The sequence below is a fragment of the Balaenoptera ricei genome, chromosome 2 (genome assembly GCF_028023285.1).
Source record: "Balaenoptera ricei isolate mBalRic1 chromosome 2, mBalRic1.hap2, whole genome shotgun sequence".
Taxonomy (NCBI): domain Eukaryota; kingdom Metazoa; phylum Chordata; class Mammalia; order Artiodactyla; family Balaenopteridae; genus Balaenoptera; species Balaenoptera ricei.
This window is the reverse complement of record NC_082640.1, coordinates 37,476,165-37,620,343: the sequence shown is the minus strand read 5'-3', so window position 1 is coordinate 37,620,343 and position 144,179 is coordinate 37,476,165. Positions and strand designations below refer to the sequence as shown.

General features: G+C 43.9%; 2 protein-coding genes across 5 annotated transcripts; both read right to left on the bottom strand.

Moving 5' to 3' along the window:
- Positions 1-31,126: 31,126 nt before the first annotated feature.
- On the bottom strand, positions 31,127-140,452 carry CRTC3 (CREB regulated transcription coactivator 3). Of its 4 annotated transcripts, XR_009500735.1 has the most exons (16): positions 140,185-140,452; positions 132,449-132,547; positions 73,926-74,045; positions 66,347-66,408; positions 64,954-65,016; positions 62,626-62,726; positions 54,664-54,699; positions 51,659-51,744; positions 49,917-49,966; positions 44,265-44,482; positions 41,355-41,653; positions 37,232-37,432; positions 37,064-37,144; positions 35,534-35,636; positions 33,861-35,080; positions 31,127-31,556 (listed from the first exon to the last, which is right to left on the bottom strand). XR_009500735.1 is itself a non-coding variant. In XM_059912419.1 (15 exons), the coding sequence occupies exons 1-15, from the start codon at positions 140,314-140,316 to the stop codon at positions 34,872-34,874; spliced, it is 1,860 nt and encodes a 619-aa protein (XP_059768402.1). In that variant the 5' UTR covers positions 140,317-140,452; the 3' UTR covers positions 31,588-34,871. The 4 variants fall into 4 exon arrangements, 3 of the variants coding, with proteins under 3 accessions (XP_059768402.1, XP_059768403.1, XP_059768404.1); XM_059912419.1 differs by lacking the exon at positions 31,127-31,556 and having other exon boundaries at positions 31,588-35,080; XM_059912420.1 differs by lacking the exon at positions 31,127-31,556 and having other exon boundaries at positions 31,588-35,077.
- On the bottom strand, positions 84,513-84,859 carry LOC132360801 (cytochrome c oxidase subunit 7C, mitochondrial-like). The gene has a single exon (XM_059915894.1). It carries the CDS (start codon positions 84,857-84,859, stop codon positions 84,581-84,583), a length of 279 nt encoding a protein of 92 aa, XP_059771877.1. The 3' UTR covers positions 84,513-84,580.
- Positions 140,453-144,179: the final 3,727 nt, after the last annotated feature.

Genomic DNA, 144,179 nt, shown 5'->3' with positions numbered 1-144,179 from the left:
ACTTCAGCGTCCCTCACTGGATCCACATTGATGATTCAGTTCCTTTTTTTTTTAGGTAGAAAAATCTTGACGAATATTTTTTAAATTTTTATTTATTTATTTATTTAATTGAAGTAAGTTGATTTACAATGTTGTGCCATTCTCTGCTGTACAGCAGAGTGACTCAGTTATACATATACAGACATCAGACATTCTTTTTAAATATTCTTTTCCATTATGGTTTATCACAGGATATTGAATATAGTTCCCTGTGTGATACATTAGGACCCTGCTGTTTATCCATTCTAAATGCAATAGTTTGCATCTACCAACCCCAAACTCCCAGTCCAACCCTCTCCCTCCCCTCCTCCCCCTTGGCAACCACAAGTCTGTTCTCTATGTCTATGAGTCTGTTTCCGTTTTGTAGATAGGTTCATTTGTGCCATATTTTATCTTTATTTTTTAAAGCATTTTAGAATTAATTAATTTATTTATTTATCTTTGGCTGCGTTGGGTCTTTGTTGCTTCACGCGGGCTTTCTCTAGTTGCCGCGAGTGGGAGCTACTCTTCGTTGCGGTGTGCGGGCTTCTCATTGCAGTGGCTTCTCTTGTTGCAGAGCACGGGTTCTAGGCGCGTGGGCTTCAGTAGTTGTGGTGCATGGGCTTAGTTGCTCCGCAGCATGTGGGATCTTCCCAGACCAGGGCTTGAACCCCTGTCCCCTGCATTGGCAGGCAGATTCTTAACCACTGTGCCACCAGGGATGTCCCTGTGCCATATTTTAGATTCTACATATAAGTGATATCATATGATGATTCAGTTCCTTGATCAGTGTTGACACAGTAACTGCGGGGAGCTCTCGGCCTCCATTGCTCCCATTTTGCCTTTACTGAGGGGAGACCTGACTTGTACCTTGTGAATATCATCGAGCAGGGCTCTGCAGCCCGTGTTCCCGGGCTCCTGCAGTAGTCTGTGAGGTATGGAATGGGACACGCAGCTCTCAGTGCCTCTGACAGCAATGACTTGGTGCTGAGGTGGGAAAACAGACACTGACCTTGTCGCAAAGGAAATCCATTGGAAGGATAGGGAGTCCCTCACACAATAAAGGGGAAACTGGAAGAACCTAGTCTGCAAAGGACAGGAACCAGGGAGGCCTTGGGGACCCAGAAGCAGGAACCAACTGCAAGACTCATCCAGCCACTACGGGGATGTGTCAGCCGCCATCTCTTCTCTGCTTTTGCTTCCCTCCATTCAAGGGTCAGAGGCCAGGAGAGAGTGCCTAGGTGGGCCCACCCCCTCCCACCCCAGGGAGGACATACACCATTTCTGACTTCCATAAGTAATCGGAGTGCTGTTCCCAGCATCCGGGGAGCAGAGGCAGGACTGAGAAACAAGTCTTGGGGATCTCCCCGGCTCTATCGGGAGAAGATTCTGGATGCTCATTTTCTGGAAGAGCCTCCACAGTTCCCAAGAGCCCCTCCTCCACGGTAGAGATTCCTAAACTCTGAGTCTCAGATACCCTTGCCACTCGCATGGAGGAGGACTGCATAACAGTTTCAGGGCATCGCTGGACTCCCAGTCTAGGGCCCCTGATGTCCAAGTCTCACCTCCTCTCCCCAGTCTCTGTCTGGCTCAGCTGCAGGCCTCATACACTGTCTTGCTGAGGACACGCAATTTAACCACCTCACGCCCACAGACACGTGTGTTACACAAGCAGGGCCTGAAGCCTCGTCTTAACCTTGTAACTTTTTTATTTTTTAAAAGGGCAAAACACTATTTTAGTCACTGTTTTGCGGGGAGAAAAAGTCCTGTTTGTCCTTATGATTCATTTTGGTGGTTTTTGGATGATGTTGTATTGATTCATGACGACTCACTCAGCATCTGGTATGAATTGAATGGAACTTTCTCTTGGTGACAGTAAAATGAAAGCTCTTAAACAAGGCTGACACTAAAAAGAGGCCTGGTGGGAACCCAAGAGTTTGAGTAATCTTCAGGACTTGAGTCAGTTCAATCAGAAGCTGTACCATCTCAGCAGAGTTAGCAAAAACCGACATGTGGCTTCGGTGTGGTGCTGCCTATGATGTAATGCCTGCTCCTCACTTTCACGCCGATGAGTCTCTGCAGGTCAAATTGCTTCCCACAATGTGCTGTTTTACCCTGTAGCCATTGTCCCAATAGACACACAGGGAAGTAGAGGCAGGAAGCTGTCAAGGATGTTGCATCAGGGCCAGAGTCTCTCTGGTTTGTTCCAGGATGTTTTCCACAGAAGCCACAGGCCATCCAGTGGTTCTTAATGGGGGATGATTTTGCCACCCCAAGGGGCATTTGGCAATGTCTGGAGACATTTTTGGTTGTCACAGCTGGGAGGGTACTACTGGCATCTAGTGTGTAGAGGCCAGGGATGCTGCTAAACACCCTACAAGGCTCAGGGCAGTCTCCACAACAAAGCATTTCCCAGCCCCAAATGTCAACAGTGTTGAGGTTGAGAAACTGCTTTAATCCAAAACCACCCTAAATCCCAAGTGACCTGATGATTTCAGGTCATTAAGTGACTTAATGAAAAGGCCACTGGTTACGGTAAAAACAGATCTTTTGAAAACTCATGTAATTTCTGTGTTTAAAAAGTGTATCTATCTTGCCTAGATCTTACTCTCTAAATATCATTCTCTGCTAAAAGGAACCAGGGCTCCTGAGAAACGGCCGTTCCAGGGCTGGGACGGATGAACAAGGAAGGTATCAAAGTCCATGGGGTCAGATTAAAAGGACACAGGAGCCGACCTGAAGAGGTTCCCTGTGGTCAAATATGGGATGATTCGAACATCGAAAAGAACAATGCAAATATGCAAAAATTCATATCTGCAGTTGTGTAGCTTTTAGAGGTTTTCTTTATTTAAAAAATGGTATTTCCATTGCTTATTAAACCTAGGTGTTCTCATTTTTCTTGAGTGTTATCAACAATGGAGGAAAGGAAGTTTGTATCATCTTGGCTAAGGTCCTGTAGTAAAGGGAGCCACAGTAAGAGTACAGAGCGATCACACAGTCATCATCAAACAAACCATGGCCCTTGTCTGGGATGGTTGCAGCTTTTGTGTGGGAAAGAAAGTGAGAAAGAGAGGATAATGTGTCAACAAGTGATTGCAGAATGGATGGATACATCTATGGTAGGGTGCTTCAGTTGGAATCATCCTCTCATAACCGAAAACCCAACTCAAGTAAGTTTAAACAATAAAAAGAAGTTATTGACGAATAAGCAAGAGATCTAGACAGTGCTACTCAAAGCATGGACTTGAATGGTCCACAGTGAGACAGAACTACACTGCTGAAGCAACTACATGCATGATCATCTGTTTGGCTGCACCCCACAGGCCTGAAAGTCTTGTAATTGACCAGCTGCAAGATTGAAGAAAGACCCCAGAGACAGTGACAGAGACATCGGTGATAGGTTGGACAGGGGATCTTACATGTCCGAAGCAACATCCTGGAGTGACACCCCACCGTGTACAGCAGACGGCAAGCAGGACACAGCAGCAGTCTTCGCAACTCCATGGGGAGAAGGACGTTACCAGTTATAGGGGGAATTCACGTCAGGTTGGCTCATCAGTTACCAGGGGAACCAGCGGCTGGGGCGGGTGGGGGCGAGCACGTAGGCAGTTACTATTAAAGCCCTATGATTAAGAGGATTGGACAGTCATGTGAGTAGGGTGTAGGTGAACCAGGGACTGGTCAACAGGGGATGTACAGAGAGCAAGAGAACAGCCATCTTGAAAGGCCTGACCCTACATCATCTTTCTACAAACTTCCTTTCCTCCATTGTTGATAATGATAAAGAATAATGAGAACACCTGAGTTTATGAGGCAATGGAAACACCACTTTTTATAAGGGAAACTTCTAGAAACCATATGGTTCATTGTCACTGTACTTTACAAAATGTTACGGTCAATGAGATAATAGAAATATAAAACTGGAAATGAAAACCAAAACTGCCTTTATCAGTTTGAGAAACACTGCCCTAGTGTGGTGATTCAAAATCCTGGCTACTCCTTAGACTCACCTGGTGAGTTCTGACAACTAGTCATACTGGAGCTCATTCCCAGAGATTTTGATTTAATTGGCCTTGGGTGGGGTCCAGGCACAGGTATTTTTAGAAGCCCTCCAGGTGGTTCTAATGTTGAGAGAGTTGAGAACCGGTGGTCTGGATTTAGGCTGGCCTCAAATGAGACTTGATCCGGTGGTCAGGAATGTCATCAAGGACCTGTGTTCTCATAGCACTAAATGCTTATATTAGAAAAGAAGGAAGATCTCACATCACAGATCTCAAACTTCTACACTAACAAACTAGAAAAAGATGAGTAAATTAAGTCCAAAGTAAGGAAATAAAAGGAAATAACAAAGATCAAAGAGGAAATCAATGAATAGAAAACAGCAGAACAACAGAGGAAATCAATGTAACCAAAAGCTGGTTCTTTGAGAAAATGAATAAAACTGATAAACCTCTAGCCAGAGTGACTAGGAAAAAGATAGAGAAAACACAAATTACCAATGTCAAGAATGAGAGAGGGGACATCACTACAGATTGTATAGCTATTAAAAGGATAATAAGGGAATATTATGAACAACTTTATATCAATAAATTCCATAACTTAGATGATATGGATAATTTCCTTGAAAGACTCAAACTATTAAAGCTCACTCAATAAGAAATAGATAAGTTGAATAGCCCTATATTTATCAAAGAAATTGAATTTGCAGCTAAAAAAACCTTCTCACAAAGAATACTCCAGGTCCAGATGGCTTTACTGGTGAACTCTACCAAACATTTAAGGAAGAAACAATGCCACTTCTATACAAACTATTCCAGAAAATTGAAGAGGAGGGAATACTTCCCAGCTCATTGTTTGAGACCAGCATTACCACAATACCAAAACCAAAGACACTACAAGAAAATATATAAAAATCCTGAAAATCCCAACATCTACTAAATAGACACCCATTCCTGAGATATTCATCACTTGTTGCCTGCCCCTCCATAGCTCTTTTGAAAAGAAGTTATCCTAACTCAGGACCTAGCTCTTAAATGACCTTGAACTGTACTATGGCCTTCTTCTTCCTGGTTCCAGATGTTTGGACCCAACGTTAGCCATTTAACTTGCACTTGGAGACTGGCTTAAAGAGGTGTGCTGGAACCCAATCAAATGCCCTTCTCAGGAGGCTGACCTAAGAGACACAAAGGGAAGGAATAGTTCATGGTGGAAGCTGAGGATGGAGACTCATATTGACTAAGCAGCTGTGGTAGCCATATTAGAACCATGAGGAAAAAGGAGAGGGAATGGATCCAAAGAGTGGAATGGGGCAGATACACAGGCATAGGCAGAAACTGCAAAAGAGAGAGAGAGAGAGAGAGAGAGAGAGAGCTAGTAATGAGGGAATACCCCAAGTTTCTGTCCCTTGTGAGGTCTAGCTCTTCAGATTCTTTGGGATTCATATAAGACACTTTATACTTGACACATGAGTGAACTTCTGTTTCTTATAGCCAGAACCACCCTGACTAACCAAAATGCTCAATAAAAGTTAAGTTCCTTCTCTTCCTACAGGTTAAGTCCTTGGTGTCACTTAGCCTAAAGACATCAGAGGCTACCTTCTTCATTCCCAAAGGCCTCAGAGCCTTAATTGGATTCTCTTTTTTGTGTGTGCTCATTAAACAAAAATGTTTTTATTGAGGCATAACACAGTAAAGTACACAAATCTTATGTATATACATCAAAGAATTTTTACACACACACACACACACACACACACACACACCTTTATATAACTACCACCCAGACACAGAACATTTCCAATGCTTATAGAAGGTTTACTTTTTCTACTCTCTGTGGAGTCGCAGATCAGATTATGAGCAGTTGGTTGGGTGTCCATGTGCTATGCACTGAATCGTGCTCTCCCATAATTCATATGTTGAAGTCCTAACCTCCAATGTATGTATTTGGAGATGGGGTCTTTAAAATGTAATTAAGTTTAAATGAAGTCATAGGGTGGGGCCCTAATCTGATAGAATTGGTGTCCTTATAAGAAGAAGAGACAGCAGAGCTCTCTCTTCCCCCTCCCCCTCCCATGCACACATAAAGAAGAGGTCATGTGAGTACCCAGGGACGTGGTGGCCATCTACAAGCCAAGAAAAGAGGCCTTAGAATGAAACCTACCTTGTTGGAATCTGGATCTTGGACTTCTAGCCTCCAGAACTGTGAGAAAGAAGTTTCTGTTGTTTAAGGCACCCAGTCTATAGCATTTTGTTATGGCAGCTCAAGCTGTCATACCATGTGACCTATATCAAGAACAAAGAAAGGAGAAAGAAGTTTTGAAAAGAAAACTACCCTTGGTAGGAGCTTGGGCAGTTGACCCTACAATGCAAGCAGGCGGCCTGTGCCCAGCACGGGACAGGGTTGGGGGGGAGAATGCTGGCAGCACAGCCTGGAAAACAGGCAGCCCCTTGGGCCTCCAAGTCCAGTCTAGTTCCAGGCTGATGTGGACATATTGCAAGGAGACGTTGACAAATTTGGAACTACAGTTAAATGTCAACCAACAGCCTCTCGTTCATCTGTCCCTTAGGAAGTGCTCCAAGACGGCCCAACAATCCATTTTATTTTCCTGATCCAAATGTGAGCCTGGTGGGTAGAACCATCTGATCATTGACTTGATAAGAAAAACTAACCCCTCAGCACAGAATGGACTTAGCGCAATTTAGCGGCCAGATCATCCTGGACCACCTCTGAAAAGCCAAGCTGTGCTGCCACTTCCTTCTGCTATTAAACGGTCACTACTCCTCACCTGGATATTGGGGAACCCTTGGCCAGGAGTAGCTGGGAGGGGTCAGTCCTGGTCCAAGCTCCCTAACTTTGTCATTGCCCTGTGGGTTGTCCCCTCATAGGCTTCTGTGTCCTCACATGGCCACTCACTAAACTTGTCACTCCTTGTGTCAGAGCTTTTGTATCAGTGACAGAGAGCTTTTGGTCTCTGCCTCTGAAACTACTCTATTTCTATCTCTAAAGGAGAGTTTTGTTGCTTCCATAATTCATCTTCCTATTTGTGATGGCAACGCCGCAATGCAGCCCCTTCACCCACCTGCAACGTGACCCACCACAGACGGCTGTCCTCTCTGGGCTCCCATGGTGGGGAGCAAGGGAAGGATACACCCCAGACTCGAGGTAGCGGGTGCCTCGAGGCAGGGGGAGGGGATGCAGTCAGAGAGGGACACTGGGGGATTCACCTCTGTTAGTACGTTTGTTTTTTTTTTTTATCAAATTATCTCATTTATTTAATTTGTTTCTTTATTTCTGTGTTCCCTGCTCTATGAGAACAGTGACCCCAGTGAAGAGTGTTTACTGGTGTATCCTTGCCATCTAAAACCGTGTCTGGTAAATGGTAGTAGGTATGTGATATTTGTTGAATGATCTTGTTAATCCAGGAGCAAGGCTGGTTCTCAGCTCTGAAAGGGAACACGATCTTTGATAATAATCATGAAAACAAATTCAAACACAAGGAAAGACATGGATTCCAATGGAGATCTCTCTGAAATCAAACCTGACAAGCAATCTCCTTTTCCCATGATTATCTTTATAGCTCAAATACCATAAAGTCTCTGCAGCAACTGCCACCCCGTGAAGTGCATTTAAAGAGGGATAACACAGAGGGATACATCTATTTCTGCAGACGAGGGAAAGTCTGTTTAGTCTCTGCCAGGCTGAAAGGTGGAAAAGGCACTAAGGATATACATCCACTTTCTCTACCTCTTCTCTGTCTAGCTCCTACTTGGCTTTCAGGAGTCAAGGGAGCCTCCCCCAAACCTCACATTCAGCTGCGTCTCCCCTGAGTTCTCACATCTCCCGGGTTTCGCTACCCCAGAGTAAATCCGGCTTACATTTGTGGGGTTACGTGGCTGGCTCCCTTGACACACTCTGGGCTTTAGGAAGGCAAGGGCCTGGTGTTGGTCACGGCCATGTCCTTGGCCCAATTCATGGCACAAAAAAAGCTGCCGGAATGTTTGCTGACTGCATGAGGGCGGCAGCCGCACACCACCTGCTCCGGAGTGCCTAGAATCCCACCGTCTGTGACCCTGACGCGCAACACGGCACAGAGGCCAGAGAGCCAGTTGGGACCCACAGGCCCAGGTTTCCCAGAACACTTTCTCTCCGGAACGTGGGTCTTCCACCTCGCTCAGAGTAACGGGGCAGGGCCTAAGCTTCTGAGACAGACGCCGGCCTTAAGAGAGAGGCAGTGCGAATCCTCTGTTGGCCTCTTTCGGGAGGCCTGAGTCTGTGAAGGCGCCAGTGAAGCCGCCGAGCAGCCTGGAGGGAGACTCCCCGGGTGGGAGCTCTCTCCAACTGGTGCGAAGGGGCGGGCGAGGGCCTGTCCCCCTCTCGGAGGGAATTCCCTTTCTCTGGACGATGGGTTCTGGGATACTCCCCTCTAAATTCTGGGGGTCAATACGTTTAGGGGTGTTCCGCAGTGGGGGACGCTCCGGGGGTTCCCCCCCCCGGGGCCCCAAGACCCCGGGGCCAGCCGTTCCCCTCGGACGCTCCCCGCGGCCGCCCTTACCTGCAGCCCGGGGAGGAGGGGCCACTGCCCACGCCCCGCCCCGCCCCGCCCCGCCAGCTCAGCGCGCCCGCAGCCGGGCCGCCCGCGTCCCCCGCGCTCCGGACCGACCCCGCCCGCTCGCTCTCTCGCTCCGCGGCCGCCGCGCAGTCCCGCAGCCCCCCGCCCGTCCTGTTAGTATGTTTGTGTTGTTCTCCTAACGCCGGGTAATAGGGCCGTGGGTGTTTTGTATTTTTAGGCCTTGTTGTATGTCCTGTTTCAGAAACGCTGTGTAAAAAAGATTAACACAAAGAAAAGTCGGCATACATGAGTATTACCAACAGAGTGTGGAGCAAAACTCGCCTAACGGAGCTGAGCGGCCTCCTTCCCTCCCAGCCGAGCCCCGAGTGGCGCCTCGCAGGCTGGGCTGTTGATGGTGCTGGAACCCCTGTGTAAGTGGGTGCAGGGTCCCCGTAAAGCCTGGATCGGTATTTGATGCGCACTGCTCGGGCTGCAGACACCAGTCTCTCTCGGAAAGTGTTTTGGGGCTACTCCAGGATCTGGAAAGGAGGTGCGTGGTGGACATGGTCGGGCTAGGGAAAAAACAAACAAGCAAACACACAGAAACAAAATCCCAACCCTTGTTTCTGGCCCTTGGGTGACCATTTAATCTTCTACCACCGTGAAAGAAGGGGGAATGGTTGCTGGGGGCCCCCAACTTCCTATCCCGACACCCCAACCTATCTCTCTGGTCAGCTCTTTTCTCCCTTTGCCCACATCGGCTTTTCCAAACTCCACCTCCACCTCCACCCCCGTCTCCCCGCGGTGGCTCTGAGCACACACCCTGCCTGCCTGCTGCACGGAGCAGAGAGCACGCCTGCCTCCGACAGGACTTCTTTCAACCTCCTTCTCTCCTTCCCCCAACCCCTCACCAAACTTCACCACGCCCACACCCACCTTTTTCTCTATAAGGCCAGACCTCCCGAGCTCTCAATCCATCCCCTCCCATTGGTTCTGCAACCTCAAAACCTTTCATCGTCTTCAGCCTCTTTCCTCTCAACTGTGTGCTTCTCATCAGCCTTTAAACAAGCTCAAGTCCTTCCCATCGAAGTCTCCCCCTTGCCTCCCCATCCCCCTCCGGCTACTTCCAATCACTCTGCTCCCCTTCTACATAAGCAAGAAGGACCTCCCTTGTCTATGCTCAGCCTAATTTTTAGTTCTGTTAAAATGAGAAATGAGGTGAAAATATCTAGACACCAAGAAACCTAGAGACCCGTCCAAAAGGTTTATTCTACATTCCCTTTTCTCTCTAAACAACATCAGGCAGGTTTGGTTGTGACCACACTGGTTTCCGTCTTCTCCCTGGTGTATTTAAAAAATAATCCGGGGAGAATTGGATCCCCTAACTTTTAGGGGAGCTGCCCCAGAGTGTCCACAACCAATCAACCTGTTTCAAAGGGAAGGGGGAGGTCACCTTCCGATCAAAGCTCCATTTCCTCCTCAAGGCAAGCCCCTCTCTGTTGAGTAATTGGCACAATTTTGGGACGAGAATTTCCCTTGGAACTTTTGAAAACGCTGCATACTCATTGTATACCAATGATATAAAATATGTCTTTGTGTGAAAGGGAAACACAGATTTTGGTGAGACTTTGAATCATAAACCGTCACAATTTGCTTTGTTTATCTTTTTCTCCAGAAAGAGAAGAAAGCAATATGGCTCAATGGTGGTGTTACAGGGTTTTCAGGCCTTTGGAAGAGAATTTAACCACGGGGCTCCTGGAACCTCTTTGAAGCCAAGATTCTGGAAAGCATCGTCTACCTATGTGCTTTACTTTCTCGTTTCCTGGTCCGTGCGCCTCTTTTCTGCCGGGCCTCAGCCCCCACTGAGGCAGCACTCTCTGGGGCCTCCCCACCTCCCTTGTCACTCCATCGCTGGAACCCATTCAGTCCTCAGCATTCTGGCTGCTTCTTTGGTTCCCCGACATTTAGTCACACCACACTGTGGGGTTCTTGGGCTTTGCCAAAGGGTTCGGTGGGGGTGTTGTACTAAGTCAGGGGTCACATTAGCCTTGCCTGGCCTCCCGCCATCTTGCTTTCTCGCCATCAGCTCCTCATCCCCTTCACCTTTCATTTTGCCATGGCACCAGTGAAACCTACCTCCCCGTCATCTGAAGCCTCTCCCCCTCCTTTGAATCTTGAGATCTACTGACACCCAGGCCCTCCCGGGAGTGGGTGTTTCACCTTCTAAAACAAGCCCTCAGCACGATTTGTAACAGACATGCTGGAGCCAGCTGTTAATTAGAAAGTATTTATCCATCTGTTCCAGCGCTGCTTTCTTCTCCTAGCTCCAGACTCACGCAGCCCGTAGGCACCTTGAACTCAGTATGCCCAAAGGAGAGAGAACGCATCACCCTCCCTTCTAAGCCAGCTTCTCCTTTTCTCTGCTCTCATGATCGGCGCCCACATCCGACCAGGTGTCTGTGTTTTTCCAGACTGCTTCCTGCAGGCCAGTGCCAGCTCTTGCCCAGATAAACGGCTTCTGGGCACACCCCTTGCATCCGTCCTCACAGGGCAGCCACAGGCATCTTCCTAAAATGCAAATCTGATCCCGACACTACTCTGCATCAAATTCCCCAGTGGCTCCCACTGTCTGCTGACATCGCAGCTCATCTTCCACTGCTCCCTACCCCTCACCCCACGCTGCAGTCCACTGAGCTCTATCGGCTTCCCCAGTGGACTACACTCTCCCTCCGTCTCTGGGCATGTGCATTTCCTATCCAGGCTCCCCTGTCCCCTTGCCATCTTAGGCTTCATCTTCAAGTCTCGCTTTTATCTATTACTTCTCCCAGAAATCTTTCCCTGATCCCTAACTTGGAGTTAGGTGCCCTTCCTATGATGGGCAGGGCAGTAATAGCCTCTTCTATACAGCCACTATGGAGAACAACATGGAGGTTCCTTAAAAATAGAACTACCATACGACCCAGCAATCCCACTACTGGGCATATACCCTGAGAAAACCATAATTCAAAAAGAGTCATGTACCAAAATGTTCATTGCAGCTCTATTAACAATAGCCAGGACATGGAAGCAACCTAAGTGTCCATCAATAGATGAATGGATAAAGATGTGGCACATATATACAATGGAATATTACTCAGCCATAAAAAGGAACGAAACTGAGTTATTTGTAGTGAGGTGGATGGACCTAGAGACTGTCATACAGAGTGAAGTAAGTCAGAGAAAAATAAATACCGATAAAATAAATACCGAAAAATAAATACCGAGTAAGTCAGAGAAAAATAAATAAATATATATGCTAACACATATATATGGAATCTAAAAAAAAAAAAAGAAAAAAAAATGGTCAGAAGAACCAAGGGGCAAGACGGGAATAAAGATGCAGACCTACTAGAGAATGGACTTGAGGATACGGGGAGGGGGAAGGGTAAGCTGGGACGAAGTGAGAGAGTGGCATGGACATATATACAGTACCAAATGTAAAATAGATAGCTAGTGGGAAGCAGCCGCATAGCACAGGGAGATCAGCTCCGTGCTTTGTGACCACCTAGAGGGGTGGAATAGGGAGGGTGGGAGGGAGGGAGACTCAAGAGGGAAGAGATATGGAAACATATGTATATGTATAACTGATTCACTTTGTTATAAAGCAGAAACTAACACACCATTGTAAAGCAATTATACTCTAATAAAGATGTTTAAAAAAAATAGCCTCTTCTGCAGTCATAATAATATAAACACTATTGAGTTAGTTAAAATTGTGATGAACTGTCTTGGGAAGATAAGGAAGGAAAAGGAAAGTATAAGGTGTGTGGGTGCGGGAGCATACAGGCGGAGAGGTGTGTGATAAGACAGCTTCATCTTCGTCTTCTAGAATAGAAAGTTGGAAATCAGCAGATGATGGTTCAAAGTGAAAAAAAATCAGTCAATAATCATATAAGCACATGATTGAGAATTAGGGAGGTAAATACCAAAGGAACTGGCTTAAGAGTTTGAACTTTGCAGGGCTGGATTACGGGACTGTTGCTATTTAACCAATATTTATTGTACAACTGACCAAATAAAAATTAAATTAGGCTCTGCAGCTCTGGTCTGCATAAATCTTACCCAACAGTCTCAGCCTTACACCCCTGGGACTCTGTTTCTTCTCTCAAGATATACATGTGGATTTCTTGCTGACACTGCATTCATTCATTTAAGTTAATGAGGGCCTATTATGTGCCCAGGTAGTCTCCTAAACTAAGGATATAGTAGTGGACAAGGAGACAAAATGCATATCCTCATGGAGCTTGTATCCTAGTGAACAGTAAGAAGGGAGTGGTTAGACTCTTTTCTCCTTGCAGTTAGACAGGATCCTGAGATAGTTTTGAGCAGTGGGTTGTGCACAGAACTCTCACTTCTCAGCTTAAGCGTTTATTTTTTGGTGCAGGACTCTCTAATGCTGTCTTTTCCTGCCTCAGTCATATAAGCACATACAGAGAGAGGGGTCACAAGTCACAACAGTCTGGAATGCCGAGCCCCCCACATTGGGGAGGGGTATCTGTTCCAGAGGGTCTCCCAGACCTATAATGGATTTTGTAGGGATAAGAAATAAACTTTTGTTGCGTTAAACCAAAAAAATAAATAAATAAATAAATAAATAAATTAGGAAAATAAATAAAACAGGTCAAACCAGAGCCTCTCTGCTTGCACTAGGACGGCAGAACTCGGCTCCAGCCCATCCCTGGCACTCTCACAGCATAATTCGAAACTAGACAAACCGTGGTTTCAAAAAATTCTCAGGAAACAAGAGAGAACCGCCAAATGCCTTGGATGAGAAACAGCTACTTAAACAACAATTAATCTCTCTGTGATTCAGGAGGAGAGAATTTTGCTGTGTTTAGTTTCTACAGAGAAGCTAATGCAGGCATCTCCTTTCTGTAGTTTATTCAGCACGCAAAATCTAGAAGAAGCTAGAGTAACCCCCGCCCCGAAGCTAGAGTCTCCCCCCCCTCCCAAGCTTCTCCTGGCTGAAGATGTGCCTTTCTGGTCCTTCACAGAGATGTGAGGAGGTCTTGATAAAGCAGGTAGGGAAAAGCCCTGTTCCCAGAGCTGTCTCTGACAATGTGTAGAATTTTTCAGACACAATCTCGGCCAGTTTAAATCAAGGAAACTGCATATTTTGGTTAAGTCCTTCCTGGGCCAAGTTTTTAGATAGATTTCCAGCAATGTCAATGCACGGTATATAATTATAGTATCTTCAAATTAGGAAGAGGCTGCATGAAGATGCTAATGCAACCTACTGCATTTAGAAAACCTTTCAGCCTGAATCACGTAGAACAGGGATGTATTTTTCACTATCTTATTTCACAGTCACATGTGAAATATGTCTTTTTTAAGCATTAGGAATTTATATATTTATAACATCTGCATAAGAGAACATTACACGTGGGGTCTGCCCTGAGGATTTCCAGGAACACCTCTTTCTGTGGGGTTTGTAACACAGAAGAATTTTTTGAGGTGTGTCCCCAGGGTTTGCCTCTTTATCTGAGAACTTTCACACCCGTGGCCATTCCCAAGAATGGGCCCTGCCCTACACACACACACACACACACACACACACACACTCACAGAGCCACAGAACAGAGAGGTGGCCAACCCAGAGGAAGCACTCCAGAGGCGGCTGAGCCAATTGCCCTCCCTGGCCTGGGGATTAGGAACTGGGTCACCTAGAGACGGGTCAGTTAGTATAGGCACCAAAGTTTAGGGTCATGAAAAGACCAGCTGTGTTTCAGCAGAGATGAGAAAGCTAGTCTGCAGGGAGAGAGAAAGAGAGAAGGGAAAAAGCAGATGTACTGGGAAGCAGAGATGAGAGATCTCGTGTTCTGAGAGAGACAGATCATCGGGCAGAGACCAACAGAGGCCAGGAGACAGTGACCAAGCAACAGAGTGATGGACAAAGACACAGAACACAGTAGGAAAAAAAGAGAGACAGAGTCATAGACTGAAAGACAAAGGGACAGGGCGATGGCACTCTGGCTCCCCACATATCCCTCCACCCCTAGCCTGGCTGCTCCTCGGCCCAGGAGGTAAAGCACCACTTTCCTGTCCTTTTCAGAATAATCCGAAATCTGGGTGATTCAGTCACCAGACAGTGCTTGGGATTGAAGGGAGCTCGGCTGAGGTTTTGTGTCTGTTCTGATGATTTATTTTTACCCTTTTCGGGGGAGGGGGCATTCAGTGCCTTTTTTTTTTTTTTTTTCTCCAAAGGGAAGGGAATTAAGCATGACAGTCAGTATAACAAAACTTGCTAAATATGTCTCTGTTCACACAACGGTATTTTTTCTCTAACTGCAGTCATTAAGTCAATGCTGCTGTAGGTGTGACACTTAAGTGACTGGGTTTTTATTTTCGTCCCCAAGGTAGAAAACTCTTGCCTACTTTCTTACTGTGCACTGGTTGGGTGAGGTGTCCAAGATTGTTCTGCAGCTTCAGAGAGCCAGGAACGGTTGGTCCATGTAGGGCTCTGCCTTTGTCATCCCTGTGGAATAAAAACCCCGCAACAGCAGGTTTTGAGACTGTTCTGTCCACCAGCTTGTAGTGTGTAGGAGGTACTCAATAAATCCTAGAATGGACAATAAATCCTGGAATGGACAAGGGACATACAAACAAGTGCCCATGGGTATAACCAGGGCCGAGGAATGGGAGGAGGAGAGCACAGGGGGCCGAGGTCCTGGGCTTCCGGGGTCTCCCCCATTTCCAGGTGGGCCCCAGTGGCCCCTTTCCTGCCGTGGGGCTGGCTGTGACGCTGCCTGGATGGAGTCAGGGTGGGTCCTGGGTTATGCCTGCCCTGGGACAGCTGAGGCTCAGGAGGAAGTGGGAGCGAGCAGGCTCACTTCCGGTCTGGCTCACGGCAGAGGAATAAAGCCGGCTCCAGGGTGGAGCTCACGAGGGTGGGAGCCACAGGGATCTGAGAGAGGGACCTGGGCTGCCCTTTTCTCATCACAACGAACATGCTAGGCTGGGCTCCGATGAGGCCGCTGCCATCTCCCCCCTGCTCCATTTCTTCCTGTGTCCCTGCCTCAATTCTGCAGGGGCAGGGGGGAAAGGAGGGTGCCCAGCCCAAGCCCATCCCGGCTGTGCAGAGGGATTGCAGGGTCTGGGAAGACTGCCCCTCTGGTCACCACCCAGGTGACCTGAAGTGTCACAGAGCTGCAGTTGCCAGGGGTGGGCTGGGCTGCAACCTCCCCAGCTGTCCCAGGGGGAGGGTTGAGGCTGCCCCCTCCAGCCCCGCCAGCCCCACCAGCCCTGCCAAGTTAAGGCAGCAAGGCCAGAGCTGCTCTCCCAGTGTTGATTCAGTCGTTCCTTCACTTGTTCATTGACTGACTGCCTCCTCCCATGAGAACCCAAGGCCCGGTGGCCCACAGAAGGTGCTCCATAAGCATCAGAAGCAGGACGAAGGGCTCTCCCTTTTCAGGTGTACTTTAGTCTCTGCATTTCACCAAAGGCTGGTGAGTCCATTTTCCTGAGTTTTCAGGTCCGAGATTTCCTTTAGTTTTCTTCCTGGCTTCGGGAGTCCTGGGAGCCCTCGTCCCCTAAGGATTCTGTAGTTTTCACTCTATTGTCTCAGGCAATGACTGTTGCCACGTGAAGTTCAAAGCTGTGCTGGTTATCAACATTTTTGAAAGTCATCTGACTTGGTTTCCTCTGCTTGAAAGTTGGGAGAAGCCTTTATTTTTCCATCAAGCTTAGGAATTTCACCAGAATATATCTTAGGATCCGGTTGGCTTCTCATTTGAATTGGTACAAGATGACCCATCTTAGTTCATTGTAACAATTTAGCAAATATTAAGGGCTTACTATGTACTAGGCACTGTTTTAAGTTCTGGGGAGACAGCAGTGAAGAAAACAGAAAAAACTCTCTGCCCTTGTGTGTGTGTACCTGTGTGTGTGTGTGTGTGTGTGAGAGAGAGAGAGAGGGAGAGAGAGGGAGGGTGGAAGGGAGGGAGAGGGAAATAGGAAGAGAGAAAACAAACAAGTTTTGATTACTGATTCCGTTCCATTGATTTATTTAGAAACTTCAGGAACTTTTCCCCCCCATATTAAATCTTCACACTTTATCCTAAATGTCCGGCATTTTCCCCGAGCTTTGCTTCCATCTCTCCATTAATTTCCCCCATTTGCCACAGAGGTTTCTCTTGCCTATCTCGTTTAATAATCCAATCTCCTCTAATCCTATTAATCACAGCTTCCAGTGACAAGCTAATGTGACGGGCACCCACTTGCCCTGCACTGTCCTTGTCTGATCACCCTGAGAATTGGTAATAGCTGTTTTCTAAAATCTTCTTTCATTTCACATGAGACGTCCTTTTCAGAGAATAGGATTATCAATACAATTTCACTGCTTCTTTTACTTCTGTGCTCGGGGCTTTCTCACTGAGATCAGATTAGTTTTCTTCCTCTTATATTCAGACTTCCTTGCAATTCATGTGTAGATCCAATGAGAGCAAGTGGATTTTTTTTTAAATCATTAAACCTTGTAATATATATTCGTTCAAAAGGGAGAAGAGAGAGGAAATCGGGAAGGAGAGGAGGGGAGGGGAGAAGACAGGACGATTTAAATAGGGCCTCCCCTTCTACTCAGAGAGCACATGCCCCGCAATGAGCAGAGATCGGAGATGTGATGGGAACCTGTGGTTCTCTCTGTGGTCTAGGGTCCCACCTGCCCCTTATATGTGAGCATCTCATCATGACTCTAATATCTAAAGATGTGTTTTTCAAACAACAAGACCCATAAGGTAAACCAACTACTTCATCTGCCCAACCAAAGAAACAGCTATCTCTTCCCAACTGAAGGGAAAACTGGCTGAAGTGGATTTTCAATAGATGGTACTATACAGTAGAGAAATTTATGGGTAATTTAAAGGGTTTTCATGAGTGACTCTGACTATATGGGATAAAGTCTTACATGGAGATTTTCGAATCCAATCCTCAGGTAAGATGTGACCCCACTGTACTAGACGTCTCAACCGCAGTGTCTGGGATGCCATAGCCCTTTCTGATGGCCAAAGTGGGCAGACCCCTCTCCTCAGAGACCCCAATTTATAGGCCCCCCCTGACAATCTATGGCTTGGTACAAAATAGGCAACATGAGCCAATCAGATTCTCCCTCTCTGAAACCTGAAATTGGAACCACCAAAGAAGGAGGCTGCTAGCCATGGCAGCTGAGGCTTGAAAGTCACACACTGCCACTTCTGCAGTTCCCTACTGGTCACACAGGTCAGCCCTGTTCACTGGGAGGGAACTTCATGGACACAATTCACTAACTTAACATTTATGGGTACCTGTGATGTGCCAGGCACTGTTCTAGGTTGTGAGGATATAGAGATGAACAAGGTCCCGGCTCTTATAACACTTACCCAGAGGGCTGCTCTAGGCAAGCAAGAAATAGGTACATGAGCAAGATGGTCAGAGAACAGCAGAAAGCCCTGAGTTTTGGAGTGAAGCCATGAATTGTCTCTGCAAGTAACTATTTTCTTTTTGAGAAACAGCTCTCAGCTTTCTATTGGGTTCTGTTGTTGTTTGTGAGATTAAGTATAGAAGAAGGGTTGACGATGAGGTTAAGTAACTAAGGGGGTAGATTGTGGAGGATAAACGTCATCAACTCACTTTGGCTTCAAAAACAAGGAACACGCTTCCTATATTTTGAGAATTCCCCACCCAATGAACTCACACCTCCCCATGGCGGAAGCCAGATCGTTTCCCAGCCTCACTTGCAGACGGGGCGGAGCATGTGACTTAAGACACCACCAATCTGAGGCACTTGCATGAGGCTAAGTGTCACTGAGAAGCAGGTGCCAAGACATCTTCTCTAGAGAGGATGACAGCAGATCCAGCCGGCTCTCAGAGGCAGCAGGAGCAGGCACCCCAATGGTGGTGTCCATCATCAAGTGCACCCCCAGAGCAAACGACGGTGTGAGTGCAATGGGGGTTATCCACACAGATGGCCTCCATGCCTGGTTCTCTGTTTTCCTGGAGATTTTATGAGGTACCTAATATCCTTTAACAAATGCCTTTCCAGCTTAGGCCAGATAGAGAGGAGTGTGTTGCTGGTACAGGAAGGGAGAGCAGCAGTAAACAAGACAATTTCAGAGAGAGGTCAGTGCTAGGAAGAAGTTAACACACAGTGATATGGATGGGCACCCCCTAAGGAAACGCAGCATGACATTGGAACTGACTGCGTGGCAAACCATAAAATGCAAATGATGTATCATCACTCACGTAGTATCTACAAACATGTAACAGTGAACAACAACCAAAAACACAAGGTGATGTGAAAGAGAGTGACAGGCTAGGGCAGGGGCTATTTTTGATAAGGTGGTCAGGGAAGCCTGTCTGAGGAGGTGACATTTGAGCTGAGACCTGAAAGATGAGAAGGAACCAGCCATGCAAAGATCTGGGTAAGGAGAATTCTAGGCAGAGGGAGCAGAAAATATAAAGGATGAACTTGGGAAGTTGAGGGATAGATGGAAGGTTGGTGTGTTTAGTGGGTAAAGAAGAACATGATGAGGGACTTCCCTGATGGTCCAGTCATTAAGACTCCGAGCTTCCACTGCAGGGGGCACAGGTTCGATCCCTGGTTGGGGAACTAAGATGCCACAGGCCGAGTGGCACAGCCAAAAAAAAAAAGAAGGACATGATGAGATTGGACAGTAGGTAGGGGCCAGTTCATGCCAGGCTTTGCAGGCCATGGCCAGGCATTTGTATTTGATTCTAAGGGTGGTGGGAAGCCATCAGAGGCTTTAAACAGGGAGTGATATGGTACTGTGGTAGCCAGTCTCCAAAATGCTCCCATTGATCCTCACCTCCTGGTATTTACACACTTGTGTAGTCCCTCCCACACAGAATATAGCTGATGAGTGTAACCCTAGAATACTGCAGAAATGAGCATGTGACTTTCAAGGCTAGGTCTTAAAAGACATTGTGACTTTGGGACTTCCCTGGTGGTCCAGCAGTTAAGACTGCACTCCCAAGGCAGAGGACCTGGGTTTGATCCCTGGTCAGAGAACTAGATCCTGCATGCCACAACTAAGAGCCTGCGTGCCGCAACTAAATATCCCACATGCTGCAACTAAAGGAGCCTGCACACTGCAGTGAAGATCCCTTGTGCCACAACTAAGACCGGTGCAGCCAAATAAATAAATAAATACTAAAAAAAAAAAAAAAAAAGACATTGCGACTTTGTCTTACTCCCTGAGTCACTCCCTCTGGGGAAGCCAGCTGCCATGTTGTGAGGATGCTCAAGCAGCCCGATGGAGAGGCCCACTGGTGATGCACTGAGACCTCCTGCCTATAGACTTGTGAGTGAGACACCTAGGAAGCAGATCCTCCAGGCCCAGTCAAGCCTTCAAATGACTACAACTCCAACCGACATCTTGACCACAACTTCACGAGACACCCTGAGCCAGAACCACCCAGGTAAGCAGCTCCAAATTCTTGACCCATACGTGTGTGTGAGATCATAAATATTTGTTGTTCTAGGCCACTGAGTTTTGGGATAATTTGCTACCTCTACCCATTGTTACGGCTGGTGTCTGTTCTGCTTGGCAGATGCCTATGCTTTAGTAGTTGTTAGGTATCTTGACTATTAGCCCTGAGTAGGAGTAATGACACAGAGAGGAGGTAGAGTCATGAGTGAGAGGAGACCAAATGGTGGAGGCAGAGAGAAGGGCAGCACCCTGGGGAGGGCTGGGTCACTCGTGCTATTTGGGGGAAGACAGAGAAAAGATCTGCATCCAGGTTGTTCTCCTGGGTTCCCAAGTCTGTGTCCTCACTGTAAATGCCCCACGACTTCGGGTGATACGGGTGAGCTCTCTTCCTTGTTCCACTCCAAGCAATTTCAGACCTGATGCTGGAGGATGGGGCTGTCGTCCTGGTTCCCTCTCTTGGGCTGCGTAGAGCGCTCAGTCCAGATATGGGCACCGGCCACCGGCCAGCTTCCTCCACGCAGTTATGACCGCATACTCACCGCACGTCAGCCTCCCCAGCCAGGTGGGAGAGGGGCTGTGTGAAGGGAATCCATTTCTTCATCTCCTCCCATTAGGAGGGGCTGGATTATATGGACTCAGATTCTGAGCTATGCTCCTCTTTAAAAATAAATAAATAAATAAATTTGTTTATTTGGTTGCACGGGGTCTTAGTTGCGGCAGGTGGGCTTCTTGGCTGTGGCTCGCCAGCTCCTTAGTTGTGGCACTTGGGCTCCTTAGTTGTGGCATGTGAACTCTTAGTTGCAGCATGCATGTGGGATCTAGTTCCCTGACCAGGGATCAAACCCGGGCCCCCTGCATTGGCAGCGTGGAGTCTTAGCCACTGCACCACCAAGGAAGTCCCTGCTCCTCCTTTTTTGTTCTGGCTGTGCCTGAGGGTTTGTTGGGGTTGATTTCAAGGACATTTTAATGGGATTTAGGGATGGGAGGTGCTGGAATTTCAGCTCACTCTAAATAATTTCTTGAAAATCAGACACATGGCATTAATTTAAAAAACACTACATAGAAAAAGTTCAAACAATACAAAAATATAAAAAGTGAACTCCCCTTACTCTTCCCACTCTCTGATTATTTAGATTATCTTTGGTTTTTCTCTAATACAAATAGTTCTGTGATACACATACTTGTTCACATTTCCACGAACCATTGAGCAAGTATTTCTAAGGAATAGATTCCTAGAAGTTTATCTGCACATTTTACATATGCTGATGGGTTCTCCCCATGGTCCTTCAAAAGACTGTACCAGCACAAAAGCCCACACTATACAGGAGCAAGCTTTTCTTCTTTCCAACGTTAGATATTATCACTTTAAAAATTTGCATTTCTCTGATCCCTAGTGAGCATAAATGTCATTTCTCAACTAGTAGCCATTTGAATTTCTTCTCTTGCGAATTGCCTGTTCTTGTCCTTTGACCATTTATATCTTGGAAAATAAAGCTTCATCCTTTGATATGAAGGGACTCTGCATATTTCAGGTTATTATGCATGTTGTACCTAATGTCTATCATTTGCCTTTTGTCTTTGATATGGTCTCTAGCCCTACAGAAGTTTTACATTTTTATGAGGTCAAATCTGTCCACTTTTCCCTTTAGGGCTTCTAGATTTTGTCTTGCTTAGGAAAGTTTTCCCCACTCCAAGAATATAAAAAATATTTTATCATATTTTCTTCCAGTGCCTTAATAATTCTGTTTGATGGCTGATGTCAAATTGTCCTCCAGAAAGGTTTACCAGTTTACATCCCATCAGCCGTGTGTATGAGCCCTTCCCCACACCCTCACCAGCCCTGAGCATCCGCAATCTTTTCAAATCCTTGCCAGGAGTGAACAGTTTGTATCTTGTTGTTTTAATTAGCATTTCTTTAATTATCAGTGAGATCCAGAATCTTTTCATATGGGTATTAGTTATTTCTTTTTCTGTGAACTGCCTGATGGTATCTTCACCCTGGTTTTTCTGTTGGCTGTCAGTCTTTATCTTCTGATAAAGGGCTCACTGTTTCTTAAGGAAATGAGCCCTGTGTCTGGCCCCGTGTGGTAAATAAGGCCCCCCAGTTTGTCCTTATATCTCTGCTGTCTGCTAGCAGCATCCGTTGCCAGCTGCTTGGTGCAGTGGGGTGGGGAGGAGCCACATGCCCCCAGTCACCTTGTCAGCCTGGGCCTCTCCTGCTCCCTGTGCCCGCCTGCCCTGCCCTTGGTGCACCCCAAAGGCCAGCCCCTCCCTTTACAGAATCCTCTTCTGAACATTTATGGCTAGATTTTCACCTTCAACTCAATTCCAGCTATTTGCCTTTCACTCTTCAGCATCCTTTACTCCTCATAATTTCTGATAATGAGGATATCCCTTTGTAGTTTCTAGCCCTATGATAGATTTTTTTAAAATATATATTTTTAAAATTAATTAATTTTTGGCTGCGTTGGGTCTTCGTTGCTGCACGCGGGCTTTCTCTAGTTGCGGTGAGTGTGGGCTACTCTTCTTTGTGGTGCGTAGGCTTCTCACTGCGTTGGCTTCTCTTGTTGTGGAGCTCGGGCTCTAGGAGCGTGGGCTCCAGCAGTTGTGGCACGCAGGCTCAGTAGTTGTAGCTTGCGGGCTCTAGACCGCAGGCTCAGTACTTGTGGTGCACGGGCTTAATTGCTCCACGGCATGTGGGATCTTTCTGGACCAGGGATCAAACCCGTGTCCCCTGCATTGGCAGGCGGATTCTTAACCACTGCGCCACGAGAGAAGTCCGTTTCTTCTGGTTTTAAACTGTATTTTCTCCAAGATTTCAGGTCTAAAATCATTTGGTAAAATGTTTATTTTACCCAAGACATTTTAACAAGCTTGCATTGTCAAGCCACCCTCTCATTCACACAAACCAGATGACCACGGAGACGTTTTTGAATTGATTAAATGAATGAATGAATGAATAAAATCACCTCTAGACCAGAGGCTGCCAATCAACCCGTCCTGGGCTGGGTGCCCGGTAACCCTGACCACAAGGAGGTGGAAGAACACCAGGGGGCGCTCTTTACAGGCCACAGCCCCTTCTCCAGTTAATACTAAAGTCTCAGGTGCGGCTTCTTGGGCAGTCATTTATTTGTATTAATATTGGCCATCAATAGATGTAATAATAATATCCCTGAATTGGTCAGAGGCATCTCTCAGGCTTCCCGGAGCCTGGGCCCACTGGATCTTCCATGTTGGAAACCCTGGGTGCCCTCTCATCCTTTTCTTGTGCTCTTTTCTGTGCTCCACCCTTTCCCTTCTCCTTCTTTGGTCCTCTCAAAGTCTGATTCTCCTGCTCTCATCCATCTCTACCAGTCTCCATGCCTTTCCCTGTGTGTTCCACAGAACATCAGACTCACAAGATGGTCCTGACAAAAAGGACTCAGGGGTCGAACACATTTGAGCAATGCCGACTTAGTCAACCTCTTGGAGGTGGGTTGGCACATGAGGGCCCCTTGCGAAGTCCTTCAGTGAAGACAGCTTTTCACTGTGCTTAAGCAGCCAGCACCCCAGGCCTGCAGGAGCACTGCTCTGTGCACCCCTTATCAGCATTCTGCAGAACTAGCATTTGCCAGGCCTTGCCATGGGGAGCGCTGATTCTCAGGCCCCCGGGCGGGAAGTGATTAAACAGCGCTGTTTGCAGTGGCTAGAGGTGTGTGCTGGTGTAACCGTGGAAGCCCAGGGAGTTCTTTCTTCAGAAAGAACCTGGAGCCAGAAGTGACAGGTTTCACCAACTCCCACTGCTACCGGCTGATCTGAAAGAGAAGGCAGAGTCAGAAGCAGGAGCCCAGATGGCAGACCAGTCCCCCGGGCCGGGGAAGACACAGAGCTTCAGAGATTCCCAGGCTGCTTCTTGGGGAGTTCAGCCTCACAAGCTGGTGAACTGAAGCAACTCTTCGCTCCAGGGGACTTATGAGAAAGTTAGTGGGGCAGCACACAGCCTGGGAGAACTGCTGAACAACCAGGCCTCCCGATGGCAGAATAATGGCCGTGCAGGGGCCTGGGGAACCTTCTCTCCAAGGCACTGCCATTAATGTGGCTCAATTTCACTGACACCCCACCCCCACCCGGCTCTCCCATTCAAGCTTCAAAGTCCTGGGAGGGAACATCTGATTGGCCAAGTGGATCAAGCAAACATGCCAGGGGACCCTGTGTGCGCTGACCTGGCTTCTGGGAGGGGAGGGCCCAGCAGCCTCCAGTTTGCCTGGCTCCTCCTGCAACCAGTAAATGGGCCCCTGGCAGTGTGCCAGGCTTGTTGGAGGGAAACCAAGGCCCTGCAGAAAGCAGCTGAGGAAGATTCAGTACTTACAAGGCCAGGTTTTGAGCAGGTGAAGAATAAGCATCATCTGAGGTTAGTCCTGAGGCTCCTGAATCAGGAAAGCTGGTGCGTCCAGAAGATTCAAGTTTGGCTGCGGGTGCCCTGGCCAGACTGGTCAGTGTCAGTCACACCAGCTCCTTAGAGAGGAGGGTGGAGACTCCACAGGAGCCCTCTGTGCTTGGCGAAAACTATTCAGGGCTCCTTTCAGAATGTGGGCTTGCTCTTAAGAAATCCTTTTGTTGTGTTTCTGAGATCTAGCAATAAAGGACCCATTTAGTGAAAAGAGTAACAGTGAAAACGATAGCTAACATTTAGGAAGTGCTTACCAGGAGCAGGCACAACCCCATCATCTCTATTTTATAAATCAGGAAACTGAATCACACAGAGGCCACTCGCTTGCCCTGGCTTCAGAGCCACAAAGAGGCAGATCTGAACCCAGGTCTCTTAACTCTGGAGCCTACACCCTTGGCCCCTGAGCAGTACTGCGTCTAAGTCTTAGTCCTATACACAGGCTGACCATATGTCCCTGTTTATGCTGGTTGCCCTGGCACAATTATTAACAGTGTCTCCTTTCACTCACCAAAGTGTTCTGGTTTGGATGACAAATTTTAAGGAAAGTAGGGTAGGTGGAACTAGGATTAGCATCATAAGATGCTGATGGGCAGAGTTTGGAAAACCCAGTCCACAGCTGCTCTCACTGTGCCAGAACTCTGGCTCTCAGTACTCATTCTCCCAGGGTGGGTCTGCATTATATTAGTGACATGGCCTTCACTGCCCCTGGATACTCGGGCACCTTGTAAGGAAGGCTTCCAGGATTTCCATACCCCAAGGCTCTTTGTTTCTATTTGGACAAAGAGCTTAGTTTTCTCCCTGCTCCCACACCCCTACATCTACTTACCAGGGTCTTCTCCCTGTTTTCATACATTACCTGGCTAGGAAAGCAGCCACTGTGGTCCCTGGTGCTCCCAGGTAAGGGCAACTATGCCTGAGTGTTTTCCCCAGCGGTGGGTACCGAAGATTAGGGCTTTGGAACCTTCTTGTCCATACTTGCAGGTGAGTCCTGGAAGCATAGGCCTGGGCTCTCCACTTGGACTTGGCTATCCTGGACAGAGTGCTGATGGAAAGAATGATATTGGGTGCCATCTAGCTGGGCACTGGGGAGTCAGAATTGAATGAGATGCAGTCCTTTCTTCAAACTGTTCACAGGCCAGAGGGAGGGCAGACTGCTACAAAATCAGCCCTACAGTTAATAAGTAAAGCTGTGGGCACAAAGTGCATCTCAAGCACAAAAGAGGAAATGAACAGAGAACGTGTATCGGTCAACTATTGTCACAACAATGCTGCATAACAAATGACCCCATAATTCAATAACTTACTGTTACAAGCATTTATTTCTGGCTCATGTGTCTGCACACTGACTGGGGCAGCCCTGACAATTTCAGCTGGGCCTGGTTAGACTGGCTCCTGGGCATGGATTACATGGAGGTCTACCCTGCCTCTCATTCTCCTGGAACCACTGGGCCATGCAGGGAAAGATGTGCTTGTGGCAATGGCAGAAACACGAGTGGGCGCGCTCTGCCACCAGCTCATGACAAGGCTGTACTCCAGGTCTTGTCTCCAAATATCTCACTGGCCGAAGCAAGTCACATAGCAGAGCCCAAGAGCAAAGGGGCCTGGAGGTATACCACTGCCAAAGCGGGAAGGCAGAGAAGTAAATATTTGCCAAGCAAGAATCCAGAACATACAAAAGGCTTCACAGAGGAGGTGTCACTTGACCTTGGTCTTGAAGGAGAAGTTGGGTTTTTCCAGGTGAATATGGGCTAGGGCACTGCTATCAAAGGGATGAAGTGTGTGTGTGTGTGTGTGTGTGTGTTGGGGGCAGGTGCTGTTAAGGTAGTGGTGGTGGCCTGGTCATAGAGGCCCCCTGAGCCAGAAATCTGGCATGTCCTGTCTTTGAAAACAAGGGACTTCCCCGGTGGTCCAGTGGTTAAGACTCTGTGCTCCCAATGCAGGGGGCATGGGTTGGATCCCTGGTTGGGGAACTAAGATCCCACACGCTGCGTGGTGTGGCCAAAAAAAAGAAAAAAGAAAACAATACTCTCTGGGTTCCCCACCCTAGTCATTTTCTTTATTTCCAAATTCTAAGACTTCAACTATGTGCCACCAAATACAAGTTGAAGACTCTTTTCAGCAAGGAGTCATACTGGAAAGTATTAGCGCTTGTCCCTATGTTGGGGATTTATGCCAGTTTCACTGGGCATAAATCAGCCAATTTTATAGTCCGCCTACCCCCTTTTCAGAATTGAGGTCTCCAGCCTTGCTCCTAGCAGCCACCCCTCTTGGCTGTGACCACCAAAGCCCTCCCTGAACAGACTTCTTGGGGACAAGTCAAGTCAAACATGAGGTGAATCAAAGTAAAGAACTCAAGAATGGAGGGCTGGGAAACCCACTCCAAAAGGACTGGCAGTGAGCAGGGGACCCGCGCACGCACAGAACAGGGGCCAAACAATGGTGGGAAGGATGGTTACAGGACAGGATGCAGGTAGTTACAAACCTTGACAATGTAAAAATAAGAACTCACAACATTTGGGAGGGGGGAAGAGATAGGAAGTGGGTGAGCTCATTTCCTCATCCTAAATCCGCAGGCTGTCAAGAGATGCCATCTACAGTTGAAGCATATTTAAAGAATGAATTCAGCCTCTGGATATTTTTCTTTCCTTTTAATTATTTGCAGCTTGGCAATTTCTTTAGTTCCATTTAGGCTTCTTCTTTTTTTTTTTTTTTTCCTTTCTGTTGAACACTTTTTCCAAAAAGAGCATGCACTGTGTGAACACTTTTTGGTAAAAATTTCCATCAATCTACCTGTCCTTTTCTCTGAATAGGTGCATAGACAGATGTCTCCATCGATGCTTCTGGGGGTGCTGGCTTTCCAGAGCACTTGAAAATTTTCTTTTTTGTGCTCTTCAGTGTTACTGGAAGTTCTTTCTTTTTATTTATTTATTTATTTGGCTGCTGCTGGGTCTTAGTTGCAGCACGCGGGATCTTTTAATTGCTGCATGTGGTCTCTTTTAGTTGCAGGGCTCTTTTAGTTGCAGCATGTGGGATCTAGTTCCGCTACCAGGGATCGAACCCAGGACCCCTGCATTGGGAGTCTTAACCACTGGACTACCAGGGAAGTCCCTTGAATTTCTTATAATGTGCGTGCACTATTATTGTAGAAGCAAAGCCTTTTATTTTATTTTATTTTATTTTATTTTTTTAATTTATTTTTTTATTTTATTTTATTTTATTTTTTAAGAAATTCACGTTCTTTTATTTATTTATTTATGACTGTGTTGAGTCTTCGTTTCTGTGTGAGGGCTTTCTCTAGTTGCGGCAAGTGGGGACCACTCTTCATCGCGGTGCGCAGGCCTCTCACTATCGGGCCTCTCTCGTTGCGGAGCACAGGCTCCAGACGCGCAGGCTCAGCAATTGTGGCTCACGGGCCCAGCTGCTCCGTGGCATGTGGGATCTTCCCAGACCAGGGCTCGAACCCGTGTCCCCTGCATTGGCAGGCAGATTCTCAACCACTGCGCCACCAGGGAAGCCCCAAAGACTTTTATTTAAAAACTGAAAATACATTTCTGGAAAAGAGAAAATCGGGCGCTCCCTTCTGGTTCGTGCTTCCTGCGTGCGCTGCCGGACAGTCTGGTTCCCGGGTGGGTGAGGGGGGCGGTCCAGCCCCTAGGAGGCGTGGGTGCGTGGCCCTGGCACGGGAGGCCCGGCGGTGCCGCTTCCCCAGCTCCGCCAGCACGTTTGAACCTTGGGGACCCGGCCGCGTGCAGGGTCTGTGCTCCACGTGTCACCGGGTGACTCTGTGCCGCTCTGGGCCTGCTTCCTCATCCGGAAACCCGAGAAGCCATCCTTGGCCTGCCTCACGTCCAGGTTGCTGTGAGGGATGTGTGATGTGTAGGGTCTGAGTGTCCACAGTGGAGCGGTCACTAGAGAGACATTAATACACTCTGCCATCATAGGATTCGATTCTAAGCCACGGTGCCGCCACCTCAGGCTAAAGGTTAAATTGGAGAGGAGAGGGTCAGGTGGCACTGCCGGCTGTTTCCAGGTCCCAACAGCCACTCTATGCTGCAGCTCCATCTAGTGTCCACATGGGGACACAGGCCCATATAACTGGCTTAGGGTAAAATTTCCATGCTTGCAAATGGTAAAGGGCTCATTAGGCAAGCAGGACCTAAATACGACCAGTTTAAAACACTCCTCCCCATACTAAGGTTTGGAATTTCAAAGCAAGCATTATACAAATTCAGCACTTATAAAGATGTGTGCATCCTTTGTTTGAAAGGACAGCGAATTCGTGCAACAAATGATATTTATAATAATTGACATTTATTGAGTGTTTATGATGTGCTTGGCACAATTCTAAGTGCTTTCATTATGAGTTCATTGCACCCTCTACAAAGCTGTGAAACCAGGGTGGGGTTGGAGGTACTTATTGTTTCGCTTTAAGATAAGAACCCTGGGGCACACAAAGATAAAAGTAAAACCTGTCACTCTGCTAATTTCTGAGGGGAGGCAGAGGCTGCCTAGTGGGCCAGAGAGGAGGAGGGAGCCAGATGGGAAGCTACTGTCAGGCTCAGGAGAGGGAGAATGGGGGCTGAGACAGTCCTCCGGGACTCAGGCTGGATCTGAGGGGAGGAGGAGAGCTATGCGGAAGGGCTCACTCTCCAGCTTGAGCATCAGGGTAGTTAGAGGCTGTGATCCGAGAGGGCGGACAGTAGTTAGCAGTTTGAACATATTTACAGTAAGTCCCCTACATACAAACCTGCAAGTTGCGAACTTTCAAAGATGCGAACGTGCATCCGGTTGCAGCAAGGAAGCTGTGCCATCAGCGTCAGGCGTGAGTGAAACTGCAGCTCGCCCTCCGTCTCCTATTGCTGACGATCCTTCAGCTCTACCATCTCCCACCTCCTCTCCCTCCTCCAGTCAGTAACTCTTCTTGCCTGTTCACTCGATGCCAGCCCCTGGATGCCAGCTGTTGTACTATACTACTGTACTTCTCAAGGTACTGTACTGTAAGATTAAAAATGTTTTCTTTGGGCTTCCCTGGTAGTGCAGTGGTTAAGAATCCGCCTGCCAATGCAGGGGGCACAGGTTCGAGCCCTGGTCTGGGAAGACCCCACAGGCCACGGAGCAACTAAGCCCGTGCGCCACAACTACTGAGCCTGCACTCTAGAGCCCACGAGCCACAACTACTGAAGCCCGCGAACCACAACTACTGAGCCCCTGCACCCAGAGCCCGTGCTCCACAAGAGAAGCCACCGCAGTGAGAAGCCCATGCACCCTGTGCACCGCAATGAAGAGTAGCCCCCGCTCGCCGCAACTAGAGAAAGCCCGCGCGCAGCAACAAAGACCCAAGGCAGCCAAAAATAAATAAAAAATTTTAAAAAGTTCTATTTTTTGTGTGTTTTTAATGTATTATTTGTGTGAAAAGTATGATACACCTATTACAGTACAGTACGATATAGCTGATTGTGTTAGTTGTGTACCTAGGCTAACTTTGTTGGACTTGTGAACGAGCTCTCGGAACTCATTCGTATGTAGGGGACTTACTGTATTGAGCACCTACTACATGCCAGGCACCGTGGCTGTAGAATTCAGGTAGAAGACACGGCCCCTGTCCTCGCAGAGTCGAGAGCCCCGTGGGGAAGGCCGGTGTCCAAGGTGATGATGAACGCTTGCCGGTGTCCACAGATCTGTGAAGGATGGTGCAGCGGGCCGCACAGGGTGGAGTGTGGGTGGGCCTGCGCTGACAGGCAGGTGGGGTAGGAGGCTGGATGTGGGAGGTCATCAGCTTGGAGGTGACGGCCTGGGGACAGTGTGTCTGAGAGGAGATGGCAGTGGAGGAGGGTACACATAGGAGATGGATATGCCCTGAGAGAACAAGGGGAAAAGGATTTACTGGAGCCGGAGAGAGGACCTGGGGGGAAAGGGAGTGGCCACAGGGCTCAAATGTCAGGGGAGGGCCAAGGAGGAGAGGGACTGGACAGGCCAGAGGAGTTGAGAAGGGAGCTGAGCGTGAGCGACTCTTCCAGGAAGGGAGGGAGGGAGGCAGGGCTGTGGCTGGAGGAGAGTGTGGTTCCATGGTTTGTTTTTAGCAAGGAGGAGACCACCTACATGCTGAGGGGAAGGCGGGCAGGATGGGTATAGATTTGGGCAAGTTTACCAGGAAAAAGGATGGAGTGGGGAGCAGGTGGGAGCCGCTGGGACGCGGAGGGAGCTGCCCCCTGAAGGCCTGGAGCTTCTGGCGGTAAGGAGAGCAGGGCCCTGATGAGGGCCTTGAGGAGAGGAGAGGTCTGGAGTGCCCCTGGATGGCAGGAGAGGGACGGGGTTAAGGGGTTAAGGACAGTGTGTGGTGGTTGGTTCTGGTGGGATTCCTGGTAGAGAAACTTTAAGGGTCAGAGCAGGAGGAGGGCTGGTGAGGGCGTCATGAAGGCCTCTGACCCAGTGGGCTAGACCGGGGAAGGAAGGGACAGGAGAGGACAGGCAGGCTGAGAGGAGGCACAAGGAACAGAATCCTCGGTGGGGTCAAATAACGGGGTGTGTGTGGACCAGAGTAGAAATGGTGGCTCAGGAAGTTAGGGTCAGAGACCGGATTTCTAGGATTTCAGAAGAGTCACCTTTATGACAAGCCCTGCGTGTGGCTGGGGAAGTGGGTCTCTGAAGGCAGCTGACGCTGTTTGCTGTTGGATAGGCCGGGGCTGTGAGCCCTGCTGGGACATGGGGAGGGGCTCTGGGGGTAGAAAACAGAGTCCAAGTCTTTGGTGAAACGGGAGAAAGGGCTAGAGACCCGGTACATGAGGCAGAGTAGCTGGGGGAGGAGCATCAGTGGCCTGAACCTCAGAAGGGGAGGGGTTTTAGGGGAGGGCAGGCGCGGGGGTCTGGAAGGGGCGCCAGCAGGGGGAGCAGAATCCTGAGCCCCTACAATGATGTCTCTGTCCTGGGTCCACGCGGCTTCAAAGGAACAGCGTGCCTCCACTTCCTTCTGAACTTCTCTCAGGACTGGGCGCAACAGCAAGTATTAAGAACACGTGAGAAGCGGGCCACGGACCAGAAATCTCTAACTGCAGGCTGAGCTGAGCGAGGAGGGCTCTCCGCCAGTTCACCTCACCCGAGGCTGAAGAAAAACACCAAATGCACATACAACCTTATTGTGCTGCTTTTTAATTACGAAAGATGTAAAATGATGCAGTATAAAACTTGGAAGCTACTTTATACAAATTCCAATCTTTAAATATTGTTTAACAAGGGACCTGGGAACTAGGATACTGGCGGGAAGTCTGATTAGTTGCTGTGATGGTTCCATCACGAAGCAGTGGAAGACACACGCTCGGAACCGTCTGTGCATGAATCAGAAGAGCCGATGAGAGGCGGAGTTGGAAATGTCTTCAAATATGCAAATGGACTGGAATATAGATTTCAGCTCGGGTAATATACAGTAGACTTAGGAGAAATGAAACAGGACAATGGAGAATTCATGTTGATCTTGACATCATCAAAGTTTCTCCTGACACTGTATGTCCTGAAAACCACAAACGTACAGAAGGGAAAAATAGAAAATACAGATAGGTTTTTAGTGCTATGCTGTTTAACTGCTAGTAAATGAGAGTAGTACAACCATCGATTTCTTGTGAAAAACTAAATATTGAAAAATAGTTTACTCTGAAGTCTGCAGCCACTTCAGATGCCGAGGACCACGCCTGGTTTGTTGCAAAGGCAGCAGTGAGAAGGTCAGGGCGACCCCTGTCCATGGGTGTCCTTGACACCATGTAAGCAACGTGGGTTATATAATGCCCAAAACCTTTTCACAGGAAAAGATGGGACGGATGGACCTCAGGACAAATTGAATTCAGTGCTAAACCTCACTGTCATCATTATACTACCCCAAACAAGTCACTTTTCCCGGGAGCCTCCATTTCCACGAGTCCCTGGCGAATGCCCAGGGGGAGCACACTTCGTCCTGTAGGTCTCGGGGTCTCCAGCTGTAAGACTGCGCTGCTGTGCAAAGAGAGTTGGGACCCTGACACTAGTGATCCCCATGGGTAAGGCACTGTGTAAAAAGCAAATTATCCTGGAACCTCCATTTTTCAAAAAAAACCTCTCTTAACACATCAGCACTCCTCCCTGTCTGAAAGGCCAGATCAGATTTGGGGGTCTCTGACACAGGAAAGGCAGCCAGGATCTGGCTTCTTTTGGCACACTGGGGTGCTGTGTACGATGAAAGGCCCTTTTACTTTAACAAAAACTCACTGCCCTCTGAGATCGGGAAGTTTAACTGGGGATATGGCTTCGAAGGGGAGGCCAACTGCCTCTCCCTGAGCCAGAGCTCAGGCAGGGAGGACTCTGGTTTGACTTCCTAATTCAGTAGCAGGGGTTCAGGGTGAACGTGAGGCGGGAAGACTTGGGCTCCACAGTGAAGATGGAGCAGTGCACGGTCGAGGTTACTGGAAAGACTGGAGGGAAGGGATCCCCCTGAAGACAGAAGGAAATGGGACAAGGTCTGGAGAGGTTAACAGCCCAGGACCCTGTGACAGACCCCTCCGGCCACCAGGCACACGTGTCAGATTCAGACCCACAAGATGCAGCCTTGCTTCTTTGGGTGGGAGCAGTCTGGACCCTTCAGCAACACCCCTGGTGTCTCCTGGAAGGACACCGGCTGTCTGGGCAAAGGCTCCGGCATCTTCATCCCTCCTTCAGTGTGTCTGTCCTCTCTGTGCTGTCTACCCATGCCCACATTCGGCCCTGTTGCCCACCCTCCTCCCCAGACGGCTTCCAAACCCACCCATCAGGTTTCTGGTCAAGGGCTGGCCTGGACTAAGTCAGAGGGGGCAGGTGGTGGTGGAAATATAGTAATACTGTTTTGTGCTAAGAAACTGATGACTAATGATGGTTTCATAAATTAGGCCTTCATTTTACTATAGACTATTTCTTCCACCTCAGAGAATGAATCTCTTCCTAACGTAATCGAGAGCAAAACCTGGGTCTGAGAGGGAAGATCTTTTGAGGTGGCCAGGACCCCTGAGGTCCCGGCAGGTGGGAGGCCTCAGTTTGCTGAGCCATTCTGGATGCACTCAGAAGACAGTTTCCACCTACCTGCATACTCTGGAGGAGAACAGGGCGTGCAGTCTAACCGTGGATTTGGTCACCTAGTGTTAAAAGCATATTAAAGTGCGTGCTTAACTTAACCACAGGCACAAGTGTTAGAAAAGCTGAAGCTCTGAGAAGATTTGGTAAGGAATAGGAACAGTGAAAGATTAGACTGCCTCACAGCAAAGCAGATTCATTCATTCGTGCATTCATTCACTCATTCACGTGTGCATTCAACGCACGGTTCTGCAGCACCTGCCCAGCGCCAGGCACTTGTTAGGTGCTAGGGGTTTGATGATGACTAAGGCACAGTCCCTGCCCTCAAGGAGCTTACGGTCTAGTGGGGTTACATGAACCACCTCCATTCCACAGAGAAACAGCTTCCCTTTGCTGCTGCGCAGCTGCTGGGTGGGCCCGATCCAGACCTCCAGCCACTCCCTCCAGCTGGTCTGTAGAGAGGGAGGCCTGTATGGTCCAGAACTTGTCTGGAGGACTTCGTGTGTCTCTGAGATACCTGCAGCCCCCTTTCTCTCTTCCCCAGCCTCCAAGAAGAAGCACCGTTCTCTTCAGGCTCATCTATTACCAGGGGATTTTTTTTTTTTTTTTTTTTTTTTTCAGTGACTGAATAAAATAGTCTTCCTTTTCCTCTTGTCCATAGGAAAAGGGGTTCTGAAGCAGCAGAAAAGAGATTACAAACTGGGGGGGGGGAAACAAATTAGAATTCAGTTTGCTTAACTCAAGTCTGTTCTTGGACTTGTGGTAAAAAGCCTTCTTCATGTTAGAATTGAGGCCTCTGAGAGAGCCCTGGCCCTCCGCTCTGCCCTGGAACATCCTGCCGCCGCTGAGGCACGACGGCCAGATCAGAGAAGGCATTGTGGGGCTGTGGTACCGTTGCTGGATGCTGAGCCAACTTCCGAAGGCCTGTGGCCCCTAACCGCCCCCCACTCCGGGTCCTTTCTTCAGTGTTGATTGAGATCAGTGGTTCTGAGCACTACACAAGGCTACTGAGGCCTCTCGTTATATTTTTACACATTGACCGATTAGATGACCAGTAAAAGATGTAACGGTTGTGGTGATGACCAATTCATCGGAAGCCCCAGAGCAGCCTGCCTGCAGCAACAGGACCTGTGCTGCAGGCCTGAGGGGCGGCGCCCAGCTCTGTGGTCTAGAATGAGCCACGGCGTCTGAGATGGGACCTCGTCTGAGAGCTGGGAGCCAAGGAATTGGTTCTTTCCGTGTCAGAAGCCCGAGATAACTAAAGCCCAGGGGGTGTAGCTGGCTCTGTTCTATTCCGTTCTGTTTCAGCTGTTTCAGAAATAAGTCCTCCTGTTCCGTTCCCTTCTGCTCACAGTCGGTCAGCTCGAAACGTCTCTTCAATAGAGGGGTCGAGCAGGCCCAGGCTGGAATCACTTAACATGCTAAGTCCGTCCAGGCTCAGGGGTTCGATCTGGAGCTCTTCTTCCAATGGAAACGGAGTGTCCACGTTTAGGCTGACCTCGGGCATGCCTGCCAGAGCACTGCCGAGGTCTTTGAACAGGCTGGTGCTCGAGTCTTCTGGAAAGAGCAGCGGGAGGGGAAAACAATGCGGATTAGGAGGTGTGAGGGCCCAGGTCACTAAGAGGACACAAGTGATGACAACCCCCAAAACGCCGTTCCTGTCATCTTCCCAACCAGGACAGTCATCACCTGTGTCCCAACCACTCCTGGGCCTACGGTTTTGCTCTGGAATCTATGTTCTTTTCAGTCAGTCCCACAACTCCCAGTTTTGCAGGTTTTCTCCCTTGGAACAGTTGTCAGTCACGGGAAATTAAGTAGTTCGGAAAAGGCTTGGGTCACCAGGCCCCTTCCCCACTGCCTCACAGTCTCTGGGGCTGGACACCTGCATCTTGGAAAGGTAAAGTTGAGCTGCAGGACTTTCATTTTCTGCTTTATATAATGTTATGTTGTTTAAACTATCTTACAGTGGTATCTGTAGAAACACAGTGAAATAAAAGAAGCAGCACTCACCTGTCAGGATGGTGTTTGGGAAATTCCCACAGTTGGAATACAGGTTTGGTCTCAAATGAAAGGAGTCCTGTGGTTCTCGGGGACCTTGCTGCACCAGGGGCACCTGGAAGCATCAAAGGTCACGTTGTAAGGGACGGTCTCTATTTCCAAGAACAGAACAGTGCAGTGTGCTCCCGGGGCAAAACCAGACGTGAATGCTCTCTTACAGCCCCTTCTCTCTAGGATCCCAGAGTGCCCGGCCGCTGCGACATCTGCTCAGGCAGGGGGTGCTGCGGTAGAGGAGGGGTCCCTGAGGGCCACACCTGTCCCTGTTTGCACACTGCCCGGCCCTCTATGCCAGCCCAGGAGACACCACTGGCCATGGTTTCTGCGGGCCCTCTGGTCTCAGCCACCTCCCCTGAGGCTCAGTACCCAAAGGCCTCTGGAAACGACCACCTGTGGAGCCCTTCAAAGGCCCTGTCTGTAACCAAGGAAGTGATGGGCTCTTTTCCTCTTTGGTTTCTAGAAAAACGAGAAAGCAGAACCTTCTCCTTCTCTCACACAGAGGGAGGAACCACAGGCAAGCCCCTCTCTGCAAGAAAGCCTCTGTGAGGATGGGTTAGAACTGGGACCTACTTTATTTATTTTTATTTTTTTGTTAATGAATATTTATTAACTATATAACCTTTGAGTACCAGAGAAACTCCAATATGTACAGATCACCATGAAGTTCCCAGTTTCTGGGGCCTACTTTAGGTGCCGTTCCTGAAATTAATTTTTAAACCATTTAAAAAAATCTTTCAAAAGTAGGAGTTTCCATCATTTTTTCAGAAACACACTGACTCACCTAGACTCAAATGGCTTCTTTAGAAATTGGGGAGGCAAGGACTATTGGTTCTTACCACGAGGCTTCCCCATGGCCTATTCAGGAAACATCTGTCTTTATTTATTTTACTGTTATTATTATTATTATTAAGTTCTGGAAAGTGCTCTTTCTTCTCTCCATAATATATCCTGGAGCCCAAACCATAATTATTGAATACTATAAAATCTAGCGATATTTAAAAATGGTCTGTGTTAGGGAGAAACTAAAAAGAAAAAGAAAAAGGCTGAATGAAAGTACCTTCGGGATTGACCCCTGCCCCAGCCAGGACGAGCTCCCAGGAGGCCACACACTGTGCAGGGCACAGCAACTCAGGCCGAGGCAAAGCCCCTCCCTGGGTCTGAGTCTCCTCAACATGATAGCTAGATCTGTGAATTGCTACGGTTCCTTTCAGCATCAGTGACTCTACAATTCCATGGCTAGAGTGTCATCACAAGTCTTCTACCACTTGTTCAAACAGGTCCTCTGCTGAGGCCTGACAGTTAAATAAGGCAGCCAGCACCAGCCTCTAGGGCTTGGGACGGTGCCAGGCTCTCCTAGCTGCTGAGCACACCGGAGGTCAGAGAAGTGCAGTACCGAGTCTGTTTGGTGTGGGTTCCACGCACAGAAGAGGCCTGACTGAGGCAGTTCCTGCTCCGAGGAAGAGGCAGGCCCCGGCGACCACTCACCTGCTGAGTAAAGGCTGGGCCTGGCCTCATGGACTGCTGGTCAAAGCTCACATCTGGGAAGAAGTTGGTCAAAGATGAGCCCTTCGGGAAAGAAGGAGGGGACCATTTAGCTTGGAACTCGGGGCGACCTAAGCGTTCCCTCCTCCTGGTGTTCCCGGTGGGACTCACCTGGGCTGTGAGGAGCTGGAAGTCGGACTGGGGCAGCGATGGGGCCGCCTGGGGCTGCTGAGCAGCGGTCTCCTGGGCATGGGGCTGCTGCAGCAGAGGCTGGGGGAGGTCCTGGGGCGTGGGGTAAGGGGGCGGGGGTGACACTTGGGCTTGAGCTTCTGTGGGCAGGAAGGAGAGCGGGCTTCGATCTGAGGACGCCATCTGAAAAACAAAGCCACCAACTACTTCGCTTCTGAGTTTCTAGTAGTAAGTCCTTTATGATTAGGAAATGTCAAAGTGAGGAAAAACCCTGAGATTTTCCTCACCCTGATAGTCTATACTATGCTCTGAGAAGCCCAGTTCTGTTCCTTCAAAGTATATCTCAAATCTCACTTCCCCACAAAACATTTTCCATTCACCAACGATTTCTATTGTCTTAAAAAACAAACAAAACAAAACCCAGCCAATTTAACCAGTTTCATCTCAGTTTTCTCAGTGAAAATCATGTTTGTTTTTTCACAGCCAAAACTTCTGGTTAAAAATGGAAGACTGAAAAAAGCATTTAGCTCTGCTGTCTCCCAAAACTCTCCTAAAACCCCTAAAACAACATTAAACAACCATAAACATTAATAAACAACACTAAAACATAAACAACATGAAAGGATAAGTAACAACACGAGGACAAAGATAATGAGAAAGAAGGAAATGGCAACAAAATTTGGAAAACGAAAAGCAGATGGACAAGTAGTAGCTGGCTGAGCAGAGCTGAGAAAGCCAAGTGCTAAGCTGGCAGCGGGGAAAGTCAAGAGACACTCTGGTTTATATCACAGAATCCCTAAAGGGGTCTGGAACTGGGGCAGCAGGCAGCAGCGGGTGAAGATGGAGCTAAACCTGGAGGAGCTCGTGGGCAGCAGTTAGGCTCCAGAGCCCTTGCATGGCGGGAGACTGAGGGCTGTGCTCTGGAGAGAGTACAGCTCAGGGTCTCTGGATGGGGTGCACCAGACCCTAGAAGGCAAGGCACTCCTGAAAACACAGGGCTTATGAGAAAGCCCAGTATCGCATCTTGAGTCCTCCACCTCTCTTTCCCAACTCAGCTCTCAGAGTGCTGGGATCTAGGCACATGCCAGGAGCAAGATTGGGATAGCATCCTTTGGGGATCTGACCAGGCTGGGAGAAAATCCAACTTATGACACCAGAGGTTCCCCAAGGAAATGGCTGAGCTAGATCACTCTACCATGAAGACCATACTCAACAAGCCCACCCACCTACACAGAGCTTCCAATCAGTTTTTGTGTGTGTGTGTCCTGTTCATAAACACGAGCAGGGTGCCAAGGATCACCAGACCATGAGGAAAGCATGTGAATGAAAGTCAGAGACCCAAGGAGACAAACTGAGAAAAGAAACTTGGAGAAGTCTATGTAGGAAGAAGTAGTCATGAAAAACAACATTATCATTATAATATTTAGAGCTATTAAAAAATCCTTATCTGTTAGAAATACATATTAAACTATTTGTAATATGTACTTCTATATACATTTTTTTAAAGTAGGGATATGGAGGACTTCCCTGGTGGTCCAGTGGTTAAGACTCCGCACTTCCAATGCAAGGGGCGTGGGTTCAATCCCTGGTCGGGGAACTTAGACTCCACGTGCTGTGCGGCACAGCCAAAAAATATATACATATAAAAAAAAAAGTAGGGATATGGATAAAACAAGATTATAAAAATGTTGATGATTGTTGAGGCTAGATGATGGGCATAGAGGATTCATTATATTATGTTCTCTACTTCTACGCAATTTGGAAAATTCGTATTACAAAAAATAAAAATAAAAGAAACCGGAATAAAAATTACCACTAAAAACCTCAAAGAGATCAAAGATGATATGGCGTCCATGGAATAAGTATGACACTATAAAAAAGGAACATTCAGAGAAGAAGAAGAAAAAAATTCTTGGCAATTTAAAAGTATGAGAGCAGACATGAAAACCTCAACATAAGGGTGGAAAATAATGGTGAGAAACTCTTCCAGAAAGAAGAGAAAAAAGACAGAGAGAGAAAAGAGGAGAGAAAAAATAAGGACGTTAGAGGAAAAGCACAGGACATCCAACATTCATACATTCAAGAGAAAACAGAGAAAACTGAAGAGAAGAAATTGTTGAAGAAATAATTAAGGAAAATTTCCCAGAAATGAAGGTAATGAGTTTCCAGATTGAAGAAACCCACCAAAGAGCCAGACTCATATCAAGCCACATTATCTTGAAGTTTCAGAACACTAGGGACAAAAAGAAGATCCCACAAGCCTCCTGAGGGGAAAAAAAAGGAGATTTAATTCAAAGTATTAAGAATCAGAATGGCATTGGATTTCTCAATAGTAACTCAAGAAACTAAAAGGCAATGGATTAATACCTTCAAAATTTCAAGAGAAAATTATTTCAAATTTGAATTCTATGCCTAGCCAATTATTAGTTAAATGGTGGGCAGAATGAAGACACGGTGAAGTCACGCCAGGTCACATGTACTCTTTCTTGTAAAGCTACTAGAGGATTCATTTTTAACTGTATTGAGAGGAGATCTACCCAACTCTGAGAATTTGGGATTGAATAAGTAATACATACAGAGAAAAAAGTAAGACATTTATTAACTCCCAGGAGAAAAAGATGTTCATTTTGTCATTTCATAGTAAACTATGGTTCAACTCTGATTGCATTATTATAACCATGAAAACACTAAACACTGAGTATTGCTCTAATCAAAACTATAATAAACCACATTGTGAAGATGAGGAGGGTGAGTAGGAAATATGTGTGGGGAGTGGGGAGTGAGGGGATTGGGGGAGTTGAAAGAGAACTAACCCCTAATCTTGCATGGTAGGATGTCATTAGATAGTACCTAACACTAAAAATCTAGAACAAAATAAGCATGAAATAATGCTGATATACCAAAGAGAGTAGCTAAAATGGTCAAAAGTAGCCATCTCCAGGCAGTGAGAAATATGGCTAGTCGGGGAGGGAGGGGAAGACAACTGTAATTTCACAACAAGCCCTTTAGAAGTATTTGACTTTTTAAATTATGTGCACGAATAACATTGATTTTTTAAAAAAATATTTTAAAATATTTTAAAATATTAAGCAAACAAAAAATGAAAATATCTTTAAAAGAATGCTTTTTATCTCTCCTTAAAATGTAACTAGAAAGCAGGAGTAATATTTTTATATCCTATAAAATAATCTTGCAAAATAGAATTAAAGGCAATCCAATAACATGAAAATAACCATTAAAAAAACAATTATGAAATACCCTCTTACCCTCTCCCGAAAGGGATTACTCATATAATAAAGATCCCGTAGCTACTAATTGGTAAAGAGTGACTAAAAACTGGACCTGCTAACTCCTTCCACTGTGCTCTGTCAACTCTTTCTTGCTAAATCATTACTCATTTATAGTGAAGTGGTGAGTAAGTGATGCTATAATGTATCTAGGGAGTGACCAACAGGTTAAAAACATATTCATTCATGACGGTAGTAAGAGCCACCCTAAGAACTTAGAATAGAAACAAAGTCAACAAGTCAAAATATGACCTTCCCACCCTAAATTTCTGTAACAGGCTTGTGACCTCAAAATGTGCCTCTTTCTAAACAGATTTATTTGGGTCCTTTTACAGAGATATGATCCTATTGTACCTAGTATTTCATCAACAATAGAAGTATTGTTGATGAAATCTGTTGTTGTAATTAGGGAAGAGGTCTAACCCAGTATCAAAGCTTCAGGAAGGTATTTAAATGTCTTCCTTGGCCTTCCTCTGTGGCTCAAAGTGCTCATAGAGTCAATTATTGATCTTCCATACCAAATTTAAAATCCCGACCTGTCTTTCCTTAGCTATTTCAGACATGCCTGGATTGCACCCTCTACACCTGACCCTTTCCTCCAGCTCCAACTTCACCAGAGTACTGCAAACTGTTCAGCATTTGCTTAAGAGCAATCAACACAACAAATCTGCTGTTGGAAAATCATTAGTGCATTCTGAACCATTTGATTTCGCACAGAACTGAGAACTGACTGCATTTCAGACCTCACAGTGCTCGGTGTGAGGACCTAATCCAATTCCTAACTGCTTCAGTCTGTTTCGCTGTTCGTTTGCTTTTACCTGCGAGGCAGGATACGGCTTCAGTGGGCTGGTTGAAGAGAGCTGTCTGCTGAAACTTTGATGTGCTTCGGGGCCAGGAGAAAGCGTGAGAGGGCTGACGGGAGGCTGCCTACGCCGAGAGGGGCCGCTCAGGTTTGTGGTGGAAAGAGACGGGTTGCTAAGGGAGAAGAGACGGAGCGAAGGGTGAAGCGCAGAGGCGTTGGGAGCAGATGCCTGTGGGCGGCTGTTTAGGGAAGAGGAAAGCGCTGTCTTATTGAGCGTGGCCTGGATGGAGGGGTTGCTTCGAGAACTCTGCAGACCTAGAAGACAACACATTCACAAGTTACTTGTCACAATTTCAGACCAAATCTTCTGTTTTCCAAAGATTAAAGAAAACTCGACTTCCTACTACTTGTATTTGATGATGATTCTGTATGAGAAGGAGCTCTGGGCAACTCTCCTACTGAAAATGGTACCAACGGCAAAGAAAAGGTACACTAAGACTGAGAGGGACGAGGCCATCAAGATGAGAATGGCTTTTTCTCAAGAAGAAGACTGTGTAAACCACACTGGGAGAGCTGGACTAGGTAAGCGGGGTGGGGGCAGCAGAGGCGAATGTTCAGTGTACTCTGTTCCCACCCAAGGAACAGACCCCAGGGCTGGACAACCAATTCCGCGCAGGGCCCCTGGAAGCCTCTGTCCCAGGCGCACAGCCAGGACCCTCAGCTGCCTTCACTGAGACTCGTGGCTCTCGGGGAGCTGCCTCACTGGGCCCGGCCCTTTAAACACCCTGAGCACAGCAGCTATGGGACACTCTCCCAGGTCTCCTGCCCCAGGGCTCCTTTCTCTTTGTTTTTCTGGCTCCTGAGAAGTTGTTCATCACGGTCTAATCCAATTCAGGGAAAAGGAAGCTTTTGTTGGTGCTTTGTTTTATTTGAAGGGGAGGGGTGTGAATTTTAGCAAGAGAAAGAGAGTTTGGGAAAGGCATTTCCATGACACATGCTGCAAGGGCACAAGCTCCAGAAGGCCAGGGACCCTGTCCTATGCCCTGCTGACTCTTTGGCACCTGGCCTGGGGCCTGACAGAGTGGCTTCACTCCATAAATGAATGCTGCTGCTGTGCATCTCAGCGGGCGATTCCCATTTTTCAGAGCTCGGCCTACTATTCCTGTACCAGCAGCTGGGGTGAGCAGAACTGGCTGTTGTTTCATGTCGGTAAAAAGTTAAGTATTAGATTAAAATTATGGAAATGAAGAAATGACAAAATAAAGCATTTTTAGCTGGCAAGTGATTTTTAAAAGGTAGGAACGATGTCTCTTCGACCGCTCAACTCCCCATGGAAAGGTCAGAGATGCAGCTGGCTCAGATAAGAATTAAAATTAGAGCTAAAGATATGCATTTAGACTTTTTAAAAACCCACCCATTCAGAAAGAAAGCACACACATCTTAAAAAATGTATGTGCAACCTTGCGTACCATGCATTTTTAAGGAGCGCATAGAAACTATAAAAACTTAAGCACTGGTTCTGACATATTCTGGACAAAATAATGCTTGTTTGAGGAAAATAAGAGCCAGCAATTAAACACAGGATTTTCAGCTGAAGCAGTGTCAAAGGCTGTACTGGAGAATGCCAGCTTCCCCAAAACCCAAGGGAGCTAAGTGCCAATGCTGCTTTACTCATGTGACCTTGGATGTCCTTGTTCAGAGACTTCACCAAGGTCACATAAGTAAAGCAGCAATATAATAAAATGACTCCAAAGACCCCAAAATAAAGATGGTCTCTGGGGCTTCCCTGGTGGCACAGTGGTTAAGAATACACCTGCCATTGTAGGGGACACGGGTTCGAGCCCTGGTCCGGGAAGATACCACATGCCACGGAGCGGCTAAGCCCGTGCGCCACAACTACTGAAACCTGTGTGCCTAGAGCCCGTGCTCCACAAGAGAAGCCACCGCAATGAGAAGCCCACACACCGCAGAGAAGAGTAGCCCCCGCTCGCCGCAACTAGAGGAAAACCCACGCGCAGCAATGAAGACCCAAATGCAGCCAAAAAAAACAACAAAAAAAGATGGTCTCTGAAATCAATTCTTCAAACCTAAAATTATGTAGCACAATGGCAGCATTGCTGTAATCATCAGAGAACCTTCCAGGTGACCACACTGACAGACCATCACTGAGGATCCTTTCTAAAGGAAATGGTCTACACCATCATTCCTAGACCCCTTACGGCCAGGGGCTGTAATACCTGTCCTAGACATTGACAAGAGTGTCCGTCAGGGTTCAAGCAAAAGTAGTCATGTTTCAACATGTGGTCTGAGCTGCAGGCACTCAAACTCATACAGTAACAGCCAAGTCACATTTTGGGTAGCTTTTTAGTACAGTTAGATGCTACATCTTTCAGCACTTCTGAACCAATAATTTTGAACTGTGGTAGATTTCTATTTAATATACATATCTATTAAGTATAAACATTTTCCTTGTATCCATTGTAAATTTTCTAAAATTCAAGATATTCTCTTTTGATATCCAATGGGAAGTTGGAGGGATCTAGAGAGATATTTGCAATGATTAAAGATCATCATATGTTGATAAGAGCTACAAACATTGTTCAGCTAACACAGAATAGAATGGACACTTACTCCTTGACTCTCAAATCTTATTCTCCAAGTCCCCGGGACACACAGGCTGGTGAAGACAATAAAGAATGAGGTTTCACAGAGCTCTCCAGAGCTCATCAAATCCAGCAGAAATAGAACCACCAAAGTGAAATGTCAGCAGGGTTGAGAGCTACAAGAGCTAGTGAGTTATTATCTCTAACTCATATGCAGTCATTCTCATTCTATGATTTACTAACATGCCACCTGGCCAGGGACCACCTATGGTTAAGCCACCAGGGCACACAGACAAGGTCCTTATGGAGTGGGGAATACTTACCAGAAGAGCTTCTTATGCCCAGGTGAGTCATGGCAGCGGGAAGGTTGCCCACACTGTTCCCCACACTCATACTACCAAAGAGGTGGTCACTGGTGTCCAGGGAGGTGGGCAGGGGCGCTGAGTAGTGGAGGTTGGTTAGATCTGGCAATGACCCCCCAGTGTTCAGGGTTCCCAGAAAGGGTGAGAGGCCCATGTTTTGACCACTGTGTGGAAAAGCGCTGAAAAAAGAAAGATAAGTATTACTTTTTAAAATGCATTCCGCTGCTCTGGGGAATAGGACATGTATGATACTTTTCCTTGTTCAATAAAAGCAGTTGGCACCAAAGATCTAAGTCCTCATGTAGACTCTGCCTCTCCCTTGTTCTGAAAACTTGCATCCTTGGCTTAACCTCTCTGAAGTGCGATTTGCTTACCTGGTATGTTGGACTAAGGATGCCCACGTTACAGGAATATTTTCCGAGATAAGAGTAGATTATTGATGCAAAAGTACTTTGAAAATTATAAAGCACTATATAAAATGTGAGGCACTGCTTTGTATTTATTCAGTTCCTCTTGCTACATTGCTAAATTATCTTTCCTACCAAAAAAAGTATCTCTGTATCAACCAGATGCCTTCCAAGATATATTTTTTTAATTACAGTTTTCATAAACTTTAAAGTGAGAAAGAGATGTGACCATTCCTTTGTCAGAATCTGTTGGGTGGTCACTCTGTGCCCAGGCACTGGGCTAAGTGCTGGAGGTGGGATGATGAATGAGCAGAGTGTGTGCAGGTCTGGAGCAAGAGTACAAATGGAGGCCTAGTACACCATCTAGTTTAAATTTTTTAAAGTTATAAATCAATAAATCTTTAAATTAATTATGTTCTATGTTTCTGTCTTGACAAATTGTACCTTTGTAATAGCCTGGAAGGCCAGATTCAAGTTTAGAATTCTCCGACTCCTTGGAGCTCCACACTAGAACGTGCAGAGAGGCAGCCCCGACCCTCAGTCCACGCCACTGTCTCTCCCCCCAGCCCTGTTCTGCACTGCGGGGCATGCTTATGGATATCCCAAACTAGGGGCCAGCTCTGGCCAAGCTCCACATCCCCTGTGGCTCCTTGGACTCCTTACTCCACGGGAGCAGAGACCTCTGAAGTGTGGGCCCAGGGAGGGGCCGCGTGGCCCCGGGCTGAGGGGGCACTGCTCTTAGAGCTCACGGGCAGGCCGGAGACAGACCGGTAAGGCAAGCGATTGCAGTACGGCAGGAAGCTTGCTGGGCCAGGTCTGATACAAGTGACGCTGGGAACGCAGAAGCAGGAGCTGTGGTTGTGAGGATGGGTGGGGAAGGGAAGCCTTGACCAAGCACATGACCCTGTGCACATGGAACTGCAAGCAGCGCAGCATGGCCAAGGCGTTGGGGCAGAGTGGGGAACAGGGGACAGGAGATGAGGTGGGGGAGGCAGGTAAGGGAGAAAACAAGGGCACGATGACATGCTGCTCTGAAGAGTCTGGGTCAGGGACGGCAGGAGACAGGGAGCCCAGGATTAAGCTGGAGCATCAGAATCACATTTTAGAAATGCCACTGTGGTTGCAGCGTGGAGGATGGCTTAAGGGGGCAGAAAGAGAGGCGCGGGGAACCAGTCAGAAGCACCTGTGTGGTTCAGGTCTGATCTAGGAAGAGAACAGAGAGGCTGAAGAGGAGGAGAATGGTTGGAGGAAGTGCCGTTAGCCAGGAATGGGACGGCGGGGAGAGATAATGAATTCGATTGAGGACACCGGACGCAATACAGCACACACCAGCAGAGCGCCTCCCAGGTGCCAGCCACTGGCATTAGGGCCTCAAGAGACTCGGACAGAGCAGGGAGAAAGAGCCATAAAGAAAACAACTTGCAACATAATACCATTCAGTAGTGCAGTAAGTCCCCTACATACGAACGAGTTCCGCCCTGAGAGCGCATTCATAAGTCCAATTTGTTTGTAAGTCCAACAAAGTTAGCCTAGATACCCAACTACCACAACTGGCTATATACCACTGCTTTTACGCTTGCTTCCGGACATGCTGGGCTTGAAATAAAGACACTGTAGTACTGTACTCTATACAGTACTGTACAGTAAAGAACACAAAAGCACAACCACTTGTAGAGGATGCACACACGTGACCGTGTACACCAGATACGTGAACTAACTTACGTGATTGGACATGTGAACGTACATTCACATCTTTGAGAGTTTGCAACTTGAAGGTTCGTGTGTAGGGGACTTACTGTACAGTGACAGAACCTGATGGTATAAGGTATGGAGGGAATGACCAGCAGGCTGGAGGGGGCTTCCTGGAGGACGTCTGAACTGAGTTGGAAGGCTCGAGAATTCAGATGCTCTAAACAGGAAAATCATTTCAGGTAGAGTTCCCAGCACAGGCACATGACTATGTTGTATGCCCTAGGAACTTAGCTGCCACAGGAAGGTCAAGTTTAGGAGGGGTGGATATGATGGGAGGTGGGCCTGGAGGAGGAGGCAGAAAGCACATGAGGCTTAAACTGACGCGTTGCTGACAAGAAGCCAGTGGAAGGTTGAGAGCAGGGAAAAGACATAATCATTCTTAGGACAGACTTGGGGGAGGGAGGACAGGGTGTGAGAAGCAGAGCCTGGAGGCAGAGAGGTGAGTTATGCTGCTGCTGAGAAGTCAAACAAGACATAATGAGAGCATGCAGGTGGAGAGACAGGGAGGGGTTCGGGAGATATTTAAGGAAGTACTCAAGAATGACTCCCGATTTTCTGCCATGGGGACTGGTGGAACCACCCCTACGAGGACAGGGAACACAGAGGCACACCAGTAGACTGGGCATGAGGGTAGGTGGTGGGGTCAGACAACGAATTCTGTTTTAGACACTGAGTTTCTGTAATACGGGAGGACATGTCATGGGTTGTGTCCTGAGGACAGCTCCATCGGAACAGTGAGGGTGGAAGCCCGGCCACAGTGGGCTGAGGAACAGACAAGCAGTGAGGGGGCCTCGAGAGTCAATACTCTTTCAGAAAGTGTGGCTGAGAATTCTGGAAATGAGAAGGAAGTAACTAAAAGGGAATGCAGGGTCACGGAAGGACTTTTTAGTGCAGAATCCTTAACTATATTTAAACGCAGAGAGAAAACCTTGTAGAGAGGGAAAGGCTGAAAACATAGAAGAGGGAAGGATAAGCAGGAGAGAGAGGCCTCAGGAAGGGTCAAGGACATGGGTGAGGCTATCAGTCTTGAACAGAGGGACACCTGTGTCCTTAACACTAGAAACAAAAAAGGATGGCGAGGGGGGAAGTAGGGGCGGGAGGGAAGCTGAGCATTCATTCCTGATGGTCTCTCTTTTCTTAGTAAAAGTAGGACTGGGATAACTATGGAGGCTTGAAAGAAATGGGGAAGCAGGAAAGGTGTCCGATTTGATGGATGAGGAAGAAGGATGATTTTGGTTGTAGAAAAACTGAATGTGATACTTTGTCTCTCGGATGGCTGGTTAAAGTGTTAAGGCCAAGGACTAGGAAATAAAACTTGAGAACCCAGAGCTGCTTGCTATGAGGGCAGATGGGCTCTCTGACTGAGAGAAGAAAGCTCCATGGGTGCTTAGGTCGGAATGAAGGCAGGCGGAGGCGGGGGGAAGGCTGAACAGCATCTGGTGGCACAGAGCAAGGATGGAGAAGGTAATTGTGACAAACAAGACCCAGGTCATCAGTGACATTCAAAGCAATTTCTCTCCAGTTGAGAGGAATACAAGTTATAACTTTCCAAATATAGTTGCGACCTGCTGGAGTCATCTCTTGGATCTGATATAAGGCAGATTATGCTCTCCCTGGTTCAAAACCCTCTGATGATTCTGACCTTACTCTGAGTCAGGCTACACCAGCCTCCATACTCTGCAGGCATGCTCCCGCCTCAGGGTCTTTGCACTCAGGGTCTTGCTGTTCCCTCTGCCCTTCCCTCCCCTTCATCCAGGTTCTGGTGACATATCGTCTTATCAGAAAGGCTCTCCCAGACACCTATCATTGCCTCTCCCCTTACTGTGCTTTTCTTCACTGCATTTACCAACACATGACATATATTTATTTGCTTAATTGTTTTTGCCTATTTTGCTCCACTAGAGCATTAGCTCCTTGAAAGCAGAGACTTGATCTGTTTTGTTCACTGCTCTACCCCAGTGCCTAGAATTAGGGGGTCAATCAATACCTGAATGAATAGGAGTCACTGAATAGAATTCTATCTCTAACATAAGAACAAGAAAGCAACTTTCCTTATCTAAGAAACAGCTCCTTCAAGATTCTCGGGGGTGGGGACAAGGGGTTTAAAGTACTGTAGCCCCCTTCTGAAATGTAGGCCTTCTGGGCCTCCATCACTCATTTGTCTGAGGATTGAGCCAAAATGAGCTCTTGAGAAGAATCTCAGCCCTATCTGTGGGGACATCCTACATCTCTAGGGGTGCTGGTCTTCTCTCCAGGCATGCGTCCTGGCTGGCTTTTTGAATTTCCGATCATCTCGGCTCAGCAGGCTGTTAATTACATGCGTTCATATTTAATTAGCCAAAAAGAATGCCTGCACTCCAGCTACTGAGTATGGAGTGCCCTGAACTCACTGCAGTTAGATACCCAGAGAAGGCTTTACTGGGGGGAATGATAAATAGGATGGCCTGATGTAGATTTAGTTCCTCTGCAGACCCTCTGAAATGCGTGCTTGCACTCAGCTAGATCAGGCAAGGGTCCTGATTTCAAACCACATGATCTTGGCCCCGGAAAGAGTTGCTGCTTCTGAGCGGGTTTTGGTTCCAAGCCCGCGGGGCAGCCCTGAGGGATGCTGTGGTCAACAGCCCCAGGTGGCTCCCCCGGTGCTCTCAGGACACCGTTGTGCATCCCAAGGGCTCGGTCCTCTCTGCGGAAGACCCGCGCGAGAGTCACCCAGCGTCTGTGTCACTCGAGTGATGGCACTGATGGGCTCTTTCTTCACGTCTTCACGGTGTCTTTCAACGTGTGGGTTTCCTTAACTGTCGTCTCCGTGTTCTTCCTTGGTCCCAATTTCCTCAAGAACATCTTAATCTTTTAGTACTACACATATTTTTGAAAGCTGTCTCAAATCTTTCAGGGAGTAAAGTTGTATACTCCTAAATACGTTAATTAATTGTTCCATAGAAATTCTTTTTATATTGCAAATTTTCCTATTTATGCATCTTCCATTAGTTTAAAAAAATTGTGGTAAAACATAGATAACATAAAATTTATCCCTTTTAAGCGTACGGTTCTGTGGCATTCAGTACATTCGTACAAACTCTCTTAGTTAACTTCTGTGTCAGCAAGTTGCCAGGGGCCCACAGCTGCCAAAGGTGCGAGGCTGGTGGGCCCCTCTCAATGCGGGCATGCTTCTGCTTCTACCCGTGGAGTTGTGTGTTTACTGAGAGTCAGCTGTGTTATTCTCTAATATATTTATGGCGGTTTTATTTGTTATTGCAATTATGTAACATAATTACTTTAAATGAAATATGAGTACCAAAAGGGAGCTGTTGTTTTTGTGAAAATTCAGTTGACTTTCAACTTATGTATAACAAGTGAAATTTCTCAAGAGTTCTCTGATGAAGCAGTAACACTTTCCTTTTGGGAAAACCTTCAGGATGGCCTCCGAGCCAAGAACTGAAAGAACATTACTTACCTGCCACCTCTGACATCACAGGATCGAGGGCGCCCTGACAGGGACTGGATCTGGGGAGAGACACAGAAAGCTGGGCTTACTCATTGTCAAGCCAAATTCAAGTTTTTAAAAAGTGTCTTTGCCGGTATCTTGGGACTCTAGTCAGTGCAAGTGAGAGTCAGCACATATAAACAGCATCCCCACAAAACAGCCATTTAAGCTTTGACTAGACTTTTCCAGGCATAACGGAGGCATAATATTAACAAATTTTCTTAATTTGATGCTTTCTTAATTTATCTTCTAGATGAATATTATTTTCTTATAAAAGGCCAATATTTTTCATACAGAGCTTTTAAATAAACATTCATTTTCCAGTTGGCCTGAGAGGAAAAGAAGAAAAAAGAAAAATAAAACAGGGTGAAGAAAGAGGAAATTAATGTCAGAAGAAAAAAAATATTTCAACAGGAATCTAAATTCCAGGATGGGGGGGGATTTTCATTTTGTTTTTTGCTGTATCCCTGCACCCAGGATGCCTGGCAACAGGTGCCATATATATATATATAAAATGAATAAACCTATTGACTCAACTCTTTGCCCAGAAATGATTTATGGAGAACTGCAAATCCATAAGAACTAAGAGAGATGAGGGGAATTCCCTGGTGGTCCAGTGGTTAGGACTCGGCGCTTTCACTACCATGGTCCTGGGTTCAGCCCCTGGTCAGGGAACTAAGATCCTGCAAGCCGTGTGGTGTGGCAAAAAAAGCACTAAAAGAGGAGACGAACACCTCTTCCCAGAGAGAGCACCTCTTCTCTGGTACTTGGGGAAGAGTGGATGCCACTGCCCCCTTTGTGGGGAAGACACAGTTGTCCTCTGATAAAAGCCTCCAAAACCATCTGAGCCTCCATAGCCAAAGACAGTGGGCTGCTTCTCCTATGTTTAAGTATGTGAATTTTAAATCTCCTTTTCTCCCCAAAAGACTAAACATCAAAACATCTTGCTTTTACAAAAGACCATTCAAGCCCACCCTAATGCTAATGATGACTTTGGTAGACTTGGCAGAAGAAACTAGAACTGACTAAAGGAAGCCTGATCAGGCGGCGATGGTCAAGCATGAGACAATACAAGCAACTGCAAAAGCACATCTCAGGGCCAGGGCAGACGCACTGCTTTCTTTCAAAGGCAATGGCTTCTCTATGGGAAGAAAGGCCAACTCAGGTACTGCTGCTAGGACCTCCCTCTCTTCCACAGCAGGTGAGTTTACAGAGAGAGCCATGGTGGAGACAGGGACAAGTACTCAAAGGCTCTTAGAAACCATTTAACAGAGGACTTCCTTTCTGACTTCTGGAGGACTCGGGTCAAATGGCCTTGATTAAAGAAAGTAATATCTGGTAAACCAGCAATTCTGGACAGAAGCTGGTGACTGGCAGGCGGTGTTGGCTACAAAACAGAAAAATCTGCCTGTGACTTGTAACCAGGTTTCACTGCTTCTTGTAATACAAATGAGATGTGAGGGACCAATAGGTTTTTCTGAATGAGTAAATTCAGAAAATTAGGAAGGCAAGAGATCGCTGTACTAATTCATCAACACAACTATGATAATTTTTATTTGAACCATCATTCCCTAGTACATTCTTCCTATCTCTGTTCCCAGACATCCGCTCTGCCTTTTTCCCCAATTCCTCTTGTTTTCTCCTCAGCAGAATGTGACGATGACCTCTGAAGTACAAATATTCGGTGACAACAAACATAGCTGTCCACCCACCTCCTTGGTCTCCCACAGCTGTTTTGGCAGTGGCTTGGGAACGTTTAGCAGATTCTCTTCCTTCAATGGGCTGGGGAAAGACACAACTAAAGGGGAGAAGAAGCACATTCACTGTGTTAGAAGGAAGCCAACCCACCTTTGGCCAAACCAATTATCTTTGTAAAAATGATTGATTTAACACATACTTATTGACTGTCTACTAGGGAAGGTGTTTTGAGCGTTACTACAGGGGTTGCATAGGTGAGTAAGACATGAATTCAGCCCTTAAGGACTTTATACTCTAGTCAGGGGAAAGGACAAAATGTGAATACCCACGTCTGGAAGGAGAAGCCGGGGGAGGCGCCCAAGAGCGAAGGCTCAGTGTTGCTCAAGGGTAGACCAGGAAGAGCCCACACCGGCCTCTGGGGCTCGGCACTGGGGTGAGCCCTTTAGGGACACAGGAAATGAACATCCCCAGAGAGGGAGGAATAAGAACAAAGGCCTAGAGAGAGAGGAAGTGGTGGACGACTACTGAGCAGAGCTGCTCTTTTCAACTGGAGTGTAGGGAAAGTAAAGGAGAAGGGTAGGAAGGTCGAGGCCAGATCAGGAAGGGCCCTGCAAACTTGGCGAGGAGAGGATGGAAGAAAAGGGATGAGGTGAGACCCACAAAAATCCAGGAGAGAGGAAATGAGGAAGATAACAAAGAGAGAAGAGGAATATTACACGGCAGACATGGTGGCAGTAAAGCTACCTGGTCATAGGCTGGGAGTGGGGGATAAAGAGGAATTGAGAACCCAGAGGACTGAGGCTGGGCAGCTGAAGGGCCCTCTCCTGGCTCTTAAAGGCTGTAAAACAGCCTGGCTTTGTATCAAGGGACCAATCCAGGGCTTTCTGTTTTAACATTCTGCCAGGTAAAACAGGAGTGCTGAGCCATAAAAAAGGGAAAACTTCTTGTTCTCAGAGAGAGACAAGAAGACAAAGGGCCAACTCTCAGGAATTAAGGGATCTGATGTTAGGAAGGGGATTCGTTAGACAGACGGGTGACGCTCAGAACTACGAATGCTGTTAGGTTCTGGTGACCATGTAAGCTCCAGGGTGACTGTCATGACTGTCCTGTCTTAGCCCCACACAGGATGACAGACCCCAGAGAGAAGCCACTTCAAACAGACTGAAATTTCAGAGTAAATTCTGAGAATGAGGCAATGCTCTTTACAGGTGACCTACTCAGCACCATCACAACAGCAGTCATTTCTGCTCAAATATTCCAGGCTTTATCAATGATCCCAGGTGTGTGAATTAATCCTGATAGTCAAACGACTCTCTTTGGAAAAGCTTATTTTGTCCACCTTCTTGTTTTCTTCCTTTTCTTGGCTTCCTTGTTAACTTGTCTAACTGTCATCGTAAACTGCTTCAGAAATGTAAGTTCCATGATGGCAGGGCTTTTATTTTATGCACTGGTGGGCAGTGCTTAAAATAGTACCTGGTAAACACTGGCCCTACAGCCCTCTCTCAACAAACTGGAGGACAGGAATAATAGGTTTGAGAGCCTTTATAAAGTCATACAATGACTCAAGAATTTAAAAAATTTTTTTGTAATGTACCTCTAGATGATAGGAAAAGTTTCAAGGGCTGAGTGAGGTAGATTCATGACTCAAGCCTACTTCTTGTAAGAGTTTGGTCACAGGAGTATGGCTGGAGTGTATTCCAGCACTGTAAAGGGGATTGTTTCCTTAGAGTAGTTCATTGTTTTTAGTCTCTTCATATCCAAGACTGGTTGGGAATTCTTCAGAGAACTCACTGGGGGAATGCAAACAACCTTGAAGCCATTTCTTTATCTCTGTCCTAGTGGATTAGATATTTATTGCTGTTTCAACTTTCCATGGTTTTACTCATGGCCTAAAATGGCTTGCCCAGAAACGAGTATATAAGATGATGAAAGAGAATTGTGCCTCTGGCGCAAGATGCTCCTCATTTATCATATTCCCCACGAGTCCTGACAGCTGCAATACATAAACCTAATTTAGTTGTTCACTTCTAGATTATGAAAATTAAATTCCAGATTATAAAATTTTAGGGAAAAGAAAACAGTGCCTGGTACTGAATGAATAAATGAACTGTGTCAGACCCTCATTTGTCAATGGCTTCGAGAGTCATTTAGTAGCTCTCCAACATTACTTTTTTTTTAAATTTATTATATTTATTTATTTTTGGCTGCATTGGGTCTTCATTGCTGCACATGGGCTTTCTCTAGCTGCGGTGAGCAGGGGCTACTCTTTGTTGCGGTGCATGGGCTTCTCATTGCAGTGGCCTCTCTCATTGCGCAGCACGGGCTCTAGGCACGCGGGCTTCAGTAGTTGTGGCACGTGGGCTCAGTAGTTGTGGCTCACGGGCTCTAGAGCGCAGGCTCAGTAGTTGTGGCGCACAGGCTTAGCTGCTCCGCGGCATGTGGAATCTTCCCGGACCAGGGCTTGAATCCGTGTCCCCTGCATTGGCAGGCGGATTCCCAACTACTGTGCCACCAGGGAAGCCCTCCAACATTACTTTAATCAGCTTTATGAAACTCATTATCTTCTGCAAGATCTGCAATTTCATTCTGCAATCAGTTTGCATTTTCCTCACATTATTTATATCTGTCAATTACTGACTCACAAAACTTTCTAAACAGGCAGAGAAAGACAGCTGAGGAAGGAAGGATACTGGAACAACTAACGGCTTAAGTGACCAATTTATTAATATTTTCATGTGATTACAACTTTTGCTTCCCTGCACAACCTTGTGACTGTGGGACTGTGGGACTCAGGTGATGAGGAGCCTTGTAATCTAACCACACATTTCCTTTCTCGTGGCCTTGATCATGGCTAGCCTTAATTTTATAGAGCATCTCAGGAAAGTAAACCAATCAGCAGTTGTCAGGATTTTGGGAAGTCCTGAAAACATGAGTATTAACTAGTTCAGATGTTGAAAGAAGGTTATGAATACTAAAGTCAGTATCCCACTCAGCATAGGTAGGTGAAATCAATTCATACCTTCCCCATGTACGTCGTTCTCACCATCACAGAAACCTAGTGGGAAAAAAAAAGGAACACTTTTATGTGGTGCTTTCACCTTTATTTATTCATGAATTAGTAAGTCTTTCTGATTCAAAATAGAATTTTGAAAATTCCAAGGCAATTTCGGTACACTGATGGTCAAATCAGTATACATTAGCATTTATAATAAAATTAAAATAGATATGGCTAATTTAAGTCTAAAGTTGGTGCCTATCTACTTTTCTTTAAAATTATCTCCATCTTAAAATTTTTTACTGCCTCTGTCCTGAAAGAAGAACAATTTACAAAGTCTGAGAACCTCTAACCAAATCACAAAGAAAAGAAGTATATAGATCGAAACTCTCTTCCAAATGCTTTATTGTGGGGGGAAGGGGAGGTAACTAAAAAAGTCTACATCACTGTTTCACACTCACCATGCACGTCTAGAGAAACAAACTGGAAGTTCCATGCTGAGTACTGTTATTTATATTTCTAGCAAACAGTCATTTAAAAAAGAAACTTGGGACTTCCCTGGTGGTCCAGTGGTTAAGAATCCACCTTCCGATGCAGGGGATGCGGGTTTGATCCCTGGTTGGGGAACTAAGATCCCACATGCCGTGGAGCAACTAAGCCCGAGCGCCGCAGCTACTGTGCACGGGAGCCAGAACTAGAGACTGCGTGCTGCAAACTACAGGGCCCATGTGCTCTGAAGCCCGCGCGCCACAACGAAGATCCCGCATGCTGCAACTAAGACACCCCGACGCAGCCAAAAATTAAATAAATATTTTTTAAAAAGAAACTTATCTGGAGTCTCAGTCAATTTAAATAGTATATATGATAGCTATTCACAAAGTTTTAAAAATTTGACTTGTAATTACTCAGCCATAAAAAGAAATGAAATGGAGGTATTTGTAGTGAGGTGGATGGAGTTAGAGTCTGTCATACAGAGTGAAGTAAGCCAGAAAGAGAAAAACAAATACAGTATGCTAACACATATATATGGAATCTAAGGGAAAAAAAAAAAAGGTCATGAAGAACCTAGTGGTAAGACGGGAATAAAGACACAGACCTACTAGAGAATGGACTTGAGGATATGGGGAGGGGGAGGGTTAAGATGAGACAGGGTGAGAGAGTGGCATGGACATATATACACTACCAAATGTAAAATAGATAGCTAGTGGGAAGCAGCCGCATAGCACAGGGAGATCAGCTCGGTGCTTTGTGACCACTTAGAGGGGTGGGATAGGGAGGGTGGGAGGGAGGGAGATGCAAGAGGGAAGAGATATGGGAACATATGTATATGTATAACTGATTCACTTTGTTATACAGCAGAAACTAACACACCATTGTAAAGCAATTATACTCCAACAAAGATGTTTAAAAAAAAAAATTTGACTTGTAAGGAATTCTGATCCATAAAATATATTGCAGATGACAAGTAGAGTATATCCTATTGCTCTGAGCTAAAACCAAAGAATCGTGCCAAGAACGTAATACGTTAGCATTCTCTGTGGAGTAATCAAATATACCATATGAGTTTTCAGTATAAGATCAGGACAAATTTTTAAGTTTTAAGCCTTTAAATATAACTTACTTCAGGTTTAAATATGTTTCTGAATAAGCTTAACCTGTAAGTTAACCTGATTAGTCTATAAAACTTAAGCCAAATGTCTAATAACCATACATTGAACATAATGAAGTTCCTGCACTGACTGCTAGGTGTGGCCAGACGATACAGTGTAGGTGAGAAGATAGAACACGGAAGCAAGTTCTGTAACACAGGCAGAAGATGTAAAATTTCAGTGGCGCCCTGGGGCTGGGCAATACTGAGAACCCCCAGAAGCACTAAAGCTAAAAATTAAGAACACTCATAAAGACAGCATTTCTTTCAGGCCCACAGAACAGAATCCAAGTTAGTGATTTAAAACTCTGTTTAGTGCACATATAGACGATTTGGGTAAGCTTGCTAAAATGCAAGTTCATGGGCCCAAACTGCACAGATTTTGGTTCAGAAGCTGTGAGAATGGGCCTGGGAATCTACATTTTTTCACAATCAGCTCAGAGGACTTTACTGCAGATGGTCTCTTAAGAGAGACTTGGACTAGGCTGTAGCTTAGTCATGATCTAACACGCCTACTAAAGACAGGCAGTGCGAACAGAACACTAGGAGACAGGTGTGGAGAGACGAAAAGGTGTGGCTCTACAATCAGCACATCAGAAGGAGGGGGAGAAGCTTCTGATTCATAGTTTGGTTTCCCTGGGATGCTCATATTGGGAACTTGACCATTCAGATCACTTAAAAAGTGACAATTCTATTACAGATAAAAAATGAAGTTTGACACAGTAATCTGGTATAGTATGTTGAAGCATCTCTTTATCATTAAGGCACCAATCACTCTGGGTTTAATAAATAAGGCCAGTTTTCCATTTAAGTAGTAAGTCTGACCTGTCCCTGGAACAGACTCAACTGATGGCTACCTTGTGGAACTGCCTGAGTGGGGAGCAGACACCCCACATAATATCCTCGCAGACTGGGACAGAAAGAAAGCCTCGTGGAGGAGGTGGCGCCTGAGTTAGCCACTGAAGGACAATGACGAGGATGATAATAACAAGAGCCACCGTGACTGTTCTCTTATTACGTGCCAGGCACTTACATGGATGATCTCAGGTCATCCCCACAGCAACCCCATGAGGCTGGGGCTATTATCACCCCCAAGATCACACGCTAGGAAGTTTGAAGCAGAACTCCGGCCTGTGTGCCTTCAGAATGTCCAACTTGCTTCACCTGGAGGAGTTTAGACACTCAGGAATGAGGATGAAGGGGATGCCCCAGTGTAAAGACAGGAGGAGAAGGAAGAGGGGGAGGGTACAGCAGGGGCAGAGAATGGTGTAGTCTGGCTGGAGCTCAGGATGGGAGGAAGGGGAGATGAGGCTGGATTGAAGGTGTCTGTGAGTTATCTGGCTTGATGCAGGGAATAGAAGGTTTTGGTTAGAGAAGTGACATGATTATAGCTAAGCTTTAGAGAGATTGTTCTTGCAGCAGTGTGAGATGGATTGAAAGGAGAAAGCCTAAAGGCAGGGAGACCAATTGGAAAAACCACTGTAATAGTCCAGGCAAGAAGGAAGGAAGTAGGGTATTAATTGCCAGTGAGGACAGAAAAGAGGCGGCAGATCTGGGATACCCTGCAGGGAAAAGGAACACAACCCGGCTACTGAATGGGTGTGAGGGGTATGGGAATGAGAGTAATTAAAGACAACTAACTCCTGGTTTAGAGTTTAGGTAACTAGAAGGATGGTGGTGGCAATAACTGATATGTTAGCATCAAGCTAATGTATAACCAAAATATCCACGGCTGGATTTTTACTACTGGATAAAAAATATCATATGATACAACTATAAATAAAGGGATAAAAATAAAAAGGAACGAGTTGTGACTGGATATCTAGAAACAGAGGAAACTCATATCAGTTCCACAGGGCATGGAACAGCCATGACCAAGGCTGTGTCTGTGTTCCAAGAAACCTCGAAGTCTCGGAGCCACTGAGGGCTGACCTCCTAGTGTAATGGAGACCATGTTCCCTCTCCCCACTGCCACGCCTGACGAATCTAAAATAACTCCTAGCACAGCCTTGATTTGCTGAATAGAGGCAGAGGCAGGGGGTAGATCCCTTAACCAGAGTGTGTCCTTTAAGAAGCCTCTGGCTTCAGCCTCCCCATTCTGGGCCCTCCTGTCATCCGGGTGACACTCTTGCCCCGCTTTAGATCTGGGATGCTTTTGCCATCCCCCTCTTCCTCCTATCCGTGCAGTCAAGCTTCTTTCAGGGTTACTTGCATTTTAAACATTAAACGAAATTGAGTTATTTGTAGTGAGGTGGATGGACCTAGAGTCTGTCATACAGAGTGAAGTAAGTCAGAAAGAGAAAAACAAATACCGTATGCTAACACATATACATGGAATCTAAGAAAAAAAAAAAAAGGTCATGAAGAACCTAGGGGCAAGACAGGAATAAAGACACAGACTTACTAGAGAAGGGACCTGAGGATACGGGGAGGGGGAAGGGTAAGCTGTGACAAAGTGAGAGAGTGGCATGGACATATATACACTACCAAACGTAAAACAGATAGCTAGTGGGAAGCAGCCGCATAGCACAGGGAGATCAGCTCGGTGCTTTGTGACCACCTAGAGGGGTGGGATAGGGAGGGTGGGAGGGAGGGAGATGCAAGAGGGAAGAGATATGGGAACATATGTATATGTATAACTGATTCACTTTGTTATACAGCAGAAACTAACACACCATTGTAAAGCAATTATACTCCAATAAAGATGTTAAAAAAAAAAAAAAAAAAAAACTTTAACTGCGCTGGTCAAAGGTGTTGCCTCTGGCAAGGTCACTGAGGGGGGAGGCAGGCCTCTTTCCCTGGGGAGGAGCTCAGGGCTGTAGTTCTCAAAGCTGGTGACACTCAGCATCTACCACTCTGGGTGCAAAGACGACAACCCTCATGCCCTCTTCTGCCCGTAGCTCTAGACTGCCCCCTGAAAGGACAGGGACCACCACAGCCCCCTCCTCCACTCGCTGGTGAGGAGTGGAGGGGAGATAGGGACAGTCCTAGGCTATGCGACAGGGCAACGGGGCAAGTGTCACAGAGTGCCCTCATGCTTACCCATTGCGGGGTGTGTGTGTGGGTGTGGGTGTGTGCCTGTGAAATGGTAATTAAACTGCACATGCTGCCAGGGAAATGATCAATATTTCTCTTTATAAATTCTGGATAATTAAACAAGAAGAGAGAAATTATAAAAATCTTGTTTGGATGTATAAAAGTTTATTTCTAGCATTTACATCAACTGCTTACCATGGATGCCTAATTGCCGTGCAACTCAATAACCATTATGAAAATTACTAACTACGTATCAGTCTAATGGCTTTGTTTTCTTGGGACACAAACCTCTGCTCATGAATGTATCATAGTTTATTGTTTATGTAGTTAAGCTGTGAGCAGATGCTCCCTTATCATCTGGTCATTAAAAAAATAAATAAATAATGGGAACATTAACTGAGGTTACATCATTGCGCTCAGGAAAGATTCCCAGGGAAAGAGCAGTTACTGCTTCTGCTGTGGAGCCTAATTCTGGGCTTCAATTATATCTTCCCATCACTTTTTAAATCTTTACTTTATTTGGTTGGTCCAATAATAAGAAATACCTTTTGGAAAGCTAGTTGATATTTTTAAAGTCCAAAAGGAAAGAAAATGAAAAACTTTAATGAATGACAGGGGGAAAAGTACATGAAACTATTTAAAATAGCTCCCACCAACAAATATAATTCTCCAGAAATAATTCCTATCCTTGGAGACTTGAATAATATTTTAAACACACTGGCTTTCCCATGTAAACACATCCATATTTGGATGTGTTTCTGAGTTCTGCTATACTTGCAAGGCAACTTTGCAGAAGCAGGCACACAGCTCAGACATTCAAGCTGGAGGTCGGCCCACCTTCCACGGTTGAGAGATATTGGGGCCCAACGGTTTCTAACTGCTGATGTGAAAAGGAGTAACCCAGGAATTCTGCTCCAGGATTTCTTTCTTTCTGCTTTTTGTATTGCTCTGTCTACTAGGATCAACACTGACATTCTTCTGCTTTTCTTATTCATCCTCACTCACACCTTCTGACATTTCTCACCTCTTCCCTCAGAGGCTACATCACTCTTGGCATAAATACTTCACTCAATTAATCACTTTCTTTAGTTTTTTTTTTTTTCTCTCTGCATGCAGGCCTCAAGATCTTGTTACCTATGATTTCCTTGTTCTCTCTAGGCCTTTGGCCCTTTCTAGAGAAGCGTAAACTTTAAACAGAGGGTGACACGAATGAAGGAATGGCAGAGGCAGAAATGCAGCTCTTTTTTGAGGGTTCCAGGTTAAAGCCTATCAGTCTGGTTCCCTCCCAATCTGGGGAGACTAAGCGCTTGCTGCACTTTGTTTAGGCTTATACATGCCTATAGTCTACCTACAACCCTACCTATACGGAAGCTAAACTACTCCATCTTCCCGTATATCCTACCTCTCTAAGTGGTGAGCAGTGGACCCATATCCAATTCCAACGTAACTGCCAGCTTTACTCTCATATCCCCATGTGTGGAAACATAGCTAGACGGTCCTAACCAATTCTAAAAGAGCTCATACTTGACAAACTGTTCGGGTAAATGTGGCATCCCTGAATTTCACCAAGGGAACAAATGCAGCATTATTACAACAATACAGGGATTATTAAATCCCATCCCTACTATATGCAAGGAAATAAGACCCGGAATATTCTCCTCAGAAGGAAAAGAGACTATTTAGGGTTTAAACTACCTAAAAAGTAAAGAAAACTAGAAAAGCTAGCATTATCTTGGGCAAAGATTTATTTATTCCCATTTCAAGACCAAACACACAGCCCTATTTACGGACAAGAGTCAATGTGCATAAGGAATGGATAGTTCAGGACCATTGTTCCTACTAGATTATAAGCCCCAGAAAGGCAGGCTTGGTCTGTGTCTTAGTGAACCAGACTTGGTTCACGTGCAGGTTAGATTCAGCAACTAGAGTGTGCTCTGTACGCATAAGCCACTGAGTAATTTCTCCACCCTCTCCGTCACTGAGGACTCCTCTGTGCCAGGCACTGTGCGGAAGGTAAGACCATAAGACGCTGACTGTAAGAAATCTCCTGGGAGCAGAAGGAGAGAAGCACATCCACGAGAAAGGCAGTCAAGTGACACAGGTGCCGAGATGGCCATCTATAGGTAGGAGCTTAGGGATGTTAGAAGGACATGGGGAGTTCTGGGCTGGCAAAGGGAGGAAGGTCAAGGATGGCTCCACAGACGTGGGGACAAAGCTGAGGGCCCTGGTCAGGTGAGCCAGGAGTAAGTTAAGAGAGGAGGAGATGGGAAGAGGATGGAACATTAATAGAAACTGAAGTAGTTCACCCACTTGGGGGGAGGGGCTGGTGAGTGAGGAGAGAAGGGAGAGAGGTGGGCAAGGGCCATATCCTAGAGTTCGCGTCATTCCAAACTGAGAGATTTGGACTCTCTCTGAGAGGTGAGGGGGTGGCACTGAGATTTTAAGCAGGAGAGGAATATGATCAGATGTGGGTTCACTCTGGAAGTAGACAGCATGAATCTTTTCCCCACTCCTGGTCCCCCCTGGCCTCTCTCCACTCCTTTACTCACTCTGGCCCCAGGGAGGTGGAACGATGACCTGCAGCAAAGAGGGGAACAAGTGAGCGGGGGTGCCGCCTCCACTCTGGCTCCCGCTCCTCCTGGCCAGGGGCGCGCCTTCCCTCGGAGAGCAGCCTCCCTGCCGGCCCTGCCCTGCAGTCTGACCTCGGTGCTCCTGCGGGGGGCGGGGGCGGGGGCGGGGCGCCCTGGGCCAGTGCTGCCGGCCACTGGGGGCGTCAGTCTCCCTCTGGGGTTCAGTCTTAACAGCCACGGACCCACAGAGAGAAGTCACTTCCTCTTGTCAGGAAGAAAGGTGGTATTTACCTCCACCCGTCACTTCTACTTTTATTTCTCAGTTTGTCCAGATTCTGGATGGGAAAAAAGGACTTTCAGAGAACCCAACATAAAACTGGATTGGGAGGACATAAGACTGGAAATAAGGAGACCAGTTAGCAAGTTGTTATGAGTCCCTATAAAAATGATGAGGGCCTGAAAATGGAAGAGTGTGGAGTAGAGGAAGCTGGAGGGTCAAGAGATGCCAAGAAGAGAGAATTTGCAGAGGAAGAGGCAGGAGAGAAGCTCCATTCTTATTTCATCATGAGCACACACATATCTCCCCTGCCAGGAGTTTTTCCCTGAGGACGACGAATCGGGGAAATGCACTCGGGGAAATGCACTCGTGGTTTAAGCTTTTCTCTCTCCCGGTTCCCATAGGACAGAATGAGAAGGCACAGATGCTGTTAGCATCAGGCCTGCATGTCTTACCCATGTATGAGGCAGGCCAGGCCGACTGGCCCCCTCCTCCATAGGGGTCCTGGGGCTTGGTGCTCAGAGCACTCGTGTGAAGAGCAGAGTCAGAATTGGTCCTAATGGGGGGAGGAGAGAGTCTGGCTGAAAATCCATTTTTCCTTAGTGAAAATGCAATGTTCTTTGCTGAAAATTACCAACAGGAGAGAAGGCAAGAATAACAGATTTGCAATCATCCATAAAATGAGGGGTCTGGACCTACCTGAAGTCCCTTAGATCAGTAACAGCCTCTGAGGATGGCCCACACCCAAAAGACTGTAATTTGTACTTGTATGATCTTTTCCTTTGAAGCTAATGGCATAATGATCTGGTTCAACAAGGCAGACCCTGGATTCACGGCTTCCTCCAAGAAACTTCCCAGTTTTCCTCGCAACTCAGAAGATCGCTGTGATCAGTATATTCTCTGTGGCTGCACTAGCTTTTCCCCATCTGAGAATAACTTCTCCTATATGAAGGATCACCTATAGCAGTGACTCTCAAACCCTTCCAGGGAGAATGCAAGGTCAAGACAACTTTCAAAATAACCCTAATGTGTCCTTTGCCCTTTCACTCTCGCTCTCTCATGAGCACAGTAGTTTTCCAGCAGCCTCGTGACCTGTGATGTCACCGCAGGCTGAATGCACAAGCAGCGAATCGAGCTATCTTCAAGAGATTTGTAAAAGGTACAACAATGCCACTCTTCTCAGTAAATTTTTTTTTGTTTCAGAAAATATAACTGTGCTTCTTAAAAAAAGATATTTATTGACATGTAATGAGTTTATTATTGTTATTTTGTTATTTCTAAATGCATTAATAAGTATCTTCTATATATCTCTCAATTTAATTTCCAATATCAATAGTGAAATACAAACAAATATACTCACACAAACAAACACTGTTTGAGGGCCTCAATGGCTTTTAAGATTGCAAAGGAGTCTTAAGACAAACATTTTGGGAACCGCTGAACTATAGCAAATTTCTGGAATTCTCCCAGACAGCTCCAATTTATATTTAGCTTCGACTCCAAGAGATATTATTTACTTATCTCATCCAAGGGTCAAACTGTCTGCCATAAAAAGAACTTGTGAGAGACTTGAAATTAATCTAAAATGCTTCTTTGTGGGCTGTTCCAGGTGATGGCCTCCTGTGGCCACTAAGCCATGTGGCTTGACTGTGCACCATGGCTGTGTTGTGTTCAGACAAGGGAGAGGCGGTTCAGAACCTGCATGAAAAACAGGAAGAGTGTGGACTCTGGGATCAGAGAGCCCTGGGTTCAGATTCTAGCTCCTTTACAGATTCAAAAAGACTCAGGAGAATATCAATCAAATGCAGAGAGACAACTGGGAAAATCTGAATACAGACTGGGTATTAAATAATGTTAGAAATTACTGTTAATTTTGTTAAGTGTAATAATGGCATCGTGGTTATGTTTTTTTAAAAAAGGTTCCTATCAGGCTTATACTGCTAGATATATTTACAGGTGAAATACTTTATTTATCTGGCCGGTGGTGGGATGGGGGTGTGGGGGACAGTGGGGTAGAAATAGAAGCTGAAGGATGGGCACACGGAATTCTTATAACTATTTTCCTTTCCAACTCTTTTTTGTATATGTTAAAATTTTGCACTGATTTTTTTTTTTTTTAAAATCCCAGTTCCATCACATATTAGCTAAGTGGCCTTGGACAAGTCGTTTATAACCTCTTAGAACAGAAAATACTACTCATTCTTGTAGGATGTTATTAGGATCGAAAAAAATGACCTATGTAGAACACTTACCACTGGGGTCCAGCTCAAAGTGATTATTTAATAGCTAATGTATATTGAATACTTACGATTCCCAAGTTCCTTATGTATCTTATTTAATCCTCACAACCACCCCTTGATGTTGGTACTGTTATCTCCCTTTTCCAGATGAGTAAACTGAGGCATAGGGAAGGTACCTAACTTGCTCAAGGTCACAGAGTAAGAGAGGCAGACTCTGTTATCCAATCAGACCTCATGTTCTCACACTGCTGTAGTGTCCTGAGCAGACGTTCACTACCTGGTGGGAGATTTGGGTTCCTTTTTTTTTTTTTTTATATATACTTCATATAATTTTTATATACTTCACATAATTTTTTTTATATACTTCATATAATTTTTATATACTTTTTAAAAATATACTTCATTTTATATACTTCATATACACTTCATATAAACACAACTGATATAAACGTACTCTGGCAAATGGATGATATATTGGAAAACATCAGGACAATCAAGGTGACTGGCTTAAAGTTTATTTCTACTAGAAAACAAGCCATGTACCTGTTAAGTGCAGATGTTAGCCTGAACCCAGGGTGCTTCTCTTCCTTCCAAGGAGGCTGCTGCCTTTAAAAACCAGAATAACATACAAAGAAAAAGAAGTTCAATCCACGGGGAGCAAAGGAGAACCTCCGGCCTGGGTTTGAGAACTGGCTCCTCTATTAACCCAGCTGCACGGCTGACCTCTCCAGTTCCTGTGATTTCTGATTTCCATGATAAAAACTATCACAAATCCATGGGAACAGGAGGAGCAAATGAGATAGCTGGGCACATAACAAGGTTTTTGTTTTGTTTTTTTTTAAAGGTCAAACAAGCACCTTTGAATGCCTTTTGAAATGTTTCAAATCTATGACCAGTTCCTCTCTGGGGATGTGAGGTCTTACTCCAGATGTGTGAAAAACTATCCCTTGTCACATACCCCGAGTGCGTGGAGTGTGCGCGTGCGGGTGCCTGGCCGGCCTGGAAGCAGAAATGCTGCAACCCCACACAGATGCCCATAAAGAGGAATATAACTGTTACAGTAGCCCAGTTTATGAAACTATGAATCTGACTAATCCTCACGCTCTGGAAAGCCTACGACAATTTTTCTTGAATACAAATTTTTAAAATCTCAATTTGGAGGTATCCTTTTATGATTTAAAACAAAATATTGTCCTTGTCCTACAATCGTGGATCCCAAGATTCTTAAGCGCTGCTGAAAACCTACTTGAGGTAGGGGCCAGCTGTCACCCATCTTCATATAGACCTTTTCCAGGTCCTGACTACATTATCCACAGTAAGTGCTGCCAGTGTTTGCCCCGAGAATGGATGGAGAATAGATCTCAACCCAGAGAGCTAAATTTTCTCAATACGTACATTTCAAATGCCTCTTAAATCTGACTAGGTGATCTGAAAATGATACCATGCATCCATCGGATGTAACAATCTTTTCAGTTACTTTTATATTCTGTCACCCTCAGTATTCAAAAACACTCAACTTTTTGGTATATATTCTCTATATACAAAAATACTCAGAGAGACCCTAGGTCAAATCCACTATGCAAATTAGCTTTAGGAGCTTACTAAAGCCTTATGTTTCTTTCAGTAGCTTACCAAGACACGTTATATATTCAAATATAAGAATACAAAATCAGAGTATTATGTTGGTAATTGTATTCCAAATGTGTTTCTATTTGGTCTTTAAAATGAAGATCTAGATTGATTTAAGTAACTTAATTTTAGACTTTCATATAAGTCTATGATTATACATGGAAAGACTTAAGTTTTATAAGAGAAAACAAGAGTCTGTGCTTTAGATTAGAAATTTCTAAAACAACATTCAAGGTGGATACAATAAAGCGAAACCATCCAAAAATAGCACATGCCCATCATATCTTTGAAAATAAGGCTTGCTTACCTTGGCCAACTCTCATCCGGGGGCTGCGAGGCGTAATTAGCTCCAAATGTACTACCATCAAAGTAGAATTTTCAATAAAGGAAAAATATAATGAATGGAAAGTTGAAGCAGAACTAAGAGGCTGGAATCGTGGGGAGTTCAACAACTTTTCTGGTTCTTATCTTTATCTCTACACCCGACATCTCTTCCTCCATGGTTTGTCTTATCAACTTCCTCTGGAAAAATCTATTCTATCTTCTAACCAGTACCATCTTTGCATGATTCACATGGGGTGTTTCTTATTTTTTTTCTGCTTGCCCAACATCTTTTACTTTCAAGAACTGCTTCCACCCCGACCCGAAACCTGGTAAGGCTGTCATTCTGTGTGGGCCTGCCTGCCACACAAACTGTACCCAGACCCAGTATTTCCAGTCAAGGTAACTTATCCCACTGTGACTGGTTCAGGGATGGGCTCATGATACAAACAAGGGGGAAAAGGAGTGCCCCCAGCTGAGGTGGTGAGCCCGAGGACTACGTGGACCTGGCTTTCTCTCCCTGGAAGTCAATTCAGAGGTAGCACCTCACAGATACTGAATCTCGATGCTATTGTACAAACCCCTGGATCTAGCCCCTTGGGCTTCTAGTGACATAAGCCAATAAATTTCCTTTTTTCCAAGTTGAGGGTTTCTGTTTCTTATAACCAAAAGAGAGCGGCATTAGGTTTGTGGAGAAATGTGAACCTCCTTGGGTTGTCAGGGGCCCCGTTTTATAATTTCTGTATTCTTCACTTGGTCTAGCTTGCCTTAGAACATATTCCAGGTGAAATGGAAATATGGAAAAACAAATGTGATGTTACACTATACATGCTGAGCACAGTAGAGCCGTTTTGGTTAATTTAGTTAATTATACATATAGAATAGCCTTCTCAAAACATTTTATATCATATTATTCTCCTGCTAAAAAATCTTCAATGATTCTGTATAAAAGAAGCCATCATCAGCTAGGGCTCAGGAGGAAATGGGAGCCAACGGAGAAGGACCCTATCCTACAGACAGAATCTGGCATTAGTAAAACATGGGCACTAATGAACTCTTTATGAAATATTTCCTTTGCCAGAAGCATTAGGATCACAAGGTTCACTTCCTGTGTATTAGTTTTGTCATGTCTAGTTACCTTCATTCTTAATCTGAATCTTAGTCAAGGCAATAAAACAGAGATATTTTCAAAAGAGAGACCAGACATTTCTTCAACACCAAATATCAGGCTTAATGTATGCAAAGTACAGATGAGAATAGACTGCAGAAGGAGACAAAAGAGGAAAAGGTGATAAAGAAATAAGAAGGCCCTCTGAGAGGAAGCACATCAGTATCTCAGTTGGCAGAGCCATTAGGGAGAAGGCATTGAGCCTTTCTCTTTCCTGCAGAGTTTGATGAATCTCTGTCCAGAAAAGATAAATTTCAGAAGCAGAAGTTTACCACTTCCCTCAGGACATTGCCACCCTTAAAGTCCTTAAGTCCACTTATCTGGAACCTGTAATACAAATTAGAATGCAGTGGTGTAATAGTAGTGCAATGATCAAACATCAATTATTTCAATGTTGAGGTATAAGTCAGCATTTTAGCCTTTCTGATGTATATTAACAACATGGAAATGTAGTAAATTCCTGAAATTTTAATATGAGTAGGCTGAGGCATCAAAAGTTAAAAGATGTGACCTCTGAGCTCTCCCAATTCTCACCATTCACATCTCACTTAATGGATATTCAAAAACCCAACAATTGTTAGCACCAAGAGAACCACTAATGTTAGTAACCACTAATGTCAATAGCTTACAGCTAAATTCAACAGAAGAAAACCTAGAAAAGGTTTATTTGTTCTTCTGAAGATTTCAGAAAACTTTGTTCAGGTGGCTTTAATTACTCTACAACACTAATATGTCCTAAAGAACATCCTAAAGACAGAAAAAATACCCTTATTTGTAAACTTGAATTTACCATTTAATTCAACAAACATTTCTAGAGTGCTTGCTGGTTGCCAGCAAACAAACAGAACAGCAGCAGAGGTGGCAGGGTTTTTAACAAGCCAGATCAGCTCCTCACCCAGTACCACGTTAGTTAAACCTAAGTCAAAAAACAGTCCCACAGGGACTTCCCTGGCAGTCCAGTGGTTGAGACTTCGCCTTCCGGCGCAGGGGGTGCAGGTTCGATCCCTGGTTGGGGAGCTGGGATCCCACATGCCTTGCGGCCAAGGAGCCAAGGCATGGAATGGAGGCAGTATTGTAGCAAATTCAATGAAGACTTTAAAAAAGGTCCACATTTTAAAAAAAAATCCAAAAACAAACAATCCCACATTATAATGGGCCTTTTTATTTATCCCCCTGTGCACTCCTTTTCCGGCTCCTCCTCTTCTGCCTTCAATCCTGATGGTCCAGAGTTTCTGTGGCCTCACAGCCTCTCGGCCCACATCTGCTTACACTGCTCTCAAAAGGACAGGATGGGGAGAAGGGTCTCACAGAGTGAGAGCAGGGCGAGAGGCTGGAGACTCCGGGCACAGCCACTTTGGGAAGAGTGTCCTGCCTTCCATGCTCACCTTGGTCGGTCCCACCCATGCCTTTGGCTCCATCCATCATCCATAGTCCAGTAACTCATAAATCCATACCTCCAGCTCCCAACAGTTCTCATGAACTTTAAGCCCAGATTTCCAACGGCCTACTCAGCTTCTCTACCAAAAGTACCTCAAATTCTACCTAAAACCCCACTCATCATCTTGCCTCTCGCCTGCTAGTCTTGTCAGGAGTCCATCGTATGTAACGGAGGGTGCCATCCGCCCAGGTGCTCCAGGTGGAAATGTCAGTCATCCCGGGCTGTTCTCTCTCCCCAAGTCCCTGCAGTTCTGTAGCGGAAAATCCTTCCCCTCGCGTTCCTGCCTCAGTCTATCGACAAGGGGACTCCTGCTCCTTCTCAGCTCGGGGAGTGTTAGAGGGAAAGTTCTCACTCACTCTTTCCCAAAGGAAGGGGAGTAGCCCTTCTGTTGATATGACAGGACATCTGCTGGCCCATTTCCCTGTGGGTGGGGTCACTGAGCCTCAGAAGCTCCAAACAAGTCCGACCCTGTCTCTTTCTTGTGCTGCCTGCTCGTGGCTGGTGAGCACAGCCGGGTTCTTCTTTCGGCTTCCTGTTCCCATGCGGTAAGGGCACCTGGGGCAGGGCTCAGGAACTGCCTTCTTGAGCAGCCTGGGGGCGACCATGTTCTCTCTTGCCCTCTGCAACTCCGTGTTCTTCCAGGCACAGAGTTTGTGGGGCAGGTTCACGATGGTCCACGCAGCCGGTGGGGTACGTGAACTCCAGGTCTGGTGGGTTAAAAGAACCCATCCACCCATCAAGACAAGTGCCAGGGTCAGACTTAACATATAAAACTGACCACAATTTGGTTCCTTCCTAATTTCTCAACCATGTCTTCACCATCGCTCAACTTCCTCTTGTCCTTTTACCTCCAACTATGTCCTGCCAGACTACATCTAAAAGTCAAACATGAAGGGAGGTACATGAGTGAGATCTTTTTTGAGCCCCTGTGTGTATGAAAATGTCTTCCTGTTTACCTCAGCACGCGAGTGACAAATAGGCGGCATGTGGGATTTTGAAGTCTGACTACTTTCCCCTTAAAACTCTAAAAACTAGCATTTCCTTATCCTCCGAGATGGAAATCCTTAATGGGTGTTAGGTAAAAACTAGGTTTTGTGATCAAGTAAGTTTTGGAAACCCTGGATTAAAGACAAGAAGTTTCTTAACTGCCAGGCTTCTCAGAGCCCTAATATAAACTGTGAAGCTTCAAGAAGATACAGAGAGCCCGACATTTCTCAAATATAATAGGCAGTGCATTTCAAAGAAACGGTGTTCTATAAACCGACGTCCTAAAATTTTCATCTCATTGTATGAAAAGAATCAAAGCAAGGCCTATTCCAAAGAGGAAAGCCATTCCTAGCTTTGGCGGGTCTTAAGGCATCTCTTCATGACCGTTCACCCTAGTTTTCTGGACACAATATACTCTCAAACCTTGTTGGGAATGTAAATCAGAAAATTTCTAAACATTTGTTTTTCTTTCTTCCTAAAAACACATCTCTTTTAGAGGAAGGTGCTTCTTATGATTCTTCAGTGTGTCCCCCTTTTCTTCAATGTATTACCCACAGGTCTGAGATAATATTATATTTGCTGTAAATTTATGTTAATAGTTCAGAAATTCAACAGGATGGTGTTTGGGATACATGCTTGCTGCCTTTGAGGAGTGAGAAGGGCTGCTGAAGACACGAGCAGCTGCAGGAAGGTAGGAGAGCCTCTCCTCCGAGTTCTCAGGCCCAGGCCCCCAGCTGGGGACCAGGCAGCGTCTCTCTGCTGCCCTGAGTGCAGCCCCGGGCCAGATGTCAGGTGCGCAGTGCCCTGGTCTCTGCTTGTGGCGGCCCCCATGCCAACAGCAGAGCCCAGAGCCTACTGTGCCAGCCTTCCCTGTGATGATGGCCGCCCAATGCCCACCACGGGAGGAATGCCCTTGTGCCAGATCTCCACTGCTTGTGGCTGCCCACACTGTTAACAATGTTCGTTTGAGATCATAGGACTGAACCCTTCTCTAAGCCAGTGTGCGCATTCTAAAATAACACCCAAGCCAAGAAACAGCTGGAAGAAGAAAATTCTGAATACATTTCTTCTCTTTGTTCTAGCAAAGATTCAAACCGGTGTTAATACTTCCGAATAATAAAACTTCATTAAGGAGGTAATAGACCGGTGAGAAAGGCAACCATTTTAAGCAAATTACTGCAAAATCAAATGAATGCAGGCCAGGAAAGGAAAGATGGAATTGCAGCCCTCTTCCCCATCTTCTCCTGAATATATTCATATCTTCGACATAAAATCATCCCACTTTTATATTTTACTAGGAGCTCAAGGTCCCTTGATTCTTCAAAAGAGACTTGCTGTTTATTCATGGGCAGGCCTACGCTAAAGAATTCTTTTGAGTCAGCAGATGTCAGTCCCAGGACCCTCGTTAGGTGCTTCAGAGAGACATCTCATGGTCTGTGAATCAGACTTGTACTGTCTGATGAACAACTTTAATTCACCTGTATATTTATTTGGTTCTTGCTTCTCTCCTGCCCTTAGGAGTTGATCTGCTTTGCTGCTGCCCTCATGAGTTGACCCGTATACACAGTCAAGTTCTAACCTATGACTTATTACCTGAAAAGAGATAGAGTCACCTGAACACACAGTGAAGTCTTCCCTCTGGCACTTTGCACAAGCTGTTCCCTCCGCCTGAAACATCTCCTCCTGGCTGTCTTCCTCCCTGCATATCACAACCACCTGAAGTTATTTTCCTTTAATAATTTTTTCTTTTTTCTTTTTTTTTTTTTTTACCTGTTTGTTGTCTGTCATCTCTCACAGGACTGTAAACTCAAGAAGGCAGGGACACGTCTGTCTCATTCACCTCTGAGTCCCCAGTGCTTAGAACAGTACCTTGTACAGAGAAGGGGCTCTGTGAATACCTGTTAAATAAATAAACATGCTATCCCCTCACTTGTTACCCATCCTTCAAGCCTCAGATTTTCCTCTGGGATGCCTTCTCCGTCTCCCCAAGACTGGTGCAGGCTGTGCACCTCTGAGCTTGCACAGCCCCTAAACTGCATCACCTGCAGCTCGCCACATGTGCTGACACTGTTCGCTTGCCCAGCTGCCTCTCCCACTGAACTACAAGCAACTTGAGGGCAGGGACTACGTTATGCTTCCCATGATATCTATAGTGTCTAAACGGTGCCTAACACTAACTGTTGTTAACTGAATGAACATTTTTCTCTGTTGCTTTTCTTCAATCTCCTCCTCTTCTAGATAGTCCTCTAGTTTAAAAAGCTGTGAGTACATGCATATATTTAGACTATACTTGCTGCAAAAAGGATTTGAGATAGCTATAAATATATCTATATGTATTATAATATTTAGAGAGAACACCTACAAGGGAAAGAGGGAATTGAGAAATTAGAAAAAGATATAATGTTAGTTACATCAAGCAAAGAAACACTCTTTTACTTGAAAATTCCAAGCAATTTAGACAATGGTTCCAGGTACTACTCCACCGGCACATGTGTGAATTAGCTGAAGTACTGCCTCAATTCTCCTTTCCTTTTGCATTCTATGTAAAAGTTATTACACATTCCAGAAAGGAATTTGAGGGGTATTGGTGGTTAAATGGTAGAATTCTCACCTCCCAGAAAGAAACTGGAAAAAATCAGTTATCAACTTCATTTTGCCTGATAATGATCACATAATATACAAAATTAGAAGTCAAGGTATCTCAGTGGACCAAATGTGGTGTGTCCCTGGGGGTGGAAGAGAGGAGAAGTAAACATTCATTGGGGGGGTCATTACCCTCGCCTCACATTGACAGAAAACTGCAAGAAGCCCGAGGGCAAGAGAAGCAGTGGTTTCCTCTGTGCACCACCCCCCCCACCGCAATTCCTCCCAGGGGGTCTCTCTTGAGTGTGATCCTGGGGACCACTGAGTGCTGTAGTGAGGGAGGGGCTCAGGCTGGGGGGTCAGCTTGACCTGGGCTGAATCTGGGCCCCTCCAACCTCAGCAGTGGAATTTTGGGCAAGTTACTCTGACACTCAGTTTCCTCATTGGAAAATGGGGGTTAAATAAAGTAAACTGCTCAGTAAGTATTGAGGACTAAATGACATATGAATTGCCCAGCACAGTGTCTGGCATGGGTAGGTGCTCAGTAAACATAATCGCCCTCCCCCCACTTCCTGGTTTCTAGGCTGGTGAAGCCAACTCTACCATCACTGCCAGGAATCCAGCTCTGCAGTAAGACTTACCCCGCCTTTCTCGTCTTCCTCCACCCCTGCGGGTGAGAAGAGTGAAGTGAGAACGCAGGCCCTCCTCCCACAAAATCTAGCTCAGGTCTGTTTCCAAAAGCCCTGAGCACAATGCTGGACCCAACGCAGCACACCCCACTCTGGCCTCATAAATAAAATTGTCAGATGAATTCACAATCTCCTTTTCTTTCTTCCTACTTAATAGCATAGGGTTTGGTGTGAGTGAATATCACTACGTAAGATTTTCCTAAATACCAGCTTTATATTTTAGATGTCATCTACTGAGTTTGAAACTCCATAAATAGAAAATCATATGAAATTTCTTCTGTAAGTTCTAGCAGCAGGTCAGTGGGTCAACAGAAATAAAAACAAATCACCTATCTGTCTGTTTGTTTTAGCTAGACAGATTAAATCTATCTAACCTGATTCAAAGTCACGTTTAATTCTGACTTTGCTGATTTCTGAAGAAAATGCTGAGAAGGCCTTGCAATGGGGCTGAAATACATGTTGTTTATGTTCAGTTACTTCATTAAACTGAACTTTATGGACACTTTCATAAAGTGAACATCTACAATGATCCTTCCAATTTTTACCTGTGGAGATGTTTCTGGTTTCCAACTCACTCATTTTTATTGCCTCCGTTCATCAGATAAAATGAAGATTTTGAGGCCAAAGGGGAATGACAGGGAAGATACATCCTGAAAACCTTTCAAAACTTATCCTCTCCTCAGACAATGAAAAAGGATATTTGTCGTCCCGGCTTGTCCCCAGACCGTCGGTGGAGGGGGTGGAAGCGGGTCCGGGACGGCCTCTCCACCAGCCCGTGGTGGCGGGTTCCGCGCACACTGTCAGCTGGGTGGAACGCCGGCTGCAGAGAGAAGGAAGAAGAGTTGGCCTGTGACCGTGACATTGCCACTCACCCTCAAGAACACCAACTGATCACAACAACAGACGACAAGGCTGACTTTATAATTTTACTGGTGTCTATGACTGTGCCTTGAGTCAAGGTAAATAAAATGCAGCACATGGAGCTGTTTCTACATCATTACAGAATAATTTAAAATAGTCTTTAGTGTGTGAAGATGAAAGCTGAAAGAATGATATATTAAAAGTTGTCACAATTTGGAGACTATGGATTCATACATCAAATCCCAGGAACTAGGAGATAAGCATGAAATGTAAAAGAGGTATACTTAAGACAGAAACGAACTGAGTACCTACAGCGTGCAGTGTGCAGAAACATAGATGTGGCATCCAGAAATAAAACGGGATACCTACTGGGGACTGGGGACTACTTGCTCTATACGGTGTCTTTTTATATTTTTGATTGACTTGACAATGTTTAAAAATTCACGTTTGGGGCTTCTAGTGAAAAATCTGAACATCTTGGCCACACTGGTCCCAAATTCCCACTTGGCAATGGGGACTGAAATTGAGAGTAGCTGCTCTCTGCAGGTGGGACACCAGACCACTCAAATGACTTCTTACGTTAGACATCTGAGTTTGTGACCCCTGAGTCAAGGAGAGAAAAAAGAATACTTCCTGAATACAAGTGGGAAACACACAACTCTTTATCAACTCATTATACCCCAAATGGCACAAATGAAAATACAAACAGATTCAAGATAAATCCATGGTCAATAAATACAAAGTCCTTTATTAAGGGAGGCTTGGGTGACATTCTTGACATTTTTGAGTTTGGCATCATAAAAGGCAACCTTTTTTTTTTTCTTTTAACATCTTTATTGGAGTATAATTGCTTTACAGTGTTGTGTTAGTTTCTGCTGCATTACAAAGTGAATCAGCTATATACATACGTATATCCCTATATCCCCTTCCTCTTGCGTCTCCCTCCCATCCTCTTTATCCCACCCCTATAGGTGGTCGCAAGCAAAAACCAAATCCTAGGCTGGACCATTCTACCTCACATAATGGGGCAATGTGTATACAATATTATGCCAGAGATGTTTGTGAAATACATGAAAACAGATTTTCTTTTATGTAACTTGAATCATATGTCAAATACCTAGCTTACCATGAAAGGAATCCTTTGACGGAGTATGTCTTTCTGGGGGAGCTTCTTTTAGTTAAGAATTGGTCGCTAATTTTTCTTTGTTAAACACACAGATTTTCTCATATTGGATTTGGGAATGACTCCTATTTCTCCCGAGTGGACTGATAAAATGTCTGGACTAGTTTAGTTGAACAGTTCTGCCAGCAAAGGGTCCCAGGTCCCAGCCTGTCTCAGTTCTTCTCTGTTTTTACAATCCAAATCTATTAACTCCTAAAATAAAAGAGATCTTACTGAGGAACAACCTCTGGTACTGGAAGAAAAATATCCATTGTGATAGGTAGGATGGATGTTGATCTCAGACAGGAGAGCACACTAATCTAGGGAGTGATAAATTGAAACACCTTTGTTAATCAAGAGGATGAATACCCACGGCACACTTTATCAGGACCTGCTTACACAATAGATGTAATTTTAAGAGACAGATTACTTTGTTCCAGGATAAAAGAAAAGGGAGGACTCTCTGGTAATAAAATCACACGAATGTTAACTGTACTTGAAAACAACATTTTCATCTAGGAGTCTTAGAGCACAACTACTGCCAGACTGAGCTCCCAGAGGCCAGCCTACAGAAGGGGCATTCAGGGTCTTTAGAAGGGGATCCAAGGGGACTTCCCTGGTGGTGCAGTGGTTAAGACTCCGTGCTTCCACTGCAGGGGAACTGAGATCCCGCATGCCGCACAGCGTGGCCAACATAATAAAATTAAAAATTAAAAATAAGGGGGGGGGGGGAATCCAAAAAGCAGAAAGCTCTTGGAATGTCTTCTGGACTTCCTATTACACATATATTTTCTATTTACACTTGCCTCTTTTGCCTTAACCCCTGCTGGCCCAGATCCTCTATTATTACTTGGACTCAGTGTGTGTGTGTGTGGAAGGGGGAAATCTCTGGCCACATTTGATATTTTCTTCTCTTCCTCACCGTGGTACAAGTTCAACTCTCTGCCCCTGTAGTAGTTGATCTTCTTCCAAACTATATTTGACTTTAGCCCTCTCAACTCACAGGGCCTTGCCCATCAAATGAATTAGAGCAGTTCAGTCCAGGAAGCTGGAACTGGAGGAGGTTTCACAGTGAAGGAGTCTGTTAAACACTATGGTGTTTGGTAGTTGGCCTAAGTCTCTGGCTCCCAAAAAGCTAGGGACAAACAGACACACAGTTCTCCTGTTCCCACCAACTTCCAATCTCATCCTTGATAAGAGCTAAATTTCTGTTATTTAAAAATGTGTTTCTTAAGCTAACTTTAATACAAAAAAGAAATAAAACCCTACCACCCTGAAGGCCAAGTACTTCATTTTTTCTGTTCCTTTTCAAGTTTTATCCATAGTTTTTACATGGTGGCACCCATAGCACATTTATTTTTTGTGATCTATTTTCCGTACTTAACATTTTGTAAACAATCTTCCATATATTATGTAATCCTTACAGTTATTAATTCAATAAGCATACAGTATTTCATTTCCAACATTCAAAAGGCCAAAACTCCATTATACAGTTCAAAGAACTTGTGGTTTGGAATCAAAGAAAACAGTCTCAGTCCAGAATCTTCCACTTACTAACAAGTTACTTCGTCTTCCTTATCTGTAAAGTGGAAATGATCATCTGATAACTTCCTCACAGGCTTGTTGAGAAAACGAAATTAGATTATGTGTGTGAAAGCTGCCTTATCCCAAGGATACTTGGTGTTACAGACTGAATTGTGTCCCCAGAATTTGTGCATTAAAGCCCTAATCCCCAATGTGACTGTATTTGGAGATGGGGCCTTTAAGGAAGTAATTAAGGTTAAATGAGGTCATAAGGTAGGATCTAATCCATAGGACTGGTGTCCTTTTAAGAAGAGGAAGAGACGTCAGGAGGACACGCACACTGATGAAAGGCCATGTGAGGACAAAGCAAGAAGGCAGCCATCTGCAAGCCAGGAAGAGAGTCCTCAATAGAAACCAACACTACCAACACCTTGATTTTGAACTTTGCAGCCTCCAGAACTATGAAAAAATAAATTTCTGTTGTTTAAGCCACCCAGTCTGTGGTATTCTATTAGGGAAGGTCAAGCAGGCCAATACACTGGGCATCAGAAGGAGGATGGATATCCAGGTGGTGGGACACTGGAGAGCATCTTGTTAAAGGTGAGGCCACCCTGCAGAGCCCTTCTGTGGACAGCAGGAGTGACATCATCGTTAGGGGCATCCCCCAGCATTCTGAGCCTCCCACACCCATCTGCTGCCCATGCCATGTCACCTCTGAAAGCTGCAATCTGGGATGAATGCCTGAAAAGAATGTTGGCAGGGTCTTGTGACTTGCTTTAATCAATGGATCATGAGCACACGTGATATACATCTTGTCCAAACAGAAACTCTCACACCCTTCCTTCTGCCATGAGAATGCCATGTCCCAAAGAGCGGATGCTGCTTCAACCTCAGTTGCAGAAGGGGAAGATACAGGGAGGAGAGCACAGCAGGGAATATGAGTGAAAAAACAAAGGTTTGCTGAAAGTCCCAGAGTTTTTGAATTGGTTGGTACTGTAGCAAAGCTGACTGATACGGCAGTGATGGCAGAGAGACTGCAGTGAGATGGAGAGTCCTGCTTTTCATGAAGAGCAACAAGGGAAGTGTAAAGTCAAAAGATCCTGCAAATTGGTGCCTACATGTTTTGAGGAGGGCCTCAGGCTCAGGTTCTGACAAGCACCACCCTATCTGAAAACGTGGGACCCAGACACTAAGTAGAGAAGAGAGGACTCCTGCGCACCCGTATACAAAAGCTCCTCCACACTGATTATCTGGGATCCGGTGCTGGACTACCCATAGGTAGACCGAGCACATTCTTAGGATACAAGCAAGAAAAGGGCAACACAGAAGAGGAGGACTCTATTGAGAGACTGTCCAATAACATTCAAAGTATTCATTGTGGGAAAAATCAAAATTTAGCTGGATTTCCTTATCTTTTTGTTTGTTTGTTCTGGATGGCTTAATAGTTTTTATTCTGAAATACATAGGGATGGGAGATCCAATAACCTCTTCAAGGCCCGGGCCAGCATTGGTCTTACTGCAGGGTCCCAGGCACTGGAAAGCGGATGGGAATGGCACATGGGGAGCGGCACTGTCCTTGCTGGCTGCCTGAGATAATGCAGGGGTGAGGTTTAGCACCAGGAGGCTCAATAGGAACCTGAGCAGTGAAGGGGTGGCCAGAGAATTCTGTTTCACATTGTGACTGAATTGCCAGGGGCTGAGCATGGAGAGGAATGACCGAGTGGTAACCCAAGGCAGGGGAAAGGTGGATTCTGGGCTTAGGTCCCCAAATCTGAGAGAGGGTAGACTAGGTGGAGTACAGACCAAACATCAAGGTTCCATTAATCTCAACAGTGAAGGACAATGAGGCCGGGGTGGGAGGGTACAGGTGCTTCCTGAGTTGGCAAGTAGCTAGCCATAGGCAATTCTTACTTAGTTTCTGTGGCTGGGCTTTGAGGGGAGGAGGCGAATTCAAAGCGGTTCAAGGTACTTCTGGGAATTGAATGTCCACTTGCAGAGAGCCCCCGTCTCAGGCTCTCCCCGCTTTGCAGGATTGCATGCTCCTGATTGTTTCTGAAAATACCTCTACGTGGATGGCAAATTGGTTCAGGTTTCCAGGTATCAGGGTGGCTGATAGGGCGGGGGTGACATGGCTAATGCTGATAGCAGAACTATTTCCGAGATGAAACAGGACATGTGAATCCTCCAAAAGAAGCAGCGTTGTGGATTTGCAGGGCAACGGCAGACAGGACCACACTCTCAGAGCACTCCCCCCAAGGACCGAGACCTCACGCAGGTGTCTTTACGTGTAGCACCATCTGCAGTCCCCTCACATCACCTGTGAAAGCTGCAGCCTGGGGTGAATGGCTGAACGTGGCAGCTGGATTTCCTTACCTTTCCTGGGGGGAAGATTACTTCCTCTAATTAGACACTATTGATCTATCAATGTGACCTACATTTGCATTGATTCTTTTAGCAGACGTACCGCATCGCTGGCAGATCATTAACTTTGTGGCTAATTAGATACCCCAGATCTTTCTTACATGACTAATAAACCACAGGCAGATTCCTACTACTAAGCCCATGTTTAGTCATGAAATGAGCTGAAGTTTGAGAATTGGAGAGTTGCTTATTGCCAACTCAAGGAGACTGTCATTATTAAAGGTATATACGCTATAGCATATTCTTTATACGTGAATGACCAAGCCACACTTCTTTCTTGCAGCAAAATCAATTCTCGCTTACAGCTGTATTTCTATACGATGTTATTAAAAGCAGGAGAAATGTAATTTGCTACTTCTTTCAAGTGAAATATAGATTTCTAAATGCTAGTAGGATGACCAAGTACATTCCTGCATTGTAAGAAGTTCTACTGAGTTTTAAAAAATATATTTAAAACATTTGAGAAGACAGAGATTAAGCATATTAATGGTTCCTTTGAAAAGTCTTGATCCAGAATATCATAACCTCAGTATCTTTACAAGTGGATGCCCAATCACTGTTCTCAAACAGAAGCAATTCTACATAAGACAACTCTCAGTAGCTTCATTTGTAGACATTATGATAACTAAAGCGCAAGAAAAAAAAAATTCCTGTCAGAGCAACAGATATTTTTCTGGAATACCACTGTCAATACTAGAAATACATACTGACAGGAGTTGCACTGGATGTGATGATACCATTATTTTACGGTATGAGGACAGTGTGCTAGCCTGAACCAGGGGTCATTTATGTGACAACTTCACCCATCTCAGCAGCAAACCAGGAAGCAAAGAGAGTCTCTAAGCAACAAAAACAGAACCCTCCAGGAGAGCACTTGGAAGGGAGCCCCTCAGGTTCTCCATTACCCCTTACCTGAGCCTAATAAACTGGACCACCTGGCTTTTCAGCCCAGAGCAGGTGAAAATAAGGTGGGGATGAGCAACACAAGGGAACAGGGGCTGCTGGCTTATCAGAGTGATAAGCAAAAGGACTGCTGACCATAATGGAATCCAGCTCCGTGCTTTCCTTCTACAGATGAGAAACCAGGACCCAGAGAGATGAAGTGATTTTTCTCACGGTCACACAGCCTGGCAACTGGAACTCGGGATTCTGAGCCTCCTGCAGGGTTCTCTTCACCTCACCATTTTGTCTCCTTTGCTCAGTCGCCCACATAAAATCAGTTATTTTTGAGATTGTAAGTGGATTTTTGCTGACATATACAGAAAAAATAAAAAATATTTTTCCAGAAATGTTTCAGACAAAATTTTATTATGTTCTCATAAATCTACTGACGACCCAAGATTCAATTAAAGGGTAAGAGCCCTGCTAAGGTATCTGGCTATCTTGCAGTATAAACAGCATACCTACCTTTTAAACTGCATCCAACAGTCTCATCTGGGGTAGGTGTCCGACAATATTTTATAAAGGTTAGCTACAAGTCCCAAGGCTATTTATTGACCTTCCCATGCTTCCTCCTATAGAATTAAAATGCTACCTCAATCCTTCTAAATTCCTCTATATATTTGAGCTCCCATCTGTTTCCCTCCTCCCCAGTAGAGCAAGAGGTGGAACAGGAGACTGGGTAGAAGTTCAACAAATCATAAAGGCACTACTAGACATGGTGTGTTAATGCTTGGCTCTGAGGTCACCCTCGCACTCACTAATTTGCTCTACAGGACCTCCAGCCAGCCCACAATGCTGTTCAGCTCTTCCTTCGTTCATGAAAGACTGACCCCTGGTTCTGAATACATTTCTCTGGGGAGAAGAGTGGAGACTTTAAAAGGGCAGGAAGGCAGATTCCCTGAGTTTGCAGCGCTTCTTATTTATATGCAGGCTATAGTTAATGGACGATGTTATAGGTCCCCTCTTTTAAAAAGAGTGAGTCTAGGGCTTCCCTGGTGGCGCAGTGGTTGAGAATCTGCCTGCCGATGCAGGGGACACGGGTTCGAGCCTTGGTCTGGGAAGATCCCACATGCCGCGGAGCAACTAGGCCCGTGAGCCACAACTGCTGAGCCTGCGCGTCTGGAGCCTGTGCTCCGCAACAAGAGAGGCCGCGATAGTGAGAGGCCCGCACACCGCGATGAGGAGTGGCCCCCGCTTGCCGCAACTGGAGAAAGCCCTCGCACAGAAACGAAGACCCAACACAACCAAAAATAAATAAATAAATAAATAATAATTAAAATTAAAAAAAAAAAAAAAAAAAGAGTGAGTCTAACAAAGGGACAACTGTGCCTCTCTTGGGAACCCAGCTGGAGATCATTCCAGCCACAGCCAGGGCCTCCTTTGGTTCTCATGATGAAGGAAGGGAGGGGGTCAGGAAGACCTGCCCACTGCAAAGAAGAGGCTATTAATTCACTCCCTGGGGGCTAAATGGAGCATTTTAATTCTACCTCACAAAATGAGCAGGATAAAAAGGATTTCATAGCTTGGTTAGGAACTCTATTATATCACTATCAAAACAAAACAAAACAAAACAACCTTAAAATGAAATTCAAAATACTTTACAAATCTCCAGGATCAGACGTGCCAGCGCTCTGCCAGCTGTCCCTGACCTCAGCTCCCCAGCCTCCTCCTTTGCCCTCTGCAGTGTCAGAACTGGGCAGCAGCTGGTGCTCAGCCACGCCAGAGGGCTAGATCTTGAGTTCACAAAAATGTAAGGCTCCTAACTTCTGGGAATAAGGTCAGGCTTTTCTCCCAGCAGTCGGCCAGTGCTACACTATCTTCAGGCTGGTCTTAGTCCAGTCTTACAGGGTACTTTGACTCTCAGAGCCCCTGAATCACCTGAGTGGGTAGTTTTTATTTTATTTTTAACATTGAGACTATGCCTTTTTTGCCAACTGAATTTGGGATCCAATCTTCTCTCAAGGACCAAATGAGTCCTGCTGTGAGGATGAAAAGAAGCTACAAAGAGCAGAGCAGAGAAGGTGCTGGCACCCAAACCTACTGACCTGTGACCTGGCCTGTCACCATATCTGTATCCCATGTGTTGCCCCTTCCTAGTCCTTATTTTTAAATGAAAGGTAAAAGGGAAGAAAAGTTAATAAGATAAACTAAGTATAAAGATTACTCTAAAAAATGACAGTGATAAAACTTTTTTTTGTTTTGTTTTTGTTTTTTTTTAAATTTAATTAATTAATTTATTTTTGGCTGTGTTGGGTCTTCGTTTCTGTGCGAGGGCTTTCTCCAGTTGTGGCAAGTGGAGGCCACTCCTCATCGCGGTGCGCGGGCCTCTCACCATCGCGGCCTCTCCTGTTGCGGAGCACAGGCTCCAGACGCGCAGGCTCAGCAGCTGTGGCTCACGGGCCCAGTTGCTCCGCGGCATGCGGGATCCTCCCAGACCAGGGCTCGAACCCGTGTCCCCCGCATTGGCAGGCGGACTCCCAACCACTGCGCCACCAGGGAAGCCCCAGACAGTTTGTTTTTTAAGGCAGCAAAGGTCCAAACAGAAAAAAAAAATCAAAGCAGTCAAAATTATCTCAGAGGACCAGGAGGAATAATCTGTAAAAATAAGAAATAACAACAAAGCATAAAACATGCCCAGAGTGCAGGGTTTAGGGTTCATGGTGGGGCTCTTGTTCCCGGAAGAGGCAGTTGAGAAGGTCAATATCCCAGGTGGGGCTCGCACAGGCATCTCACCTGGAGAGGTTGGTGGGTGACATTCTGCTGACCTAGCGGACTGCAAGCGGTGAGACCTGTTATCCTGCCCCAGCACCTTCCCTCTCGGCCCCCACATGGTGTCTGTGACAGTGGGTTCCAACACACGTTTGATGAATTATTATTACGTTTCTAAATAACTAGGATCCAAAGCAGAGTGTGTGATGTATATAGGGTGTAGAGAAGATATTAGAAGCCCTGTTTCCACCACTCAGTTTTCTATTTTTTGTGTAATAATATAACAGTACAGGGGTATGTATATATAACTGACAAACAAAAATGTAACCAGATTGGGGATACAAAACTCTTTTTTACTACTAGGATGCATGATCAAAAAGTTTAAATGACAAAATGTTGAGAATTATTGAAACTGGTCATGGCTATATGGGAGCTTAGTATTCTATTCTTTCTACTTTGGGGGATAGCTAAAATTTTCCATAATAAAAAGAAGAATTTCCACTTCAAATCCTCAGGGATGGGCATGGGCATGGCAGAGGTTAATGCAGACCCCAAGCCCCTGCAGGCATATTACTGTCTTTACAGGAAATACCACACAAGCCCCCATAGAGGTAGAAGTTTTAAACTGTCCATTCCCATCCCCACCTTCCTGCCTGGTGCAATGTCTTCAGTGGAAAGAGAGGCCTTCTGTTGAGTGCAGTTCCCCTTTGGCTCCTAATATTATCATGACTAGAGAAATTAGTTCTGGGTAAATTGGGTCTGCCCATTTATTTCCTCCAGAAGAAGCTGATTTGCTTCTTATGTGATGATGGAATGATGGAAAGGAACTGTGGAAGGGAGGAACTGGTTTTTGTGAGCTAAGACTTGAGCAGTGACAGGGCAGGGCAGCAGGAGCCTGGCCTAGAGGCAGGTTAAACAGGAAAGCAACTGGCCAGTAGAGTAAGGCCAATGGTGTCTTGTCCTCAGAGGCCAGAGGGGTCAGATAGGTATTTTAGGTCCGGCAGGAAAGGAGTCAAGGCACCTGAACGTGGCTTCACCCCATCACCTGCCTCTTCCTGCCATATGAGACAGAGGTGAGGAAGAGTCATGTGTGGGCACGGACTGCCCTTCTTCCCTCTCCTTTCAGTCTCGCTGCATCCTGAACCACGCCAGATACACCACTGTGATTAAACTTGGTAAAATACTTCACTGAGTATAAAAGAGATCTGTATTTTGGAATTAAAAAAAAAAAGTAAGGAGGATAAATGCAACAAAATTGACAAAGTGTTCAAAATTATTGAGGGAAATGGGTGAAGGTGGTCAAAAGGCACAAACTTCCAGTTTTAAGATAAACAAGTTCTGAGGATGTAATGTATGGCATGGTGACTAGAGCTAATAACACCATAATACATATTTGAAAGTTGCTAAGATAGTAGATCTTAAAAGTTCCCATCAATGAAAAAAAATATTTGTAACTGTGCGTGGTGATGGATGTTAACTAGACTTACTGTGGTAATCATTTTTTTAAAAATCACATACATATTTAATTAAGAAACTAATAATGCAATATTACCCAAATAAAAGTAAGCACATGCTTAATTATCATGTTCCATATTTCAGAGAAGAGGCATTAAGGATTTATGCCATATGTTTATTTACAAACATATCATATCTAGGATGCTGAGTTCAAGAGTTTGATCCTTTTTTCAAAGAGACTGCACATCTTAAAATGCTCCTCTTCATATCTGTCTCATGGATTATTTTTTAAGCAGTTGGTGTCTTACTATAAAGAAAGGTGCAGTAAATCCAGACCCAAAGTACAAAGTCATCATAGCTAGTAACCACCACTTGTTTTCCACTGAAAATGGTAAATTCTTCCCTGGACCCTCCTCATAGTGGCTCCTACGGACCACTGAGGTTGTGAACCTCCGAATGCTCTGTCCCAACGCAGTGCTGTTGGAAGCTCGGCGAAAGGTGCAGAGAGAGACTGAAGGTGGAAGAAATGGCAGCAGCACACCAAGCCCTCCTTTCCTCATGACCTTGTTCCCCTCTGTATTGTGGTAATCATTTTTTGCAATATATACACAGAGCAAATCATTATGTTGTATACCTTAAACTAATACAATGTTATATGTCAATTATACCTCAATAAAACTGGAAAATATTAAGACTGGTGATGAGTGTAAGGGGGTTCATTATTCTGTTCTCTACTTTAGAGTATATTTTACATTTTCAAATAAAAAGTTTAATTTTTTAAAATTAAAATTGTGACACTATAATAAATTAAGGGTGTCTTTTTCAGCTTTAACCCAATAACTTACAGACATGCAAAAAAAGAGATGAAAGCTAAGTGCTTTACCATATGGCCTGCAAAAATTATTACTAAAATACTTTTCTTCACATGACTTTAAAGGACAAAATAAGTGTATAATTTCACAAAGGAACTAGGAAGGTATATCATAAAAGAAAATGTTTCTAGAGGGAATAAAATAATCTGGAATGTTTAGTTAGATATAACAGCACATGGCAATTCTAAACAAAGCATATTGAGTTTCAAAAAAACAACAAAATGTACATCCTGTTTTTGATTTAAAAGAGCCTTGGGGGGCTTCCCTGGTGGCGCAGTGGTTAGGAATCCGCCTGCCAATGCAGGGGACACGGGTTCGTGCCCCGGTCCGGGAAGATCCCACATGCCACAGAGCGGCTAGGCCCGTGAGCCACAACTACTGAGCCTGCGCGTCTGGAGCCTGTGCTCCGCAACGGGAGAGGCCGCGACAATGAGAGGCCCACGCACCGCGATGAAGAGTGGCCCCCGCTCGCCACAACTGGAGAAGGCCCTTGCACAGAAACGAAGACCCAACACAGCCAAAAATAAATAAATAAAATAAATAAATAAATTTATTTAAAAAAAAAAAAAAAAAGAGAGCCTTGGGTACTTTTCCTCACCCGACCACTTGCTCATGAAGAGGCACACATAGTGTCCTATTCCTCCTGGATTCATACAGTCAGTCACAAGAGTTAGGAACGCCCTTACAGGCCTTTCAGTCCCACTACGCAGCACCCTCGCCGCGGCCATCCAGCCTCTACTAGACCCCACAGGAGATGGGACCCGATGACTTTCCCAGGCAGGCCACTCCTTTTTCATACAGCCCTGCTTCTGGTATACTTTCCCTTAGTCTGAGCTGTAAAGTATCCCTGGGGGAATGTCTTGGGGGAATCTGCCCAGATGAGAGGTTTCTAAAAATTCATCATTATAAGGTCATTCTTCTCCATGAGGAACCAAGTTACCAAAAGTAGGAGGATTGGTCTGTGGGACCAGGTTCTCCACTTAATTTGAGTTCAAACTGCAGATGAGTCTGGGTGCTTGTTTGGAGACTACAAGTTAAGTGGGTTTGGCATTCTTTTTGTCACCTAATACAAAAACTGGCAGGGCTCATAAGGAGGAAGTCTTTTTTTCTCACCTGCAAGTGTCCCCCTCTGCCTACAGACAGGGGAGAGAAATCCAACCACTCAGACGTGAGCTGGTGAGAGCTGCCATCCTGAACCGGGCCCCTCCTTTGGATGGGTGAACGTGCTACTGACAGCTTCTTGGTTCCCAACAGTAGGGCAGGGTCTCTCCCTTACAAGGAAGGTGGGCCTTTCTCCAGCTCTGGCCTGTGACTGGTGAGGTAAGCCTGGTCAGCCCTGCCTACGCAGGCGCAGGTGGCCTAACTTCCAGGAAGAGGGAGGCGCAGGCGCAGGTGGCCTAACTTCCAGGAAGAGGGAGGCGTGAGGAGGGATGTCCCATTTTGATCCCAAAGCCCCGCCCAAAAGGGCTCTGGGAGCTACCCAGCAGCTAGTAATAAAGCTAATGATCTGATCCTCCATTGGCTCCCTGAGTCAGCTCCCCACCAGTGAGAACCCAGAAAAGGGAATGGTAATCAATCAGCTTCCTCAACTGCCAGAATGTTATGGTTCAGCTTCTCAGATTAGGCACCATGAACATAGCCCTAACTAACTACTTTACCTGGCACCCTAAAAAATGGATAAGGGAAATTATCATCAGTGAATTTGGTTATTTTTGTGGGATTTCAAAGTTTTGAGGTGACTGTATTTCATCTGATGCTCCAACGGTGGAGGTGTGCAATCCGCATGGAGTATAAAACCAGAGATTAAAAGTAAAATGTTTCATCAATGCAATAATTCAGATGTTTCCTCTAAAGCCACCAAGAAACTTATAGAGAAATGCTAAAAAAAAAATTTTTTTTCATTTTCTGTGTATTTTACTTGTTTGTGCTTAGGGAATTTTTGACATGTTTTGAAAATTTCTGGAGTTTCTGGAAATAATTTATGGTAACGGAGAGACTGACAAGCCATAGGATTAACTGTCAGTGGGATGTGCCACAACAGGGAAGGGGACAACCAGTGGGAGACTTCTGCCTGTGTCAGGATAATGACTGCCCCCTTTCTCCTTTCTCTTCCCTATAAACCAGCTTTACAGCTGTGGGATTGTGACTTTTAATAAGGAAAATATATTTGGTCTTCCTCCTCATTTCTGGCACAGAGCTCCTTTGGAATTTCCTAAGTGATGAGAGCAGCAAAGGTGTTTTTTGTTATGTTAATCAGGTGACTTTTGGAACACACCTAATGGTAGGGGCTGGTTGTCTGGAGAACCAACCCTGTGATTAGAGGGTTGAAACTTTCAGTGTCCCCCTCACCACCACCAGAGAGGGGAGAGGGACTGGAACTTGAAGCAATCGCCAATGGCCGATGATGTCATCAATCATGCTTCTGTATTGAAGCCTCCATAAAAACCCAAGAGGCCAGGGTTTGCAGAACTTCTGGGTTGGTGAACACATGGAGATTTGAAGACAGTGGTGTGTCCTGGAGAGGGCACAGAAGCTCTGTGCCCCTTTCCCACATACCTTGCCCTACACATCTCTTACATCTGGATGTTCATCTGTATCCTTTATCATATTCTTTTATAATAAACTGGTAAGTGTAAGTAAATGTTTCCCTGAATTCTATGAGCTGCTCTATTAAATTAATTGAATCCAAAGGAGGAGGAGGTCATGGGAACCTCTGATTTACAGCCAAGTTGGACAGAAGTTGTAGGTAACTCGGGGACCTAGACTTGTAACTGGTGTCTGAAGTGTAGAGGCGGGGCAGTCTTATATAGGACTGAGTCCTTAACCTGCGTCACTTGATGCTGTCTCTGGGAAGATGGTGTCAGAATTGAGCTGAATGGTAGGAGAATAGCTTGATGGTGTCGGGAACCCCCTTCTGCCCATGGTAGAATTGGATGCAGAACCCTTAGTAGCCTACTCAGTCAAACTATGGATAGTAGGGCCAGGACATGCCAGGCCAGGGCACAGTCCTTTTCCCTAAACCAAAATCTAGGACTGCCCACTTCCCCAGGGCTGCTGTTCTCTAGTGGGGAAGAGTAGAGAAAAGGCAAAGATCCACACCTCACAGGCATAAAGCAAGAACTTGCTTCTTGGTGGTTCTTAGATATGGAAGAACAGATGGATCCCACTTAGAGCCATCAGTAACTAAGAAAATTCAGGCTCTGCTGGAACCATTACTTTTAAAGACAACCAACCCGCTTAGATCAAATTATTTAAATAAGAAATATATTTACATTCTTAAATAAAAGATGGACAGTGAAGAGACAACCTCCACCCCTTGTTCCCCTCTCTCCAGTTCCCATCTCCCAATGGGTAACCACATTATTAGTTTCTTGTGACTCCTCCCAAATGCTGATTATGCATGTACAGCAAATACATATTATTTCTACCCCCCCTTTTTTACACAAATGGTAGCATACTAATACACTGTTCTGTACCTTTTTAACTTAATTGCCAATTAAATTTCTAAACCTGATTCCAATTTCTTAGAAGTTCTTTCTCTAAATTCTCAAGATATAAAAATAGCCAAACAGGGACTTCCCTTGTGGCACAGTGGTTAAGAATCCACCTGCCAATGCAGGAGACACGGGTTCGAGCCCTGGTCCTGGAAGATCCCACATGCCGCGGAGCAACTAATCCCATGCGCCACAACTACTGGATCTGCGCTCTAGAGCCCGCGAGCCACAACTACTGAGCCCGCGTGTCACAACTACTGCAGCCCATGCACCTAGAGCCTGTGCTCTGCAACAAGAGAAGCCACCGCAATGAGAAGCCTGTGCACCGCAACAAAGAGTAGCCCCCGCTCGCCACAACTAGAGAAAGTCCGCGCGCAGCAACGAAGACCCAACGCAGCCAAAAATAAATAAAGTAATTAATTAATTTTTAAAAAAATAGCCAAACAAAAATATTAGAAAACTCAACAAAATTAAAAGTAAAAACCATCAGAGAACATATACCAAGGCTATAACTGGATCACTCCCTTCTAGACAGTTCATCTTGGCCAATTTCTCTAAGCCCTTATATCTATCTCAGGATTACCTGGTCCTCAAAGCCTAGGATCACTACCCTCTTCCCTTTCACTGCCTCCCTCTCATCTCCATTTAGCCACAGCCAAGCCTCTCCCCTGGGGGGTGGGGGTGGTGTTTGAAATAGAACTTGATGCTCTGTTCTTCTCCTCTCACCCCTGTGTCTCTTCCCTTCTCCACAGCCAAGTTTCCTGATGAAGGAGTTGCCTCAACTGCCTCCTCAACTCCCACTCACCCCTCAGCCCCCGACCCCTCTACTCCATTGAAACTTCTCTCCCCAAGATAACCATTGACTTTCCTTGTTACTAAATCCAACTGGACGTTTTTCAGCTCTTAAGTTACCTGACCTCTTAGAACCATATGAAATTACTGACAATTCACTCTCTTTTGAAAATGTTCTTCTGGCTTCTGTGACTCCATGCTCTCCAGTTTCCTTCCTACCACTGTGGTGTTTCTTTCCAGTCTTCTATGCTGACTCCTGAACTTCCCGACCATCCTTTAAGTGCTGGCCTTCTTCAGGACTCTGTCATATAACTCTTTATCTTCAGCACGGACCTCTCACCAAAGCTTCAGACTTGTAGTTCAACAGCCCACTGGACAACTCTTCTAGGACTACCTGGCAGGCATTTCAAACCCAGCATGTTTAGAAACGAATCTGTCATCTTCCTCCCATACCAGCTCTATCTTGTGTATTTCGAATGTCTGGGAATGGCACCACCCTACAGCCGAGCCCTGGAAGTTTGGGGTCCTCCTTGAGCACTTCCTCCCAGCCCCTCCCCATCCCAGGCATCTCCATGTCTGGTCACTCTGACCTTCCAAACACTTCTCAAACCTGCTACTATCCTCAATTTCCCATCTACCCATTCCCCGGAATTACTGCAACAGCCTTAAAATTGGTCTTTTTGTCTCTAATCTTGTTTCCTCCAATCTAGCTTTCACAATGCAGTCAGAGTAATCTTCCTAAAACACAAATCTGATCACATCATTCAGCTACATAAAACCCATTAATGACAGGATTTTTAAAAATAGATCCTAACAAGTCGATTTTAAAGTTCACCTGGAAAAATAACCATGCAAGAATAGCTTGGAAAAATCACTGAAAAGAAGCATGAGAGTGAATTAATCCTACCAGAATTTTAAAATGTAATATAAAGCTACAGTAATCAGTTAAAACATTGTGATTCTGGTGTATGAATAGACACATAAATCAATAAAAGAGAATGGGAAGTCTCGAAATATAAGCAAACACGTGGGAATTTAGTATATGATAAAAGTGGCATTTCAAATTAGTAGAGAAAAGATTATTATTCAATAAACAGTGTTGGGACAACTGGCTAGCAAATTGAAAAAAAATTAAGTCAGATTCACACCGCATACCCTGCGTTAGCATAAGCTCCTGATGGACCAAAGATTTTAAATCTAAAGATGAAGGCACAAAGTATTAAAAGAAACAAAGAGAAGAAGACTTTTTACAAAGCCCTAGAAGCCATTGAAAAACATTAAAGTTTGATACATGAAAAAATGTAAATGTCTGCATGGAAAAAAAAAATCCCATCACAAAAAAAGTCAAAAGACAAACGGCAAACTGGGAAAATATTTACAACTTATAACACAGATAAATGTCTACTTTTTTTAATATATAAAGAGCTCCTAAAAAATCAATAAGAAAAAGATCAACCACCCTAAAGAATTAAGGGCAAAAGAGATGAACAGTTTGTTCACAGTAAAGGCAATACATAATACATAAACATAAGAAAAAATGTACCTCACTCATAGTAAGAGAAATGTAATTTAAAAGAACACAGAGACATGATTTTTCATCTATAAGATTGACAAAGATCAGCTGATAAAACACTGAGCTGGGGAGGATGTGGGCAAACAGGCACTTTCATACATGGCAGGTAGGAATGTAAATTGGTGCAACTTCTATGGAGTGTGAACTGACACACCTATCAAAGCTATAAATGCATATACTCATTGCCCCAGCAATTCCACTCCTAGAAATTTTTCTTGCAGTTATATTTGCATGTGTATAAAATCATATGTGTATAAGGTTGTTCATTGAAACTTATTTTGTATTTTTTTTTAAAGTCTGTAAATAACTTAAATGTTCATCATTGGAGAACTAATTGAACAAATTATGGTAAATCCATACAGTAGAATACTGTGCACTCAAAAACAAACAAAACAAAACAAAATAAGAATAAGGATGCTCTTGGGGAGCTGATATAGAAAGACCTTTAAGATATATTAGTGAAAAATGCAACGTACAGGAATGTGTATGGTTAGCTACCTTCTGGGTAAAAGGGTGGGGTGAAGTGAATTATATATTCACATTTCCTAATACTGCATAAAATATCCCTGAAAGAATAAACAAACTTGATAGTGGGGGTTGCCTGTAGGGAGTGAACTGGGTGACTAGGACAGAGATGGAAGGGGTATTTTCACTGCACACTCTTTTGATTATCTTTAATTCTGAACCACATGAATATAAATACATATATATTCAAAAAACAACTAAAATTAAAATTGAAGAGCATATTACAAAGCTACAGTAACTACACTGATATGGAAATGGACAGAGGAAATGGGCAGCCATATCAATGTAACAAAACAAACAGAAAGGGACTTCCCTGGTGGCGCAGTGGTTAAGAATCCGCCTGCCAACACAGGGGACACAGGTTTAATCCCTGGTCAGGGAAGATCCCACATGTCTCAGAGCAACTAAGTCTGTGCACCACAACTACTGAAGCCCTCACACCTAGAGCCCGTGCTTTGCAACAAGAGAAGCCACCGCAATGAGAAGCCCGTGCACGGCAACGAATGGTAGCCCCCGCTCGCTGCAACTAGAGAAAGCCTGCGCACAGCAATGAAGACCCAGTGCAGCCAAAAATAAATAATAAATAAAATAAATAAATTTAAGAAAACAGAAAGAATCATATAAAAAATAAATTATTCAAGAACTGAGACAACAGGTTGGACACAGAAGAAAAAGGGTGGGATCTCTGTCTCAAGGCTCAAGACAAAATAAATCCCAAAGTAATAACAGTATTAGAATACTAGTATTAGTATTAATATGGGTTAAAAAAATTGGGTGAGTGTTTGAGAAATCTTGACATGATAAAGGCCATTCTAAACATACAGATTATAACACGGAAGTCACACAAAGATCAATACATTTGCCTCATAAAAATCAGAACAGAAAACTCCCAAACAAAAAAAAATTACTAAATGCAGAAAATATTTGGAATATATATGGCAGATTGTGGTGGACAGACTCTAAGGTGTCTCCTGATGATCGCCACCTCCCGGTTCATGCCTTTGTGTAATTCCCTGCCCTTAAGTGTGGGCAGGACCTGTGACTTTTTTCTCACCAATAGGATATGGCAATGGAGTGATTCCGTTTTGATATTTGAAAGCCTCTGTCTTGCTAGCAGAGGTGTTGGAGAGACCCCTCTTCACTGGTCTGGAAAAAGTAAGCTGCCATGACATTAATGGCCATGCTGGAGAAGCCCACGTGCCAAGGAAGTGTGGGTGGCCTGTAGGAGCTGAGGGGAGTCCCAGGCAAGAAACTGGTGCCTCAGTCCTGCAACCACAAGGAAATAAACTCTGCCCAAGGGAGCTGGGAAGTGCATTCTTGGTTCAGCCTCTGATGAGCCCACAGACTCAGCCAGTATCTGCACTGCAGACTGGTGAGACCCTGAAGCAGAGAAACCAGATAAGCCGTACCAGACTTCTCACCCACAGAAACTGTCAGATAATAAAATCCGTGTGGTTCTGAGCCAGAAGCTCATGGTAATTTGTTACACAGCAACAGAAACCCAATACACAAAAAGCCAATTTCCTTAATACATAATAAAGAAGTCTTAAAAACCAATAAAAGGATAGAGTACTCAACAGAAAAACAGGCAAAAGACTTAAAAACATAGTCTACAGAACAGGATATACAAACCGTCAAAGAAACATAGAGATGCTCAACCTGTCTTTTGTGTTATTGTCCTTAGCACCTCAGAACAGTGCCAGACAAGTAGGGGCTGCTCAATATTTATTTGTTGAATGAATGAATAAATTTCACTCATAATTAAAGGAATGTCAACTGAAACAATGAGATGCCATTTCTTACCCAGTAGATTAGCCAAGATTAGAAAGATGGATATAATTTGAATAGATGTTTTTCTGAAGATAATATACAAGTGGCCAGTAAGTACATGAAAAGATGCTTAACATCACTTTTCATTAGAGAAATGCAAATCAACTACAATGAGATATCATCTCACACACATTAGGATGGCTACTATGAAATCCACAGAAAGTAACAAGTGTTGGAGAGGATATGGAGAAATTAGAACTCTGTACACTGTAGGTGGGAATATAAAATGGTACAGACAGTATGGAAAACCATATGGCTGTTCCCCAAAATATAAAACAGAATTGCCATAAGATCCAGCGATCCCACTTCTAAGAGTATATTGGAAAGAACTGAAAGTTGGATCTCAAAGAGATATTTGCATACCCATGTTTACAGCAGCATTATTCACAATAGCCAAGATGTGGAAGCGACCCAAATGTCCTTCCCTGCATGAATGGGTAAACAAAATGTGGTATATACATACAACGGAATACTATTCAGCCTGTAAAAAGGAGGCGATCTTGTCACATGATACAACATGGATGAACCTGGAGGACATTATGCTAAAAAAAATAGGCCAGTCACAAAAAGACAAATACTGTAAGATTTCACTAACTTGATCTCGACTGGTCAAATTCACACAGAGAGAAAGTAGAATGGTGGTTACCAGGGGCTGGGAGGAGAGGAAAATAGGGAGTTGTTATTTAATGAGAATAGAGTTTCTATTTTGCAAGATGAAACAGTTCTGGCTACTGATTGCGCAACAGTGCAAATATACTTGACATTACTGAACTGTATGGTTAAAAATGGTATAGATGGTAAATTTTATGTTATGGGTTTTTTTATTTTTTACCACAATTTTTTAAAGTAGGTATATTCTGTGGTGCAGACAATATGAAGAAACAGACACTATCATAATGCTGGTGGGAGCAGAAAGTGTAACTACCTCTATAGGGACTATTTTGGTAATATCTACCTTAATTGTAAATGTACACATCCTCTTACCCAGCTATTTTACTTCTAGGAACATATCCTACAGGTATTACCCTTACATAAATACCCAAAGATACATATAACAAGAACATTCACTGCAGTTTGCTTTGTAATAGTGAAAAACTAGACAGTCTAGGTGTCTAGACCTCAATAAGAGACTGGTTAAGTAAATGATGGGATAGCTATGTAAAAGTATACCATGCAGCCATTGAAAAGAATACGTATCTTTATGTACGGATATGATGTCCAAGACATTCAAGTTTTGCCTTCAAGGTGGAAGTTATTTATTATGGCATGGTTCCATTTGTGTAAAGAGAAAGTATATATATATATACACACACAATACATGCTTGCATATACACAGAAAACTCCTGGAAGGGTGCAAAAGGAACCCTTGGCAATAAGTACCTCCGGGGATTAGACTGGGGGAGAGTGTCAAGGAGAGAAAGGGAGACTTTTACTTTTCATTTTATATACTTCTATTTTATTTGAGTTTTTGTAACAAGCATGTATTACTTTTACATAAAAATTAATTTGGAAGGATAAATAAGTGAGCAAGCAGACAAGCAAACAAAGAAATATTTCCCCAGTATCTTTACATTGCCCTTAGGACAAAATCTAAATCCCTTAAAAAGAAAGTAAAATCCTTCGTAATCTGGTCCCTGTTTTACGCTCCAGTCTCACGTCTCACCACCCCCACCTCACACGCAATCTATGCTCCAGTCTCACCAACCTCCAGTTCCTCAAACAGGACACGTTTTCTCTCGCCTCCAAGCTTTGCCAGATGCTGTTTCTTTTGCTTGGAACACTCCCCACTCCAACCTTCAGTCACATGGCCCTCAAGTCCCAGCTCAGACATCTCTTCCTCCAGGAAATCTTCCCTGGAGCTCCCCCTACCCCCAGTCTGGGGTAGGCACCCCTCAGATGTGTTCCAGCCGCTCTCTAAACCCCTCCGTCCTGGGTTTATCACATGGTCTCACAATGACTTGTAAAATCATTTGCAATTTCCCACCGGACTGAAGTTCCTCCAAGCAGTGACCATGCCTGTCTGGGTCACTGTCCTATCTCTGGTATCAAGCACAATGTCTGGCACATAGATGGTGTTTGATACATATCTGCCAAGTTGGACTTTCATTACAAAAGAACTATAACCACATTATAGACAAATCAGGAACACAGAAGAGGGGAGGTGGAATTATAATCCTACCACCCAAACACAAGCACTGTTTCCACTCAGTGTTTTTGTTCCCTGTGCATGTTTTTTCATAGCTGTATTCCCAAGCTGGACATTTTGACAAGACCCTCCTGACACAGACATTTTGGTTGGGGAACATTTTGCTACACCCCGTGGAAACATGAGACTTTTATCAGCCAAAGTAAAGATTGCTGTTTTTATAATCAAGTAATGTGCACAAGAGATCACAGACATCCCAGACTCTTTCTCATCACTAACCTACCTCTCATTCGCCAGGACTTTTATTTTGTACCCCATTAATTACTGGATTGTTTGAACTCTTATGAGGATGGATTACTATTATAATTTTTTAAAAAGCAGTGATTTGGGATTTCTCTGGCGGTCCAGTGGTTGAGACTCTGCCCTTCCAGTGCAGGGGGCGTGGGTTCGATCCCTGGTCGGGGAACTGGGATTCCACATGCTGCTGCGGAGCAGCCAAAAATATAATACACAAATAAATTAAATTAAATTGAAAATAAAAGTAAAAAAAAAAAAGCAATGATTTACTTACAGCCTACTTGGTTAACTTCTAAAATTTAGTACTCCTTCTCCCAAATAATCACTATAAAGAAGTATTAAAACATCAATATAATGTATGCGTGGCTGAAGAAACTGTTAAGAATTTCACTGAGGATGTCCCTAACAGTGGTGAGGTCAAGAATAAGAAATCACACTAATGCCCACACACCCCTCTCCCCACCTCCCTCCCCAGGTCTATAAAGAGAAGTTTGAGAATCTGAGAAGAAGCCCACGTAAGACACAAGTGACTCCTCAGAGCACCTCTGAGCCCTGCCTCAACCCTCACTATCCTCCATCGTTTACCCTCAGCCTGAGATTAGAGGTTGGCAACAGGGGAGAAGACTCAGACATGAGATTCGGTTCTATGTTTTGCTCATTACTTGACTTTTTTTTTTTGCCACATTAAAAAAACAAAAACAAGAAAAACTAATGTCTCAGTGGGAGTGTCAAAAAGTCCCTGGGGACAAACCAGTTCTGTCCTAGCAGCTGTGTAGAAAGTTCATATACTCCTCTAACCATCAGTGCATACAATTTTGCACCTCCTTTTAAATTGTTCCTTTAATATAGTAATACAAGTATTTTTCCATGTAGCTGCAGAGTCTTTACACTCATAATTTTAATACTGAGCAGATGTATCATATTTTATTCAAGTCAGTTATTCACTATGACAAATAATACTGCAGCATTATCAGACCTAAAGTTTTCTTTTCACACCTTGGATTACTGTCTTAGGCTAGAGTCCCAAAAGTGGAATTCATCAAAGAATATGAATATCTTAACACTTCATGCATATTCTTAAACTGCTTTCAAAAAGATGTATACTGGGACTTCCCTGGTGGTACAGTGGTTAAGAATCTGCCTGCCAATGCAGGAGACACGGGTTCGATCCCTGGTCTGGGAAGATCCCACATGCCACGGAGCAGCTAAGCCCGTGTGCCACAACTACTGAAGCCCGTGCGCCTAGACCCTGTGCTCTGCAACAAGAGAAGCCACCGCAATGAGAAGCCTGCACACCACAACAAAGAGTAGCCCCTGCTCACCGCAAGTAGAGAAAGCCCACGCGCAGCAACAAAGACCCAACACAGCCAAAAATAAATAAAATTAAAAAAAAAAAGATGTATACCGATTTACAATGTCTGTAATAACATATACAAGAACAAATTTCATTACCCCCTCACCAACATTGAGTATTAACTCAAATTTTTTCCTAATTTAATGAGCAAAAAGGCTAAATTATTACTTCGATAATAATTAACCTTTATTGGCATTTACAACATTCCAGGCACAGTGCTATATGCTTCATATACATCATCTCATTTAATTTTACCACAACCTTTTGAGATGGTACTAAAATGTTATCCCCATCTTATGGATGAGGAAACTGAGGCGTAGAAAGCTTATGTTCTTGAGTGCAAAGCTCAGCAAGGGTGGAAGCAGGCTTTGAACTGAAGCTGTCTAAAGCCTGAGTCCATATGCCAACCACTCCTGCCCATGGTATCTCATTATTGTTTTAATCTACGTATCATTGCTTATAGTGACAAACACACTCCCAAAGATCTCTTTGCTGGGTGAATTTCCTATTTCCTGATTTTTCTATCCATGGCAAATACAGACAAGTCCAAAGGGTCAGAGGTAGCTTAAAAGTCAGGGTTTCAGAGCCAAAGTTTTGACAATGGGCAGGACAGGGTCTGTAATAAAGCAGATCGGAATCAAGAGAAGACTGTCTATAGTTACTGCAGGGACTAGACGTGGGGCCTTTGCCATCTGCCTTTCCTCAGTGGCTGGGATGGTAAGGCTTCAAGGGCCGGATATAGGGCAGAGAGAATCAAAGAGGCGGGTTGAGCTTCTGGCCCTCCAAACCGCCTCAGAAGTTCCTTAAGAACTATCTCACTCCATTCTGGTGTGTGAAGGCAAGAGGGCGGCTACTACCAGCCCTAATGATGTCACAGGGTTAACAAATGAAGAAATCAGGAAATGGTTTCTTTTTTCTTCAAAAAATACTCTGGTTGAATTTCCTCAACAGGTTTCAACTTCTGCATTTAGAGAAAACAGTTCTGTTTTAGTAATCCAACAAAAGAATAAAAAAACTGCCGGAAGGACTGCTAGTAGCTACAAGCACAAACTCCACAATCAAACAGCCAGGACTTGAAATCCGGTGCTACCATTTATGGCTGTGAGATCTAGGGAAGCTTCGTAATCCCTCTTAGCCTCCTCTGTCCCCCCCTTAAATAGAGACAGTAACAGAACCTACCTCCGGGGTTATCGGGAAGAGTAAACAATGTATGCAAAGTACTTAGCAATAGTGCCTGATGCCTGGTACAAATTCGGTACATTTTCACCAGGAGAGGCAGTGGTAGAAGTGGTAGCACTAAAATACTAACAGTAGTAATCTTGTTTGGAAGGAAGGAAGGAAGGCAGGGAGGGAAGGAGGGAGGGAGGGAGGGAGGAAGTAAGGGAGGGAGGGAGGGAGGAAGGAAGGAGTAAATTTCCTTTTCCACTGCACTCAGAAATAAAGGGTAAATGTGCTGGTCAAATGGTATGGAGTGGCTAAAAAACTCTAGACGAAGTAAGAAGAATTTGATTCTGGTATCAGCTACTTACTAGATGAGAAACATTAAGCTAATCATCTACTCTTTCTTGCTTTCAATTTTCTGACCTATAACATAAGTGTTGCATCAAAAGAGCTACAGGGTCTGTTCCGGTTCTAAAAATTCTGCTTCATCTGCCAGGGCAAGCAGTCAATATGGAAAGATCTCTGTTCCAAATTAGAGGCATCCTTTATTGGCAGAAGCCCAGTCAAGGCTATGCTTTGCTTCCCATAAATGTTTCCCTTTTAATGTCCTTCTCTCTGCTTCATTTTGAGTTACATTTTAATTTATAAGCTGCTTCAAACCTTTCAAATGATAGTTCTTCAAACCTTTCAAATGATAGTTCTAAATTAATTAATTCTAAATTAACCCTGAAAACTACTTAGAGACCAACAGGCACAGACTGGTAGAAAGCATGTCTTGAACAATTTCATGAACGACAAGATAGTGGGTGAGAGATACTGAGAAGAGATAAGCACAGCCTCTAATGCAACAGCAAGTCCCTGAGCTCTTTAGGTCATGGGCATCCTGGCAGATGCGGCAGCCACGGCAGCTGGGGAAGAGTCACGACCTGTGTGGCCATATCTGCTTTTGCTGACCACCCCTGCCTCCTTCCTCACTAGCTATCTGATCTTTCGGACCCCGCTTGCCTTTGGTCTTGTGCTTTTTTTTTGTTATCTGAGCCCCGTTTATCTTCGTGGCTCTAGCCTCCCAGTTCTAGCTTTTCCTGACCAAGTTCCAGTATGAAAATCTCAGTTCAGGGGAGACTTAAGACTAACCCAGTGAGATATTTCCTAGATAGTCAAGGGAAAGGCAGAAAGTAGGATTCAACTAGGCAAAAGACTTCTCAGGTGGCTGACAAGTGAACAAACAGATATAACCTAAGAGAAGGAACCAAGCAAAAGTCACATCGAAATGGGCATCTGTTGGCCCCCGGGGACTAGAAAAAGGCATCTACCCAGATGAGAAAAAGAAAGAATAAAACACTTTCCTGGGCTTCCCTGGTGGCACAGTGGTTGAGAATCTGCCTGCCGATGCAGGGGACACGGGTTCGAGCCCTGGTCTGGGAAGATCCCACATGCCGCGGAGCAGCTAGGCCCATGAGCCACAGTTACTGAGCCTGCGCGTCTGGAGACTGTGCTCCGCAACAAGAGAGGCTGCAATAGTGAGAGGCCCGCGCACCGCGATGAAGAGTGGCCCCCACTTGCCGCAACTAGAGAAAGCCCTCGCACAGAAACGAAGACCCAACACAGCCATAAATAAATTTAAAAAAAAAAAACAAAAAAACCACTTTCCTAACTGAAAATGAATTGATTTAGTGTGTCCATACTTGTTTAATTTGCAAAATAAAAGCAAAAGCCTGGGACAGATAAACCTGGGTTTGAGTCCAGACTCCAACACTTAACACTTTGGTGACCTTGGGTACGGTTACTGTTTAAATGTCAGTAAAATGGGGATAATAATGCTTATCTCAGAGGGCTAATGAGAGGATTAAATGATACGGGGTTCACAAAGCACAGTCAGGTACTCAGTAACTGTACTCTTCTCCTCACCACCGCTAAACTTCTATCTAATTAACGCCTGTGGGCAAGTGTTTTCCCTTGTACTCAAGCAAACTAGCATAAAAGAAGGTAGTTACCATGGTGACTGTCTCTGCCAAGATTACAGGAGAACATGGATGGGGAGAGCCTTCTGAGGTCACGTCCCCAAGAGGCTGGGGGTAAAGACGGAAGAGGGCTGTTAGTTAGCTAGCTGTTGCTGAGGCAGCCAATTTCTATATCCAGGGAGTTCCTTGAAGCACAGACTATTGCCTTTGAACGGGGAAACCACCTTGGTACCTGACATCAAGGCCTGTGTAGAATCTTCTACAGATGTTATCCTGACTCCTGGAAAACATCCAAAGTAATCATAAACAACTAAAGCTTCATTTTTAAAGTCTAAAGTATAAAAACTGGCTGTTTCATAACATAGGGACCAATTCTGACTCCTAACTATTGTGAAACTTTGCAGGGAATCAGAACAAAACTTTGGCTATTTCTACTGCCAAAAAGTGTGAGAATTTAAGTTTAGTTGGAGACAATCACTGCTTTCAATGTAGTGCCTCTTCTCACTCTCTTTTATGATTCAGCAGTCAGAGTCTGGAACAAGGAGAAAGGTAAGAGGATTACTTCATATTAATACGATATGAACTTAACATGAAATCAAAATGCAAGGAAATCCAGAGACCTGGGCTCTGTCCTGGTGCTGGCTCTGACACCACCCAGGTCTGTCTTCTTTATGTGGATATTCCCTTTACCTTTCCTGGAAGCTGCACGGGGTCAGGGGATCAACACATAGCCTAGCTGACCCCACGAGAGGCCAATGAAGACTTTCCACAAAAGTGTTTTCATCTAGTCAGTGAAGAACGAGTAAGATGTAACTAGCCTGTCCAGAATTTAAGCAGCTTTATATAAACAGCAAAAATTCTTAGTTCTCTAGCCCTAGAAAGGGTACTTGCAATGAAAGAGGGAAAAATGATACCAACAATTTACTGAAGTTAAATTAGAAGGCTGGTATGCCTAGCTTCTAGTATTTCACTCAACAGGAGAGTTTGTACCAGGAACTTTGCAACATTTCTTGAGCAATAACTATGTGTTGGGCATTGTTCTAAAGACACATGTGTACTAACTAATTTAATCCTCACAACGACGTTATAGTAGGTACAATTTTTTAATTATATTGTTTTTTTTAAATATTTATTTTATTTATTTGGTTGTGCCAGGTCTTGGTTGTGGCAGGCTGGCTCCTTAGTTGCGGCAGGCATGCTCCTTAGTTGTGGCTCACCAGCTCCTTAGTTGCAGCACGCACGTGGGATCTAGTTCCCTGACCAGGGATCAAACCTGGGCCCCTACATTGGGAGCGCGGAGTCTGAACCACTGAGCTACCAGGGAAGTCCCTTAGGTACTACTTAGTAGCCACATCTCAGACTAGTGAACTGAGGCACAGAGAGGTTAGGGATCTTGTCTAAAATCCCAGTGACAGTTAGTGGGGAAACTGGTAATCAGATCCCCAGACTGACTCCAAGGACTGCACTCTTGACCGCACACTGAGATACCAAGACAGAGCGTGAAAATTGTGTTTATTTTGATGCACTGGATGGCAGGTTGTAGAGATTTATGGAAGAGATTTACTGAAGATGCTTTTTTTCAAAACAAGGACTTTTGTATTATTAAAGGTTTCTGAGAGACGCATTTGTTTAACCCTCAAGAGGCTCACAAGACAGTTCTTGTGTGAGACGTCTCCACAAACTAAACCTGGACTGGAGGGTGAAACCAGGAGCACTGGTGACTCATTCACGGGACATTTACTATTCAGACGCACCTAGATCTGCAGCTGGGGTGGGCGGTATGTGGCTGCTGCCCTCAGTCCCCACTGCTGCACCACCCTGACCTTCGAGGACCTGCAGAGCTGGCGGCCTGATACTATGTCACACGATTTCAGAAGAGCCTCCCAGGTTTTGACCATATGAACTATGCATCTAGTTTCTGAGGCTGCCCTGAGCTCACCCCATAGGGCAAGTCTGAAGTCCTCGTTATCTGCTCTATTCATGCCGCAGAGTTGCAGGGGGAAAGAAGACTCTGCCCACGGAGAAGACAGCGTAGACCTGATCATTTGGAGCCACACCCACAAATTCCAAGACTCTTGAAATTTCTGATTATGTGGCCAAAGTCTGGGAAATGTTTGGGTCTACTTAACTCTGAGAAAACACATTCTCTTTCAAGAATCTGCTAAAACCAAACCTGAGAGCCACCATCAGTGACACAAATTGAAAGGCAGGATATAGAGCTGTCCTAACTGAATCCCACAAAGTCCTAGCACTCAGTCAGTACTTGTTGAATGAATAAATCTGTATTCTCATTAGCTTGATCAATCACTAACACTCGACCGCTAACTACAGGTACACCTTGCTTTTATTGTGCTTTGCGGATATTGCATTTTTTACAAATTGAAGGTTTGTGGCAACCCTGCATTGAGCAAGTCTCTTGGTGCCATTTTTCCAACAGCGTTTGCTCGCTTTGTATCTTTGTGTCACATTTTGGTAATTCTCGCAATTTCAAACTTTTTCATTATGATTATATACGTTGCAGTGATCTTTGATCAGTGATCTTTGACGTCACTATTGTAATTGTTTTGGGGTACCATGGACCGTGAACATATAAGACAGTAAACTTAAGCAGTAAATGTTGTGCGTGTTCTGACTGCTCCACTGACCAGCCGTTCCCCCATCTCGCTCCCTCTCCTCAACTTCCCCATTCCTTGATACACAACAATATTGAAATTAGGCCAATTAATAACCCTACAATGGCCTGTAAGTGTTCAAGTGAAAGGAAGAGTCTCATGTCTCTCACTTTAAATCAAGAGCTAGAAATGCTTAAGCTTAGTGAGGAAGGCATGTTGAAAGCCGGAAAAGGCAAAAAGCTTGGCTTCTTGCACCAGTTAGCCAAGTTGTGACTGCAAAAGAAAAGTTTTTGAAGGAAATTAAAGGCGCTACTCCTGTGAACACATGGATGATAAAAAACGAAATAGCCTTATGTGATATGGAGAAAGTTTCAGTGGTCTAGACAGAATATCAAACCATTCCCAACATTCCCTTAGGCCGAAGTCTAAACCAGAGCAAGGCCCTAACTCTCTTCAATTCTATGAAGGGTGAGAGAGGTAAGGAAGCTGCAGAAGAAACTTTTGAAGCTAGCCGAGGTTCGTTCATGAGGTTTAAGGAAAGAAGCCACCTCCATAACATAAAAGTGCAAGGTAAAGCAGCAAGTGTTGATGTAGAAGCTGCAGCAAGTTATCCAGAAGATCAAGCTAAGATAATTAATGAAGGTGGCTACACCAAACAACAGACCTTCAGTGTAGATGGAACAGCCTTCTATTGGAAGACGATGCCATCTAGGACTTTCATAGCTAGAGAGAAGTCAATGCTTGGCTTCAAAGCTTCAAAGGACAAGCTGACTTTCTTGTTAGGGGCTAATGCTGCTGGTAACTTGAAGTTGAAGCCAATGTTCATTTACCATTCTCGAAATCCTAGGGCCCTTAAGAATTATGCTAAATTTACTCTGCCTGTGGTCTATAAATGGAACAACAAAGCCTGGATGACATCACATCTGTTGGCAACATGTTTGCTGAATATTTTAAGCCCACTGTTGAGACCTACTACCCAGAAAAAAAATAAAATAAAAGATTCCATTCAAAATATTACTGCTCATTGACCAGGTAAATGGTCACCCAAGAGCTCTGATGGAGATGTACAATGAGATTAATGTTGTGTTAGCAGGTATGAACCTGCTAACACAACATCCATTCTGCAGCCCATAGATTACGGAGGAATTTCAACTTTCAAGTCTTATTATTTAAGAAATACACTTCAGGGACTTCCCTGGTGGTCCAGTGGTTAAGACTCCGTGCTTCCACTGCAGGGGGCACGGGTTCAATCCCTGATCGGGGAGCTAAGATCTTGCATGGTGCACATGGTGCGGCCAAAAGAAGGAAAAAAAGAGAAAGAAATACACTTCAAAAGGCTATAGCTGCCATAGACAGTGATTCCTCTAATGGATCTGGACAAAAGTCAATTGAAAACCTTTTGGAAAGGATTCACTATTCTAGATGCCATTAAGAATATTCATGATTCATGGGAAGAGGTCAAAATATCAATGTTAAAAGAAGTTGATTCCAACCCTCATGAATGCCTTTGAGAGATTCAAGACTTCAGTGGAGGAAGTAACTGCAGATATGGTGGAAACAGCAAGAGAACCAGAATTAGAAGTGGAGCTTGAAGATGTAACTGAATTGCTGCAACCTCATGATAAAACTTTAACATAAGTTGCTTCTTATGGATGAGCAAAGAAAGGGGTTTCTTGAGATGGAATCTACTCCTGGTGAAGATGCTATGAAGATTATTGAAATGACAATGAAGGATCTGGAATATTACATAAACTTAGTTAATAAGACAGCAGCAGAGTTTGAGAGGATGGACTCCAATTTTGAAAGTTCTACTGTGGGTAAAATGCTATCAAACAGCATTGCCTGCTACAGAGAAATCATTCGGGAAAGGAACAGTCAACTGATGCGGCAGACTTCACTGTTGTCTTCTCTTAGAAATTGTCACAGCCTCCCAGCCTTCAGCAGCCACCACCCTGATCAGCCAAGCAGCCATCAACACAGAGACCCTCCACCAGCAAAAAGATCACCACTTGCTGAAGGCTCAGATGATGGTTAGCATTTTTTAGCAATAAAGTATTTTTAATGAAGGCAAGTACATTGGTTTTTCAGACATAATGCTATTATACTTAATAGGCTACAATATAGTGTAAACATAACTTGTATACGCACTGGGAAACAAAAAAATTTGTGTGACACGCTTTATTGCAATATTTGCTTTATTGCAGTGGTCTGGAACTGAACCTGCAATATCTCTGACGTACGCCTATATATGAATAAAAGAGTATTCCAAAAACATTATCAAAAGACAAATGACAGTGTGAGCAAAATTATTTGTAACACATAGGACAATGTGTATATCTAATATTCAAAGAACTCCTGCAACTTGATAAGGGAAAAAAAAAGGAAAAGAAGGAAAACTGGGCAAAGGTTATAAACAGGAAATTCCCAGAAGACATCTGAATGGCCAATAAATATACGAAAAACATGTCAACCTTACCAGCAATCAAGAAAATACGTATGAAAATAACATACCCATGATCTCATGCAGTCCTTCTACCTGAGAAGTAGAATCATTGTCCATTTTTTATAACAGAAAATTGAAGCTTGAAGAGGTTTTAACTCAACCAATAATTGGCAGAGCTGGGACTTGAATGCAGATTTGTCTAGTAAAAAAAGTCTATGTTTGTTCTAACATGCTGCCCTATCCAATTATTTGTGTGTGCTCACATCCTCTTGGTCAAGTCACTTAACCTCTCTAATTAGACTCACTTCTCTCATCAGCAAAATGGGATTCACAAAAGTACCTTCATATAAGGTTATTGTGAGAATTAAATGAGATACTGCTTATGAAATGCTTGCAACAGCGCTTACACATGGCAAATATTCAACTACCTGATTCATTCATTCAACAAATATTTAATGAACTCATACCATGGCCAGGCACTGTTCCAGACTTTAGAAATACAGCAGTGAACCAAAGTGCCCTTGACCTCATGGAGCTTACATTCCAATGGAGGAAACAGAATACAAATAAGATAAATAAATAGAAATATATAGTATGTTGGATAATGAGAAGGAGAAAAAAATAAAACAGGAAAGAGGGTGAGGGGTTATGATTTTAAAGAGGGAAGGCCTCACTGAAGGGAGATATTTGAATAAAGAGCTAAGAGAAGTGAGGAAGTAAGCCATTCAGATTTCTGGGGGGAGAGCGTTCTTGGCAGCGAGATCCTAGGGAGGGTCCAAGGAGCAGAGAAAAAGACCAGAGCAGAGCGAGCGAGAAGGGGTGCTGGACAGATGTGCAGCAGGTAAGAGCAGAGAGGTAATGGGCCTTATGGGGCAGTGACTGCACTTTGCACTTTGGTTTTACACTGTGAGATGGGAAGCCACGGGAGGATTCTGAAAAGAGAAGTGATATAATCTGGCTCATCTTTTAAAAGGATCACTCAGATGGAGTGTTGAGAATAACTGAAAGGGGATCAGGCAGAAGCCAGCACACCAGTCAGGAGGCTCTTTGTAAGAATGCAGGGCAGAGAAGACACTGGTTCAGACCAGGGTAGTCAGAGTCTGGCTATATTTTTAATGTAGAACCAAGAATTTGCTGAAGGTTCAGATGTGGGATGTGAGAGAACGGGAGGAGTTAAGGATGAGTCCAAGGTTTTGGCCTGAGTGACTGGAAGAACACAGTTGCCACTTTGCTGAGATAAGTGTCCAGAACAGAGGCTTCCTGACTGCAGGCACTGTAGAACAATGAGAAATCTAGGGCGCTCTGGAATCCAACCAGAAAGGCAGAATGGGTGGCTGACATCAGGAAAGTGCATCGGTCACTGTTTCAGGGCAGGACTTCAGTCCCTGGGAGAGAGGCTGATAAAAACAAGGCACAGGGATACAAGGCAGGTTACCATGGGATTCTGGCACTCAGGAACCAGACAAGAGTCCAGTTATCAGAACCGAGGCACAAGGCCAACAATGGTGACTTGAAGCCAAATTACAGAGTGTGAGGCAGCCTCAGTCCCTCTGCTCAGCTCCGGCTGGGTCTTAGAGACGGCAAGAGGCTGGGTAGCCAGAGGTCACATAGCCTCCAGAGCCTGGGGAAGAAGGCTACACCAGAAGCCAGAAACCGGACAGACGTAACTCCATCTCTATCCACAGCTGTATCATCAGGGAGATGTCGGCATGTTACAGACTGATTCCAGTCCTTTAACATACTGTGCAGGGCCACAAGGCCAGATCACTATATGAAAGGTGCAGAAACACGAGTCCCTCCAAGAGGGGGCCCCATTTCGCATATGTCTGAGACCCTATCGGGGGAGGGAGGAAAAGGCTGGTCCTAGGATGGGAAGAGTTGGGGATGATAGTTTGCCAAAGGATTGTGAAATAAAAACAAGAAACATTTTGGAGGCCAGATAGGAAGCAACTGTAGCTACCACCACCTCCCTGTCACCGAAAGGAGAAAAAGCAACCTCAAGGGGAATAGTTCAAACAAAGTGGGTAGGGGGAAGCTGCTCTAGACTGTGATGCTGGGGGCTGGCAGGGTCGGTGGTTCCACTTAGAAGTACAAGATTAAGCAGAGATTAACTTGTGATTGGTCTAAGCAATGTCTCGTGTGTTCTCTGACTCCTTCCTAGACACTGATTAAATTGTTTTCCACACACTTTCTTTCCTAGCTAGAGTATAAGACATTCCCACCAAAATACAAAGAACTTCTTTTAAAATTAATGCAAGGGGGGAAATATCTGTTGCAGCTCATTGTCTGATGACTGCATTAATGTACTTATTTTCATATTTTATTATAAAGGTATATATAACCATCCCATGACTTATTATAAAGACAATAATTTCTTCAGTTGGCACTAAAAATGAAATTGTATTTATTTTCTAGAAGTGACAGGTTAATACACGCTATCAAACAATTAAATAGTAAATCTTCAATTTTCTAATATGAAAATATCTGTACAAACTTGTTTTTTCTTGAGTTACATTTCTCTGACATAGATTTTCTATGCATGTTTGTATACTATAAATTAATGGCTTTTTCAGTGTTCACAAAAGTTCTCTATGTTTAAAAAAATTAATTTTTAAAGCAATATACGAGAGGTATTGCAGAAAGAACCATGAAGCCCCAGTGAAATGTGCTAGGCAGTCCTGGTCACTCACTAGTCAAGGGACTCAACTGTGTACACCAGCCTCAAGGCCCCTGTGATTAAATTTTGTGTTTCAGTAAATATGCAAACTACTTATGTCATGAACTTTGGAGTCATTCCTTTGTTTTTTTAGTTTTTTTTTTAACCAAAGTATAGCTGATTTACAATGTTGTGCTAGTTTCTGGTGTACAGCAAAGTGATTCAGATACACACACACACACATATATATGTATATTTCCCCCCCCTCCTTTGGAGTCATTCTTGAATAGTCAATACTTGGGATGTTAGATCTGCAAAGGCTAAGGACCTAAGGTAATAAACATTCAGGCTAAGGCAATAAATATTCAAATCAGAGTCAAAATTTTTGTTAGGTTAAATATCTTTGCCAAAAAGCAACAAAGCCACATGTATTAATAACATTACAAATATTTCTACTCTTTGAATAATTCTACCTATGGGAATCTATGTTTCAGAAATACAGATGACTCACATACCAAGATGTTTATTACTATATTATATATAATAAAGAAAAATCAGAATCAACCAAAATATCCAACATATAGTGAGAGTGGTTATAAATTATAAGTCATATGTGAAGAAATATTATTAAACTATTAAAATTATACTTATAAAGTATCTTAACTTAGGGAAATAATGATTATATAATGGCTAAAATTTTTTTTAAAGGATATAAATACAGATAATGATTTCACCCATATAAAAGATGAAAAATAACTAAAATAAAACATTCAAATGGTTATTTCTAGTTGATGAAATATAATGTTTTCTGTTCCTTTTTCATTTTTATATATTTTCTAAATTTTATACAATGAGTATGTATTACTTTTACACTGAACAACAAAGAATTAAGGACCAAGCTATAAACAATGTATTACTTTTCCTGAATTTAAAAGTTTAAAAATGGAAGCTAAAAAAGAAAAAGAACACTAGAGCCAATGTTTTTCTGCTACAGTTCTGTGTATACAACCTGTCTCTCAAACTTGATTATAAGCTTCTTAAACGGACATTCTCTGAGTTATCTTCATAAGCCCAATAATAGGTTTCTTAACAGGCACTCAGTAGATATTTATTAATGGGTGAAGTCAGGGCAAGTCACAGTAACTGTTTAATGTATAAGGAAAGTGATTTTAAGAGTCAAAACAAGTATTTCTTTGGTACCTACATATGCTTGGACAGGATAAAAATGGTTGGGTTTGGAGAGGGTGGCGCTTTGGTCTGACAAGCACAGGAACAGAGGTTTGCCATGAACATGGAAGACTGTGAACAGTACCCTCTATGGCAGAAAGGCCAGCACCCCCAGGCCAGCGGTTCTCGAGCTTGCTTTCTGCCTCACACAAAGCACTCAACTTTCAAATGCAGGACCCGTGTTCCAGCAGGTATACCCGGGGTGTCCCCCACCCTCCAAGCGCTCGCCCACTTCTCAATACAGAAGCAAACAGCAATGCTATGTGGGGATACCCTTGACTTAGTTCCAATTACCTTTTAAAAATAATACTCAAGCACTGACAGCTTATTAATAAGAACAAATTGCTTTTGACACAACTCACCACGGAGCCCAGTGCTCTGTGGGTGACACCTTGGCTGCGAGACACCACAGTAACGATAAGACAGCAATAAGCACCGATGGCTCCAGGCACGGGCACAGTGCCCCACACGCACTATCCCGGTGTCACCTTCACCAGGACCCTGGGAAGCACACTATTAACACTGCTATTTTACAAATGCAGACACGGAGACTTTTAGACTTAAATAGTGGCAGAGCTAGAACTCAACCCAGGCCAATGCCAAAGCCCGAGAGGTAGTATGGCCATAGAGGTAGCCATAGACGAGGTGGTAGAAGTAATCAGAGTGGTGGTAGCGGCGGGATGGGGGTGGGGGTAGGAACAAAACCAATAACAAGAGGAAAGACGTGCAACGTGCTCACCTTGTGCCACGCAGTACTCTAAGAGTGTTCTATATATTAACTCACTTATTCCTCACGACAAAACTCTGATATCAGCATTACTGCCATCCTCACATTACAGGTGAGGAAACTGAGGCTGAGATGTTAAGTGACTTGTCCCAGGTCACCCGGCTGGAAAGTGGCAGAGGCTGGATTTGAAATCAGAGTCCTACCTTTTGGCCATCATACTATGCAGCCTCTGTGTTGCACTAAAGCTTTCACTCTAAAGCAAAATGTCCATTGGCACTTCAGTCCTCGTGGTATTTCTTTTCCAACAGACCCCTGATTTTATCCAATAGATGGACTTCTCAGGAGAAATTCCCATCTTTTCCTACTTTTCTGGCATAAAAAATTTAAATTGATGTAATACAGTTCAGTCTTTAAAGCACTATTTGGAGTATCCACGCTATTTCTGACCCTCCATTACATGAACACTTAGGAGCACGTGAAAGGCAGAATGAAAGTGGCAATATTCCAGGTCTCTTGTTCAAGTTCTCATGGATGCAGATGTTCCTAATTCAGTGTGTGGAGCCAATGTTCCCTTGCCCCTTACATAATATCAAAGGCCTTTATTCTGTATGACTAGAGATTCATGAGTTGTCTACTTTACTCTTTCACTCTTAAGTTTTCTATTCAACACATATGGTTAGATAAAAAGGGAAAAAAAGTACTACTCAAATCTGTATTAAAAATGTGACAACCATATTCTTGGTCACAGTTCCTATTTTGGGACAGATGCACATTCCAAAACTATTAAGTAAGCCCCTAACTTTCTGTGCTTCTCACTGTTTCCTTAGGCAGAAGAGAAGAACATCTCGTTGGAAGTCAAAATCAAAGGCAAATCAGGGAGCAAATCAAGCACAGAGATAGATAGTATTAAAAAAAAAAAATCACAGTTGTAAAGTGCACATAGTTTGGGAGGTACAGACTCCTAAATAGAGTTTAGGGGAAAATTCAGAAATATAACATTCGCTAAAAAGGAAACTAAGACATAACATAAAATAGATGTTAGTAATCAGTGAAAATCTTTCCTGGAAATAACGCATGCTAAAATAATTAGTAAATGTGGTCTTCTACATCTCACGCAGAAGCCCAAGGTCACTGCCCTATCTCATTATACCTAATAGTATTTCGATAAAAGGGTACTGTTTCGGGGCTGACAGAGACCATGCTGTACCCAAGAGCAGGGCTGGCTAAGGTTTATGACCTTGGGAACAAAATTCCCTCTCACTTTTAAGTTTTGAGCAGATGACTATGCCACAAAAGCCACAAACTCTGATGAAGGAGCATACATAAACAGAATTTAGTTAGTGGCTTGGGAAGGAGTCAGTTATTTTTACACCCTAGTTCCCTTAACTCACTCCAGCTCCCAAATCCCTTGGTCAGTGCTTCCATGCCTCCCATTATCTCAGTTTATCTTATGGATAATTATTATTATCCCTATTTTATATACCAAAAAAACAAACAAAAAAACGCTTAGAGAGGTTGAGGGAAAGCCCAGGATCACAGATCAAAAAAGTGACAGAGCCAGGACTCAAGCCCAGGTCGGACGGACACCCAAGCCATACTCCTCATCACACCACAGCCTCCTCCTGCGTGGTACCCAGAGGAAGCAGAGGCTTAGGGCAAGTTCACCTTGCAAGTCACTGCCAAAATTCCAGGAGAGAGAACTAGAGGAGAGACGGTCAGGAAATATGAGGAGCTGGGAGGGAGGTGAAGGTAGAGATAGACAGAATTTCTGAAGACCAATAGATGGCACAAGAGGCTGTTCTGAGGTCTCTGCGGAGACTCTTTCATCTGTGACTCAAGCCATAACCATTTTGGGATGGTCTCTGAGATTCCATGATCACATTTTTTTTTTTTTTTGAATTTTTGAATTTTATTTTATTTATTTTTTATACAGCAGGTTCTTATTAGTTATCTATTTTATACATATTAGTGTGTATATGTCAACCCCAATCTCCCAATTCACCCCACCACCACCACCACCCCCACTTTCCCCTCTTGGTGTCCATACGTCTGTTCTCTACATCCATGCCCCCATTTCTGCCCTGCAAACCGGTTCATCTGTACCATTTTCCTAGGTTCCACATTTATGCATTAATATACGATATTTGTTTTTCTCTTTCTGACTTACTTCACACTGTATGACAGTCTCTAGATCCATCCACATCTCTACAAATGACTCAGTTTCATTCTTTTTTATGGCTGAGTAATAGTCCATTGTATATATGTACCACTTCTTCTTTATCCGTTCATCTGTCGATGGGCATTTAGTTTGCTTCCATGACCTGGCTATTGTAAATAGTACTGCAATGAACATTGGGGTGCATGTGACTTTTTGAATTATGGTTTTCTCTGGGTATATGCCCAGTAGTGGGATTGCTGGGTCATATGGTAATTCTATTTTTAGTTTTTTAAAGAACCTCCATACTGTTCTCCATAGTGGCTGTATCAATTTACATTCCCACCAACAGTGCAAGAGGGTTCCCTTCCCTCCACACCCTCTCCAGGATTTGTTGTTTGTAGATTTTCTGATGATACCCATTCTAACTGGTGTGAGGTGATACCTCATTGTAGTTTTGATTTGCATTTCTCCAATAATTAGTGATGTTGAGCAGTTTTTCATGTGCTTCTTGGCCACCTGTATGTCTTCTTTGGAGAAATGTCTATTTAGGTCTTCTGCTCATTTTTGGATTGGGTTGCTTCTTTTTTTAACATTGTACTGTATGAGCTGTTTATATATTTTGGAGATTAATCCTTTGCCCGTTGATTCGTTTGCAAATATTTTCTCCCATTCTGAGGGTTGTCTTTTCGTCTTGATTATAGTTTCCTTTGCTTTGCAAAAGCTTTTAAGTTTCATTAGGTCCCATTTGTTTATTTTTGTTTTTATTTCCGTTACTCTAGGAGGTGGATCAAAAAAGATCTTGCTGTGATTTATGTCAAAGAGTGTTCTGCCTATGTCTTCCTCCAAGAGTTTTATAGTGTCTGGTCTTACATTTAGGTCACTAATCCATTTTGAGTTTATTTTTGTGTATGGTGTTAGGGAGTGTTCTAATTTCATTCTTTTACATGTAGCTGTCCAGTTTTCCCAGCACCACTTATTGAAGAGACTGTCTTTTCTCCATTGTATATCCTTGCCTCCTTTGTCATAGATTAGTTGACCATAGGTGCGTGGGTTTATCTCTGGGCTTTCTATCCTGTTCCATTGATCTATATCTGTGTTTTCATGCCAGTACCATATTGTCTTGATTACTGTAGCTTTGTAGTATAGTCTGAAGTCAGGGAGTCTGATTCCTCCAGCTCTGTTTTTTTCCCTCAAAACTGCTTTGGCTATTTGGGGTCTTTTGTGTCTCCATACAAACTTTAAGATTTTTTGTTCTAGTTCTGTAAAAAAATGCCACTGGTAATTTGATAGTGATTGCATTGAATCTGTAGATTGCTTTGGGTAGTATAGTCATTTTCGCAATATTGATTCTTCCAATCCAAGAACATGGTATATGGCTCCAACTGTTTGTGTCATCTTTAATTTCTTTCATCAATGTCTCATAGTTTTCTGAGTACAGGTCTTTTACCTCCTTAGGTAGGTTTATTCCTAGGTATTTTATTCTTTTTGTTGCAATGGTGAATGGGATTGTTTCCTTAATTTCTCTTTCTGATCTTTCATTGTTAGTGTATAGGACTGCAAGAGATTTCTGTGCATTAATTTTGTATCCTGCAACTTTACCAAATTCATTGATTAGCTCTAGTAGTTTTCTGGTGGCATCTTTAGGATTGTCTATGTATAGTATCATGTCATCTGCAAACAGTGACAGTTTTACTTCTTCTTTTCCAATTTGTATTCCTTTTATTTCTTTTTCTTCACCATGATCACTCTTGGCTTAAGGCAGAGCAGCCCTCCTTCCAGGGGGGCAGTGGCCAAATGCAGGCTACTCAGACCTCAGGACCACAGCTGAGGGGTGTTCAACAAGGAATAACCGGGCCACAATCTTCTTCTGTGGAGGGGCCAACTTACTCATTTCCATCTTTCCTCTGCTTCATATAGAAATATGTTTCTGCCACCACAGTAGGTGCTCAAGAAATTTTTGAATTTATTTATTGATTATGTATCTATCAATTAATGAGAAGTGAAAAAGAAGTGTAGTTAATCCTCTCTTAGAGGAAGTAAGGAACAGGAGAACACAAAGACCTCCCAGGGTCAGTATGCTCATTCAGATGTCCACCTGCGTGCATACACACATGTGTGTTTGTGTGTGTGTGTGTGTGTGTGTGTGTGTGTGGTGCGTGTGCACGCAGTAATTTAAGGATAAGCCCTTCCTCACAGCCTTTCAGATTAACTTCCATCATTTATTGTGTGGAATTCTGCCAACTGGAGATGTGATTTTGTAGGCATCCTCTTTTGAAATATTGATAAATGTGCTTCAGAGTAGTGAAGTGGAAGCTAAAATTTTTTATTTTTTTAATTGAAATATAGTTGATTTACAATGTTGTGTTAGTTTCTGGTATACAGCAAAGTGATTCAGTTATACATATGTGCACATGTATATTTTTTTCATATTCTTTTCCATTATGGTTATTACAGGATACTGAATATAGTTCCCTGTGCTATACAGTAGGACCTTGTTGTTTATCTATTTTATTTATTATTTTTAAAATAAATTTATTTTTTAATTTTTTTATTTTTGGCTGCGTTGGGTCTTCGTTGCTGCACATGGGCTTTCTCTAGTTGCAGCAGCTTCTCTTGTTGTGGGCTCTAGGCACGTGGGCTTCCTTAGTTGTGGCACATGAGCTCAGTAGTTGTGGCTCGCAGGCTCTAGAGCACAGGCTCAGTAGTTGTGGTGCACAGGCTTAGTTGCTCCGAGGCATGTGGGATCTTCCCGGACCAGGGCTTGAACCCGTGTCCCCGGCATTGGCAGGCGGATTCTTAACCACTGCGCCACCAGGGAAGTCCCTATCTATTTTATATATAGTAGTTTGTATTTGCTAATCCCAAACTCCTAATTTATCCCTCCCCATTCCCTCTCCCCTTTGGTAACCATAAGTTTGTTTTCTAAGTCTGTGAGTGTGTTTCTGTTTTGTAAATATGTTCATTTGTATCATATTTTCGATTCTACACGTAAGTGATATCATATGGTATTTTTCTTTCTCCGTCTGACTTACTTCACTTAGTATGATAATCTCTAGGTCTATCCTAAAATTTTTTATATGAAATTTAATCAGAATACTTTTCTTTTCTTTCTTTCTTTCTTTTTTTTGGCCGCACTGCGTGGCTTGTAGGATCTTAGTTCCCAGACCAGGGATTGAACCCGGGCCCTCGGCAGTGAAAGCATGGAGTCCTAACCACTGGACTGCCAGGGAATTCCCCCAGAAAACTGTTCTTGTCATCCAAACAAGCACTTTAGCCAAGACACAAAAATCTCACTGACTGATGAAGGAAAGGAAGGAGGGGAAGATCACCTGAAAGCACTGGGTTTTTAGGGGCAGGTGAAGCCTTAACCCAGTGCTGAAATGGGGACTCGGGCACAGCATAAAGAGGGCCAACCGCAGGAGCAGCCACCCACCACGTGGCACCTACTGAGACCTTAAGTGTGGCTAGTGTGAGTGAGAAACTGAATCTCTAATTTTATTTCCTCTTAATTAAAGATGTAAATCTGGCTTGTGACGACCATACCGGACAGCACAGGTCTCGGTGGGGTGGGGAGAATGGGAAGAGCAGAGGAAAAATAGAGGTAGAAAGTGATAGATACAAACTTCCTACTTCAAAATTGTTCCTGAGCACTATTTGTGTTAATAACTGATGGTTGTTTCACACTTGACAGTTCCCAAAGCTCCTCTGCATTTTATTCTGCATTCACTAGATGCTCATAACAACCCCATCAAGTGACTGTCATTATCATGATTCACAGATGAGGTTTAGAGAATTCCGTGGTTTGCCTGAGGAGGCTCAGTAGGAGGATGGGCTGCAGGCCCGCCGGTCATTTAACTCCAAGCTGACAAGGTAGCATCCAGGAACCTCAGCTCTTCCTTCAGGAAAAAAGAAGTACAAGATGGACAGATCCCTGTCATCTCATCTTTCTGCCCTGCACAATCTGCGAGGATATTCAGTGAGAATCAGTCTCTCTTGTTTCACTGCATAAGCTTCTCACCTTCTTGGAATTCAGCTCCTCGAAGCTCGGAGTGTTCCCTGCGCTGTGTGGTGGGTGCACAGGATCTCCACCCTTCATCCAAACCTGCTTCTGCTGCCCTTTCCCCCTTGTCAGGCCCCATAGCCCACAGTGAGGAGGACAAGGGACTGGAGGAGCTCTGAGAGATGCACTTTGACTACAGAAATTGGAGGTGTTTGGGATTATCAGGGTGGAACATTTTTTAACTTACTGAGAAATTCTTTGGCCTAGTATATGATCGATTTATACATACAACACATACACACACACACATATATCCTATGAATAGTGAAAACAACCCAAATGTCCAACAATAAGGGAGCAGTTCAATAAATTGTGGTGCATCCATGTGATAGAATATCATAAATCACTAGAAATAATGTTTTTGAAGACCATTTAAACATAAGAAAGTGTTCATGATGTCAAAAAGATACAAAACTATACATGCAGTATGATGTTGATTTTGTTAAAAATATTTACAGTCACAACAAAACTATTGAAAGAAAAGAGCCAAAATGTGAACAGGAATGTTACCTGTTTTCTATAATAAGCATCACTTTTATAATCAGGAAAAAAAATGTTTTTTTAAAACTTGTCTCTTAATATCTAAAAGGGGTTATCTTACCTTTTTAGAGAAAAAAATTATAGAGAATAAATTTTTGAGCACAGGGAACTATACTCAATATCTTGTAATAACCTATAATGGAAGAGAATGTAAAAAAAGAATATATATATATTTATATATGGGTAAATGAATCACTTTGCTGTATACCTGAAAGTAACATAACATTGTAAATCAACTATATTTCAACAAAAATTATAAAAAAGTATTTCAAGGACCAGGGCTTCACTGGCAGAAGGCTGAAGAAACGATATAATATCTGATTTTACATATTTTATATTGAGTAGAAAATAAAAGGGACTTTTATCAAAAAAACATTTTGTATATAGTAATCCTCATTTGCTAATGATATCACTCTATATTTTGAGTACTGACTCAACTGTTACAGTGAATTAAAAATCTACAATTGTGCTGTCACATTCTCCTCATTTTACTAGTTTTTGCTTTTTGCAATTTGTTGCTATGTTATTTTATCATGTACAACTCAAATAATGCTATGACAATTACCAAATACATATACCCAATAGGTTTTTGTGAAAATTAAATAATCTATTAGTGAGCTTAATGCAGTGTCTGGCACATAGCTCATACTCAACAAATGTTGGCTATTATTAGCAGTAGTATTTTGAGGTTAATATTGCTACTTGTGTTTTCCATTTGTTTGAATTTAACCAATGTACCTTGCCAATCTTTTTTTTTTTTTTGGCTGCGCCGTGCAGCTTGCGGGATCTTAGTTCCCTGACCAGAGATCGAACCCGCACCCTCAGCAGTGAAAGCGTGGAGTCCTAACCACTGAACCGTCAGGGAATTCCCTGCCAGTCATTTTTTAAACAATCTTATAAAACTTTTAAAGGAAATTCAGCAAAGGAAAGCCATTAAAATTGAACTAGGAGTCAAAGACTTGATTTTTAAGTTCTGCTTCTCCGACATACTTGCTATGCAAACTCTGGGCCTCACTATACCCACTTGTATTGGTGGTGGGTCTCAGAAAAATCACCATTTTGCATCTGGCCAAGTCCTTCTGCTTGCAATAGGGCTTTCTCCCTTTGGCCGCCAGATTGTTCCCTAAATTATAAACTCTCAGTTATAAACAAGATGACCCAATTTTTTAAAAATGTAGTAGTCAGAAATGTAAAAAAGTGTGATTAGTTTTTAGTGATACAATTTGAAAGGACTAGGGGGGTTACGTGAAGGCTGTGAAAGGCTACAACTGTACCCAGAAAGCACTATACAAAGAGATGCCCTCTGTCCCTCTCTCTGTAGCTGCCTGACAATTAGGCCGCACAGCCAAAAGGTGCCCTCACTGTTACGCAGGCTGCAACGCACCGGAGAACGGCAAGCCCTCCCCTAAACAGAAGAGACAGCCCTAGCCCTCAGAGAAGAAGATAATGCCCACTTCCTCTCTCTGCCTTCAGTGTACACACACCAGGCCCTGCCTAGAAAAAGGAGGGCTGTAACCCTAGCCACCCCTGACCGATGACCTGTCCCTTGCTAAGGATTATCAGAAGGTAGCCTGAAAAGCTTACTTTGGTTTACTCATCTGGTAAGTATGTGTTCTCTGAATAAGGGCCCAATGGGTTAGATGAAAAGAATGTATTTTTAGATCCTCCATTAGGATAGAAAATTGGTCTTTAACCAATATTAATATAGTGCTATGCTTACCAACTAATGTATTAAAGATCAAGTAGAATAAGAGTTGTGAAAACATTTTGTAAACTCCAAAATGATCTATAAACATAAAAGGAAGTGGACTGTGTTTAAATAAATAACTATAAGTAACTTAACTTGAATCAAAAATCTCTGCTTCTGTTCCATGTACATGGATTAGAAAACTCAGTATTAAAACATCAGTTCTCTACTGAGCCTGCGCTCTAGAGCCTGCGAGCCACAACTACTGAGCCCGTGAGCCACAACTACTGAAGCCCTCATGCCTAGAGCCCGTGCTCCACAAGAGAAGCCACCACAGTGAGAACCCTGCGCACCGCAACGAAGAGTAGCCCCCGCTCGCCGCAACTAGAGAAAGCCCGCGTGCAGCGATGAAAACCCAACACAGCCAAAAATAAATAAATAAAATAAATTTAAAAAAAAATTAAAACATCAGTTCTCCCCAACCTGATTACAGAGTCAGTGAAATCCCACTTAAAATTCCAACACGACTTTTTGTAGAAGTCAATAAGCTGAGTCTAAAAATCTATGGAGGGGACTTCCCTGGTGGTCCAGTGGTAAAGAATCTGCCTTCCAATGCGGGGACGCAGGTTGGATCCCTGGTCGGGGAACTAAGATGCCACATGCCGCGGAGCAACTAAGCCTGTGCACCACAACTACTGAGCTCATGCACCTCAACGAGAGAGCCCGCATGCCGCAAACTACAGAGCCCACGCGCCACAACTAGAAAGAGAAAACCCACTCACCACAATGACAGAGAAGCCCATGCACTGCAACAAAGAACCCATGTGCCGCAACAAAAAAAAAAGATTCTGCATGCCTCAATGAAGATCCCGTGTGCCACAACTAAGACCCAAGGCCGCCAAAACATAAAGAAAAAATAAATAAATAAAGCACTGTGACTTAAAAAAAAAGAAAAATAAAAATGGTTAAAATGGTAAATTAAAAAAAAAAAATCTATGGATAAGCAAAGGAACTAAAATAAGCAAAAAACAACTTTGAAAAAGAACAAAGTTGAAGGATTCCTGCTACCTGATTCCAAGCCTTCCTATAAATGTATAGCAATCAAAGCAGTGTGATATTAGCAAAATGACAGGCATAGAGACCAATGGAACAGAAGACAGAGTCCAGAAATAGACTCACACATATATGGTCAATTGATTTTCAACAAAGGTGCCATGGCAGTTCAATAGGGAAAGGAAAGTCTTCTCAACAAATGATGCTGGAACAATTCAACACCCATATGCAAAAAGAGTGGTCCTCCAAACCATACTTTGCACCACATAAAAAAAAAATAACTTGAAATTACCGAAGCATAAAACCTAAAACTATAAAACTTCTAGAAGAAAACAAAGGAAAAAAAATCTTTGTGACCGTGAGTTAAGCAAAGAATTCTTAGATAAAACATAAAAGACACAAATCATAAAAGAACAAATTTGATAAATTGGACCTCATCAAAATTTAAAACTTCTGCTCTTCAAAACCTTAAGAAGGGCTTCCCTGGTGGTGCAGTGGTTAGGAATCCACCTGCCAATGCAGGGGACACAGGTTCGAGCCCTGGTCCAGGATGATCCCACATGCCGTAGAGCAACTGAGCCCGTGTGCCACAACTACTGAGCCTGCACTCTAGAGTCCGTGAGCCACAACTACTGAGCCCGTATGCCACAACTACTGAGGCCCGCGCACCTAGAGCCTGTGCTCCGCAACAAGAGAAGCCACCGCAATGAAAAGCACGTGCACTGCAGCAAAGAGCAGCCCCTGCTCACCGCAACTAGAGAAAGCCCATGCACAGCAACGAGGACCCAACACACCCAAAAATAAAAAACAAATAAATAAATTAAACAAAAAAAAAGAAAAAAACAGCAATTATAAAAAAAAAAAAAACTTTAAGAAAATTAAAAGATAAGCCACAAACTGGGCTAAAATATTTGCAAACTACATCTCTGATGAAGAAATGGTATCCAAAATATATAAAGAACTCTCACAACTCAATAAAAAAAAAAAATGAACAACTCCATTTAAAAACTGGGCAAAAGATTTAAACAGACATTTCTCCAAAGAAGAGATAAGAATGGTAAATAAGCATACACAAAGATGCTCAACATCATAAGTCATTACGAAAATGCAAATTAAAACCACGAGATACCACTACACATGCACTAGAATGACCAACTTTTTAAAACTGATAAACCGGGGCTTCCCTGGTGGTGCAGTGGTTAAGAATCTGCCTGCCAATGCAGGGGACATGGGTTCGAGCCTTGATCCAGGAAGATCCCACATGCTGCGGAGCAACTAAGTCCATGCGCCACAACTACTGAGCCTGCGCTCTAGAGCCCATGAGCCACAACTACTGCAGCCCACATGCCACAACTACTGAAGCCCGTGCACCTAGAGCCCGTGCTCCACAACAAGAGAAGCCACTGCAATGAGAAGCCCGCGCACCGCAATGAAGAGTAGCCCCTGCTCGCCACAACTAGAGAAAGCCCGTGCACAGCAATGAAGACCCAATGCAGCCAAAAATAAATAAAAATAAAATAAATTAATTAAAAAATAATAATAATTAAAAAATAAATAAATAAAACTGATACACCACCACCTCACACCCATTAGGATGACTACTATAAAAAACAACAACGAAAAACAAACAAAAACAGAAAATAATAATAACAGTGTGGAGAAATGGGAACCTTTGTACACTGTTGGTAGGAGTGTAAAATGGTACAGCCACTGTGGAAAACAATATGGGGGTTCCTCAAGCCATTAAAAATAGAATTACCATATGATCCAGCAATCCCACTTCCGGGTATGTATCAACAAGAATTGAAAGCAGGATCTCAAAGAGATATTTTCACACCCGTGTTCAGAGCAGCATCATTCACAATAGCCAAGATGTGGAAGCAACCCAAGTGTCCATCAATGGATGAATGGATAAACAAAATGTGGCATATATATATATACAATGAAGTATTATTCAGCCTTAAAAAGGAAGGAAATCCTGTCACATGCTACAATATGGATGAGCATTGAGGGCATTATGCTAAATGAAATAAGCCAGTCACAAAAAGACAGGTATTGTGTGACTCCATTTATATAATGTACCTAGAGTAGTCAAATTTATAGAGACAGAAATTGGAATAGTGGTTGCCAGGGGCTGGGGAATGAGGCAGTAGGGAGTTGTTGTTTAATGGGTATGGAGTTTTAGTTTTATAAGATGAAAAAGTTCAGGAGACTGGTTACACAACAACGTGAATATACTTAACACTACTGAACTATACACTTAAAAATGGTTAAGATGGGAGGGAGGAACCAAGATGGCGGAGTAGAAGGACGCGCTCTCACTCCCTCTTGCAAGAACACCAGAATCACAACTAGCTGTTGGACAATCATCAACAGGAAGACACTGGAACTCACCAAAAAAGATACCTCACATCCAAAGACAAAGGAGAAGCCACAGTGAGATGGCAGAAGGGGCGCAATCACAGTAAAATCAAATCCCATAACTGCTGGGTGGGTGACTCACAGACTGGAGAACACTTATACCACAGAAGTCCACCCACTGGAGTGAAGGTTCTGAGCCCCACGTCAGGCTTCCCAATCTGGGGGGTCCAGCAACGGGAGGAGGAATTCCTAGAGAATCAGACTTTGAAGCCTAGTGGGAATTGATTGCAGGACTTGGACAGGACTGGGGGAAACAGAGACTCCACTCTTGGAGGGCACACACAAAGTAGTGTGCGCATTGGGACCCAGGGGAAGGAGCAGTGACCCCAAGGGAGACTGAACCAGACCTACCTGTTAGTGTTGGAGGGTCTCCTGCAGAGGCGGGGGGCGGGCTGTGGCTCACCGTGGGGACAAGGACACTGACAGCAGAAGTTCTGGGAAGTACTCCTTGGCATGAGCCCTCCCAGAGTCTGTCATTAGCCCCACCAAAGAGCCCAGGTAGGCTCCAGTGTTGGGTTGCCTCAGGCAAAACAACCAACAGGGAGGGAACCCAGCCCCACCCATCAACAGTCAAGTGGATTAAAGTTTTACTGAGCTCTGCCCACCAGAGCAACAGTCAGCTCTACCCACCACCAGTCCCTCCCATCAAGCCTCTTAGATAGCTTCATCCACCAGAGGGCAGAGAGCAGAAGCAAGAAGAACTACAATCCTTCAGCCTGTGGAACAAAAACCACATTCACAGAAAGACAGACAAGACGAAAAGGCAGAGGGCTATGTACCAGATGAAGGAACAAGATAAAACCCCAGAAAAACAACTAAATGAAATGGAGATAGGCAACCTTCCAGAAAAAGAATTCAGAATAATGATAGTGAAGATGATCCAGGACCTCGGAAAAACAATGGAGGCAAAGATCGAGAAGATGCAAGAAATATTTAACAAAGACCTAGAAGAATTAAAGAACAAACAAACAGAGATGAACAATACAATAACTGAAATGAAAACTACACTAGAAGGAATCAATAGCAGAATAACTGAGGCAGAAGAATGGATAAGTGACCTGGAAGACGGAATGGTGGAATTCACTGCTGTGGAACAGAATAAAGAAAAAAGAATGAAAAGAAATGAAGACAGCCTAAGAGACCTCTGGGACAATATTAAACGCAACAACATTCACATTATAGGGGTCCCAGAAGGAGAAGAGACAGAGAAAGGACCCGAGAAAATACTGGAAGAGATTATAGTCGAAAACTTCCCTAACATGGGAAAGGAAATAGCCACCCAAGTCCAGGAAGTGCAGAGAGTCCCATACAGGATAAACCCAAGGAGAAACACTCCAAGACACATAGTAATCAAGCTGGCAAAAATTAAAGACAAAGAAAAATTATTGAAAGCAGCAAGGGAAAAATGACAGGCAACATACAAAGGAACTCCCATAAGGTTAACAGCTGATTTCTCAGCAGAAACTCTACAAGGCAGAAGGGAGTGACATGACATATTTTAAGTGATGAAAGGGAAGAACCTACAACCAAGATTACTCTACCCGGCAACGATCTCATTCAGATTCAATGGAGAAATCAAAAGCTTTACAGACAAGCAAAAGCTAAGAGAATTCAGCACCACCAAACCAGCTCTACAACAAATGCTAAAGGAACTTCTCTAAGTGGGAAACACAACAGAAGAAAAGTACCTACAAAAACAAACCCAAAACAATTAAGAAAATGGTCATAGGAACAGACATATCAATAATTACCTTAAACGTGAATGGATTAAATGCTCCAACCAAAAGACACAGGCTTGCTGAATGGATACAAAAACAAGACCCATATATATGCTGTCTACAAGAGACCCACTTCAGACCTAGGGACACATACAGACTGAAAGTGAGGGGATGGAAAAAGGTATTCCATGCAAATGGAAATCAAAAGAAAGCTGGAGTAGCAATACTCATATCAGATAAAATAGACTTTAAAATAGAGAATGGTACAAGAGACAAGGAAGGACACTACATAATGATCAAGGGATCAATCCAAGAAGAAGATGTAACAATTATAAATATATATGCACCCAACATAGGACCACCTCAATACCTAAGGCAACTGCTAACAGCTATAAAAGAGGAAATCGACAGCAACACAATAATAGTGGGGGACTTTAGCATCTCACTTACACCAATGGGCAGATCATCCAAACAGAAAATTAATAAGGAAACACAAGCTTTAAATGACACAATAGACCAGATAGATTTAATTGATATTTATAGGACATTCCATCCAAAAACAGCAGATTACACTTTCTTCTCAAGTGCGCACGGAACACTCTCCAGGATACATCACATCTTGGGTCACAAATCAAGCCTCAGTGAATTTAAGAAAATTGTAATTATATCAAGCATTTTTTCTGGCCACAACGCTATGAGATTAGAAATCAATTACAGGGAAAAAAACGTAAAAAACACAAACACATGGAGGCTAAACAATACGTTACTAAATAACCAAGAGATCACTGAAGAAATCAAAGAGGAAATCAAAAAATACCTAGAGACAAATGACAATGAAAACACGACGATCCAAAACCTATGGGATGCAGCAAAAGCAGTTCTAAGAGGGAAGTTTATAGCTATACAAGCCTACCTCAAGAAACAAGAAAAATCTCAAGTAAACAATCTAACCTTACACCTAAAGGAACTAGAGAAAGAAGAACAAACAAAACACAAAGTTAGCAGAAGGAAAGAAATCATAAAGATCAGAGCAGAAATAAATGAAATAGAAACAAAGAAAACAATAGCAAAGATCAATAAAAGTAAAAGCTGGTTCTTTGAGAAGATAAACAAAATTGATAAACCATTAGCCAGACTCATCAAGAAAAAGAGGGAGAGGACTCAAATCAATAAAATTAGAAATGAAAAAGGAGAAGTTACAACAGACACCACAGAAATTCAAAGCATCCTAAGAGACTACCACAAGCAACTCTATGCCAATAAAATGGACAACCTGGAAGAAATGGACAAATTCTTAGAAAGGTATAACCTTCCAAGACTGAATCAGGAAGAAACAGAAAATATGAACAGACCAATCACAAGTAATGAAATTGAAACTGTGATTAAAAATCTTCCAACAAACAAAAGTCCAGGACCAGAAGGCTTCACAGGTGAATTCTATCAAACATTTAGAGAAGAGCTAACACCCATCCTTCTCAAACTCTTCCAAAAAATTGCAGAGGAAGGAACACTCCCAAACTCATTCTATGAGGCCACCATCACCCTGATACCAAAACCACACAAAGATACTACAAAAAAAGAAAATTACAGACCAATATCACTAATGAATATAGATGCAAAAATCCTCAACAAAATACTAGCAAACTGAATCCAGCAACACATTAAAAGGATCATACACCATGATCAAGTGGGATTTATCCCAGGGATGCAAGGATTCTTCACTATACGCAAATCAATCAATGTGATACACCATATTAACAAATTGAAGAATAAAAACCATATGATCATCTCAATAGATGCAGAAAAAGCTTTTGACAAAATTCAACACTGATTTATGATAAAAGCTCTCCAGAAAGTGGGCATGGAGGGAACATACCTCAACCTAATAAAGGCCATATATGACAAACCCACAGCAAACATGATTCTCAATGGTGAAAAACTGAAAGCATTTCCTCTAAGATCAGGAACGAGACAAGGATGTCCACTCTCACCACTATCATTCAACATAGTTTTGGAAGTCCTAGCCATGGCAATCACAGAAGAAAAAGAAATAAAAGGAATACAAATTGGAAAAGAAGAAGTCAAACTGTCACTGTTTGCAGATGACATGATACTATACATAGAGAATCCTAAAAATGCCACCAGAAATTTGGTAAAGTTGCAGGATACAAAATTAATGCACAGAAATCTCTTGCATTCCTATACACTAATGATGAAAAATCTGAAAGAGAAATTAAGGAAACACTCCCATTTACCACTGCAACAAAAAGAATAAAATACCTAGGAATAAACCTACCTAGGGAAACAAAAGACCTGTATGCAGAAAACTATAAGACACTGATGAAAGAAATTAAAGATGATACCAGCAGATGGAGAGATATACCATGTTCTTGGATTGGAAGAATCAATATTGTGAAGATGACTATACTACCCAAAGCAATCTACAGATTCAATGCAATCCCTATCAAATGACCAATGGCATTTTTTACAGAACTAGAACAAATCATCTTAAAATTTGTATGGAGACACAAAAGACCCCGAATAGCCAAAGCAGTCTTGAGGGAAAAAAACGGAGCTGGAGGAATCAGACTCCCTGACTTCAGACTATACCAGAAAGCTACAGTAATCAAGACAATATGGTACTGGCACAAAAACAGAAACATAGATCAATGGAACAGGATAGAAAGCCCAGAGATAAACCCACGCACCTATGGTCAACTAATCTATGACAAAGGAGGCAAGGATATACAATGGAGAAAAGACAGTCTCTTCAATAAGTGGTGCTGGGAAAACTGGACAGCTACATGTAAAAGAATGAAATTAGAACACTCCCTAACACCATACACAAAAATAAACTCAAAATGGATTAGAGACCTAAATGTAAGACCAGACACTATAAAACTCTTAGAGGAAAACATAGGAAGAACACACTTTGACATAAATCACAGCAAGATCTTTTTTGATCCACCTCCTAGAGTAATGGAAATAAAAACAAAAATAAACAAATGGGACCTAATGAAACTTCAAAGCTTTTGCACAGCAAAGGAAACCATAAACAAGATGAAAAGACAACCCTCAGAATGGGAGAAAATATTCACAAACGAATCAACGGACAAAGGATTAATCTCCAAAATATATAAACAGCTCATGCAGCTCAATATTAAAGAAACAAACAACCCAATCCAAAAATGAGCAGAAGACCTAACTAGACATTTCTCCAAAGAAGACATACAGATGGCCAAGAAGCACATGAAAAGCTGCTCCACATCACTATTTATTAGAGAAATGCAAATCAAAACTACAATGAGGTATCACCTCACACCAGTTAGAATGGGCATCATCAGAAAATCTACAAACAACAAATGCTGGAGAGGGTGTGGAGAAAAGGGAACCCTCTTGCACTGTTGGTGGGAATGTAAATTGATACAGCCACTATGGAGAACAGTATGAAGGTTCCTTAAAAAACTAAAAATAGAATTACCATATGATCCAGCAATCCCACTACTGGGCATATACCCAGAGAAAACCATACTTCAAAAAGACACATGCACCCCAATGTTCATTGCAGCACTATTTACAATAGCCAGGTCATGGAAGCACCCTAAATGCCCATTGACAGACAAATGGATAAAGAAGATGTGGTACATATATACAGTGGAATATTACTCAGCCATAAAAAGGAATGAAATTGAGTCATTTGTTGAGACGTGGATGGATCTAGAGACTGTCACACGGAGTGAAGTAAATCAGAAAGAGAAAAACAAATATCGTATATTAACGCATGTATGTGGAACCTAGAAAAATGGTACAGATGAACCAGTTTGCAGGGCAGAAGTTGAGACAGAGATGTAGAGAACAAACGTAGGGACACCAAGGGGGTAAAACCACGGTGGGGTGGGGATGGTGGTGTGCTGAATTGGGCGATTGGGATTGACATGTATAAACTGATGTGTATAAAATTGATGACTAATAAGAACCTGCAGTATAAAAAAACAAACAAACAAAAAAAAACAACGAATACTAAACTTTCTTTGGGTTATTTGTATGGAAATACGTTAATATAAATGTTTCAGACATTACATGAAATTTCTAAAAATCTTATATGTTCTGGTATAATGTTATAAGCCATAATTCTAGTTATTACTTTAAAATGTATATCTCAGAAATAACTAAAGTTCCTTGTCAATTGCATTATTATGAACTTTCATCAAATATTTAACTGTGGTCACTTTTAAGTCTTTTGTCATTTACAGACAGTTCTGGGTGTACTCTGATGCTTTCGCAAAAATGTTCCTATAAAAGGGTTTCATCTTCAAGGAATTCATGGAAAAGACTCTGACTATTACAGGTTTCTGGTAACTGACTGTACTGCTGAACTGAATGAATAAGCATTTTCAGAACTCTAATGGAAAACTGATGAATTCATAAAAGTGCTAACAAAAGATCAAGATGAAAAAAAAAATTAATTACATGGGACTGAGTGAACTGATGAGGATGATTATAATATTTGTGACTTTCTGTTTGAATAAAAAAAAAGAATCCCACATGGACTCAGAGGCAAAAAATATATAAATCAATTTTCACTGCAAAGTAAGGGCGCTGTTACAGTGGAGGATTACTGGACTGAATGTCAATATTATGACATAGTATGAGGTGTTTCGTGTCTGGTAATTGCAATCATTGTTGCTTTTGTTGTGGTCATCCATTTACAATGCTTGGTGTCAGTTTATTTATCTCTTGTAAAAATACAGTGTGTGTGTGTGTGTGTGTGAAAAAAATAAAATTAAATTAAAAGTAAAAAAAAAATGGTTAAGATGATAAATTTTATGTTGTGTTTTTTTAACCGCAATTAAAAAAAAAAAAAAATGAAATACCAAGGGCTGGAGAGAATGCAGAGTCACTGGAACATTGCTGGAATGTGAAATGGTATAGCCACTTTGTAAAACAGTTTGGCAGTCTCTTACAAAGTTAAATATACACTTACATTTGATCCAGCAGTTCCACTACTAGGTGTTTACACAAAAACTGAATGTGAATATCTTTATTCACAATTGCCAAAAGGTGGAAACAATCCAAATGCTCATCAAGTGATGAATGGATAAACAAATTATAGTACCTCCATACAATGGAATACTACTCAGCAATAAAAACAGTCAACTCTGATAACTGCAATGTAGTGGGTTGAATCACGTTCCCTCAAAAAGATTTGTTCAAGTCCTAACCCCAAGTACCCATGAATGTGACTTTATTTGGGAAGAGAATCTTTGCAGATGTAAACAAGTTAAGATGAGGTCATACTGGATTAGGGTGGGCCCTAAATCCAATGACTGGTGTCTTTATAAGAGAAGGAAGAGGGAGACTTGGACACAGACAAACAGGGAAGAAGGTCATATGGAATGGAGGCAGAGAGTAGAGTGATGGAGCTACAAGCCAAGGGACACCAAGGACTGGAGGCAACCAAGAGAAGCTAGGAAGAGATGAGGAAGGATTCTTCCCTAGAGTCCCCAGAGAGCACGGCCTTACGGACACCTTGATTTCACAATTCCAGCCTCAGAACTGTGAGAGAATAAATTTCTGCTGTTCAAAATGTAAGCCACCCAGTTTGTGGTACTTTGTTATGGCAGCTCTAGGAAACTCATACATGCCACAACATGGATGAGTCTCAAATGCAATTGCTAAGTGAAAGAAGAACTACACTTCTGATTCTGTTTATAGGACACATTGGAAAAGGCAAAACTACAGATCAGTGGTTCCAGAGGCTGGAGGTAGGGGATGGGAATAGATTACAAAGGGATATTAAGGGAACTTCTGGGGGATGATGAAACTGTTCTGTATCTTGATTGTGGTGGTAATTATACAACGTAACCTGTAAATCTAAAAAAGGTCAATTGTATTGCATATAAATTACACTTCAAAAATGTTTGCTTAAAAAAAAATTTATGCTCCTGGGATTCCCTTTTGTTCTCAGTTTGACAAGAATCCTGGGAAGGAGCTCCTATTGGCCTAATCAGGGATAATGTGAGGATCAAAATAACAATAATAGTTATAGATTATAAACCATGGAAAAAAATAAGAAATCACAAAACCACATATATAGAAATAAATAAATAAATGTATAAATTGAAAGTTTGATGAGAATCAGGATAAAGTATCTCCTCACAAAATACCTATTAGTTACAAAGGAGAAGAGTAACTTCAGAGTGGAGAAGACTGACAGACACCACCTTAACTACGTGATAAAAGTGAACATCATGAAAATGAAAAATCACCCTCTTAATGGGATACAATAACAGAACCACTTTTGGCTATTCCTGCCAAAGATGCATAATCTGAATCCAATCATGAAGAAACATCAGACAAACCCCAACCGAGGGATATTCTACAAAAGAACTGGCCTGTGATCTTCAGAAGTGGCAAGGTCACGAAAGTCAAAAATAATTTCTTTAATGTCAAAAATAAAAGATTGAAAAATTGTTCTAGACTGAAGGAGACTAAAGACAATGTATGTGCTCTGAACTGGATCCTTCTGCTGTAGAGGACAGTAATGGGACATCTGGTGAAACCTGAATGGGGTCTCAGGATCAAATGGTAATAATGCATCACTGTTAATTTCCTGATTTTGATGGCTCTATTCAGGTTATGTAGAACAACGGCCTTGCTTGTAGGAAATACACGGTGAAGCATTTTGGGTTGATAGGGCATTAAGTCAGCAACTTATTCTCAAGGGTAAAAATACAGTTATTTTTACTGTACATCCCACTTTTCTGTAAGTTTGTGATTGTTTCAAAGTGTAAAAATTACTCAGAGAAAGAATCCTGGGAAGCCCTGGGGCTGTCACTTCATCCCATCCGCCAATACACAAGGAAAAGGACACTATAGCACATTCTATATTCCTCTAAAGTTGACAGGAAAGTACCACAAAATCGGGATTTCAAATACAGCATATCTTGACAAAGTTTTATTTTCTGAAGCATGAAATCCAGCATAAAGCAGAGACCTACTTTATTTGGATACTGAATGACCCAATGGCCAACATGTAAGATAGTTTGATCTATAGAGGTAGATTTCTAATATAGGCAGTATTATAGTGAGATTCCAAAGTCATTATATTAAAGACAAGATTCCAGTGTACTAAGGTACAAATACGTTCATATAGTACTTTTTCTAATCACATTACATTTAAGAGTTCCTATTAGCACTCCCAAATGGAAGTCTCCATTTAAATAATATTTCTGCTTTACGGGACATCATCAAACAAGTGAACCAGGTTTCACAACAAAGAAAGAAGATAGTACTTTTAAAATGGAGAGGCGTCCAAATGAATAAACTTCATCTTAAAGTTTACATCTCAAATTTAACACTGAATCTTAAATTGTATAATTAGAATGTCAGGCTCCTAATTTTTCAAAGACTAGGATATCTAAATCTAATTCAGATCTTAAAAACAGTATCATATACCACTGTCTAAATCACCAATTCCACATTGTTTTGAACAAGGTTTTTCACTAATATGAATGATTAAAGCACCCTATGACACTGCACTAATCTAAATGCAATATAGGGACTTCCCTGGTGGCGCATTGGTTAAGAATCTGCCTGCCAGTGTAGGGGACAGGGGTTTGATCCCTGGTTTGGGAAGATTCCACATGCCGCGGAGCAACTAAGCCTGTGCACCACAACTACTGAGCCTGTGCTCTAGAGCCTGCAAGCCACAACTACTGAGCCCACGCACCACAACTACTGAGCCCACATACTGCAACTACTGAAGCCCATGCGTCTCAAGCCTGTGCTCCACAACAAGAGAAGCTGCTGCAATGAGAAGCCCACGCACCTCGACGAAGAGTAGCCCCTGCTCACCGCAACTAGAGAAAGTCCGCGTGCAGCAACGAAGACCCAACACAGCCAAAAAAAAAATTAATTAAAAAAAATTTAAAAATAAACGCAATATAGACCACTTATCTGTGCTGTAGGTTTGTCCTGTCCAGAATGGTAGGAACGAGCCACATGAAGGTAGTGAAACATGGCTGGTACAAATTAAGATGTGCTTGAAGTGCAAAATACACATCAGATTTCAAAGACTTAATTTAAAAAAAAGAAAAAAAGAATGTGAAATATCTCATTAATGTTTTTTAATATTGATTCTATGTTGAAACAATAATATTTTGGATAGATTTGGTCAAATAATTATTTAAATTATTTAAATAATATTAAAATTAATTATACTGGTTTCTTTTTCTTTAATGTGGCTACTAGAAATGTTTAAATGACATATGTGGCTCACATTATATTTCCAATGGACAGTGCTGCCTTAGACCATTTGTGAAATAACACTATCTTATGCTGCAGCAACTAGGAAAAAGAATAACAATGGACTTCCCAGAAGAACACTGAACTGTATCTAAGCCCAGTTTATCTTCAAGATCTAATCTTTTTTTTTTTAAATTTATTTATTTTTGTCTGCGTTGGGTCTTCGTTGCTCGTTGCTACACGCGGGCTTTTCTCTAGTTGTGGCGAGCGGGGGCTCCTCTTCGCTGCGGTGCGCGGGCCCCTCATGGCGCTGGCCTCTCTTGCTGCGGGGCACGGGCTCCAGGCGTGCGGGCTTCAGTAGTTGTGGCTCGCGGGCTCTAGAGCGCAGGCTCAGCGGCTGTGGCGCACGGATTCAGCTGCTCCGTGGCATGCGGGATCCTCCCGGACCAGGGCTCAAACCCGTGTCCCCTGCACTGGCAGGCGGACTCCCGACCACTGTGCCACCAGGGAAGCCAAGATCTAATCTTTTCAAGGAAAATTTTTGCTTCTCTTTTTACACTCCACTCAGCTCAAAGAAAGTAAGTATCTCAGGTACCTGAAATTCGGAGGCACTGTTCCGCAGCTGGCTCACATTGGGTAAGGATCCTCCATGGTACTGTGTAAGGCGCAGTTGCTGAAGCTTCTGAAATTGAACCTGGGAACAAAGACATTTCAAAGCTGTTGAGAGATGACAGCAAAGATCTGAAAGAAGCATCAAAGTATGGTGTTGTGTAGCGAAATGGTTCAAGAGTGAAAGTCTTGGCTTCGATTTCTTCTCTACTTAAAACCTTTCAGGTTTCCAGTGCTTTCTGGGTTTTGATTAGTCTGTTTTTGGAAGGAATTTACCCCTGTGCTAAATGTCCCAGCCATGACAGTGAGGTACTCTTGCACGGTCTTTGAGTGTATGTGTGTGGAGGCACAGCAACAAAAGAATTTCTTATAAAAAACTAAGCCACTGTCCATGACAGTGGACAGTGTCCACTCTAACACATTGACTATCTTCCCTTCTCCATGCTCTTTTCCAGTCTCCTTTTACATTTATGTGTAATAACTCCACGGTGGTGATCACAACATAGGTACAATCTTGCATGCTTACATCATAACTCTTTTCTATGATATTACATAAGCATTTTTAATGGCTATATAACATTTCTTCTTCTGAATTATTTCCTTAGAACACATTGCAAAGAGTGATTACTAAGTCTCTGGGTTTGGGCCTTTTGATGGCTCTCCATACACACTGCCAAAATGTTTTCCCGGAGGGTATACCAATGTATATATGACAAAACAGTTTGACCAAAAACTCACTAACACTGGATATTATCATTAATTGGGGAAAAGAAGGAGGCCAACTGAACAGGTATAAAATGGTATCCCACTGTTTTAATATGCTTTTCTTCTGTAAGTTCTTCCTTGCTTCATTTTTCAAAAGGCAGTAAACTGGTTACAGTTTTGTAAACCCCAGAGTGGTCCAATTTGGCCTTTAAGAGTTCTGCTTCTAAAATAATAAATTACCTCTGTGGTTATGTAACCCTTGGCACTTGTAATTCATGTAGGGAAGAAAGGGTAGATAGGAACTCCGAGGCAGATTTTTACCCTTTCATTACTCTCTTTGTCTAATAATAATAAAAACTACCAGATATGAGCCCCTAAGATGAGCCAGATGCTGTCCTCAGACGCTCTGCCCACTTTATCCCTAACCCTCTCAGCAATCACCAAGGGAGACCACATGATCCTGCTTTTACGAACGTGGAGACCCAGACTCAGGGAAGTTCAGACACCTGCCCAAGGTCACACAGCTAGAGGAGGCTGAGCTATGGCTAACTCAAAACCCACATTCTTATTTCTGCCATGTACCTTTCCTTTGTTCCATTTCTCCCTCAATGATCATACTATTCACAAGCTCAGAGGAAAGTGAAGTTTGGTTGACCAAAAGCATCGCTGCACCTATGAAGCGCTCTGATTTTTTGTTTTTACATTTATTATGAACATTTTCAAATACGTACAAAATAGAGACGAGTACAATGAAACCCCATCTCTTCATCTTCCAGCTCCAACAATGATCAACTTACATCCAATCTTGATTCATCTTTACCTCCTCCAAAACCCACTGCACTCCACTGAAAGAAATCCAGGCATCCTAGCATTCCATATTTCAATATGCATCTCCAAAGATAAGGACTTGTATCTGTTTGGAAGTTTTAAAGGCATATAAAACCCTTTGGCAGCCTTAACTTACTTATACCCACAGTACTTGATTTCTCAAACATACTGCACAGTAAAACTCTATTAATCAAAACCCAGATCTGAGAGCCAAATATGAGAAGGAAGCCATGATGAGCTTTTCCCATCTATCAGCTAAGTTATAAAGTCTCAGCTTTTGATCTTGACATTCTCAACCAGAAACATTTGACTCTATCCTTGAAAGTCTCTCGACAAAATTCTCAGCCCCCTTGATCTAAAGTCTTTGATTCCTTCTTGCATCAATCCATCCACTTAGTCACTTACATAAAAACGTTTAACTGTGTATCAGGTACTGTGCCAGGCGCTAGCTTACTAAGATGAATACGTGCCAAAGTTCCTACCTGCAGGGAGTTCTCACAAAGGCTTCAACTCTTATCCAAAAACCTTGACACTTCAACCAAGCTAAATTCTAAATCTAGCTAGAGGTTTGCCTTCAACTGAGCTTGAGGCCCTCTCACGGTCGTCCATATCTGCTGTCCCTACCGAAGTGCCCATTTCTAGAGTCTTCAGAGATGGTCGTGCTATAGTAAAAAGAGCACTGGCTTTGGAACGGGAAGACCTGACTTTGTAACCCGGAGCTCCCACGTGGTTGCGCAGATTATTCTGCTGCCTACTTCACAAAGATGATGGAAGGATTAAAACAGAGAACAGACATGACACTGGTGTGTAAAGTGTACAGGTCTGGACAACTGCTCAAAATATTATCATTATTGCTGATATCCTCAACTACCTCCTAAACCCTTGAGTAATTCTGACACTTTTCTCCTTTGAAATTTAGAGCCATTGAGCTAGAAAGAAACTTAGAGACTGTCTTCAATAGCGTCATGCTTACTGATGAGGAAAATGAGGACCAAAGGATGATTAGCCTGAGGCAGAGGTCATGGACTGGCAGGCAACAGGACATGGTTAGCCTAGAGAGTTCTGTTTGACCCACATGCTACTGACCCACTCAGTGTTTTAAATTTTTAAATTGCAAGAAGCCACAAAAATCTGGATCTCCATCTTCTCTTGATTGAAAGATCTAACGGCACTGAATCCATATTCTTCATGGCAACAATGCGTGGAGCTGAGAAGTGCCTGCCCCCTTAGACAGGGCTTGGGTTCTCCAGTTTGCCCGTGTCCTCACTGTACCCTGTTACTCCTCCACTATGGCCCAAGATCAGCTACCATTTACCATCTCATTCCTCGCCCCTCCACTCATTTTCCTGATCTGCCTCACCCAGTACCTTGAGTTAGCAACTTTTAGCCTATAGTCACACACTTTTAGTGGAATTTCCTCCAATGTCTATATGAAATGAGATCTAAGTCTCACTAATTCCTTTTTGAAAAAGTCTTGTAATAGTCAACACAATCCCAGAAGGCCTTTTCACAGAAATTGATAATTCTAAAATATGTAGATGTGCGAATGACCTAGAGTAGCCAAAGCAATTTTTAAGAACAGTAAAGGTGGAAGACTTGAGTTACCTCATTTCAAGACTGACTATAAAGCTATCATAATCCAGGCAATGTGCTATTGTTCAAAAGAGAGATGAACAGATCAATAGAACAGGAGAGAGTCCAAAAATAGACCGACGTATACATGGCCAGTTGATTTTTGACAAGTGTCAGAGCAATTCAATGGAGAAGGAAAACTGTTTTCAACAAATGCCGCTGGTACAATTAGATATCCTAATGGGGGAGAAAAAGCAGTTGAGTATATAGACATTCAGTGTGACAACCATAATCAAACCCCAGCTCTGCCTCTTACCAGCCATGCAACCTTACGTCTCAAATCTGTTTGCTCTCCCACAAAATGAAGATCGCTCCAGATACACAGTCCACAGGGTTACTGTGAGAACTACATGAGATAATGAATGTAAAGTGATCAGCACAGTGGCTGGCAAAGAGATAACGCTCCATATTCAGCCCAAATCTAATCTTTCTAGTCTCCTCTATTCCTCTCTGAGGCCTCACTATGCCATAACGTATCTATTGTTTGTTTTAATATAAAAGTAATAGTTTTTCCCAAATATTCCAGCAAAATTAACACTCCAGGTTGATGTGCTATTGATCGTGTGGTTTCTCAACACTACCAGTTGTCCTTCAAAGCCAAACTTCTTGAACAAGTTCCCAACCCTGTCCCACTTCCTCCATTCAAGGCCTCAGTGCCTCACAACCTCCCTTCCACCCAGCACACTGTGGACACGGTGGCTCTCACCAAGGTTACCAACGACCTCCACATGACTGGACCAAAGAACGCGTCCTTATCACATCAGACCAAGTCAGCAGCACGGGGCTCGGCTGGTCCACATCCCTTCCTCTTAACCATAATCCTCCTGGCTCTTCTCCTACCTCTCTGGTTGCTCTTCAGTCTTCTTTGCTGGCTCCTCCTCCTCTACCTCCCCTTTAAATGGTGGCGCTCCTTGGGCTTCTCCTAGGCCCTTTCCATGTTTCACTCTATGTATAGCAGGGGTTACAAACTCAAAAGCCTACGGGTGCCAAGTATGGAAGATAAGTAAGTGAAGCGGCCTAGAATCACTGTGAGGAAACCATAGGAAGTGACAGGGACTGTGGCAAACCGAAGGACACATCCGTGCCCTGTCTAAGGGGGGGCAGCGGCTATGCAACTCCAGGCAATCGCTGCCATGCGGAAATGTAGGGTAAGTGTTGTTAGATGACCTCTTTTTTCAAAAGAAGCCAGAGTCCAGATTTTAATGTAAAATCACAATATTCACTGTTGGCCCTAATTGAAAAAAAAAAAAAAAAAAATCAGAGGGCCAAATTAGAATTTAGGCCACCAATTTCTAAGATCTTTTCTAGAAATTCTTCCTAGGCAGCAGAATCTACTCCTGCTGCTACACACCAAAGATTCTCACTAGTCTAGACTTCTCTCCTGAGCTCCAGGACCATATATACAACTATCTGCTGGCCCATCTCTACTTAAATGCCTCACAGGCACCTCAAACTCAGCCTCTCCTGACACTGAGTCAGCTCTCACCTTGCTCCTGCCAGTGCTCCCTCTCTTAGCGGAGGATACCCTGAAATGGCTCAAGTCCAAAAGCTGGGGATCATCCTGAGTCCTCCCTCTCCCTCACCTCCCTCATCCATTCACCAAGTCTGGTCCTTTCTACTTCCTAAGTATCAGTCTGTTCACCTCTCTGCCTCCCTGTTGCTACCACCCTTGCCAAATGCCACCATCACATCTCCTAGACTCCAAAGGATTTCCCTGCTACCTCCTCCTCCGATCTATCCTACATTCTGGAGCTAGAGGCATTCTTCCAAAATGCGAATCTCCCCCGGTTCAACCCCTTCAATGACTTTCCATTGTCCTTAGGATCAAGTCCCAAATCCCCATGAATGCCTCATCTCAAATTACCCTCCTCATCCCCTTGCTGAACCTGTCCCCTGTGCCTAAAACACTTACCCTTCCTCAACACACGAGCATATACCCTCACATGCCTTCCCCACTCCCACTAACCCTTTACGCCACTAGAAGAGGTGAGGACTCCCTACCATACACTCCCAACTGTTCCCCTTTCGTACTATTCATCAAAATATTCCTGACTTGTCAAATGAATGTCTTCCCCATTAAACCCTAAAATCTATGACGAGACACTACTATATCCCCAGTGTCCATCCTAACCCCCAGCACACACTAGAGACTCAAAAAGTATTTGCTAGACAAATTAATAAGATCTTTGAAGCAAGGTACCATGTCTTCACCTCCCCCCACCCCTACACCCCCCACTGGGGACTCAAGTACCAACAAATTAATGAATGAACAAAGGAACAGCCTCTTTCCAGGCATATCTGCCTCCACTTTTTTCCCTCTCCTTATCATCCCAGGTACCACCATTGAACTGATCCTCCTAGCATTCTCTTCTCAAAAATTTTCCATTGCTTCCAGGTAAGGCTGAACCCCTAAAGCTAGAGTGAAAAATTCTCCATAATCTAATCTATCCCACCAACTAAACAAATAGGATTTAACTCCAACTCTGAAGGACTGACTCTGATTATATGGAGAGAGTCGAAGCCCAACACAGACTCAGAAAGGAAAGAGTACCTAGATTGATTAGTGATGTCTGTTCCATTTATAAGCATGCCCACCATGGGCTAGTAATGGAAAATCAGTATGTCTGCCATCTGGTTATCAATAATGAACTGGATAGATTCTTCTCCATCTGAGATCTTTGGACCCTTGTAGGTTCAGACATATGCTTGGGGATCTACGAGTTCTCTACAAGAAGTGTTTCAGTTTTATAATTTCATTATGAAAGTTACCCTTAAAATTTTAAATAAGCAAACATTACTAGGCATATATTTCACAAATACATAGTGAAGATTAAAAAAAAAAAAAAAAAAAAAACATTACTAGGCAAATTCAGTGTTATCGTTTGCCTTTGTGTTTATGAACACAGTGGAGCCAAGTAGTATTTATTATTTTACTTGCAATTGGTAGAGAGTAGAAAAGAACATACGCAGAATTAACATGTAAATAATGCCCTGTACAAGGTGAAGGACAAAATGACATCATAATTTTATAGCAATTAGAATAGAGAAAAGTGGTGGCTGAATTGAGTTATCATATGGGGCAGAGTTGATCAGGCCTGCTAAACTCAAGAGAATCTGAGCTATAGGGTTTAGCACTATCTATATATATTTCTTCTCATCATGATAGAAATGTTAAGTACAAGAGGTATTTCACTTTCTCCTTAACCTCGCTAAAAGAAAACACCATCAAAAATATGATACGGAAAAAAAAAAAAAAAAAATGATACGGGGGTGGGGGAAAAAATATGATAAATGGCAAGTGACACCTAGCCTCAGGAGTGGGGGACCATGACAGGGTGTGGGGTGAACTGTGGCCAACCAGAGAATACATGCTCCATTTGAGGGGGCAGCCATCACCCAGCTCCAGCCAGTTGGTTGTCACATGGGAAATCAGGATGAGTGTTATCGGGTCTCCCAATTTTAAATGTATATAAATATATTTTTAAAATAGAGAGAAAGAACGAAATTTTGATTGTACACTAAAATCTCCAACTTTGATTTCTATGAAAAATCTCCCAATTCTGGCAACAGACTCTAGAAGTTTTCCCAAGCACCAATGGCCAAAAAATATTGCGTCTGCTGCTCAGCGAGCCAGGGGCCACCAGTTTGCGACTCGGCTCTCAATTCTCCTTCAGGCTGCCCCCAACCCCGCCCCCGCTTCTGTACATCCTCCCCCATCCTCCTGACGGTCCTTCAAGGTCAGCATTCAGGATCCTCAAGGCCTGGCTGCCCCGCTCACGCTGACCCTCCTTCTCTGCAGTTCTGCGCGGACACTCCTGTTGGCTCTCCATCCTCCACTGCCTCCCTCGACAGTTACCTAACCTCGCCGGGTGTTTGTCCCGGCTGGCGCCTTATTCCTTCTGGACCCTCCTCCGTCACCAGCAACGCTGTACACCTTCCCAGTTCTCATGAACCATCGGGGCTGAAGTCAGTAAACCGGACCGATACAGCACCTCCATGGAGGAAGAGTAGCAAAGCCCCACACTCGACATGGAATCACATCTCGATACCCAGACAGACCCCAAACCAGCCCGGGGCCGGACCTGGATTCACTGGTGCGCGGAGCTCTCCCGAAGGAGCGGGTGGGAGCCTCGGGCCCTCCACGCCGAGCAGTCCGGGAGGACTCGCGGTCGGTGGATGTTCGGAGCAGTGAGAAGCCGCACCGCCCGCCTCCGAGCTGTTTGTGATTTCCTCTCCGGGCTCCCGGTCACCCTCCCCCTTAGGCCGCCCTCACTCGGCGGCCCGCCTTCCCGGGCTCGGCCCCTTCCCATCTCCCCGTACACACTGCCCCGTGACCCTCCCACCTCCGCGGCAACAGCAAACCGCCAGCGGGTGTCGGAAGGCGGGCAAGCGCCGAGGCCGCGGCCGCGCCGGCCCCGCCAGCCCCGCTCCCGGGTTCCACTCCGCGGGCGCGACCCCGCCCGGCCCCGCCGTCGCCTCGGCCCCGCGACCTCTCACCCGCCGCGCGGGGCCCGCCCGCGGCCGTGGCCGCCCGCCCGCGCCGGCCCGGGCCCTCACCCGCGACAGGGTGAGGTCGGTCATGAGCTGCTCGAAGGCCCGCGTCTCCTCGGCCTGCCGCTGCGTGTGCAGCGCGATCTTCTCACTGAACTTCCGCGGGTTGGCGCTGCCCGAGCCCGGCGAGGCGGCCATGGCGCGGGCCCGGCGCCGGCAGGAGGGGGGAGACGGCGGGCGCGGACCCTGCGCCTCGGCCCACCCGTCCGTCCGCAGGCCGCCCCGGCCGCCGCCCGAAGCCCGTCCTCCGGCGCGACCCGGCAGAGGAGCCGCCGCGGCCCCACCGCCAGCGAGCGGCCGGGAGCGCGCCGAGGTCCGCCCCCGCGCGCCCAGCCCCGCCCTCGGCGCGGCCCGCCCGCCGCCCGGCCCAGACCCGGCTCCGCGCCAGCCACCGGAGGGCTTTCCCCGGCGTCCCGAGCCGGGCTCGCGACCCGCCACGCAGACACCGAGGAAACCCCGTCAGCAGAGCAAAACGCATCCGACGTGAGGGAGCAGCTAGGGTACCATTTTACCAAAACGCTCCCTCGTAGGGACGTCCTGGCCTTTGGATTTACGTTACAATTTTAGAACAGTTTTAACATCCTTCTCGCCCGTCTTCCTTCCAGTTATGCTGATTTCCTTCAGTGGGTGAAAACGGGGCGACCTACGCTTGAGCAATCCTCTCCCTTAGTTCCCACACTCTGGGGCCTAACGTCTGCCCTCCGTCCTCTGCCTCCCAGCCCGCTTCCTCCCTCGATTTGTGTCGCTGACAGTCCGCTCAGGCCCACCCAAGAAAAAAGTTACTAAATATGGATCTCAGTTTCTAAAACCATCTCCCGGGTTGCCCGAACTTGAGCCGGGGGCACCCTCCTCGCTCCTCGGCCCCGGCCCCTTTTCCAGGCTCTTTTCTGAGCATCCGTGGCCTCTGCAGACTCCAGCTCCAGTCAGACGTCAACTCCCCGTTTATAACTAGCTTCTCAGCCTCAACGGTTTTCTCCCTCTCCTGCAGCCCAGAAGCTCCTCTCCGTATAGATGTGGCTGTGTGTAAAGATGTCCTGGACGGCTCTGAGAGTGTGTCTGCGTTTTGTAAATTAGGAACTATTAGGGACACGCAGAAGAGTGCAGAAAATGATGTTAGCGACACCTACGCCCTCCACTATCAAGATTAAATGTATCAAAACATTTTGCTTCAGTTACTTGGTATTTATTAAAGAAATAGAAAATTAGACAGAAGTAAAACCCGACCCTTATTCTTTCTCCTTCCTCCCTAGAGATTGTCACCGGGCTCAAGTTGGTACGTATCACTCACATTCATGTTTTTACACTTTTACTATATACGATGTATGGCTCCACCAACTGCATATGAAATACCAAATTTGGCTTTAAACATCATGCTGAATAACCTTTTGCAACCTTTTCCATTTACTATTGTTTTTGAAATTCATTTGCGTTGGTTCATTTGTTTTAATTACTGTGTAGTATTTCATTGTATTTTTCATATGTCTCAGATTTTTTTTAGAAAATTTAATATGAGAACATATCTCTATTAGCTAGAGGTTAGCTTGTTTTATTAAGTATAACTGGATTTATTTCTTCTGTTTTATTTCGTGCCATCTACCATGCTTTTTCTTTATATTTTATTTTCTGCTTTCCTGTTACATTGGGTTCAGTTTCAGAGAACAATTCATTCTAGATAGTTTAAGTATAAAAGGGTATAGGGTATAAAATGGCTTAAGGACTTGTTTGGAGGGCTGAGGAAGCAGACTCCAGGTTGAACGGTTCAGAAATGACCTTGAGAGACATGCTGCAGAACCAGGCCACCAAAAGAGCCACTGCCTCTTCTAAAATCTGGAAGCCACCTACTGAATTGGAGAGCTGTCACTACACTTGCCACCTCCTGAACCATATGAGAAGAAGCCACTGTAGAAAAATCTGACAGTCCTCACCAATAGAAACAGCACATACACAGTCTCAGCTTCACTTCCACCTTACAAATCCAATAAGAGAGAAAATTGGCTTGGAAGTGCCAAAATTGCATCCAGAATTCTAGCTGCAATAACATCTAGGAAATGTAGCCTTTCAGCTTCTGAAATATAGGAAGGCACAGAAGGACACTGGAATGGATGTTGAGCTAAATCCTCCATTTTCGTCCACCAATTCACCAATGCAAGGATCTATCATATCGAATTCTATTGCACTGAATGACTGTTTTTTATTTCCATGTTTCCGTTATCTAATTTGGAAGATAGTCATCCTACTTCTATTCTTATTATGGTTAATCTAATCTTTTTCCATTTAATTTTTTAATCAAATAAATACATGTGGATTTTTTTAACAATTGTTTTACAAGGCATACAATTTTAAAAAGAAGTAATGCCCAATCCCACTGTAATAAGTTTTTCCTGCTGTTTTGTGATTATTTTTCAGTTTTAGATGCTGACTATTCATTTTCTATTATGGGAAAGGATGCTTTGGCTCTTTTGTGCCCCCCACAAAAATATGATTTTCCCTGCTCCCATTCTTTCAATGTAGTTATATGATAATTCTTGGTAAGTCAATATTAAGTGTTTACACAGTATACTATAGTTCCATTTTTATACAACTTTTCTGAGTTAAAAACTGCCTTTGTTTTTTATTTGCTTAGATTTCTCTCAACTCGTTAGAAATGCTTTCCCAAACTCTGATTTATAGTATTTGGATTTTCAGCCCTGTTCCTCCCCTCTTCTGGTGCCTCTGGTCTTCTTTCTAAAAAGTTCCCAGAATTGTGAAAGACATTACTGAACCCATGAATGATCAGTTTTGGGGGAACTTCTCTCCTAGAGCACTTTGCCTTCCTGCTCCATCCTGGACTGGTTGCTCTCCAGGCCTGCTGCACTGCTATCTGCTTGGCTGACCTCACCATCATCCTGAGGGTTCCCTTCATCTGCTGTCTTCTGACCTCTGCCTCCTGTGTCCCAAGTTGTCCTCTTGCTCCGTGTACTGCTTCATGTTAGTGGAGGACATTCTCCAATAGTTTCCTAAGAAAGAATACATAAAAGATAAAATCCTTGAGAATTTGTGTGTATGCAGATGTTTTTATTTTTCCCTCAGACTTAATTGATATTTTGGCTAAGAATAGTCTTCTTCATCGGAAATCCTTTTCATTTAGTTCTTTGAATGCATTGCTTCACTGTTTTCTCACGTCCAGTGTTGCTATTGGGAAGGCCACTCACATTCTGTTTCCCTTTCCTTTGTAGATGACCTGGTTTTTCTGAGGGCTGTTATTGTTTATCTATTTTCATTCCCCCTACCCCCGATTCTCTGAAGGCTTCGTGTTCTGATATTTTATGATGCTGTGCCTTGGTGTGGGGATTTTGTTGTTTGTTGTTCATTGCACTGGCATTAGGTACGTGTGTGGAACCTGGACACTCATGCCCTTTAGTTCTGGGAAACTGTCTTATCTTTTTGATAATTTTCTTCTCTTTATTTTCTTTACGTTCTTTCTTTCTGGAAATTCTGTTGGTCAGTTAATGGATCTCCTAGATTGCTCTTCTAATTTTCTCATCTTTTCTCTCCTATTTTCTATTTCTGTCTTTTGTTGTTGTTGTTCTATTTCCTGCTAAATTTTCTCAACTTTGTCTTTCAACCCTTCTGTTAAACTTTTATTTCTGTTAGTGTATTTTTAATTTCTGAATGCTCTTTCCTGATTTTTGAAATTTTTAAAAATAGCATCCTGTACTCATTTCATGGGTGTGCTATTAATTATAGGTTATTTCTGTTTTTACATTTTCTTCTACTCCTTGTATTGTCTGTCTCTGTTTTGTCTGAGTTTTTCAGTTTGTTCATTTTGGTCTCCATCTAGAGGCTTTCCTCAAACCTCTGGTGATCCTGACTCCATTCATAATTAAGACAGAGACACTAAATATGTATAGATTCCTTGTTTCTGGAAATTAAAATGTTTTAAAATAAATATTTTTATATATTCTGTAGCAGAGATTGCTGATTGTCTCCCAATATTCATTCTTCCCTCCTTCCTTTATTAA

Coding starts and splice junctions, on each gene's coding strand:
- LOC132360801 (XM_059915894.1), bottom strand. CDS start 84,859: ATGAGGAAAGGAGGGCTTGGTGTGCTGCTGCCATTTCTTCCACCTTCA.
- CRTC3 (XM_059912419.1), bottom strand. CDS start 140,316: ATGGCCGCCTCGCCGGGCTCGGGCAGCGCCAACCCGCGGAAGTTCAGT. Junction 74,046..132,448: donor ACAGTGCCTCCGAATTTCAG/GTACCTGAGATA, acceptor TTCTCTCTGCAG/CCGGCGTTCCACCCAGCTGA. Junction 62,727..64,953: donor CTAACATCTGCACTTAACAG/GTACATGGCTTG, acceptor TCCCCCCATTAG/GACCAATTCTGACTCTGCTC.